General features: G+C 41.9%; 8 protein-coding genes across 15 annotated transcripts in view; 3 read left to right on the top strand and 5 right to left on the bottom strand.

The window, feature by feature from the left end:
- Positions 1-32,309, bottom strand: part of LOC125881202 (transcription factor COE3-like) — a 51,362-nt gene extending 19,053 nt beyond the window's left edge. For 3 of the 4 annotated variants that reach the window (XM_049564250.1, XM_049564251.1, XM_049564252.1), the window contains exons 1-10: positions 31,903-32,309; positions 28,397-28,553; positions 27,785-27,848; positions 27,631-27,686; positions 25,324-25,397; positions 24,293-24,361; positions 8,894-8,975; positions 6,608-6,725; positions 1,935-2,068; positions 1,599-1,725 (exon numbers count right to left, since the gene is read on the bottom strand). In XM_049564250.1, the coding sequence (XP_049420207.1) occupies positions 1,599-1,725; positions 1,935-2,068; positions 6,608-6,725; positions 8,894-8,975; positions 24,293-24,361; positions 25,324-25,397; positions 27,631-27,686; positions 27,785-27,848; positions 28,397-28,553; positions 31,903-32,024 (1,003 nt within the window). In that variant the 5' untranslated portion in view covers positions 32,025-32,309. The remainder of the gene's footprint in view (positions 1-1,598; positions 1,726-1,934; positions 2,069-6,607; positions 6,726-8,893; positions 8,976-24,292; positions 24,362-25,323; positions 25,398-27,630; positions 27,687-27,784; positions 27,849-28,396; positions 28,554-31,902) is intronic. The other variant, XM_049564253.1, reaches the window with a different exon arrangement.
- A 17,072-nt stretch (positions 32,310-49,381) lies between these two features.
- LOC125880580 (protein phosphatase 1 regulatory subunit 3C-B-like) lies at positions 49,382-56,481 on the bottom strand. Of its 2 annotated transcripts, XM_049563169.1 has the most exons (4): positions 56,247-56,481; positions 55,551-55,752; positions 54,256-54,701; positions 49,382-53,948 (listed from the first exon to the last, which is right to left on the bottom strand). In XM_049563169.1, exons 3-4 carry the CDS (start codon positions 54,653-54,655, stop codon positions 53,368-53,370), a joined length of 981 nt encoding a protein of 326 aa, XP_049419126.1. In that variant the 5' UTR covers positions 54,656-54,701; positions 55,551-55,752; positions 56,247-56,481; the 3' UTR covers positions 49,382-53,367. The 2 variants fall into 2 exon arrangements, with proteins under 2 accessions (XP_049419126.1, XP_049419125.1); XM_049563168.1 differs by lacking the exon at positions 55,551-55,752 and having other exon boundaries at positions 56,247-56,480.
- Positions 56,482-59,839: 3,358 nt separating this feature from the next.
- LOC125880815 (rho GTPase-activating protein SYDE1) lies at positions 59,840-75,692 on the bottom strand. Its single transcript, XM_049563558.1, has 14 exons — positions 75,413-75,692; positions 69,493-69,740; positions 68,835-69,312; positions 68,394-68,735; positions 68,053-68,248; positions 67,650-67,813; positions 67,322-67,423; positions 67,157-67,245; positions 64,175-64,312; positions 63,806-63,932; positions 63,074-63,249; positions 61,950-62,214; positions 61,538-61,828; positions 59,840-61,325 (listed from the first exon to the last, which is right to left on the bottom strand). The coding sequence occupies exons 1-14, from the start codon at positions 75,495-75,497 to the stop codon at positions 61,135-61,137; spliced, it is 2,892 nt and encodes a 963-aa protein (XP_049419515.1). The 5' UTR covers positions 75,498-75,692; the 3' UTR covers positions 59,840-61,134.
- A 4,347-nt stretch (positions 75,693-80,039) lies between these two features.
- On the top strand, positions 80,040-86,237 carry LOC125881290 (ankyrin repeat domain-containing protein 1-like). The gene is made up of 10 exons (XM_049564378.1): positions 80,040-80,122; positions 80,170-80,224; positions 81,169-81,276; positions 81,634-81,765; positions 82,013-82,120; positions 82,422-82,520; positions 83,569-83,667; positions 84,229-84,327; positions 85,430-85,528; positions 85,702-86,237. The coding sequence occupies exons 1-10, from the start codon at positions 80,040-80,042 to the stop codon at positions 85,783-85,785; spliced, it is 966 nt and encodes a 321-aa protein (XP_049420335.1). The 3' UTR covers positions 85,786-86,237.
- Positions 86,238-88,019: 1,782 nt separating this feature from the next.
- si:ch1073-416j23.1 (rac GTPase-activating protein 1) lies at positions 88,020-95,156 on the bottom strand. Its single transcript, XM_049564377.1, has 14 exons — positions 94,560-95,156; positions 94,038-94,240; positions 93,689-93,828; positions 92,621-92,693; positions 92,391-92,444; positions 92,199-92,312; positions 91,790-91,898; positions 90,986-91,128; positions 90,497-90,658; positions 90,066-90,161; positions 89,781-89,979; positions 89,364-89,469; positions 88,401-88,533; positions 88,020-88,151 (listed from the first exon to the last, which is right to left on the bottom strand). Exons 1-14 carry the CDS (start codon positions 94,648-94,650, stop codon positions 88,020-88,022), a joined length of 1,755 nt encoding a protein of 584 aa, XP_049420334.1. The 5' UTR covers positions 94,651-95,156.
- A 5,372-nt stretch (positions 95,157-100,528) lies between these two features.
- Positions 100,529-105,283, top strand: snf8 (SNF8 subunit of ESCRT-II). Its single transcript, XM_049562891.1, has 8 exons — positions 100,529-100,914; positions 101,015-101,065; positions 101,446-101,584; positions 101,672-101,776; positions 101,956-102,028; positions 102,142-102,283; positions 104,140-104,214; positions 104,845-105,283. The coding sequence occupies exons 1-8, from the start codon at positions 100,861-100,863 to the stop codon at positions 104,980-104,982; spliced, it is 777 nt and encodes a 258-aa protein (XP_049418848.1). The 5' UTR covers positions 100,529-100,860; the 3' UTR covers positions 104,983-105,283.
- A 5-nt stretch (positions 105,284-105,288) lies between these two features.
- Positions 105,289-120,057, bottom strand: calcoco2 (calcium binding and coiled-coil domain 2). Of its 2 annotated transcripts, none has more exons than XM_049562889.1 (15): positions 119,910-120,057; positions 119,275-119,436; positions 118,251-118,353; positions 116,000-116,160; positions 115,613-115,738; positions 115,382-115,507; positions 115,197-115,301; positions 115,006-115,115; positions 114,853-114,922; positions 112,561-112,728; positions 112,285-112,473; positions 110,184-110,300; positions 109,916-110,096; positions 108,319-108,344; positions 105,289-107,907 (listed from the first exon to the last, which is right to left on the bottom strand). In XM_049562889.1, the coding sequence occupies exons 2-15, from the start codon at positions 119,428-119,430 to the stop codon at positions 107,746-107,748; spliced, it is 1,800 nt and encodes a 599-aa protein (XP_049418846.1). In that variant the 5' UTR covers positions 119,431-119,436; positions 119,910-120,057; the 3' UTR covers positions 105,289-107,745. The 2 variants fall into 2 exon arrangements, with proteins under 2 accessions (XP_049418846.1, XP_049418847.1); XM_049562890.1 differs by having other exon boundaries at positions 115,197-115,298.
- A 2,052-nt stretch (positions 120,058-122,109) lies between these two features.
- On the top strand, positions 122,110-141,865 carry ttll6 (tubulin tyrosine ligase-like family, member 6). Of its 3 annotated transcripts, XM_049564396.1 has the most exons (17): positions 122,110-122,261; positions 124,943-125,123; positions 128,323-128,475; positions 128,717-128,754; positions 131,931-132,049; positions 132,525-132,655; positions 132,751-132,907; positions 132,994-133,137; positions 133,397-133,482; positions 133,578-133,803; positions 135,372-135,550; positions 135,688-135,876; positions 138,507-138,669; positions 139,009-139,323; positions 139,526-139,594; positions 140,508-140,649; positions 141,609-141,865. In XM_049564396.1, exons 3-17 carry the CDS (start codon positions 128,324-128,326, stop codon positions 141,863-141,865), a joined length of 2,367 nt encoding a protein of 788 aa, XP_049420353.1. In that variant the 5' UTR covers positions 122,110-122,261; positions 124,943-125,123; position 128,323. The 3 variants fall into 3 exon arrangements, with proteins under 3 accessions (XP_049420353.1, XP_049420354.1, XP_049420355.1); XM_049564397.1 differs by lacking the exon at positions 128,717-128,754; XM_049564398.1 differs by lacking the exons at positions 122,110-122,261; positions 124,943-125,123 and having other exon boundaries at positions 128,345-128,475; positions 128,714-128,754.
- The last annotated feature ends 1,276 nt before the right edge of the window (positions 141,866-143,141 follow it).

Below are 143,141 nucleotides of genomic sequence, written 5' to 3'. Positions count from 1 at the left end.
ATGATCAGAGATCACAGAGACGTCCAGCGGGAGAGTCTGAACTCTGATTGGACCCCACGCTGCAGATCATTAACTTTTTAACTGCCGTGTGACTCAGACTGTTTTGACTCCTGTCAGCCGTCACTAACTTCCTGTCAGGTCTGTCTCTGATTGGTTAATTGGCTGTGATGAAGCAGACAAACTGATCCATAAGCTGTGACATCATCCAGCTGTCTCTGTGGAGACAGCTGGATGATGTCACAGTGTGCTGGCAGACTGGTTGTTAATAAAGCTGTGATCAGTTTGTATCAGAGTCGACTGTCAGCAGCACCACATCTTTTTACTCTGAGTTCACCTGGTTCTCCTTCGTTAACAGTCTGATCTGTGATGTCTCTGTGTCTCTGTGTTTCCTGTGTGTCCGGTGCCTAGGTGATGAGGTCAGAGATGAACTGAAGGACAATGAAACACGAGGACAGGAGTGCATCACGGGGGACACAGCAGGTTCCTTAACATTCACTTAACAGAGATAACAACAGAGTTTCACTGTCTTCAGGTCAGGACGTCAACACACATCAGAGGACACATAGTGTGTCCCCTGATGTGCGTGTGTGTGTGTGTGTGTGTGTGTGTGTGTGTGGGTGGGTGGGTGTGTAAAATCTGAGGGTGTGTCAGTCAGGAGGTGTTACAGCGATCAATAATCTTCAATCAATGCTCATTGAAATTTCATGGACCTGTCTGTCTGTCCCGCCTTTTCCAGACACTGCTAGGATTTCTTATTCAGTCTGTCAGTGGTTCATGCCGTAATGTCAGTTGGAGGAAACATTCACACAGTCTTTCTGCATGCTGTGTGATGTCATCAGTCATATGACAGTGTTTCAGTGTCTGACTGATGATGTCATTTTTATTCTTAATGTGTTTTTATTGTTTCTGTATTTGGACATAAACTGAATCATCTTAATATCACCTTTTAATGTGACTCATTATTACTTTGATCCTTTTTCACATTATAACAAGATCAATAAATTCACTGTTACAATAAATAAATTAGTTTTATAGACAAGTTTCTTGTGATGAGATGAAAACATCTTCATGTTAATATTTTCATGTCCTGATGCTGTTTGTTCTCAGTGTGCGTCGGTCCATGTTGAGTCTGAGGTTTATAATCTGAGCTCTCTCATCAGAACCACACGGGTTCCCTCTGTGACAGAGGAGGAGCAAAGCATGCTGGGAGCAGGGTGGAGCAAGGTGGAACAGGGTGGAGGGGAACCACTGAGGTGTGAAAGCAGCTGCTGTTTGAAACTGAAGGTCATGTGACTGATGACATCACAGTCACAGGCTGTGTGTGTGTGTGTGTGTGTGTCATTAACATGTCTGAGGGTTAATGAGATTTAAATGTGTGTCATCACTCTGACAGCAGTGAGACACAGGACAGACACATAGGAAGAATGAAGGAGGGAGGACACAAGAAGGAGGGAGGACACAGGAAGGAGGGAGGACACATGAGAGGAGTGAAGACACATGAAAAGAGGGAGGACTCAGTGTGTCGATGTGGACAGTAAACAGCTAACAGCAGTATCTGGTTCCTGATTGGCTGCTGGTTGATCCAGTCAGAGTGTTACCTGTATAAACGAATCGTCCAGGTGCTCCTTTACAGAACTGTTTGGACTTGTAGGACAGCGTTACCTCGACGACCCCAGGGATGTGACGGGGAGGAGTCTGCACCCGGATAGCGTGAGGGGTGATCAGCTGGACAGAGACACAGAGACAGACAGAGACACACAGAGACATTACGGTCAGTTCCAGTGTAACAGATGTCGTCATCAGCAGATTTACTGATCTAGAATCAGAATGATGTCACATCTCTGATTCAGAATCAGGGCTGTACTGATTATTGATTATTGATCGTGTGTGTGTGTGTGTGTGTGTGTGTGTGTGTGTGTGTGTGTGTGTGTTACCTCACTCCACACCAACATGGTACCGAAGACAACCTGCAGGCCGTCAAAGAAGTTGTCTCCGATCAGGATGACTGTCGCTCCGCCCGTCGTCCAACCCTCACTGGGACTGATGGCTTTGATACAGGGAGTGGCTGCTGGACGACAGACAGACAAGCAGACAAGCAGACAGACAGACAGACAGACAGACAGACAGGTAAATAGAGATGTTAGCATGTTGTTGTAGAGACAGTATCAGACAGAGTCTGAAACATGAATCCAAAACTGCAGTTCCTCTGATGTCCACTAGAGTGCGTCCCCACAGACCTCCATGATCACATGAAGAAATCAACATGTTCACAGCCTGTCTGTCTTGTTACTCCACCTCACTGTTCTGTATGTGAGGTGCAATCATGGAATGAAGGGACAAAGTCGTCTCATGTCTGAGATGAGGACGGAGTGCGAAACAGTGTCTGTACAAACAGGACAGACTGCAGGATGGATCATGGACAGGACAGGTGAGACATCTGATGACATGTTATATGTGCGACCCACTGCGGGAAGTTTAAACAGCAGATGTTAGCAGTTAGCAGCTAACTCAAAGAAGAAGAACAGCAGCTGTTAGGAGTTAGCAGCTAACTCAAAGAAGAAGAACAGCAGATGTCAGCAGTTAGCAGCTGATGCTGTTGTGTTACATGTCACGCCCCTTTTGATTCTGTGATGTCATCATACTGTCTGTAATCACACCCTGCCGCTGGCGTTTGGGTCTGTGTAAAGGGGTCTACGTGTGTGTAAAAAGTGCTGAAGAGTAAGATGGTGACTGAAGGCTTCAGAACAGGAGCCCACAAACCACTGAGTGACATCACAGCAGTTGCGTCCATTATTTATACAGTCTGTGATTCACAGGTCGGCTTCAAACTACGACTGTAGTACTACTGAAGGTCACACACACACACACACACACACACACATGAGAGAGAGAACGTGATTTAATTGGGTCATGGCTTTTATCCGCTTTAGCTTCGTACATTCATTCACACACACACACAGACACACACACACACACAAGACCGGTAATGACTACTTTCTCTTCTTTCAAGTGCGGCTGCAGATTAATTATAAAGTGAAATGAAAGCAGTGTGTGTGTGTGTGTGTGTGTGTGTGTGTGTGTGTGTAAAGTTAATCTCATCACTGAAGACTTGAAATGACATTAGAGCACCTGACCTCTGTTCTCCTGTGTTCTGTGAGTGTGAACATTGGACACGTCTCACCCTCAGTGTTCACCATGTTGTCTACATACAGGAAGGGGCGGGGCCACAAACACATTTGAAACTTGTGGAATGTCACCGCAGTGAACACTGATGTGGAACGCTGAATGTTAAACATTATTTGGACGTTTGTATTAATAAGTCAGATTTGTTTGTCATAACAGGTAAAAACACAAATTACTGTGTTAAGAACACAGGAAATGGAACATAACAGGAACATGTCTGACGTCTGAAGACGTGTAGAACATTAAAAGCTTCCATCTCATTGGTTGGCGTTAAGATACCTGCCCCTTTTTGACGTTGCGACTGTGTTGGCCAATGTGGGCTTATGTTAGTAGGTAGGTTTTGGGTATGGGACAGTCCATTTTGTGCAGGGTTAATAATAGGTGCAACTTCTGGCACTGAACCAGAACTGGCAGTTTACTATTATAACGATATAGAAACGTACACTAATGCTAATGGTAGGCCTACGATACGCTGATGCTCTTTTCTGGATTGATTGTGAAATAAAACATGTGGAACACACTCTCTGTTCAACCTCAGACAGTAAAACATGATCGTACCTCTTTTGTCTCTGACAGTTGGCTCAAGGCGTTGGTTGTTTTCCTTTTTAACTGAGTGTGTTAGCAATTAGCTTGTCTGGCTCCGTCAGTTGTTAAATTGAATGGAGCCCAAGTAAGCTCACAGTAAGCATCTACTCCTAAAGATTATTTATGATTTCTTACGGCTCATAAACAGACTTTAACACATTCAGCAAACATAATTCAGTTTTAAATTTAGCTCCATGTAAAGTGAATAAATGTGATGTTTCCCAGCTGAGGCGCCGCTCATCTGACTTAATGACAGTTGACACACTTTTATCACCTCAGTGATATCAGGAATATAAAGTAAAACAAATAACTTAAGACGTTCATTTTATATGATATGAAAGAATGAAGGTAAATCAGTAACACTCAGAACAGATGACTGAACACTCAGACCGACTTAATTTAGTTCTGATGTCTCGTGGACACTTACAATGTACACTGAATATTATTACATCAGTCTCCCCCCTGAAACTGGTGAAATGGTTTCACCCAATATTAAACATCTGAAGTCTTAACGTGTTACTTTTTTACCTGTTGAGACGAACAAATTTGACTTATTAATACAAACATCAAAACAGATGTTCAGAGTCATTAGGCGTTCCACACACTGAAACATTGTTCTAATATACATGTTGTTTTTCACCGCTGTGCTGCTGTCAGATAAAAACCATCAGATTGTTTGTTGGGTTCATTCTGTCATTATTTAGTACCACTAACAATAACATCAATGCTAACATTAGCGTGTTAGCTACCTGCGGCACATTTTATCATCAGGTGATGACGTTCTGTGTTGTAGCGTGAGTGATGCGATTTATGAGTGTAAGTTATGTTTGGTGTGAATGTTAAACCGATGTCGTTACTGTGAAGATTTCAGTTCGTGATCAGATTCTTCATAAGTCGGAAATATTCACAAAATGTGTCAGCAATCAGCTGGTTACAGAGTCAGCCATCATCAGAGATCATCCGCCATCATGCGCCATCATCAGCCATCATCAGAGATCATCAGCCATCATGAGCCATCATCAGCCATCATCAGAGATCATCAGCCATCATGAGCCATCATCAGCCATCATCAGAGATCATCAGCCATCATGAGCCATCATCAGTCATCATCACAGATCATCAGCCATCATCAGAGATCATCAACCATTATGAGCTTCGTCAGCCATCATCAGCCACCATTAGCCACGAACATTTGGACATAAAGAAACTTCCTGTGAGAGCAACTTTAATTTAATACAAATGATGATATGATACAAATATTTGATGACGCTGCCCTGATAAAATTCATCCACTACATAAGTTAGTACACAGAGTACTCAGTGCACTAATGGAAGTATCTGACTGGACACAGCACAAATTCAGGACGTGTGAACTGAGTTTTAGTAACCTACATTTCTTCATGGTGAACTGGTGGAACTGGTTTCAGAGGACGTTTCAATATGAGGCTTGAAGGGTGAATCCCAATTCTCATTCTCTTTTAAGTGTGGTCCTCCGGAATCTTTGTATCAAGGGCTATGTAGCCCTCGGTCTTGGCCCTAGCCCTTACTCCAAGTAAGAATTGAGACACCCCTACCCAAAAACCAAGGGGAAGGGGAAGGGGTAGAAATGGGATGCAGTCTTAAACTCTGTAGAAACAACAGGAGACAGTGAAGAAGAAGGAGAAGAAGGAGGAAAAGAAGAAGTAGGAGAAGAAGAAGAAGAAGAAGAAAGCAGAAACAGTGAAATGAGAGGGAGGGTTCAAACCCTCGGGAGTGTGCTGCGCTCTGATTGGGAGGGGTGGTTTCCATGGTTACCATCTTTAATTAGGAGGGCAATTAAAGAGGTTGAACGGCACACACACACACACACTGTCCTCTCTGGGGACAGAGAGGCGTCTGGTCTTCCTACCCACAAGCCACTGGGCTGTTCTCTTCACTTCTGTTTCTCCTCCTTCCTCTGCAGCTGTTTCAGAGGCTAACACGTTAGCATGTTAGCTCGTGTGCCCCCATCCAGCTGGAGGAAACTCTGTGGATCACTTCCTGTCCCATCAGAGACAGGCCGTAAAGACACCACTGATTCTGTCTCATAAGGAGACGTCCAACCTCCTCAAACTGTCTCCTGTTGTCTCTGACTCTGTTGAACCCAAATGTGTCTCTGCTGATCAGAGAACAAGTGCACAGTTTTAAATACAACCACCAAGATGAACTGTGATGTGATCACTCAGACCACCTGCTGAGGTCATCTGGGACAAACTGGACCACATGTCTTTTGTAGTGTAAAGGTTAATTTGTCGTGGTGTGTCACCGACAAGGACTACGTCATCAGTTGTTGGTTGTTTTGGTGACAACATGCTAACAATTTGTAATTTGCCCATTTTACGACCAGTTGGACAAAGTGACAAACTGAAACTGAAACAAAGTGTTGATGGACCGTCCATCAGTTTTGGATTCTATAGACTGCTGTAACGATACAAGCGCTGATGTGACTTGGGAGCAGTTAGCGAGAATGTGGACATCACATCTGTGCAAAGGGCCCTTTGACCTTCTGGCGTAAGTGGTCAGCTGGAGACACATGAGGGACACAGGTGTGAAAAGCGATGTGTCTCAGCTGTCCACTGGTGTCCAGATTTTAGAAGTAGTTGTAAACAGGGTCTCTGATTAACTCCACTTTTTCCCCTCTGAGGTGAAATATGGAGTTCCTCAGGGTTCTCTACTGGATCCACTGTTCATCTTGTATCTCTGGAGACCAGTCGGGGGTTTTCACGTCAACATCATCTCATCTCGCAGCATGTGATAGGACAACAGAGTAGCCGCAGCTTCTGATTGGTTCACATTTATATCAACATATAAAACCTGCGTACCTTCAGACGGGTCCAGTCTCCGGGCTCGGCGGCCATGTTTGGAGTTGTTGTGTACAAACATGTTGTCAGAGACAGCGAGGACGTGGCCATCCACGTTCACTGTCGTTGACACCACCACCTTCAAACACACAGAAAACCTAATTAATAATTTACAGACAAACAGAACAGCGAGTGTAAAACTAAAAAACGACTGTAGAGTGTGTATATAGATGGACGACATGACAGCTCCCCAAAATATCTGATCGCCCCCTGGTGGCTACCTGCAGTACAGGTCATGAACCACGCCCCCTTGTTGTTAGTGGACAAGGCATGAGCCCAATTTTTCCCAAAGCTGGTTTCTGTGATTTCAGCTCTTATCACGCTAATATTTGTTTCTCTGGTGAGGTTCAGTGAAATCAGTATTTGATGATGCACAGAGAGGATGTGACATCATGACTGACAGCTGTGTTTGCCAATCAGTATACTCTCAATAATGATAATAATAATAATAATAACAATGCATTTTATTCATAGGCACCTATGACAGACACCTGACAGTTAGAAAAAGCAGCAATGTATCCACAGATCATAAAATTAAACAAATCTGTAATATATAGATAAAATATTTTTAACAAATCAATGTCATGAAACTTTAAACTTAAAAAATAAATAAATAAACACATGTTGAATTTAATTTAATAAAAATCTAAGTCATAAATTTGAACATTTAATAATTAGTAAAAGAGCCTCGGTGTGTTTGAATGTGCCGTCCACTGTGGCCCCGCCCCTGCCGTGATGTTGAGCCACTGAGCCGAGGCCATTCATCATCCCCCGGCTCGTTGCCGTGGCGAGGTTGTTGTCGTTGATCCACGGCGACGGAGCAGAAGGTCGCACAGAGAGCAAGTAGAGGTGTCCTCTCTGTCGCCACGGTGACTAACCAGCACATCCTTCAACCTGCCGTCGCCACGACAACCACACCGACACGTCCGGACGCTTCACCTGACTTCACCTGTCCCACTCGTCTGATTGGCCCCTCTCTCTCTACATGCTCTGTGGAGCTGGCTCACCCCTCTGCCCCCCCTCCCTTCTTTCTCGTCTTCTTCCTCAGGTTTAACTGGACATAACATCCTGTCAGCTCGCCCAGTGCAGCGTGGAGAGGGAGGTGTGTGTTACTGTGTGTGTGTGTGTGTGTGTGTGTGTGTGTGTGTGTGTGTGTGTGTGTGTGTGTGTGTGTTACTGTGTGTTACTGTGTGTGTGACAGCAGACACATGGAGACTGAGACAAAGAGGAGAGAGGACGAGGATCTCAACAGTATGTCTCCTCCTCTTATCTCCTCTCCACCACCTCCACCTCTCCACCTCTCCTCCTCTCTTCTCCTCTCTTCTCCTCTCCTCTCCTCTCTGGTGGAGGGATCAATAATCAGAAGATCATTCACAGTGATCGGTGGATCTTGTTGTTAATTGGCTGATGAATGACGGAGCGCTCAGTGTGGAGGGGGCGTTTGATTTTAATCTCAGTGTTGTGTTAATTTTAGAATCTGCAGATCAACAGTCTGACACAGACTAAAGAGAAACATTTTAACATGACGAATGAATGAATGAATGAATGAATGAACAAATGATGTGACAGGCTGAGAAAACTGAACATGTGTTCATTAATATAAGAATAAATGAAGTGTATTTTATGACTGTGTTATTTCCTCCTGATCTCTGCACAGTTTATTAAAAATAACTATAATTTGGTTTTAGTTTCAGAAAAACTTGTCAGATTAAAGTTTGGTGAGCTGAGGCCACTCAGTATTTCAGGACATTTGTAGAGAGAGAGAACAAACTGAACTCAAAATGAATTTATTATTCATTATTCATTATTCTGTTACTGTGAACTGTCTTTGTAGGAGACTTCCGGTTACTGTGGACTGTCTTTATGTATCTAATGAAGTTTAAACCCAGATTCATTTCACAACACAAGTCGCATCAGTGCACCTGGAACAGGAAATGTTAAAGACACAAACAGTTCACATGTTGGAGAAATGGACAGACAGACAGAGACAGAGACACTCAGAGAGCTAAAGTTCCTGTTGACCTCTCATATTACGTCTGCAAAGCAATAAGCCTCGAGCTGCCCCGCTGCAATTTATGATGGGTACAGCAGGTCCTCCAAAGCCACATCCTGCCCTTTGGGGAAATGAATTCATCTTTTTGTATGTATATATATATATAGATAGATAGATAGATAGATAGATAGATTGATATATAGATAGATAGATAGATCTGTGTGTGTGTGTGTGTGTGTGTGTGTGTGTGTTACCTGGAACCTCCTCATGTCTCTGGGGTTTCCGGCGTTCTTCAGACAGTTCTGGTTACACTTTAAGAAGAACTTCAGGAAGAACCTGTAAACAAACAAACCGACATAATCAGATCAAACTCTGACATCATCACAGTAACAATCAGAGTAAAGTATTAATACTCTGGATACAGAGGTGTAGTAGAGGGTATACTCAGGTTTACCCAACTCTGTCTGGCTGTTCACAGTTCACCCACCTGCCAGACTTCCTCCTCAGTAACCTGCCCATCTACCCTGTAGGACACCCACATTAACAACTACTACACCTCTGACTGGATACTTCAAAACATCAGTAACCAACAGCGGTAAAATACTCTGGAAGAAGAAGAGTTAGAGTACTCGTAGTCCTGGCAGTAGTGCTGACAGTAATATCAGCAGCAGTGTGTTATGGTTGATAAACATAGTAAACGGAGTTCCTCAGGGTTCTATCCTGGATCTCCTGCTGTTCTCTTTTCATAAAAACACAAAGACAGTGTTTAAATGACAGGAAAGTGGGTCGATATGCAGACGATACGATGTTCTAATCATCAGAATAAAAATTCCTTTGATGTTAGTCACGATGAACTCAGTCAGATAAAGTTGAGTAGTTTGAACGGGAAGCTACATTTAGCCGACACACACGTGGTTATGTTTAGCCAACACACACACGTGGTTGGGTTTAGCCAACACATACACACACACACGTGATTGGGTTTAGCCAACACATACACACACACGTGGTTGGGTTTAGGAAAAAAGAACAGGGTTAGGCTTTACAGTCTTACGGGAAGTGAACACCGCACTCTCACGTGAAAGTCCGTGTTTGTTGGACCCGTGATGTGAAAGGATGACTTTTTTCATCGGTGTCTGATGTCACTGACCAAGCGCTGGTTTTTGACGACTTCAGAGTGAAACTGTGTTGTGTAACACAGGTTGTCTCTCTGTCTCCACATGCTAAGATTTCTAGATACCTCTCTGTCTCTCTCCTGTCTGTCTCTCTGTCTGTCTCCTGACGTCCTGTCATCCAGTCGTCCTCTCCCAGGAGAGATGGAGGGATGAAGGAGAGAGAACAGAGACGACAGCTGCAGACAGACATCCAGCCTCAAACCTCCACAACATCTTTCTCTACCTTTATGTTGGACAAATTTATCCAGTGGGGTGATTTTTGTTTTCTCTGGTTATTATTGTTTATTAGTTGTTCTTTCTGGTTCAGTAGTTTTAGTTGTTGTTCAGACTGTTCTCTGTTCTCCATCAGGTTCTCCATCAGGTTTTTTGTCAGGGTCCCTGTCCTGTAATCTTCAGCTGAGGTTCCTGTGAATCACAGCAGAACCTCACTGATTCGTCCGAGGCTGTGACACCAGCTGTTTTGGGGGTGGGGGGTGTCTGTGTGAAGCCATGCAGCATCTACAGTACCACAGAATCACAGTGGTTTCCAAGGTAACGGGCTGTAAACACACACACAAACACACACACACACACACACGTAAGGACAAAAAAAGGCCGAACTGGCTCTCAGGCGATGTTTTTAGTCTCTGAGGGTCTCTGCAGTATTGATTACCCAGCATTCCTTGCTGCTCGTCTCTAATGAGCCTACAGAAGGACAAAGTGCTGACACCGAAACACACACACACACACACACACACACACACACACACACACTGAACAGATGCTCTGTAAACAACCTCTTCTGGAAGAAAATCAGCAACAAATTCAAACCGTCCAAAACAAAGCCATCAAGTGATGATGTCATCAAGTTCATTCATATTCAAAGAAGCAACACTATAAAGAAAATATTGAAACTACTGTTGAAAAAGTTTGAGTGACACTTCCATCAGCAGTGACCTCAGGCCACAGACTAATTGTCACCATGTTTAAATCTGGAGAGAGTCTTTACACCCAGAGATGAGTTAGCATGTTAGCATGTTAGCACTTCCTGTTTCCTGGTCTGGAAGTTTAGATGTGTGAAATAAGGTCTGTGGTTAACACCAGCTGAAGAGACGTCAGTAAATAGCCCACTGTCAGTTTACAGATTTATGTGTCTATGACCAGATTGAGACTACAGAACGCCATCACGCCCAACACGACTTGACAGCCTGGTTGCGGCGCTGACGTTAAGTCGTGTGACCGTGGTGTAGTTTGTTTACGGCCTGGTTGCGGCGCTGACGTTAAGTCGTGTGACCGTGGTGTAGTTTGTTTACAGACTGGATGTGGCGCTGACGTTAAGTCATGTGACCGTAGTGCAGTTTGTTTGCTAACTGGATGTGGCGCTGACGTTAAGTCATGTGACCGTGGTGTAAAAATCTTTTTCCCACAGATTATCTGAATGAAACCTATTTGTATCATAGACGTTTCAGAGGATCTAAGGCGACGGTAACTTCAGGGTTTGGAGTACGAGAAGACGTCTTCCTGCAGAACTCTGTTTAAGATCTCAGTCTAAGTGTGACCTCTGACCTTTGATCAGCTGCACACACACACACACACACACACGCACACACACACACACACCCCGTCTTATCGCCATGGTAACCACCCAGCATCAGCAGCTGATCGTCTCCTTATCTTCAGACACACAGATTCAACTTATCTCCACTCTCCTCTTCACCTCCTTTCACTTCTCCTCCTCCTCCTCCTCCTCCTCCCCCTCGTCTCCTCCCCTACCCTCCTGCTTCCTCCTCTTGTCTCCTCCTCCCTTGTCTCCTCCCTCCTCTGTTCCCTCCTCGTATCTATTTTCTCCTCCTCTGAGCGACGAGCGGGCGATCGGGGTCGTAAATCTACACGCAGGACAGATTAAGCTTTCAATTTGTTATGTGATAAGCAGGGAACACCCGACACACACACACACACACACACACACACACACACACACACACTCACTCTATTACTGCTCATATTTACGAGCAGGAAATTAGGACGCATCACAAATTTATCTCCAGGAAGAATGGAAGTCACTCACTCACACACACACACACACACACACCCCACACACACACACACACACCCTGACACACACTGTGCAGGAGTTAATATGCTCTATGAGGTAGAAAATGTAGTCGCAGTGTGAGGACGAATTATACTGACGGTAATGTACTGACACAGACACACAGTGTGTGTGTGTGTGTGTGTGTGTGTGTGTGGTGTCAGCGCTGTGTGTTAATCTGATCCGAGTCATTGACAGTGTGTGTGTTGTGTGTATAATGTGTGTGTGTTGTGTGTATAATGTGTGTGTGTGTGTGTGTGTGTGTGTGTGTAGATGAGGTTCATCTTTACTTTAAAGCAGCTGCTGTTTAAACCTTCAGACTGATTCTGTTTGTTTTCACACACGTTACATCACATCCTCAAGTCTGACCCTCATCATCATCATCATCATCATCACATCATCATCATCATCATCATCGTCATCCTCCATCAGCCTTGGTGGTGAACAGAGACGTTTAACAGCATTAAAACAAGATCAATCATCAGTTAACAAAGTGTCTCAGCTGCTGCAGAATCATTGATCAGTCAGTCTCACATGTCCTCACAATGCTGAAATGTTCTCACAATGCTGAAATGTTCTCACAATGCAGACCTGTCCTCACAATGGAGACCTGTCCTCACAATACAGACCTGTCCTCACAGTGCAGACCTGTCATCACATTGCTGAAATGTCCTCACAATGCAGACATGTCCTCACAATGCTGAAATGTCCTCATAATGCAGACCTGTCCTCACAATGCCAAAATGTCCTCACAATGCAGACATGTCCTCATAATGCAGACCTGTCCTCACAATGCCGAAATGTCCTCACAATGCTGAAATGTCCTCACAATGCAGACCTGTCCTCACAATGCAGACCTGTCCTCACAATGTAAAACTGTCCTCACAATGCAGACCTGTCCTCACAATGCAGACCTGTCCTCACAATGTAAACCTGTCCTCACAATGGAGACCTGTCCTCATAATGGAGACCTGTCCTCACAATGCCGAAATGTCCTCCCAATGCTGAAATGTTCTCACAATGCCGTAATGTCCTCACAATGTTGAAATGTCCTCACAATGCAGACCTGTCATCACAATGAAGACCTGTCCTCACAATGGAGACCTGTCCTCACAATGCCAAAATGTCCGTACAATGCTAAAATGTCCTCACAATGCAGACCTGTCCTCAAAATGCTGAAATGTCCTCACAATGCAGACCTGTCCTCACAATGCAGACCTGTCCTCACAATGCAGACCTGTCCTCACAATGTAAACTTGTCCTCACAATGCAGACCTGTCCTCATAATGCAGACACACATATCTTTGCTTTACAGACATGTCCTTATTAAAATAAGAGTTTCTTTGTTTGTGTTTTGGATGATGTAAAATTGAAAATGATTCTCACAAACATATGACAAGAAGCCACACACACACACACACACACACACACACACACACACCTGTTCCCAAATGACTGTGATGTTAAAGTAAAATAAATAAAGATGAATAAATTATCTGTGTTTAAGGGAAAACAGAGCATATTTAATATGTAAATGAGCAGGATGTTCTGCTGTTAACGAACACATTTGAATACTAATTAAAGCAGTCACAGATAATTAATGACAACTGTCAATTAGCAGCAGAGAGTTAATTGATTAACTTGCCAATGGAGGAGGAGAAATGGTGTTCTAATCAATAAGTGAACATCACATCCACCTGCTGCAGTTTCATCATGACCTGATCTCTGATGACCCGAGAGAGACACACAGAGAAACATCTGATACGTCACACAGTCGGAACGGGACAAAGACCAACAAATCAAATGCTCCTCTAAAACTGTAACTGTTTGTCACTGTTTCTCTGCAGCCTGCAGACACGTGATCAATACTGAAGACAGAAAACACCACCTGATGTTTTCATCATGTTACAGATCATTCATCTGGTGGAGACCTAACAAACACTAACTGATCACCACTCTGTCAGCTGTTGTAAAGTTGTTCATGTTTTTTATATTTCCATCCTGTCAGTGAGGATCTCTGTAATTATCTGATCTTTATATTCAGACTGTAACCTCTGATATAAAATAAAGTTTGGTTGCGTTGATGAACTTTGTTCATGTGATCCCAACAGATCTGATTACTTTTTGTCTTTTAATTATTTATTCACATCAGCTCATATTTCATTATTATTTATCATTAACTATCATTATTCTTTGATTATCTGACATCATGAAGTCGTGATGATGTCACATGCATCATTTGTTATTTACAAAGTGAATTAAACAGAATCTTCTGACTTCACAGTAAGAGAGAAGAAACCTGAAGCTGAAACCTCTCTGTTGTCTAACAGCCTGTTCCTCACCATAGAGGTCAACACCAAGGTGAAACACACACACACACACACACACACACACACACACACACTCAGACAATGAGAGGTTAAATGATCTTTAAGATGTTAAAGTCCAACAGCGTCTCTGTTTGATAATGAATCAGGAGAAAAACCTTAAAAGCTCTTTGTGTCTGTGCTGCTTCATTACTCCTCACATTCACTCACACACACACACACACACACACACACACACACACACACACACACACTCATGGGTTCATGATTAGCATGATAAATCCGTTCATCTTGACCTCTGACCTCTGCTGTAATTGGAGACTAGAGAAGCTGTCAGACAGCAGCCTGTCCTCAACATGCTCCTCTCTGTGTTCTTAACATGTTCTCTGTGTGTTCTTAACATGTTCCCTGTGTGTTCTCTGTGTGTGCTGTGTGTCTGTGTGCTGTGTGTGTGCTGTCATCGTGTCCTTGACGTTGTCTCTCTTCATGTTCTCTCTGTTTATGTGTTTGTTTATCTTCAGACTTGTTTGTTTGTCTTTAAACTCTTTGTTGTGTGTTCTTGGGCTGACCTTTCCCTGTTCTCTCTAATGCTCTCATAATGTTCTCAACATGTTTTCTACACATTTTCATGTCGACTGAGTTTTAATGAGGAAATGATTCTTAATGAGCTGAAAGATTATAAATAAACACTGAAAACACTCAACGATGAATTAATAATCCTGCTGCAGACACACTGCAGCACCATGGACAGAGTCTGTGTACCTGCTGGACTTCAGCACCATGGACAGAGTCCGTATGAGTTTGATGAGTTTTATTTGAAGGGACTAAATTTTTCGGGGGATAATTTTTCTTGGTTAATTAAAATAAACATGACAGAGTTTCAATGTGTGTGTGTGTGTGTGCGTGCGTGCGTGCGTGCGTGCGTGCGTGCGTGTGTGTGGTCAGATGTGTTTGGGCCTGTCTGTCTAATTAACACCAAATGCTGGACAGGTTTTCAGCTAATTAGCATCCGCGGCTGGTTTGAACATGGAGCTAATTAACAGCTATTATGACTAACACACACACACACACACATACACACACACACACACACACACACACACACACACTGATTGCCTTTTTATAGTGGGAGACAAAATGTGTGATTTTGCACACTGAAGAGTCACGGGGTGTGTTTGTGTGTGTCAGATGGCATCACAGGCTGAAGAACAGAGTGACAGCTGTTAACACACACACACACACACACACACACACACACACAGATCATTCAGTCTCCAGTCGTCGTTCAGATTAAAGAGTTGGAGACATCGTCCTGAATTTTATTCTAGAACTAGAATACACTGACGTCTGTGGATAGTTTTGTTTTGTTTATTTTGAGCGTCACAACCCTTCAGAAACGACTGGTTCCTCCATCAGGATTTAATTCTTTCGATTTGATAACATTTGAAAAGTCTAGAAGAGCCTCAAGATTCAATTATTTTATCTGAATTCAAGTTAGCAGAGTGTTAAACTGGTGACAGATCCTCACACGGCGACCATCATCATGTCCTACGCCACCTGATGAGCAATGTTACGTATTTAACCCAAAGTCACAGACGTCAGGTTCAGGAGCAGAAACGCTGTGATGATGTTCCTCAGTAGTGACACACAGTTCTGAACATCAGTATCCAGAGGAAGAGTTCAAAGTCCTGTGACCCGTCACCCCCACCCAACCTGCCTCTTTATGACATCACTTCCTGCTTTATTCTTCATTCCCGTCAGTGCCCTGCTCACTGACCCCTCAGTAAAGACTGACCAGTTTTCATTTTTTCATTTTATCAGTAAAATTTGTTTGAATTATTAAATGTTTCACTTTGTTCCTACTGAAAATTTAACCTTCATTTTTTAACTGTTTATTTTTTAATTATCTTTAATCATTCTGAATCAGAAGTGGATCAATAAATGATCTTTACTGTAAAACTCTATCCGATCAGTCTGAGTCTGTGACGAGCAGATGTCTGATCTGAAGGAAGATTTGACTTCCTACGGCAGACAGACGGGGTCAAACTGAGCGACAGGGAGATTCAGACTCTGACATTTTACTGCTAAACAACTTAATGTCAGCTGTCAATCACTGCTCACACACATATACACACACACACCTTTCCAGGCCTGGAGAGTCTCATCCTGGATTTCCAGACTGTGTGATGTAGAGAGAAGGGGAGGAGGAGGAGGAGGAGGAGGAGGAGGAAGAGATAATTAAATGAGATAATGAGGAGTCCATCATCTCTCCCTGCTCACGTTACAGTAAATGAAAACAGACAAGTCCTCCTCCTCCTTGTCTTCATCACAGTGAGGAGGAGGAGGAGGAGGTTATTAAGAGTCTGTTGATGCTCTCGTTACAAACCAACAGTGAATGAAGTGTTACAGTTTCTACAGTCTGATTCATCCTCTGTTGTTAAACACACATCAGTGAGTCACATCTGCCTTCAACACACACACACACACACACACACACACACACACACACACACACACTAATGAGTCACTACAGCACCAAATCTGGATTAAAAAAAAACACTTCACCTGTAAATCATCACTGTATGATAATGTCTCCTTTGTTGCTCTCTGATGTCTCGACGGTGAACAGATGATGAGTGGAAGTCAACGGGAACAACAGCTGAACTCTACCGACCCTGTGACTGTAGAGTAAACAGTATGTGCAGACGTGTTTGGATTCTCCGTTCACCGTGGAGACATCAGAGGAACAAAGTTTTCTTCACAGACTGAACTTAACACATCGCGAGTAAAGCATTTCACAGGCAAAGTATTTTCTTAATCCGTCGCTGAAACTAGTCCCAAACAGAGTCACTGTTTCCTGTTTGGTAAAAACGATGGTGAGCAGCTGTTAAATCACTGATAAACTTTAGATTTATGTTTTTACAGATCATCAGTAGGAACCAATGAGCTCAGAGCTGAGACACACAGACAGGAAGTCAGACAGTGCTGAGGGACAAACAGACATGTTTCAGTCTGACTGTGGGTTTAATGGTGTTAAAGGGGACCAACAGTAGAACCCTGAGGAACCCCACGGCTAATGACAAACAGCTCCTCTGCGTTCTGTCAGCTGAGTGTCCTCCTGTCTGTTCATCTGTCTGTCTGTCTGTCTGTCCCTCTGTTTGTCTGTCTGTCTGTCCAGGTGGGTCAATACAGCTCATTAATCCATTACTGTCAGATCAATCAACCTTTGATCAACCTGCTTTCATCTGACAGACAGGAAGTAATATCACTGAACAGGAAGTGTTTGTTTCCTGTGTCTCCTTCATGTCCACTCTCTGGGTGATGGAGCTCATTTACATATCTAATTAACCTAATTAACATATGTAATTAAGTGCTGCTCGTCCTGCCAAGCTGCATCCTCTCACCCTCAGGTTTCAGATTACAGCCAGAGGCTCTGAACCAATCACACTCCGGCCCTGTGTGTCAACCAATCAAATAACAGCTGGGTCTGACTGTGTGGAAGTGTTCTCCTTATTAAAGACGGTTCTCGTTAAGACAGAATCTCATTAAGTCTGTTCTCGTTAGGACTCAGCTGACGGACAGAAACAGGAAGTGAGATGGAAGGAACATTTAAAACACGTCAAAATTCAATTTAATTTAAAGACACAAAGATATTAGAAGGTTTAAAGGAGACTAAAGCAATCTGTTTCAACCAGCAACTTCAGCAACTTCTGTCTGTATAATATCACTGCAATACTGCAACTAAAACTATAACTAAAACTACTTTAATTTACTGCAGACAAAGACACAAAGGTATTAAAGAATTAAAGGAGACTAAAGCAATCTGTGTCAACCAGCAACCTCAGCAACTTCAGCAACTTCTATCTGTATGATACCACTGCATTCAATACCACATCTAATACTACAATGACTACTACTACTACAGACAGACAGACACAAATATATTAAAAGGTTTAAGGTGACTGTACAGTCAGGTCTGTGTTCAACCAGAGTACGACTGTATCATGGGCAGTGACCTGATGACTGATCTACAGCAGCAGGACTCTGTTAGTGACTCTCTGCTGAGGAACAACAGTCTGTCGATGATGAACGATTCAAACACACCTGAGCTGAAGGTAAAGTCAATGACATCATCACAGGAGGTGAAACACACACGGTTCAATCAGCTTATTAACAGACGCCTCGTTAGAGACCAGCTCATTTACACAAACAACAAATACACAAACAACACACACTCAGCTGTCAGTCAAACTGTGTGTGTCACTGTGTGTGTGTGTGTGCGTGTGTGTGTGTGTGTGTGTGTGTGTGTGGTTAATTAGTGCGTCTGATGCAACATGAAGTTTCATCCTGAAACACTCACAGTGTGTAAAGAGCACAGATAAACACACGCACGTTTCTTTCACAAAAAAAAAACATAAATCAATAACGACCCATCGCTACCAGCAACGCTTACTGACGATCAATACACACACACGCGCGCACACACACAGCAGAAGGAAACACATGTTAAATACCAATTAAAAGAGGAAGATTTATTTCATGCTGTCTTCTTCTATTAGTTCCTTCCTTCCTTCCTTCCTTCCTTCCTTCCTTCCTCTCTGAATCTCTGCCAGGGTTTTTTACTCCATCTCTCCTCGTTAGACGTGAGGGAGGAAAAACAGAAGAAAGAGTGAGGATGTGAGAAAAAGAAAAAATAAAGACACCATGACGAGTGGAGGGAAACGGGGGGGAGGGGGGTGTAGAGAGGAGAGGAGGAGGAGAAAAAGGAAGTGCAGAGGAGACAAAGAGGAGGGGGAGGAGATGAGGAGGAGATGAGGAGGAGTATAAAGAGTCTGATCCTGTGAGGTTAAAGAGGAGAGGAGAGATTTGGTTGTAAAGTCAGAGAGTGTCTCCTCCATCAGAGCGTCTGATGTCTAATGATGAACAAGACGATCGATACTTCACCTCACACACCTCTGACACACACACACAGTAACACACTTAGTTGTGCACAGACAGGAGATGATTCTGTCTTCACTGTATGTGAACGTGTCGTGTGGCGTTCAGGTTGCAGGAGGTTTGGTCAGAGACTGTTCCAGCAGATACTGATGAGAAACCAGTTTGTCCAGTACGAGCAACAGATCCATCAGATGACATCACCACCACCTGGTCTAAAAGAACCAAGGATCTGATCTGAGGTCTGTCTCTGTGAATCAGACTGATGATCATTAATGTGACACAAACCTTAAATTTAACGTCTGTGATGTTTTAATATTTCAGATAAATGATGATGGTGATGATGATGATGATGATGATGATGATGATGATGACTGAAGCTCGGTGGTGTGTTTGTGTGTTGAAGTGTTTCGTTGTGTTCGAGCAGTCAAACAGCAGCAGACGGTGTGTTCAGGGTCACACTCCTCACCCTGTTTCCCAGGAAGGAAAAAAAAATATTCAGCTACACTTCATCTCTCCATTGACTCCCATGCATTCATACATTTAACATTTAGCTGGCTCGGGGCCCTCTGGGGGCCCCAAACATTATTCTGCTGTCAGTCACCCTGAAACACGGCCAGTAATGAGATTCCATCCAAAACCGACCTGCAGCATGAGAGGGAAATCACACCTACACCGCTAAATGATTGACAGCACGTCGTCCTCCCATAATCCCACGCTGCACACACCAGAGACGCTCACAGACAGGAGATTGTAACCCCCCAAAAAAATTCTCACATCTGGTATTCAGAGCGAGAGCTGGGCCATCATCATCATCACCACCACCACCATCATCATCATCATCATCGTCAACTACAAACAGGCACAAAGAGACAGATTCACATCTTGTCTTTATGAGACTGACTGAAGATCAGCCAGTTCAAACTTTCTCACCATCAGCATTCAGACAGGAGATTGTCACATCGTCACACTGTCACATCGTTACTGACCCTCAAAGGCTTCTGTCTTTACAGCAGCGAGGCTCAACCTGCGGGACGGGGCCCTTCAGGAGGCCGACAGGAGAGTTAAACAGCACTGAAACACAACAACTCACCAGATAAAAAACTTAAGCCAGTCACTGAATTCTGTCCTGTCAACAACAACTGTGTCACACAACAGGAAGTGTTACTGTACACAGGAAAATACAACAACCAAAAACATGTCCTGTTTTATCAGAGACAAACTTCTGTTCAGAGATGAAACGAGTGTGAATCATTTTTACAGAAAGAACAGATCTCCAACAGTCTGAAACAAGACGTTTATAAAAGAAAAACTGATGAATCTGGTGATACTTTTTTGGGGGGAGTTTTTCCTCAGCAGCTGTGACAGTCCGAGGACAGAGGGTCCGAAGACAGAGGGATGTTGTATGCAATATTCTCATGAATTAATATGATGTCTGTTAAAAAGTGATGATGTTTGCAGACGACACAGCTCTGTATTAACATGAGAAATCTGTCTGATCAAAAACAACATTCAACTAATCTGCGTTAGCAAATATGTCTCACAGCAGACATAATGTTATTGTGTTGTTATTCTAATGTTACATTAGTGTTGCCTGATTTACATTTTTAACAACCTAAATTAATATTTAAATATTTCTGTTTTCTGCAAAAATGTTTGCTGACAACAAATTTTCTACAATACTGTGTCCAGAAATCTAAATCCTGATGGAGGTTTTAATGGATCTGTTTACACAGTTAGCTGAAGGTCAAATAGGTTTGGAAAAACACAGATTAAATAAAATTTCAGTTAAAAAGAAAGACAGTGGTCATTGATAAAAGACACAAACATAAACAACTGTTAGTAACTGACCTCCGGCCTTCTACACTACAGGACAGTAAGTCCTCCTAAAGTGGAAAATTAGGTGACACTCTCTGAGAAACATCTCACACAGTAAATTAGCAGAATAAAAAGCTCAACTGTCTATAGGTTATCTGATGGGTTCAGACTACATGATATCAGCCTGGTTACAGCCCAACGCAGCATTGTACAGTGTCGGCTTGAGTCGTTTTATCTGGTGTAGTGTTCATAGTAGACGACAACCGATGCCACGTCTGGGACGCCTTACAATGTCCCGACATAATCCTGATAATGGAGGATATAAAGGAATAAAATTCACAGATAACGTCTGGGCCTTTACTCAGCACAACTGCAGAGGCTACCAGCTTCATTTCAAACATGCGCCCTCATTTCGCACTCTTTTTTTTTAGTTTAATCAAACTCAACACTTCCTGTTTCTGTTTCAAATTAAAAGCCCCTTATCATTTCAGCTGAGAGAATCCCTTCATTTTCTAACAAAGCTCTTATTGTGAAACATTTGCAGGAACTTCCTGTGGAGGATTCAGTGACTGTCAGAGTTTTCATGTGGTACTTCAAATGTAGCTCCGCCCATCTGGTGACACTTTATACATCACTACAGTATAGTCCAGCTGGAACATGAACAGACACAGTGACTGAGATAATAATAATAAAAATAAAAATAGGACGAGAATAACCCGATGACATCACACATGTCATAAAAGACAACCAGTGATGATTGGTGTGGACCATCGTGTGGTGTGTCATGTCTGTCCGCCAAGTCACAGACAGATTTTTATGACTGATCTGACACAGAGACTGTAAGAACAGACAAACATGTTGCGCAAGTGTAAAATCGACATTACTGGTTTGGAGATTTATGAAAATTCAAAGTCGATTCATCACAATATTTGATGATAATTCAGACCCTTAATGCAAATTCAACCTGTGAGTTTCATCAATCACAGCAGTCAACGATGTCACCAAACTCAGGTCCTTGTTTCTGGTTGTGATGACGCAGATGTGCGCCTGAACGTCTCACATTGACAAACAAAAATTACTTCTGCAGAAGGTTCGAGATGATTCCCAGATGTTCTGCACTGGGTGAAATGTCATGGAACACAAACACGTTTCTAACGTTATCGTGGGACACAACCGCAGAGTGACTGAAACATGAGGACAACAAGTCAGAAGTAGCACCTTGACAGAGGGCGTCATGTCAGATCCTTTATATGTTCTGAAAGAACCGAGGTCAGATTAAATATGCAGGTTAGTGGTCACGTTAATATTTAAATGACCAGCTCCGAACAGAGCAGTTTAATTCTGACTCAAACAATCACCTCATTTTTAAATAAATATTCAAATATTCCATTTATATATAATTTATATTATTTAAATATCACAGGAGCTGCGGTGAAATCAGGACTTGAAGGCTGATAAAGAAACATCCTGTGAGCGGCTGCAGGAACGATGACTTCACTCAGACACATTATTTCAGTCCTGATTAAAGTGAGTGTGAATGTGAAAGCCAGCCTGTTAAATAAAGGCAGTGTTTGTGCTCTCAGCAGCAGAGTCTGACCCTGACATGTTTCCTGTTCACTGGACGCCGCCGAAAACACAGGAGACCTTCCCATCATGCATTTCAGCAGGCAGGGGGAGAAAAAAGAGCCGCTGTAATATCACCACTTCTCTTTTCAAAAGGCTGCAGCAGTCACATCCATCCATCCATCCCTCCATCTCCCCTCCTCCCTCCTCCCTCCACAGCCTCGGAGAAGAGAGGAGGGGGGAGGAATGAGATTAATACACCGGGGGAGGACGAGAGGAGAGGAGGAGGGGTGAAGAGAGGAGGAGGGGGAGGTGAAAAGAGGAGAGGAGAGCGTATGATTCCTCATGGGAGAGGAGAGAGGAGGGGAGGAGGAGGGAGAGTAAAAGCAGAGATGAGAGGAGGAGGAGGGGAAGGAGCAGTTAGGATTTCTGTGAATGATGTTATTTTTCCTTGTTGTTGAAGTCCAAGAGACGAAGACACGATCTCACTGTTATCGTCTTCATCACCTGAAACATTTACATGAAGTAAAGTCTTCCTCCTCCTCTATCAGAGGTGACGGCTCCACACTCATCCTGTCATCTCTCCTTTGTTTCAGCAGCTTCTCTTTATAATACCTGTCTCTTCCAAAGTGTGCTTGACACTAAATGAGCTGTTTAAGATTCACCAAGACATGAGACCGTTATTCTGTAAACGATGACCATGGACGCCGACTGAAAGCTCCGCGAGCTGCTCACATCTCAGAGAACATCACAGCACATTTCACCACAAGCACCACATGTATCACTCGACCACGTCTGTGATCTAATTGTGTCAAGATTTCATTTAGTGACATCACAACAGTTGCTTTAATTCTCTGACTGATGACAGAGGAAAAAAAAGATGATGTCATCACGAATCAACTTCACAGCACTACAAACAGGAAGTCAGCTCAGCATCAGAGAGCATGAACACAAACTCACATCAGTGTAGATCACATGAACAACTGAACGTCCAACAAACCTGAGCTCAGCAGCACGACGTGTGACAAACGTCATATCAGGTGTTTTCAAATCCAACATCACTGTTCATTCAATGTTTACGTGTCTCAGACTTTAACAAACACCATTTCCCATCAGCCCACTGACGTCTGTGGGTTCAACATGTCAACAGACGAGCAGCTGATTGATTTCAGAACATAAACTTCAGGAACGTTAACTTCATGTTCTCACAAAGAGATGAAAGAATGAATGATACACAGGAAGTGATGTCATGTGTTTGGCTCTAGAGCATTAATATGAAGACCAGGTTAGATGTGTGTTATATGTGTGCATCATCATCATCATCATCATTGTTGTTTTATTTGATTTGACAGATTTCTGCATTTTGGGACAAATGCACCTGCACTCCACACCTGGAGAATTACAGAAACACACACACACACACACACACACACACACACACACACACACACACACAAACACGTGTATATATATAGAATAATATCATCTGTAACACTCACACACTGTCGGTGTGTCGTGTGAAACAGTGATGATGACAGTATCAGCTCAGACACAGTCAGACATGTTGTTTTATAAAGACACAGATTTATGTATCAGGTCTGAATTATAATAACACACACACACACACACACACACACACACTGAAGAGGAGAAATATGTTGCTATTGAAATAATGTGTGTGAGAGAGCATGAAATACATTCAGGAGAGATCAACACACACTGCATGTTAATACAGTGCGTGTGCGTGTGCGTGTCAGTATCTACCTGTCGATGATGACGGGGTCTGACGGCGTCTCGTTTCTGTTTCCACAGCTCTTCTTATCACAGCAGCGACTGAAACAAAGACAGAATAATAAAAACCTTTATTTCTCTTCAGACTCAAAAACTCCTCCGAACCTGAACTGAATCCACTCAGACACACTTGGGACACAAGGTTCAGACCAGGTGTGGCTGCTCCTGGGTCTGTTCAGACCAGGTGAGGCTGTTCCTGGGTCTGTTAAGACCAGGTGTGGCTGTTCCTGAGTCTGTTCAGACCAGGTGAGGCTGTTCCTGGGTCTGTTAAGACCAGGTGTGGCTGTTCCTGAGTCTGTTCAGACCAGGTGTGGCTGCTCCTGGGTCTGTTCAGACCAGGTGAGGCTGTTCCTGGGTCTGTTAAGACCAGGTGTGGCTGTTCGTGAGTCTGTTCAGACCAGGTGTGACTGTTCCTGAGTCTGTTCAGACCAGGTGAGGCTGTTCCTGGGTCTGTTAAGACCAGGTGTGGCTGTTCCTGAGTCTGTTCAGACCAGGTGTGGCTGCTCCTGGGTCTGTTCAGACCAGGTGAGGCTGTTCCTGGGTCTGTTCAGACCAGGTGAGGCTGTTCCTGAGTCTGTTCAGACCAGGTGTGACTGTTCCTGGGTGTGTTCAGACCAGGTGTTGGCCTGTTCAGACCAGGTGTGACTGTTCCTGGGTCTGTTCAGACCAGATGTGACTGTTCCTGGGTCTGTTCGGACCAGATGCTGCTGTTCCTGGGTCTGTTCGGACCAGATGTGGCTGTTCCTGGGTCTGTTCAGACCAGATGCAGCTGTTCCTGGGTCCGGTCAGACCACGTGTGACTGATGCTGAGTCTACTCAGACCAGGTGTGACTGTTCCTGGGTCTGTTCAGACCAGGTGTGACTGTTCTGAAATGTATTTGGAATAGACAGTCTATTTAGATTTTTCTGGGTCCACCTTGTCCAGAGGAGAAGGTTGACGAGGTTTGACAGTCTCATGAGGTCACACTTGGTCTTCAGGTGTTTTTGGACCAGCTTGTTCTTACCTGCACATGATCTCATGTGTCAGCAGGACTCGGCACATCTCTGGATTCTTATCCTGACCTTCGTAGATGATGGCCTGAAACACAGAGACACAGGTATGAGTCGTGTCCAGGTGTTTCTGGTGTCCAGCAGTGTGTGACGCTGCGGGTGACAGAGTGAAGCTGCAGGTGACAGAGTGAAGCTGCTGATCAGTGAACGTCTCCTCCCCTCAGAATCCACCGGCAGAAACAACTCAATTAAAAGCTCGTTTCTTTGTCTCAATTATGAGTCATTATTAGCTATTAGCCTGAGTGAGCGCTGTGTGTGAAGTGAGCAGCAGACTGAGGGCAAACATTTGATCCTCTGAATGTTGGATTACAGCTGCTGCCTGCAGATATTATACATCTAATGTATTCATATGAAACAGCTGGAGCCGGATCACAGAACGCCTGACGGGCACGCTCGTTAAAATCTCACTAATTGAATGACTCGTTAGATTTAAATGCTTCAACTGCTGCTGCTGCTTTCCATTAGTGTCACTGTGGACAACACAGAGTGCTGACTGGATCAGTCTCCATCACAGTGAGCGCAGCTCTGTTAGCGCCTCCTACAGGCTGCTCAGGTCACTGCAGCCACACAGTGAACGCACGTCCTGATGACTGATTAAGAGGTAACGTTTGTCCTGATGGGGGCGCCAGTCATGGAGTCATTAACATGTGACGGGTTCATCCTCTGGAGAACTGGACACCATCAATATCTGGTCCTCATTGTCTCAACGTGTCACTCCTGAGATGTGTTAATGTGGTCACAAACAAGTGTGTTAATGTGTTCACAGACAGGTGTGTTAATGTGTTCACAGACAGGTGTTTTAATGTGTTCACAGACAGGTGTGTTAATGTGTTCACAGACAGGTGTGTTAATGTGGTCACGGACAGGTGTGCTAATGTGGTCATGGACAGGTGTGTTAATGTGGTCACGGACAGGTGTGTTAATGTGTTCACAGACAGGTGTGTTAATGTGTTCACAGACAGGTGTGTTAATGTGTTCACAGACAGGTGTGTTAACGTGTTCACAGACAAGTATGTAATGTGGTCACGGACAGGTGTGTTAATGTGGTCACGGACAGGTGTGTTAATGTGTTCACAGACAGGTGTGTGAATGTGGTCACAGACAGGTGTGTGAATGTGGTCACAGACAGGTGTGTTAATGTGGTCACAGACAGGTGTTTTAATGTGTTCACAGACAGGTGTGTTAATGTGTTCACAGATAGGTGTGTAATGTGGTCACAGACAGGTGTGTTAATGTGCTCATGGACAGGTGTGTTAATGTGTTCACAGACAGGTGTGTAATGTGGTCACAGACAGGTGTGTTAATGTGGTCATAGACAGGTGTGTGAATGTGGTCACAGACAGGTGTGTTAATGTGGTCATGGACAGGTGTGTTAATGTGGTCACAGACAGGTGTGTTAATGTGTTCACAGACAGGTGTGTTAATGTGGTCACAGACAGGTGTGTTAATGTGTTCACAGACAGGTGTGTAATGTGGTCATGGACAGGTGTGTTAATGTGGTCATGGACAGGTGTGTTAATGTGTTCACAGACAGGTGTGTTAATGTGGTCACAGACAGGTGTGTTAATGTGGTTACAGATAAGCGTGTTAATGTGTTCACAAACAGGTGTGTTAATGTGTTCACAGACAGGTGTATTAATGTGGTCACAGACAGGTGTGTCAATGTGGTCACGGACAGGTGTGTTAATGTCATCACGGACAGGTGTGTTAATGTGGTCACAGACAGGTGTGTTAATGTGTTCACAGAAAGGTGTGTTCAAAGACAGGTGTGTTAATGTGTTCATACACAAGTGTATTAATTTGTTCACGGACAGGTGTGTTCAAAGACAGGTGTGTTAATGTGTTCATACACAGGTGTATTAATTTGTTCAAAGACAGGTTTGTTAATGTGTTCACAGACAGGTGTGTTAATGTGTTCACAGACAGGTGTGTTAATGTGTTCACAGACAAGTGTGTTCAAAGACAGGTGTGTTCACAGATAGGTGTGTTAATGTGGTCATAGACAGGTGGAGGAAGAGGAGGAGGAGGAGGAGTGTGTCAGATCACAGAAACCACAGACTGTCAGAGAGAAGTCGGTCTGAATTTTAATCTGACAGGTCAGACTGCAGGAGGAAATAAAGTCTCTTATTTTGAAATCTGTCTCACAGTTATTGATGATCATGTGATCAGATCACGATCAGACTGCTGATCGATCGTGTCTCCACCTCACTTTACTTCACTTTAAACAGATGATCATCAGTAATCAATAATCAGTAATGTACCTGTTTGGTCATGGAGTCGATCAGCCGGACGTAGAGGTCCTGCTCCGTCCTCACACCTGAACACACACACACACCTTCATCAGAATCATCTTCATCAGATTCAAACAGCGACTGGTATGACAGCAGCGCCGTGCAGTAAAACAAGCGTACCCACCGTTGCTGTAGAGCAGCTGCAGTTTGTAGTGAATCCCGTTGTTGGTTTTCTCTCCACTCGGCTCCTGAACACAAAACATCATGTGACCTCTGTGACCTCCAGCTAAGCTCCACCCGGGTGGAGACGGAAATTAAACTGAAGCTGAAACTTGTGATGGGTGTGTGAGAGGGTGCGCTTGGTTTCTGGTTGTAACCTCTCACAGGTGCGCTTGGTTTCCAGACTCAGTTCATGTGAAGAACTTGTTTTTTTGTTTTTTTTTACAGTTACGGCCTGTGATCTGGAGCTCAGAGGTGTGTTTGTTTTCCATCCCTGCCTCTCCCTGACTGTTTCTACCAACTCTACACCGACATGACAAAAGAAAAAGTTCACTGATTTTCTACAGGTGTAAACATCACTGGGGGTTACTCTGGAGGGGTGGGGCTCAGCAGGCTGTAACACAGGTGTGTTTCATTTCTACTGTCAGCGTCTCCCTCAGTGTCATCTTCATGTTTCTAACAAAATAGTCGGGTTGTTTGTTTGGTTCAACGCCGCAGGTGCATTTGGTTTCTGATTGTTCAGAGAATGTGTTCAGATGTGTTTGGTTTGTGTCCTGGCTCCTCCCTCCGCGCTCACCTTCTCTTTCTCCACAAAGTCGACGTAGGCGGTGCGTTCGATCTCCACCGGCTGACCCTGCCGGTCGTACAGCGCCAACACAAAGTGGAAGAAGTTGGATTTTCTCAGGTTGGACGGCGGCTGCTTCTCAAAGTGCGCCCGGGCTAACCCCACCCCGCTGAGGGACACACAGACAGATGTATGAGAAGAACATCAGGGACAACAGAGACACAACGGTTCAGAGCTTCAATGTTTCTTCTAACATTTATTAACATTTAATAAAGAGCTGAATGAACATTTTCAAAATTTCAGCTGTTTTTCAGCAGAAATTAAATAAACTGACGACGTATAGAACAAAGTGTAAAATATAAAACATAATTAAAAAGAAATAAAAAAAGTTGTGAAATCAAAACTTAACATTTGTAATTCTCAGTTATTATTCTAAGTCAAAGCGAAGGCATCAGAGATGTGAATTAATTTGATTTTATATTTGAGACAAAGATTAAAAAGAAGCGCTCGTTTCTAAATGGACTCAACGTTTTCAGTCCACACACAGATCAGAGTTTTTCAGCGGGAGGTGTTTTGACTGCACATTAATAAAGACTGGTATTCCTGATGTTCTTTTACCGGCTGTGAAACATGTTCTATAAGACATGAGAACGTTTTAACCCTTTCAGACCCACAGAGCTCAGCTGACGTGACAGTCTATGAGAGGCTGCAGCAGCCGAGGGCTTAAAGCTCCAACCAGGAGAAGCAAAGGAATCTTACAGAATCTCCCGATGTCAGAAGTTTGAAATCACAGCGTGGATTTTTCTGCAGCTCTCAGTGACTCACAAGAGTCACACAAGATTTTGGAGGGATTATTGACCTTTATTTTTAAATCATTTCACAAATTGTATAAAGTGCCTGAACAGAACACCATGTTTGTTACAGATTCATGAAACTTCACAGAGTCTGAGTTGCCCCTCAAATTAATCTTCAGATTTCAGATGATGTAAAACATTTCTCTGTGTGACATCGACCTCCCGTCTCTCCACAAAGACATAAATGGTTCATCTGAATATTTTTTTATGATTGTTAAAACAATTTGTGGAGCTACATGGTTTCCAGCTGACAGCAACAACATTAACACATTTATTAATCAGGAAACTAAATGGAAATTAAAATCATTAATTCAACATTAATACATTAAAACTCACGCTGGAGTTTAAATCAAACGCTCCTCACAAGAAAATCAACTGAGTGCCGACAGCGAGCGCATCAAACATCTCTGAATCATCGCTCTGTGACAGGACGCTGAAATTATACATCATATATATTTAATAATGACAAAGTGTAGAGGAGAGTGAGAGTTTAAAAACAGACGGAGAGAAACCTCGATGATAAAAAAACGTCGTCATCATGTATGTGAGGAGAAAGACAGAAATAAGTTTTGACCTCAAACATGTAAAAACAAGACAAAGGTAATAATTCAGAGGAATAACTAAATATTCATAAAGTGACATGAAGCTTCAGGCGCTAACCTCCACATGAATCAATCGTCTCACCAACAACACGTTCAAACTCTGAGTCAGATAAATATTCATCATCAACAAGTCAAAGTGCAGCTCTGACCCCGACCCACAGCAGCTCCTCATTTTAATAACTCTTTAATTTCTTTTATCAGATTTTTGTTCTCACATTTTTTTAAATATCAACCTGAGAAATAAAGCTCAGAGTGAAGCTCACAGCCGACACACGCACACACACACACACACGCAGAATATGAAATCTGTGGAACGATTAAAAACGATCTGCTGCGGAGCCAAGACGAAAACTAACATCACAAACTTTATGATAATTAATGTTAATTAATGTTAATAAATCAGAAACTGATTCTCTGCACGACTTCAGACGTTCACACGTTTCATCCTGCTGCTGCTCTATTTAACTCCTCAGATTAACACCGATATTAATAACCATTTTACCTTCAGTTTAAATTATAAACATTTAATCTGCACACACACGCACGCAAACACATACACACTCTGCAGATTCACCTCATCAGCTGGTTTTATTCTGCTGCTTTATGATTATTAATAATTTTGATTTGTTAAATATCAGACACAAAGTTTGAGCTGATAAATTTCATGGCGACGTTTTAACGACATTCAAACTTTTCACATTAAACTAAACATTTGTAAATTTGTACAAACGTTAAAAATAAAGTCAGAATTATTTTCCGTCCTGATGCAAGCAGAGAGACAGAGATCACACACACACACACACACACACACACACAGATATTATCACTTTACAGACGTCTGTTAAAAACCGGAAGCTCATTTAACTGATTACACATTATATTTTCAAAGTCAAATTAAATCAAATATCTGTGTCTGAAAAACAAAGTGATGTTTCAGCTGTTTCATTCTCAGCACATGAACTGAAGGTTTCACTGATGCTTTCATATAAATCTGAACTGTGTGTGTTTTTATTTACAGATTTAATCATATGACAAATATCAGCTCTCAGGTAACTTTATTTATAATAAAATAACTGTTATTATAACTGTTTATTAATTAAAGAATATTGAAATTAATTGAGCAGATTTTTTGTAACTGTTTAAAAAATTTATCTGATGCTCAGATTATTAAACTGCTTTATTAGAATAATACAGTCAAACATATGACTGATATTAATGACTTCATATTGTTCATGTTTCATCTGCAGCTCTGAGACACATGAACTGTGACTTTGTGACAGACGTGAAACACCATCATTAATAACGTATATATTTACTGTCCATATTTCTACATGAATAAATCCTCCTGATGTCGGCCGGCGTTCACGCGGCAGGTTTGACCTTCAGAAAACATTTTGTTAATTTCCCACTTTATAAATAAAGTTTATGTTTGAGCAGAAACATGAAAATGAATTTCTAGTTTTTTTCTCCGAGCCTCAGTTTGAAATCATTTTCATTTATATCTTTAATTTACACCTCGACACAAAGCTGATTTTTTTTTTTTTTTTTTTGGACCTTCAGCTTCAGAAACATGAGAAAAATGAAGCGTGAAACATATGAATCAAAGTGATGAAACATGAAGACAAGCAGATTCACACATGTTCAGTTTGTTCTGAGCTGCAGGAAATAAAATAGAGACTTGATCTGATTTTTTAATCTTTAAAACATTTTTTATTTAATAAAGTGAGTCAGAAAGTTATTTTTAACTTAAGAAAATCTTTTAAATAAACCCTGAAACATTTTTTTTTCCTGATCTTAAAACAATGTGAAGATATATTTTCTTTAATTGTTGATGATCAGAAAATCTTTTTTCTCTTCGTCTGAGTCGCTGTGAGAAAATCTGGAGAGTTTTTCTTCCTCATAAATAAACTTTCCTCAGAGAATCGTTTCTGAGAGCCGGAGACAAACTGAATTTAAAGCTCTCTCCTGCTCGTCTAAACCTTCCTGCGGAGCGGCCGTCTGTCCGCTGGGACTACAGCTCCCAGAATCCCTCTGGGGCGGCAGCGAGCGGCGGAGAGTTTACCTCTGAGCGGCTGTGTTGGCGTCCACCACGCCAGCTGAGTGCATCCAGGAGCGAACAGCCAGCGGCTCCTCCTTCATGCTGGCCGTGGCCCCGCGGGGCAGGTTGTCCTGGATCCCAAACATCTCCGGGGCCCCGACGCTCCGACCGCCGTGACCGCACGACCACAAGGACGAAACAACACGAAGGCAAAACAACAAGTAGAAAAATCAGCAGGAAAAAAAGTCCAGAAAAAAACCCAAACCCAGAGGAGCTCTAGAGGACGAACGGAGGCTCGATGGTCAAATTCATCGACATCGAAACGCCGAAAGCAGTCAGCGACGAGGAAGATGAGGAGGAAGAGGAGGAAGACAAGCTGAGTTTTATTCAACTTTTTCTGTCTTTTTTTACATTTCATTCAACTTTTTATACTGAAAGAAAAATGTCTTTTTTTTAAGGACTTTTTAAAAATTCTCGGCCGTCAGGTTGAAACCCGGCGAGGAGGAGAGGAAGAGGAGGAGGAGGAGGAAAAAAAGAAAAATAAAATCCTCAGAGGACAAGAAAACGAGAAGAAGAACAGAGACGAGTCCGCACGGCGAATCGAGCGCAAGCAAAGTGTCTTTTTTCTTTTCCCCAAAGAGAGGAGGAGAGAGGAGGCGAGAGGAGGAGAGGAGAGGAGGAGACAGGAGAGGAGAGAGGAGAGGAAACAGGAGCGCTGATGGAGGGATGAGGAGCAGAGGAGAAACTCTCAGCCCTGCGGCCCCACAGGACTGGACGCCAAAACCCAAAAACCCCACGGGTCTTCCTCCCAGCTGCTGACGACATCACAGCCAGGGGCGGAGCCTGACCATATAAGGATAGGAGAGGTGAGTGAGTGTGTGTGTGTGTGTGTGTGTGTGTGTGTGTGTGTGAGAGGAGAGAAGGAGGAGGGAGGAGAGAGGAGGCGGCACTCGAACCGACCAACCAGAAACAGAAGAGAGTCCTTGTGCAGTCATTTACACTCTTTCTTTCTGTGTGTCTCTGTGTCTCTGTGTCTCTTATGTGTATCTGTGTCTCTGTGTGTCTCTGGTGTGTCTCTGTGTCTCTGGTGTGTCTCTGTGTATCTGTGTCTCTGTGTGTCTCTGATGTGTTTCTGTGTCTCTGTGTCTCTGGTGTGTCTCTGTGTCTCTGGTGTGTATCTGTGTCTCTGTGTGTCTGGTGTGTATCTGTGTCTCTGGTGTGTCTCTGTGTCTCTGTGTGTCTCTGTGTGTCTGTGTGTCTCTGTCCTCTTTGTCCTCTGCGTGTCTCTGTGTCTCTAGTGTGTATCTGTGTCTCTGGTGTGTATCTGTGTCTGTGTGTGTCTCTGTGTGTCTCTGGTGTGTGTCTGTGTCTCTGTGTGTCTCTGGTGTGTATCTGTGTCTCTGGTGTGTCTCTGTGTGTCTGTGTGTCTCTGCCCTCTTTGTCCTCTCCATGTCTCTGTGTGTCTCTGTGTGTCTCTGTGTCTCTGTGTCTCTCTGTGTCTGTGTGTCTCTGTGTCTCTGTGTCTCTCTGTGTCTGTGTGTCTGTGTGTCTCTGTGTCTCTCTGTGTCTGTGTGTTTCTGTGTCTCTGTCTCTGTGTGTCTCTGCGTCTCTGTGTCTCTCTGTGTCTCTGTGTCTCTGTCCTCCATTCAAAGACGGAATCATTTAAAGATTAAAGGTACTTGCCGTGCTGTTGGGAAGCCGGTGAGGGACCCTGTCCTGCTCGTAGAGACAGTGATGAGGTCATTTCCTGCACAGGAGACAGAAACCCTTGGTGAGCAGCAGGTGGCGCTCTGCCGGTCTGTCACAACATCACACACAAACATTCATGTTGTCATCACACAGAAACTTTGTGTCTCTTCCTGTCAGCTGATGACATCACAGGAAGTGAATAACAATGAGAATAAGAAAAGTCTGTGAAACAGGAAGTCCTCAGGTGACGGGACATATCTGACTGACAGACAGGAAGTGAGACAGGTTTCTCAGAGTAACAGCGCTCCTGTATTCTGGAGGCGAAGGCCTCCGAGGCTCTGAGGGGTGGACCGAGGAGATGAAAAACAACGGGAGGAGAGGAGAGGAGAGGAGAGGAGAGGAGAGGAGAGGAGAGAGGAGAGGAGAAAAGAAAGAAAGAGAAAGGAGAGAAGAGGACTCTTTGTTTCGGCAAGAAAATTCAAACTGGGAAAGAAACGCAGAGAAAAAATAAAGAACAGGAGAAAGAGTCTAAATGGAGGAGGAGGAGGAGGTGGAGGAGGAGGAGCTTCTCCTCCTGGATAAAGATCTGGTAAGTGAACATCCTCCAGACTTTTTTTTACTCTCGTTCTTTTCATTTTTAAAAAACTAAAAAAAATTCAGACAGTGACTGAAGAGATCAATGCCTGATCAATACACTGACCTGATGATATTATTATTATCATTATTATTAATAATAATAATAAGAAGAAGAATGATCCTGTAAATTTTCTGCTGATGTTTTTTTTCCTGTGGTAAAAAGCTGATGATTTAATTTGAATGTAGAATAAATAAATGAGCCGTCTGAAGGAGGAGGACGAAGCGCTGGAGGGGGAGGGGTGGAGGTGAGGAGGAGGAGGAGGAGGAGGAGGAGGAGGAGGAGGAGGAGGAGATGGCAATCTGGTTTCCAAATGAGGCTCCGTTCTTTCGGGACAAATCCCCGACCTGCAGCGGCGGGTCGATGCTGTCGTCCCCTCTGTAACATTTTTTTTTCTCCTCTGTTAAAAATCAGCTTTTATTTTTATTTATTCTCAGACTTCCTGTTTACTTTTCCCAGTCTTCTCTGAATATTTCACTCATGTTGAGATTTTTATTTCTGTTTATTCTCTTTCATTTGTTCATGTTGTCTTCTGATGTTTTTAGTTCAGACACAAGATAAATTTACAGCATGTTGTTTTATGAAATATGAAATATGAAATGATGAGGAGTCAGTGATCAACACTTCATCTGTAATGTGCTTTGTGTATTTTATAAATATGGCCATAATAAAACTGAAAAATGAATCATGTTAACTTATTAATAAAAAAGAATATACATTTTTTATTTCTATTGGACACCATGAATCTGTCTGTGAGGAGTGTGAGGAAGAGGAGAGGAGGTGTAAATCTTCATCACGCCCAGTGACTGATCTGTGATCAGTTTGAGAATCTGATTTTTTATTTTTCAGATTAAAGTCCGGCTGCAGCTAAACTCTGATCTCATTTACATGACGACAAACTGAGTTACGTTTCTTTCAAACTGGATTCATCAGCCGCAGCTCATCCGTCAATGTGACGCGTTGCTTTTACTCCTGAACACAGATTCATTATTTACCTGCTTTATCTTTTCTCCTCTGTGACTTTAACTTGGTCTGTTTCCTGTCCCCGGATTAATTCATACTGTTTTTATCAGCTTCACTTTCTGCATTTAAATGAATGAAAATCAATATTTATTTAATGAGAAGTTTATTATTTCTCTTTCTTCCAGAATATTTTTTATTGTTTCTGTATCTTTTACTTTAGTTTTAAATTAAACATTAGAAATTAAAAGTCTCATTTTAAATGTTGAATAAAATATTTAATGTATATTTTTAGTTTTAGTTGAGACTGAATTTAAAATCTTTAATCTGTAAATTAACGTCAGAGCTGCTGAAACAAAAGAGCTCAAATTATTATAGAATAAAATCATTAATTAAATCTGTCGATAATTATTTATAAAAAAATATTAAACAAATGAAGAAACGTCAGTTTTAATTTAATCACTGTTTTTTATTTCTGCAGGTTATCGGCTGATTTACAGACGAGTCGCAGTGCTGCTCCGTGTGTGTGTGTGTGTGTGTGTGTGTGTGTGTGTGTGTGTGTGTGTGTGTGTGTGTTAAACCCTCCTCGTCTTTATTGTGTGTGAAGTGTTTCCCTTTGTGTGTGTGTGATGGTGCGAGCACTCCACACACACACACACACACACACACACACATTTGCATTTAAATAGCGACATCAACCGGCGTTCGTGGCGGTACACCGGCGGGTTTCCCAGATGTCACGGCAAAGTCAGATGGGCCAGCTGTCACACACACACACACACACACACACACACACACACACACACATACACGGCTGACTCGGTGAAAAACATTCATTCATTCATTCAGTCAGTTTAAACTACAGCAGCTTTTAACCAGTAACAAAACCCACAATCAGTGTGTGTGTGTGTGTGTGTGTGTGTGTGTGTGTGTGTGTCACTGTGTGTGTGTTTTCTGGTGTTAAACCGGCACTGATCTCACACCTTCATTATTTAAACAGAACTCAGACATTAAAACAACCTGACCTACATCACCTCACCAATCATCTGTCAGCCAATAGGGACCATTAACAGGCTCAGACGGCGGAGGTACACTCAGACTGTGGATACTGGGAACACTGGTGAAACACCATGAACCAAACTTGTCACAAAGTTATAAAGTCATCACATCAAACCGCCAACAGAATGATTACTAAGCAAACATTTAAAACACGAACACAGTTAAACGCTCACTGAAGAAGAGGCGTGTCACAGTCCGCACCTCGACGTCACGTCTCACTGATACTGTAAAGCTCACTGGAACCAACATTCATCAACTGGTGACTGTTGCCTCTGCTGTGTGTCATCAGACCTCCATCACCTCTGAAACACATTTGTCTGTTATCTCTGCTGTGTATCATCAGACCTCCGTCACCTCTGAAACACATCCATCTGTTACCTCTGCTGTGTGTCATCAGACCTCCATCACCTCTGAAACACATTTGTCTGTTATCTCTGCTGTGTATCATCAGACCTCCGTCACCTCTGAAACACATCCATCTGTTACCTCTGCTGTGTGTCATCGGACCTCCATCATCTCTGAAACACATCCATCTGTTATCTCTGCTGTGTATCATCAGACCTCCATCACCTCTGAAACACATCCATCTGTTATCTCTGCTGTGTATCATCACACATCTGTCATCTCTGAAACACATCCATGGTATCTCTGCTGTGTATCATCAGACCTCCATCTCTGAAACACATCCTTCTGGTATCTCTGCTGTGTGTCATCAGACATCCATCACCTCTGAAACACATCCGTTATCTCTGTTGTGTGTCATCAGATCTCCATCATCTCTGAAACACATCTGTCTGTTATCTCTGCTGTGTATCATCAGACCTCCATCATTTCTGAAACACATTCATCAGTTATCTCCGCTGTGTATCATCAGACCTCCATCTCTGAAACATATCCTTCTGGTATTGCTGCTGTGCATCATCAGACCTCCATCACCTCTGAAACACATCCATCTGTTATCTCTGCTGTGTATCATCAGACCTCCATCATTTCTGAAACACATTCATCAGTTATCTCCGCTGCGTATCATCAGACCTCCATCTCTGAAACATATCCTTCTGGTATCGCTGCTGTGTGCCATCAGACCTCCATCACCTCTGAAACACATCCATCTGTTATCTCTGCTGTGTATCATCAGACCTCTATCACCTCTGAAACACATCCATTTGTTATCTCTGTTGTGTATCATTAGACCTCAATCACCTCTGAAACATCCATCTGTTATCTCTGCTGTGTATCATCAGACCTCCATCATCTCTGAAACACATCCGTTATCTCTGCTGTGTATCATCAGACCTCCATCATCTCTGAAACATATCCTTCTGGTATCGCTGCTGTGTGTCATCAGACCTCCATCACCTCTGAAACACATCCATCTGTTATCTCTGCTGTGTATCATCAGACCTCCATCATCTCTGAAACACATCCATCTGTTATCTCTGCTGTGTATCATCAGACCTCCATCACCTCTGAAACACATCCATCTGTTATCTCTGCTGTGTATCATCAGACCTCCATCACCTCTGAAACACATCCATCTGTTATCTCTGCTGTGTATCATCAGTCCTCCATCATCTCTGAAACACATCCATCTGTTATCTCTGCTGTGTATCATCAGACCTCCATCACCTCTGAAACACATCCATCTGTTATCTCTGCTGTGTATCATCAGACCTCCATCATCTCTGAAACACATCCATCTGTTATCTCTGCTGTGTATCATCAGACCTCCATCACCTCTGAAACACATCCATCTGTTATCTCTGCTGTGTATCATCAGTCCTCCATCAAATATTAATGTCTTTATTTAAGCTTCATCACATCTGAAGCCCAGTCCTTTTTACGCTTCATTATTCTTTATCATCTCATTTTTGTTTCTTTTATCCCTGACATGTTAAAATTTTGCCTGAAATATGATGTTTACTTACATGTTTTCTGTCACTTTGATCTTCATCATCAGCTCGTCTCTCTGTCTGTATATTGATGAGGAGGAACCACAGGGAGAATCAGGCTCAGTCAGAGCTGGATGATCTTTACAGACTCAGTCACCTTCAGCCTGAACAACAGCACAGGTATAAAACCACTCAGGTGAACCAGCAGCTGGAATCAACCAGGACAGAGATACAGATTATATACAATAACTATAATATAATATAATATAATATAATATAATATAATATAATATAATATAATATAAACCCATCAATCAGATTCATTTAAATAATCAATAATCATTTGAGAACGTAACGTTAGGTAGGTTAACTTTAGGAAAGTCAAGTTGTGTCAATTAGCTTTAGGAAAATAAATACAGTGATGTCGCACCTTGAAATAACTCAGAGCTCCCTGAGTCTCACTGAGGACATGAGCTTGTGTCTGTCTCCTGAATCCGTCACACTGCACCTGGAAACAATAAATGTAAATCAGACATGATCTCTGAATTCATCTGAGCTCAAACTGAACTCTGATTAAAATCAGAAACCTTTTATTGTGACATCACAGCTGGACTCAGATTTTCGTCTCATTGGACGGTGATGGAGGACTGATACTGCTCATTAGTCCTCTGTCAGGTCCTCACTTTGACTTCTGTTTACATTCTACTGACTTCTACTTTTATTCTACTGAACACTGTCTTATTCTACTGGACTCTACTGTTTATTCTACTGGACTCTACTGTTTTATTCTACTGAAACTGTCTTATTCTACTGGACTCTACTGTTTTATTTTACGGAACTCTACTGTTTTATTCTACTGAACACTGTCTATTCTACTGGACTCTACTGTTTTATTCTACTGAACACTGTCTTATTCTACTGGACTCTACTGTTTATTCTACTGAACTCTACTTTTATTCTACAGAACTCTAATGTTTATTCTACTGAACTCTGTTTTATTCTACTGAATTCTACTGTTTTATTCTACTGAACTCTACTTTTATTCTTCTGAACTAGGGCTGCCACTAACGATTATTTTCATTGTCGACTAATCTGTCGATTATTTCTTCGATTAGTCGACTAATCATTTAATGTAAAAATGTGTTAAAATGTTGTTAAATGTCGGTCTGTCTCTCCCAAACCCCAAAATTATGTCATCTAATGTCTTGTTTCGTACTCACGCCAAAGGGTTTTAGTTCACCGTCATGGGAGAGTGTGTAAAGCTGCCAATATTTGGACGTAAGAAGCTGCAATAAGAGTATTTTGGGTACTTTTATAGTACTTTTCTATGAAAAATGACTCGATTATTAGACTACTAAAATAGTCATCGATTATTTTTTTATTCTACTGAACTCTACTTTTATTCTACGGAACTCTACTTTTATTCTACTGAACTCTACTGTTTTATTCTACGGAACTCTACTGTTTTATTGTACTGAACTCTGTTTTATTATATGGAACTCTACTTTTATTCTACGGAACTCTAATGTTTTATTTCTACTGAACTCTGCTGTTTTATTCTACTGAACTCTGCTGTTTTATTCTACAGAACTCTGCTCTTTTATTCTTCTGAATTCTACTTTTATTCTACTGAACTCTGCTTTATTATATGGAACTCTGTTTTATTCTACTGAACTCTACTGTTTTATTCTACGGAACTCTACTTTTATTCTACGGAACTCTACTGTTTTATTCTACTGAGCTCTACTGTTTTATTCTACTGAACTCTGTTTTATTCTACTGCATTCTACTTTTATTCTACGGAAGTCTACTGTTTTATTCTACTGAACTGTTTTATTATATGGAACTCTACTTTGATTCTACTGAACTCTGTTTTATTCTACTGAATTCTACTTTTATTCTACAGAACTCTACTTTTATTCTACTGAACTCTAATTTTATTCTACGGAACTCTACTGTTTCATTCTACTGAACTCTATTGTTTTATTCTACTGAACTCTGTTTTATTCTACTGAACTCTACTTTTATTCTACAGAACTCTACTGTTTCATTCTACTGAACTCTATTGTTTTATTCTACTGATCTCTGTTTTATGATATGGAACTCTACTTTGATTCCACTGAACTCTGTTTTATTCTACTGAATTCTACTTTTATTCTACAGAACTCTACTTTTATTCTACTGAACTCTGTTTTATTTTACTGAACTCTACTTTTATTCTACGGAACTCTACTTTGATTCTACTGAACTGTGTTTTATTCTACTGAATTCTACTTTTATTCTGCTGAACTCTGTTTTATTCTACTGAACTCTATTTTTATTCTGTGGAACTCTAATGTTTTATTCTACTGAACTCTACTTTTATTCTATGGAACTCTGCTGTTTTATTCTTCTGAACTCTACTTTTATTCTCCAGAACTCTAATGTTTTTTCTACTGAACTCTGCTGTTTTATTCTACTGAATTCAACTGTTTCATTCCACTGAACTCTACTTTTATTTTTGAGGAACTCTAATGTTTTATTCTACTGAACTCTACTTTTAATTCTACTGAATTTTACTGTTTTATTCTACAGAACTCTGTTTTATTCTACTGAACTCTACTTTTATTCTACGGAACTCTACTGTTTTATTCTACAGAACTCTACTGTTTCATTCTACTGAATTCTATTGTCTTATTCTACTAAACTCTGCTGTTTTATTCTACTGAACTCTACTGTTTCATTCTACTGAATTCTATTGTCTTATTCTACTAAACTCTACTGTTTTATTCTACTGAATTTTACTGTTTTATTCTACAGAACTCTACTGTTTTATTCTACTGAACTCTGTTTTATTCTACTGAACTCTCTTTGTTCTGCTTCACTTTTTTTTACTGTAAATAAATTAACTGTTTCATGTTCATGTTCTCATCTACTGGCTTTTATTGTGATCTGTGCATCTCTATTTTCTGACTCTACTGTTCATCTCCATTTCTCTGTGTTTCTGAAAGAATCAGTAGAAAACAGCAGAAACCTGGAAAATCAAATGAAAGGAAACAAAGCGGTCGACCTTCAGCTGCAAACAGAAAAACACTCTCACATTCTGCGTGTGTGTGTGTCTGCGTGTGTGTGTGTGTGTCTGTGTCTGTGTGTGTGTGTGTTGCAGAGGGAATTCCAGTCGTCCCAGTTCAGGGAATTCCTTCATCCCAGCAGAGAGACGTCCGAGCGAGGAAAGAGCGACACCAAGAGGAGACGGAGAGAAACAGCTGATCATCTGCAGCTCAGTGATGGTGATCAGTTATTAACACTGATAATTAACACTGATCATTATCAGTGTGTGTGTGTGTGTGTGTGTGTGTGTGTGTGTGTGTGTGTGTATCAATCAGTTCATCTGATGACATCTCTTTGTTTTAGTTCAGATTTTCTTTTTTTAACTGTTTGGATTTTTTTTTTTTTTTTTAAATGAATAAAATGTAAAATAAAAACAAAACAACAGAATCAGAGTCTGTTTGATTCATAAATCTGTTCAACACGTCAAACTACACTTAACAGGACAGGACTCTGTCTGCAGAACGGACGGGACACAGACACAGACACACACACACACACACACACACACACACACAGTGGGTTATTATCCTTAATAAAAGATATAATCATATTTATGGAATGTTATATAAAAATGAAAGAACAGATTTTATTTTTCTGACTGGGAACAAAAAAAATCAAAATCAGAATTCTTTGTTTTTTTCCTTTGCTCCTTAAAATGTGTTTTATATTTAGATTTCAATTTATATGTTTACAACAATCACACTTCTGTAAATTGTTCTCAGAGAGACAGTGAACGCATTACACGGAGCGACGGGACGAACAGTGACTGTGACATGTCGTCATGTGAAGCAGAAATGTAAATACCACTATCACTCATTAATGTTCAACACACACACACACACACACACAGAGGAAGAGTTCAGACCTGACGGAAACATTCAGTGTCAGTCAACTGTGTGAGGGTTCAGTATGATGTGTTTCACCTGTAGAGACACGAAGAGTTCATATCAGTCAGAGTCCAGCAGAGCTTCATCTGCTACGCTCAGCTTCATTTTCAACATCCAGGAGCCACCGTCACGTCTGAAACACATCTGAATCACGTCCGAAACACGTCTGAAACACTGAATACATCTGAAACTGAAACAACCTGATGGCAAAAAATGTTTGTTGGACAGACTGCAGGTCACTGACTTTCACATCACTCTGATACAGATCATAAAGACACGACCGAGACCACAGAGACCCTCAGAACCCTAACCTGATCTGATCCGATCCGATCCAGTCCGGTCCGGTCTGGTCTGATCTGGTCATCACACACACGACCAAATATTAAATGTAACACTTCAAACACAAATCTCAGATTTCATAGTTACATCATGTCACTTCCTGGATCAGAGGTCGGCGACCTTTTGGCTCCTCAGACCGTCTCCAGAGTCTCTCTGAGGGTTTCACATCAAATTATCTGTAATTGAATCACGCTTATTTTTTTAACATTCAGATTTTGATGTGTCAGTGTTTTATGTCTGAAGTTTCATGGCCTAAACTGTGCGTGTGTGACCTGGAGCCTTTAACCCAAACTGACCTTCAGTCACGATGACAAACCTGGACTCTCTGTGACTCGGCTCACTGTGGATCCAAACAAAGGAAAAGTCTCAGACGATTGAGTCATGTGTGGACAGACTCAAGTTCTGTACCTCCTTTGTTCCCGTAGCTCGTCTGTCCGAACCTCACTGTGTTTCACGTAACTGAAAAAGAGTCTTATTAAAAAATGCTGCTGAGCTGTTTCATCGGACAATGTTCCTGACGTCTTTCTGACAGAAAACATCCTCTTGGTTAAAGTTTGGAAAAAAGTTGTGGTTTGAGTTAAAGTGAACAGATTTCTGTCAGAAAGGGTTTCCCTAGAGAAGGCCTACAAGGCAAACTGCCTCCATGTGTGTGTTGTTTCTTCTGTCATGTTAACCAGCTGTTTGAGTTTTGTAGATGTTTTTTAATTTAACTTTTTGTTTCCGTTTCCAGCAGGTCGAATCGTCCAGGAAGTGCTGCAGTTTTTAACATCCACTTCCTGTTATTCTGCCTGTTTTGAAGCGGAGGTGCAGAGATAAGTCATCAGAAGGTCATTAATGTCTCATGTTGTCTCCGGCAGTCTGTTTTCTTCTTTAATATAATTATTTTTATCGTCTCGGTTCAGTTTCCACCTCACATACACGTTTATACTTCGTCCACCAGGTGTCACTGATTCTCCTTCTGAATACAGTTTTGTCCAGAAATTATTTCTTTCAGTCATCGTCCGTCCACACCCGTCACATAAAGACAACATGACCACAGGACAGAGAGAAGACAAAGATTGTGATGATCGTGTCGTTCTGTTACCTTCACAGCGCTGCGCTCACATCATCTCTGAAGTTAACCTGCTGCCACGGCGACCGCTGCAGGTGCAGCCTGTTTAGCGCCCGTTTAATTAGGAGGCGGAGCTCTCAGGGTGTCGTTTATGACGACATCACCTGAACGTGTTGATTATGGGGCGTTCCATATCGATCTTACCGCTAGTAAGACGGTAGGAAAGACAGGAAGCTGCGCAAAATTACGCAACACGACATGACACGCCTCTTTGAGGCAGTTCTACCAGTAGCGGCCTCGTACGAACTCAGAGGACTACGAGTTTCGAAAGACGGAAGAAAGCAAAGATGGCTGCACCCTATACTTAACATAAGTGGCTGTCGTGTATGTGTTGTTTATACGTTGGTGTTGGTGAAAGTAGCTAGCAGTGTTGCTAACGATAAAGGCTCTGCTATTGCAATAGCGACGACTGCTTTCTTGGAGGCATCCATCTTTGTTTACGTTTAGGTCGTAAATGGTACAAACGCAAACGGGGAAGCATATTGCCAATTTAAACAGGACGTTACGACATTTTATAACATCATCTTGAGTCTCACCGCTCAACACAAAAACAGTGAGTGGAACAGAAAGTGAGTCAGAGTTCAGACAGATTCACATCTGATGAAGTCTAAGCTAACACTGCGCACACACACACACACACACACACACACACACACACACTGTACGTCACAGAGAACACTGGATCAAAGCTTGTGCTCACTGAGCTACAACAAAGCTTCACACCATCAGTCTGATGTTTAAAGGAGCACATGGGACACACCTGAGGACAGAGACAGACAGGTGAAAACATACCTGTGCAGCAGAGTCCAGGTGAGATCACACAGGTGAGGGGAGGAGAGCTGCAGAGCTGAGCAGTGACTTCCTGCTGAGGTCATCAGGGAGACAGGAAGCAGGTGAGCTGGTGGGCAGAGCAGGTCAGGTGGTGCAACAGAGGGCAGGAGGGCGTGGCCATGTCTGGCATGACAACACAGTCAGTGATATAAAGGCAAGGCAGAATGACTGAGTGATTGAATGAATGAGTGAGTGAGTGAGTGAGTGATCGGGAGACTCAGATACTAAAACCACAAACTGGTGACTCTGTGGAGACCAGAGAACGTCTCTCAGCACTTCCTGTCTTCACCAACAAACACGTCAGCTGACAGATGAACACATGACTTCACTCACCTGAACACAATCATTCAGTCATCTGTCCAACACAAAGGCTTAATAAACCACACTGATGTCTGCTGAACGTTCACCAGGAATAAAACCAGAGTCACGTATTCACCACCAACATGAACGGAGAGCAGTTCATGTGTTCATGCTGGTGAACACAGGAGTCTCAGGTGAGTGCGATGATGTGCCCTCAGTGTGGTCTGTCAGGCAGCTCTTTGATGAGGTTCATTAGAATCACTGGGCTCTTTAACGCGTCCTAATCGAAGCTGACGTGTCTTTAATTAATTAACAGAGGAGGTTAATGAATTCAGCTTTGACTGGCGGCTCCAGATGTCCAAACCTGGTGCGTCCTCCTCCTCCTCCTCCTCCTCTGTCCTCTCCATCAGGACTGAAGAACGTCTCCGGACTTTTATTGTGAATGTGAAAAAATGAAAATTAATAATCTGTGAAAAATAAATCAGATAAGAACAATTTAAACAACAGAGTTCATCTGTGACCATTAATATTGTCATTAATATTTAAACCTGGAATAATATTTAAACACACGTCTGTGAAGTTTTCAGACTGGTGATGGTGAAGAATCTTTTACAGCTTAATAAAGACAAAACACAGATTCTGTTTGTTGGACCAAAGTCTCTGTTAATAACTCTGTCTGTAAAACTATGAGAGCTTTTAAAAACCTGGGTGTGGTTTTAGACACTGATCTTCAGCACATCTCTAATATTTCTACGACTGCCTTTTACCTCCTCAGAAATAAATCAGAAGTTTGATGTTTCTCGTCTCAGTCAGACTCTGAGAAGCTGCTTCACGTGTTCATTTTCAGACGTTAAATAAACTGCAGTTTGTTCAGAACGCAGCAGTTTAATTTTCTCTTCACTGGCTCCCAATAAAACAAAGAATTGATTTTAAAATACTTCTAATAGTTTTTAATGGTTCAGCTTCTTCCTGTGTCTCTGACATATTCACAGAGTAGATCATCAGATAAAGGTCGACTCATCGTTCCTAAAATCGGCTCTGCTTAATCACAGCTTCTCATCAGTGTATTTTTATTTGTTTAAGGAGTTAGTTTTATTTTAGTTATTATTTCCCCTTCTTTAAGAATAATATTAATAATAATAGTCTCTTATTTTGTCTGTTTTTATTTATGTAATACTTTATTATTTGACTTAATAATAATAACTATAATAATAACAAAAATAATAAAGATTTAAATGTGTTGGTCTGACTGCTGTTGGTGTGGTGGAGACGTTGCGCCCTCCGCTGGATAAAACTGAGACTTCAGTTGTATAAATTTAGGATCTTTGATTTAACACAAAGTTTAAAACTTCACAGCAGGTCTGATGATTTTTATGTTCTGGTCTCAGCTGAACATCCTGATTTTATATTAAAGGTCAGGGGTCATATTCACAAAGCGTCCTCATACTAAAAGTTGTTCCTCGTGACAAAACTATAAGAAAAGTCTTCGAATTTACCCTTAAAGTTCAAACTTCTGTCTTGTATATCTTGAGATATCTAATAATGTGTTGGGCTCAGTGAGTGACACTGACCTGACGAACCCTCAGCTTGTTCCTGGGTGTGAACATGAAGCTGTGGTCACTGTGGAGTTCAGATCTATGGTTATTACCTGGACTTTGTCTCCATCTGGTGGACAAACTGGAGATGACACACAGAGGAAGGTGAAGTTTCTTCATCCTGTTTGTTCAGCCAATAGAAAACTAAACTGAAACATTCACATGTATCAATATCTATAATCAATAATATGTAAATAAAACAGAACATCTGAACTTAATTCTCTCTGACAAACTGAACCCACCAACATTATCTTCTATATAATGACAAAAACTCTGTCTGTGTGTGTGTTCCAGGTTTTTCTCCTCACTGACTTGGTCAATCCATGTGAAATTTGGCACAGTAGTAGAGGGTCATGGGAGGATGCCAATGAAGCAATATTACATCAATTGGCCAAAGGGGGGCGCTATAGCAACCCACTGAAATGTCAAACTTTGAATGGGCATATCTCATGCCCCGTATGTTGTAGAGACATGAAACTTTGCACAGAGATGCCTCTCCTCATGAGGAACACATTTGCCTCAAGAACCCATAACTTCCGCTTATATAGATTTTCCACCATTTTGAATTTTTTGAAAAACACTTCAAATGGATCTCTTCCTAGGAAGTTTGAGCGATCTGCATGAAACTGGGTGAACATAATCTAGGGACCAATATCTAAAGTTCCCTCTTGGCAAAAGTTGGAAAACTTCCTAAAACTGAGCTTCTATAAGGCAATGAATATTGTGGAGGGCGTGGCTCATCACATAAAGGTGTAGAACATCTCAAGGGTTTCACCCATCACCACGCAACTTTGTAGGCATATGACCACACATAATCTGAGGGGACCCCTCCATTATTGACCCCATCAAACAAAATGGGGGCGCTAGAGAGCTCATTTCTTATCTAGGCCTAACCGCCATATGGATTTTTACTAAACTTGGTAGATATGTAGAACAGGACGCCTCAAGGTGACTGGAGAAATTTAACTCTAATTGGCAACTGGGTGGCGCTATAACAACAGAAAAATGCTTAAAGTGAGACAGATCGCTGTGGCTGCAGTCGTACTATCAAATTCACAAAAACTCTGTCTGAATACATTGCTCTTCTTAATGGGTTCAGTCGACTATTTAATCTGCAGTTTCCTATGACCTGTATCCCAAACACACACCATGTGAAACTGTACGTGGGCAACTGTGCACTCAGTGGGTATGGACTAGTAACTAGTATTATCATCATTATTATTATTATTATTAATAAGGAGAGGAGAGGAGAGAAGACAGGGATCAAACTGTTGATCTTCTGATGGAGGCCAACCTGCAGCCTGGTTGTGTGTATGTGTGTGTTATGTAACAGTTGTGTGGCCTCTCTCAGTGTTATATAACACTAATACTCTGTCTGTCTGTCTGTCTGTCTGTCTGTCTGTGTTTGTCACAGCTGATGAAGTCAGTGATGTCATTATGATGATGTGATGTCACAACAGTTGGGTTGTGACCAGCTGATCTGCACCAACATGATGATGTTTTAATCTTTATGCGGGGAGTTAGTGTGTGTGTGTGTGTGTGTGTGTGCTGATGTCTCTTCCTGTTATATAACTCTATAATCTGTGAATGGAAACTCTGTGACAGAAACAAACAAGTCACAGGGTCACATGATCACAGCAAGTCTTTTTTGTCAAAGAAAATGTTCAGTCTGTGTCGTATTAGACGTCTGTGAATCTGCTGAGCGACAGAGACGATAAAGTGTGACGGAGGAAAGTTTGTCCTCTGTCTGCAGCTGTCTGAACCAAAGAACAGCGTGAAAGTTCAGAGCGCTCACTCTGCTGCAGAATCTGTAGACCAAAATATCCTCTGAAGTTCACTGCACAGCACGCCGCTGAGTATGACTGCTTCACCTAAACAGCCTCAGTTGACTGATGAATCAAATCTCTGACTTTAAAGGGCCAGCCCCAGATTACTGATTATTGATTATAGATTAATTACATAAAGATAAGGCGGCTCGTTGTGGTCAAACTGTCTATGTCACTGTGACGTTCACTCACAGCTGAGTGAACCAACACGTCCAACAACATGCATATGGGCCAATGATACAACTCCACATGTTGGATCTTTATTATATGTATCTGTTTATTTAAGTTATATTTTCTATTTAAATTCTCTTAACTGACGTTACATTTTGTGCACTAATGTTATATTCTGTTTATTTTCTGTGTAGTAACTTTGTATATGCAGTTTATTCGTGTCCATGAATGAGTGTGTTTTATTTCTGTCTCTGTGATCTGTGCCTGCTCTCTAATCATTCAGATTCCTGTAGCGCTCATGTGTTCACAGTTCACTCAGTCATCTGGAAGAAGAATGTTAATCATCTCTGCCGCCTGTCGCGTCTCATCAGTCTGATGGTCTGAACTCAGCAGTGTTTACTACACCTCAACACAGATCAACGACGACAGGGAGACCAACTGAAACAAGAAGAAAAACTGAAACTATATAGGAAGTGTTGAGAGTCAGCAGCTCTGTGGAAACACAGTTATAATATTACAGCACTCTGATATATATACGATATGATTCAGTTATAGTTCTGTGTGTTTACAACACTCTGATCTATGATTCACTCTGCTTGTATTAATGTGAGTCAGTGCAGGATTTTAATGTGAAATGATATGATGCATTATGGGATATGATGAGACAGTGATGTATCATCAGAGTATTAAAGTTAAACTGAAACAGACTCACTCAGCTGATCAGATACATTAAAGTAGAATTACTTCCATTTACAGAATCCAGACATTTTACTCCTGACGACTGAGACGTCCAAAAATACCAGTGAACATGAACATCTCTCCAACAGAGGTAAAACTGATCTGTGATGTCAGTGTTTACAGCTTGATGTCACAGTATTTACAGTGTGATATCACAGTGTCTATGCTGTGATGTCACAGTGTTTTCAGCTCCTGTTGGTTAACTCTGACTGACTGTCAGGAAAATAACACACTGAAATGGTTCCCTTCAAAATACGACCTCCTATTTTATTTTTTAATCTCATTTCCTGTGATTACAATAAGTCACTGTGATGTCACTGAGTTTTCTGATGATGACAAAGTTTGGAAAGAAGAGAAACAAAAGACAGTGAGCAAACAACAAACACTATAAATATTAGACTTTTATTCTGAAAGGAGACACACAAAAGGAACAGCCAGTCACTCCCTGCTTACATCACTTCCTGCTTCAGCAGTACGCCATGACATCATCATTACATTGCACTTTACAATACAGTCTTGCTACAGTACAGCTGCTAATGCTAGCAGACAGCTAGCTTGCTAGCTAGCCAACTTAAATGGCATTTATAAGTCTGTTAGCACAAGCTAACGTGGCGGCTAGCTAAATTGTTGCGTTCAGGTCACGTTGGAGTAAAGAGTAAACTTTTACTCTGAAAGTTAGCCTGAATCTCTACTGATTAGCCCCACCCACAGGACGCTACGACACGCAGCCATGTTTTCATTTCATCACTTAAAATTAGAATAATGTTTCAGACAAAAAGGGAACTGAACTGAGTGTGAACCCTTTGTTTACCAGGATCAGACCTGAACACACCACAGCTCTCTGAACACTGAACCAGTTTTACAAACTGTTGCCATCGGTCACAGAAACAGAAACAAACTTTAAGTTTATCTTCACTTTCAATAGTCAAACTTATTAATAACATACAGCAGTCGGTTGGTAACAGTTTTATTCCAAATAAAAACACATTTTTTTCTGGGGTCACGTTGGTATTTACAATAAATCTGACGTGACTTGAACGCAGCACGACGCCACCTGCAGTCAAACATCTCGACTCCTCCCATATTCACTTTAAATACACTTTACATTTCCTTCAAACCTTCCTGTCACATGCTTCATACGTTAAGACACACACACACACACACACACACACACACACAGATTTTATTACGGGCTTTTAATCTGGTAAACTGGCTACAGGAGCAAACAGGAAGTGCAGGGTTCACCTTTACCTCTCCGTCTACAGCAGTTACCATGACAACAAGACTACAGTCAGTGGCTAGATTGCATAGCAACAACTAACCATCACCAGAGGAACCAGTGATTGTTAGCCACATGCTAAGGAGAGTGAGTTTAGGCTAGTAACAAAAAAGAAACAAAAACTTCCCACCTTCATCATCCTCATCCTCATGTTGCATTCACATGCATCAGGAAATAAAACCACCTGCATGAGCTAAACGCAGTGACCCAATGTGCTGTCATCATGTCGACAGCCAATGATAGCAGAGTTGTAATCTACATGGATACTGACAACTGAGACCACAGACGGCGGGCCAATAAAAGAGAAGCTCCTTTAAAGGGCACTTCTGCTGTTTTCAGACCTGGACGTAGTGGTTAGCACGGTGGATTAGCTCCGGATGCTAACGGCACAGGAAACCACTCCTGGAGAACCTCGCCAACCAGACCAGACACAAACAAAACAGAACTAGTTCAGATAGCTGAGGAGCAACACAATGTAGATCCATTATAAATTCATTCAGAAAGCTGGGGGAGGGGCAACACTGACGCACAGTGTTCCTGAACAGTTAGCATGAGTCCATCAGAGCAGACACGTCTGTCAGGATCACATCCCGGTCACAAAAAACTTTCCTTCAAACACTCGACAACACGTCAGAGAAAAAACACCGCTGATGCTCTTCACCTCATCAGATACACCCCAGATCACTGAGGCATTGTGGGAGATGTAGGAAATCATCACAACACTTTCTCAAACACAGTTGGCCCCACAACAGTCGGCCCCCCATTGGCTCCCATCGGCACCCATCAGCCCCCAGTTCCTCCTCACAGTCTCTGTGTGGGAGTTGGTGATTGTGGTCTACATGCCTCCATCTCTGTCTGCATTCACAAACACATCAGCTGCTCAGGGTGAACCTGCTGAGGGTCCGAGGCCCTGAGGCCTTGAAGTCCTCAGTTCAGACTGACAGGAAGCAGATTAACCACTACTGCTCTCGGTTCTTATCCACGTGAGGCAGAGTCCAAGACAAGTCTGAGTCCACATGGGCTCCGAGTCAAGACATCAGATCAGAAACAAAACAAAGTTCAAAAAGTCCAAGTCAACACTCCAAAAAACGGAGATAAGTCTGAGTCAAAACTTCCACAAAAAGACATCCAATTAAAAAGAAGTCAGAGACAAATTTCCTATTAGTCAAATCCAAGTCCAAAAAGCCCCCCAAAACCCAAGACAAGTCCAAGTCAAAAACCCAGAAGGACCTGAGAGAAGTCCAAGTGAAAGCCCCCACTATATCCAGCCAATTCCAAGTTGTCTTTGAAGAGCAGCGGCTGAGTTCAGAGGAAACAGTTTAAAGTGCTACAGTTCTGTCTCCATGTTGTGCTCAGTTAAAAAGATGAAGGTCTGCTGAGGAGTTATGAGCTGTGTTTAGTTGTGACGCCTGTAAAGCCAAAGTCTTTTCCTTTAAATGTTCTTATTACAGCCCTGTAACATCATTATCGCCATCATCATCATCGTCATCGTCATCATTTAAAGGAACATAATCTGATACCAAAGGTAAAAGCTAAAAGACCGGCTGGTTTCCACTGACTACAGAGGCCAAAGCTAAGAGGACAGTATGAACTAAAGCGCAGGTTCTTTTCACAAAGTTTTGGTCTGTGAAGGTTCTAGTTTAGTCTCACACGGAGACAGGACTTGACTCAGTTCACTCTGAATTCACTCAGTTTAAAATTTAAACTTTATTTGCTCAGGTAAACTGACATGTCAAATATTCAAGGTGTTCAGAGTGAACGTTCCTACTGAACCTGAGAAGGACCAAGAGGAACCTCTCAAGTTGGACTGAATACAAATGTCCCCCCTCTGGACTTGCAGATGGAATATTCAGTCCATCTGTGGACACAGAGTCCATATGAGGACTCGAGTCTGAGTATTGGGGAGTCCTGACAGTTGGACTCAGCCTTGTGTAGGTTTTCAGGTTCTGGATGAATCAAAGGTGAACTGAGCTTGAAGGCATCAAGGTTTAACACACAAACAGGATTTCACACTGTAAAAACAACGTCGAGCAGAGACTACAGAAGGGTTTCATCACTGAGTCAGAAGGATTCTGGACTCAGTGTTTCAGACTGCTGGTCTTCTCTGACAGCTGATTCAGGAGCTGAATGTGCTGAAGGGCTTCTGATGAGAATCATGAATCAGCTGTCATGGTGAAAAAGAAAGAAGAACTGAAGGAAGGTCTGAACTTCCCAAAGAGCTGAGAAACAAATCACAGAATGCACGAGTCCTCCATCGGTCAGCCGTCCTCGTGTTGTTGATGTGTCAAAGACAGGACTCGGTCACTCAGCTGTGCTGCTGGAGATCACTAAGTGTTGCGATGTTTAGAACTCTTTACTGTATTTACACTTCTGTGAAACGCAGATGAAAGATGAAGCCTTGTGAAGGTTTTTTTAAACACCTTTAAGGCCTTGAAACTTTTATGGATCTTTGGGAGGTTTTAAGAAAGCACTTTTGAGTCCATGTAAGACCTCTGAACATTAGAGGTCATCTCCTGGATCCATTTCAAACTTAAATCTGTTGGATGCTTTTAAAAAGCCCTTTGACTCCTGGATCTCTTGTGAATGTCTCAGTTTGTGGTCAGTTGCATATTTGAAAAAGTGACGAAGTACAAACTCTTGAATTGTTGGGATGCTTTTAAAAAGCACAGGTCCCTTTGTAACATTTTAAAGAGGCCATGAGGGTATCCAGCTGATCGAGCCAACTGTGGCACATCTGGCTGTGTTCTGGTACAGGAGGACCAGATGTGAACCAGGTCTGGTTCTAAAGGGGCAGCAGGGTTCCAGGAAAACCCAGATGTGCCAGAGTGTGACCGCTGTTTGGCCGAGACATTTTGATGACCTGAATCGCCTTTAATGTGGAGTCTTCGTCTCCATCCAGACATTAAATAGTTAACGTTAGGGCAGCTAAAGTGGCTCAAGTGAAAGCAACAATCCGTAGTGTTTCCTACAAACATGCCTGGATAAATTCCAGAGAATATAATATTTCGGTGCTCTTGTGAGGGTCCTGTGAATTTCTTACATCTTGGGAACAAAATCAAGGAGTGATTTTAAAATATCCTGTGACGTCTCACCAGTAGGGGGCACTGGTCTCCACTCGACCCCAGCTCTGCCACTCAGGGAAGATCCCTGCTGACGTCCTGGGACTTCCAAAAGGATCAAACTGCATCTCTTCCCTCTTCTCTCTGTCACGGTCTCTCCGGATCTCCAGCCCGGCGGTACTGTCAGTGCTCTGGGACAAGGTACTGTTTGGGTCCACCAGCCGGTAGTTGTGGCCCTGGTTGTTGTCCCAGAAGGTCTGGTCCTGAGTCTGGTACTGGATGCAGAACTCCACTCTGTTGGAGGGCTCAAGGACCTCTGGTACAGAGACGGAGAAGGAGAACGTGTCAGTGTCGGGGCAGCCATAGACGTTGTTTAGATACTGACAAGGAACCTCCCGGAAGGAGCGCCACGAGTCGAAGGTGATCCGGACTGAGACAGACTTGTCAAAGCAGAGGTTTCGGACCTGGACGGTGCCTGAGAGCAGATGCTCCTGGACAGAACAGGTCTCCAGACAAACCTGCTGGGCTTTTAGGCGGTTCCTCAGGTCCAGATAGTCTGCAGCAGGCGGGGTGAAGTCCAGAACCAGACCGGATCCACAGTCTGCAGCGTCTGGAAGAAGAACAGATCTTTAACTTCATTCTATCAGTCTACGTCACTGCATGGGTTTATGTCTCTTTTCTTCCTGTTGCATTTATAAAAACATTATATTGTCCTAACGTTTGTTTAGTCTGTAAAATATCAGTAAATACTGAACAGTGATCGTCAGAAAACACCTGCGGTCAGAATACTACACATTCAAACCTGAAAATATTTATCTCAGTATAAGAAGAGGAAAACAAGAGAAAACTGACAAGAGCTGGAAACGATTCTTTCGTCTGACTGATCGACTGATCGTCTTCAGTACTATTCAGCTCACCTTTATTGTCTCCAAGGTGTAGTCTGGCGGCGGCGCCCTCTATCTCTGTCAGGTGGAACTGCAGCTCTGTCAGGGCGTCATCCTCGGCCTCGTTGAAGACGTGGACCGTGGTGAGCGCCAGCCCTCGTGTGTCTGCAAATACCACGCTCTTCTTCTTCTTCCTCCTCAGCCACGCCAGGCCGCCGACGTCTGTGGCTACTGACGGTGAGGTTGTGGTTGCCGTGGCGACATTGCTGAGGGCATAGCCGCAGCTGCCGGAGGACAGACAGGGTCTCAGAGGTTCACAGCGCTTCAACAGAGCGGCTGCTGACGAAGGACAGCGGTTGTCATAGTTACTAAGGAGAGAGCGCAGAGGAGGAGAGCTGGCCAGGCAGATCCTCACGGCCATGTCGACGGGCATGATTGGAGACGGACCCCCAGGGCGAGGGTTCAGGATGTGGAGAACCCTGAAGACACAGAGCGGAGACACAGTTAGTTCTGACCGGGTCAACGGGACCAACTCAGCCAACAATCAGCTACTACTGACTCAAGTTAACTACACTAACTAAACTAAACTTAACTCTACTGATCTAAACTACACTAAACTAACTATACTAAAATCTACTTAAGTAAACTAACTTAACTCATCTTAACTTAACTCAACTTTAAATCAGGGCTAAAAACACTATTGTTTACTGAAGCGTACTCTTAGATTAAATACTTAGCTGCTGTATTCTACTGCCCGTACTTTTTAACTACACACTGCTGATTTATGCCTTTTATTATTCTACTTCTTACCGCTCTTAGATGCAATGTATTGAGCCTGTTTTTATTTTATGTTACTGTATTTTATTATCACTATGACTCTCATTTATTTATTTATTTTATGCTACTGTATTTTATTATCACTATCATTCTCAATTTCTATTTCCCTTTTTAATTGACTGTTTTTATTGTTTTAAATTGTGTCTTGTTGCTTTTAATGTCTCTGTAAAGCACTTTGAATTACCTTGTGTTGAACTGTACTATACAAACTTGCCTTGCCTTAACTAAATTAACTAAATTATACTTCAGTAACTCAACTCAACTCAACTAACTGAGGTAAAACCAACAAATGAACTGAACTTGTGAAATTACACTTGGCTAACTAAACTAACTAACACTAACAACTCAACTCAACTACTCTGACCTTACTAAAATAAGCAACTAACTAAAGATAACTAAAGTAAATGAAATTAAGCTAACTCAACTCAGTTTAGTTCAAATACCTTAAATAAACTAAAATAACTAAACTAATCTTAACTCAACTAAACTACCTGCTGAAGGTGCAGAACTCCTCAGTTTGTGTTTCAGCTGTTAAACTTTAGTTTGACTGTTCTGAGGTCAGCGACGTCTTCACAGGAAACATCATCATCACCACCATCATCATCATCACCTCTCTGCTGCTGTGGCGCTCTGACTGTCTGCAGCTCTGGATCATGACATCATCTCTCTGTCACTTTACAGTCAACTCCAAATCTATCAGTATAATAAGTATAACAACAAAAAAAAGAAGACACTGAGTCGAATCAGAAAGCTGGAAATATCTAAAAGATGATGTCACCTGTACTGCGTGATGGTCTGTGTATTTACTGAGCAGTGATTAAGGTTAGTCTGATGTCACTGCTCCTCTGGACAGTTAATGACGTCATAAGAACAATAAGTTTAAGTATCAGTGCAGAAAATATTTCACACAATATCACAGCTGCTGTTCGGATCAGCTGTTTCCTGTTTTTTTATCACGTGATGGAGACATTTTGTTCTTTTCACCTCTCGGGTTGTTTCAGACTAATCTCAGGTCGGTTCATCAGGACCAGATCCAGGACCGGGAGGAACAGGTCTAGTACAACCATCAGAGACATGAGGGGCAGACAGGAGGACAGCAGAGACAGACAGAGGCATGAGGACAGCAGCTCCCTGTCCTCGTGCAGGACAGGGAGCTGCTGTGGCGCAGTTTGGTCAGAGTCCCTCACCTGGTGCAGTTCATTGAAAAGTTTCCGTCGCAGTAGAACCTAGCAGAACGTGATGTCATCCAACACGAGCCGCAGCAGCAGAGAGCGCGAGACCTTCCCGTTTGTTTGTTTTTTAATTTATTTTAACTTGTTTTGTTTTTTATTTTTCAGCCATTTTAAGGAGACGCTGCAGCAGGTCCGCGCGCTCTGACACGCCTCCCGACACACAGACAGACAGAGACACAGCAGCCAATCAGAGCTCAAAACCATCAGCTGCTCTCTCCCTCGGCCAATCACAGACGAGCCAAAAACAAGACAAACGTCCATCTCTGACGTCACATCTGGGCGGAGCCTGTCCTCCAGACGAAGGTGGTGGGGAGTTTCAGCCCTGAGTTTGGACTGACAGGCAGAACTGAGCTCAGACTGTTCATCAACAGAGAAGAACTACAACTGTTTATTCTGATTGAGTTAAATTAATGAATGATACATGTTCATGATAATACACTTTATTCACTCACAGACACATTTACATTACATAAATAAGGTTTGTAAATGATAAAATTAAATCTGAGATGAAAAACGTGGTGCTCGTACTAGGAGGTGTTTGATATCGTAGACAACTCAAACAAACTAACAACTCAAAGTACACGTCAAATAAAATTTCTCCAAACACGTTTCTTGTTATTTTAGGTAGTTATTATCACGCTAATGTATGTTCAAGTGTCCATTTCCCCCGATAAGTTGGTTTTAATTCGTTATTTGATTCTATAAACAGTCTGACCATCTCGAGCTTTTATTTTGGTACTTCCGGTGACCGGCAGTGTGAATTTGCATATTAGCTAAATATTTAGTTTCACCCAAAACATTTAGATTTAACATTTAGATTTAGATTTAGCATTTAGATTTAACATTTAACATTTAGGTGCCACATTTACTATTTAGATTTAACTATTTAATATATTTCTAATTTAACAAATATTGCTGTAAATGTGGTAAAAGGTGACGTTAAAAAAATCACAATACTTTTTTAAACATTGTTTGAAGCTAAATGTGGCAAAATGTTGATGTTATTTTCAGCGTGAGACACTTTACAAATGGCACCCCATACAGTCGACTCATCGCTGACCAATCAGACAGAGGGATTGTTTATGACACCAAACCAGTGGCTGCTGGTCTTTCAAGTAGGGGAAGCTCACTTTAAGTTTACATCATAAAAGTTGTCATATTGTAGCGAGGCAGTAACTTATAAAAGGAGCATTTAATTGAAGCTGTTTTTCAACCACACTCATGCCATAGAACCACAGCAACACACACCTCAAAGATTTTCAGATGGGTGAAAAGACCTGTTACTTTTCCCCACCCTTTGCACCAAATCAATCTGAGGTGTTGATCTGCCCTGCTGTTTAACTCTAAGTTTCTCCCCGTAAAGAAGACTATCAAATGGCTTCGCCAAAATCCAGTGGACAATATTCAAATTGTCTGCCATTATGTGCAGCTTGCTAGCTCGCTCGCTAGCTGGGGCTGCTGCACGAGGCTAGAGTGACCGCCTGTGAGTGCTTTGGGACGGTGGAGGGGCTCACAGCAGCACCCGCTGCTCGTTGGGGACAGTAACTGCAGAGCGACAGAAGTCAGAGTCTCCAAGCATGAGTACAGTCTCCAATAACACCAGAAAAAGATGCTAGATTTGTCGCTAGTCGTTTTTAACAAAGAAAAAGTCACTAAGAGGATTGGAAAAGTCTCCAGATCAACTCGGAACAACGGAATGAAACTTGAAAAATGCTCCAGTGGTGGTTTATATTACAAGATCGCTGATTCACTCATTTCGCTGTCAATCAAAAAGGGATTCAGCCTCAGACAGATCATCCCATCATCATGCAGAAGCCCAGCGTCCAGGCCAGCCGAGGCCAGCCCACTGCCCCATAGACCCCCAGAGACGCTGAGCGTCCGATGGGTGGGACAAAACCAAGCATTTATCCATTGACTGTCTAGTTTCGCTGCAGTGGAACAACCCACTCTATGCTTCCCCATTGAAGTCTTTAGACGCTGAGCTTCCACTGTTTAATGCACTGTGACGCTACGGGAATGAATGAGAAGAAAGTCGCGTCAGTGACTTGTGATAAGTAGCTGATTCTGAACAAAAGCTGAACGCGTTGTAGCACATATTTAGTCAATGAAATGTAAAGACAACAGTACATATTTGACCACTTATTTTTTGACATTTTAGGGGAAGCTGAGCTTCCCTTGCAGTCTTAGAGCAATCACCACTGCACCAAACACATGATGATGTTTTTAGCTGCATTTTAATATTTAACTCCCACAGTGAAAGCTGACTGTCTGATTCATCCCTGCAGCTCAGGACAACATGAGACAGCTGGAAATAAAAACTCAGCACACTGTCCATCAGCTCCTGTGATTATACACGTCACCATTTACACTCAGTCTGACGTCATGTTCAAGTGTTTTTATGTTCACAGTCTCTTCATCATCCAACTAAAGAACAAAACTACTCACTCTATATTTATATTCATACAGAATCATACCGACATTAACTTTAAATCTTGCTGTTTGTTTGATATTTGGAAATAATTTATGGTGTTTCTACGTCTTCTTCTGTTGTAAGATGACAGACTACAAGATTTCATCTCATATCATTTGAAGAACTTCCTTCATGTTTCTGACGACATCTTTTACAATGAAAATCTCTGTCTCTTTCAGATGAACTCATGGTGGCTGCAGAGGAAAACAGTTCACTGAGATGGTAAACAGCTTCATTGGTTATCAAACAGTCAGTGTGTGAGTGAATCAGTGAGGCCAAATAACATTGAGACACCCTGAGTCTGTTGGACTAAAGTCTACTGTTCAAACAGGTCTTTTAACAATAGGAGGAGTCAGCAGGTCAGACGGCATACAGTCCTGTCAGACCGTGCTGAGGGCAATAAAGCTGCTATGGTAAAAAGGAGCACAGTGACCTTTTAAGGTGCTGCAGACCCAAATATGAAAACACACTGATGCCCTCATCTAACCCTGAAATATACCCTCATTATACCCTGAGATATACCCTCATCGTACCCTCATCGTACCCTGTGATATTCTCTCATCTAACCCTTATCATACCCTCATCATACCCTGCGATATACCCTCATCATATCCTGCGATTTACCCTCATCATACCTTTGATCAGGAGAGAAGTGTTTGTGTCCCATGTGAGACTTAGTCAGCGATCAGTTATTTTATCACTATAGTTGTTCGTCACTCGTTAATCACTTGTTAGTTATTTGAGTCAACGGTTGTGACTCACGTCAACCACGATCTTGTCCTCACCTTCACAAAGTAGCTTTGTTAGCTTAACCAAACTGCCGACCCCTCTGCATCAAGAAACAATGAAAAGGTCTTCATCATTACAAAAAGGCCGAGAGCTTCTGCCCAAGTTTTTACATTAGACAGAGGATCAGATAAACTCACCTCTGCTGCTGCTGAGCTCGTTTCTCTCTTCAGAACATCTGATCATAAAGTCTGTCTTCAGCCTGGACTTTGCTGTTAAAGTGATCAGATGTCATGTTCCTGTATCAATAATCAGCTCAGAGTCATTAATAATAATAATAATAATAATAATAATATGTTTAATAGTTGGTCAGGTTAATAGGAAGTACAGAAAGGCTGCTGTGGTCTGTTCCAACAGGAACTGTGCTTCAACACTTTGGTTACATCATCTGCAGAGAAACATCGTCATCATCAATAAAAAACAGGAAGTGCTTATTATCGTTGTGCAAAACAAAATAATACTGTCAACAAAACAACAACAACAACAAACGAGAAACAGATTCAAACAACAACAACATCATTGATAACACTGAGTATGGCATCGTATTCCTTCTGTGGCTTCACAAACTCATCACACTCAGAAACTCTGTACCGTGGAAACACTGACGAGCAGCTGCAGCTCACAGCGCTCTGCTGCTCCACCTGCAGCCGGTGACAAAAACCCACAGACACCTACATACACCAGCAGGGGGCGTCAGAGGCAGCAGAGCGATGAGTTCTACAGTTTGTTCACTTCAAATTTAAAGTTTCAACAATTGAAAAAAATTATGGCTTCAACAGTGCAAACAGCCCCAACATGTTCTGACATGTTCCAACATGTTCCGACAGGATGCTACCCTGATACCCAGAAGAACAACAGTTCAGTTCACATGCTCTGATGGTGTCACTGTGAGAAGAACTTTAGGAAACTTCTTCATCATTAGAACATCAATAATAATAATAATAATACTGACATGAGGGTGGAACCAACAGTGTGGTTCTCTCACTGCTGGTTCCATCTTTGGAACCTGTAGTTTCAAAGTTGTGGTTCCTGTAGTGCCTCAACAGTGACACCTCAGAGAACCCTCCTCCTTCATACTAACACTGATGCTGCGTTCACCTTTGGATCACAGAAATAAATTAATCTGCTTGATTCTGACGTGTCAGCTCTAAAACTTCTGGAAACATCCAGAGATGCTACAAGAACTATGAGAACCACATTCCTTCTGTTCCACTGTGAGCTGGACTCATCACCTCTCTGAGGACTGTCTTTGATGTTCTGCAGAGATCAGAGGGAACTGAGGAGGTCAGAGGTCAAACTAACAGCTGATCTCACCATCACAGTAAATAATCCTGTTCTACATGTCTGATCGTTCTTGGTTCTGTTGAGAACCTTTCATTATTAAAGCTGTCTGAATTTCAGAGGAAAGTTTGGAACGTTTTTGAAGCCAAATTAAATTCGGATTCACAAAATTCAAGTTCAGACAATAAAGTAAATGTTTTACACCGAGACACAACTTCATCAAACATGGCAGAATGATGTCACAATCTTCCTCCACCTCCTCCTCCTCCTGGTCCTCCTCCTGGTTCTCCTCCTGGTTCTCCTGGTCTACAGACAGATGTTGATCTGTTTGGCCAGCTCTCGGTCCAGGTCATGGATCAGAGTGTCGAAGTCCTTCAGGCTGAGTCGACAGTTAAACGGAGCGTCAAAGTCCATGAAGTCGTCCACGTACAGAGCTCCTCCTCCTTCTGAGGACCATGCCTCCTTCTTCTCCTCTTCCTCCTCTTCATCCCCGCTGCCTGAAACATCATCAACAGGAAGGAGTGAGTTAAGGGAGCAGAAGTCGTGTTCACGGTAACACAGAACTGTCTGAAAACACATCTTTGATTCTGGGTGCAGAAGAACAGACACATTCAACAACAAACAGACTCGGTCCTGAACATCAGGACAGAAAGCCGCCATTTTTGTTTGGGTGGAGGAAATGGACAAAGCGTCCTGCTCATCTGTTTACCTCCATCACTGTCACTTCCTGCCACCTCGTCATAATCAGCTTCCTGTGCGGAGAGAAGATCTCGTCCACAGACGCTCCAGTCTCCTGCGTACCGGTTGATGGGAGGAGGACTCTCCAGCCGGGCCAGGCCTCCTCGACCCCGACGTGACACCACCACCTCCTCTTCGGAGGGCAGAGCCAATCGCAGCACAGGATGCCGCTGCTGCTGGCTCAGGGAGGCGTGTGTGAGGGCGGGGGAGGGAGGCTTGGAGACGTCCAGGTGGTCATCTGCTGGGATTCGCTGAGTCGGCACTGAGGAGGTAGAGTAAGACACTGAGCAAGGTGACACGTGCTGAAGGTAATTTGGTTTGCATAGCAACAGCAGAGTATCAAAGTGGGCGGAGCTTGTGGTCAATGTCTCCTCCTGTCTCACCTGGCCACAGCTGCAGCAGGTAGTGCAACGCCTCAATGTGTCGTTTGAAATCAACCGCACTCGCTATCTCCTCGCCATGACCCAGCCCCTTCCCCCCTCCTCTTCCTCCTCTCCCTCCTCCTCCTCCTCCCCCGCTCCACGCCTCCTGGGTTGGCGTGAGGAGCACCGGGCCAAAGCAGACAGCGAGGTTCTGGTGCGTCATCCTGTTGGACGAGCTGAGGGACGCCACCAGGCTGAGGTGGTCCAACAAGAGAGACAGGGTGGCCTGGAGACAGAGATAGAGAGAGAGACAGACACAGAGACAGACACAGACAAAGACAGACACAAACACAGACACAGACACAGACACAGAGACAGAGGCAGACACAGAGACAGAGATAGAGAGAAAGACAGACACAGAGACAGACACAGCAATAGAGACAGACACAGAGAAAGAGACAGACACAGAGATAGAGACAGACAGAGCGATAGAGACAGACACAGAGATAGAGACAGACACAGAGACAGACACAGCGATACAGACAGACACAGAGATAGACAGACAGACACAGACACAGAGAAAGAGACAGACACAGAGAAAGAGACAGAGACAGACAGACAGACAGAGACACAGACACGGAGACAGACACAGAGACAGACAGAGACAGAGACAGACAGACACAAACAGAGAGACAGAGATAGAGATAGAGACAATGTTGGACAGATACTCCTCAACTTGGACTGAGGAAAGAAAATGTCCTCGTTGTCCAGGTTCATGTCTCAACAGTAAAGAAAAAGTCGTGTCTCTGTCCTCCTGAGGACACGACTCAATGTAGTACTGCAGTATTAGTACTGAGTTACTCGGTATCAGTACTCAGTTACCCTCTCTGACTGCAGTACTGCAGTATCAGTACTTACCCTCTCTGACTGCAGTACCGCAGAATTAGTACTCAGTTACTGCAGTATCAGTACCCAGTTACTCAGTATCAGTACTCAGTTACCCTCTCTGACTGCATTACTGCAGTATTAGTACTCAGTTATTGCAGTATCAGTACCCAGTTACTCAGTATCAGTACTCAGTTACCCTCTCTGATTGCAGTACTGCAGTATTAGTACTCAGTTACTCAGTATCAGTACTCAGTTACCCTCTCTGGAGGCGGCAGACAGGACAGCAGCTCCACAGTGTCCTGGGCCAATTGGGGGTCGGGGGTCACAGGTGGAGCTGGTGGGGGTCGTAGGGTCATGGCTTCTCTGACCACCTGGTATAGCGTCCTGGTGATGAGCGGAGACGGCAGCTCCCGCAGGTAGTCCTTCAGAATACCTGAGAAAACACACGTGACATTGAAGACAGTGAAGACGTCTGTTAAATGTGATTCACTCTCTGACCAGACTAAAATACAACATGTCGTGCCAGTGTGATGTCACATCCTGTGAGACAACAACACAACAACTGGAGGTCGTCTCCCCACAGCTCACACTGACTATTTATCACTCAGAGATTCAAACAGCTTCGTCAGTTAGTTTGACCTCTGTCTGTGGTTCTTTGTGTCTCGTTAAAACTGTCAAATTCCTGTAATAACACTTATCACATTAAAAACTAAAGTCATCTGAAGTACCATGTTGTACTCAGCGCTCAGTTAACAACCAACCCCGTGACATCAGCAGCAGCAGCTTGTAAGATGGCTCCGCCCTGCTGGAGGAGACAGGAAATACAATCTAGATCCAGATCAGGTGGATATCAGGTCTGACTGCAGTATCACATCTTACCTACAGTAACAATCACACACACCACAGTCATATTGTTCATGTTACTGTCAGGTTCAGGTCGTCAGGTCCGAGTCGTCAGGTCCGAGTCACCCAGCAGCGTTTTCACTGACCTGTGATGACATTGATGTCAGGGTACAGCTCCTCACTGAGACTCACAGCTGAACTGTTCCTCTCAAACCAATCCCTGAGTTCCTTCTTCACCGCTGCAGAACCACACAGTCTGTACAGACCCACCACCTGATGGACGGAAGGACGGACAGGGGGACAAACAGTGACGGACAGAGGGACAGACGGGGGGATAGACAGAGTGATGGACAGAGAGACAGACGGGGCAGAGTGACAAAGGCACAGATCAGGTCCTGAACAGCAGTCAGAGTCATTTTCTTGTAGTTTTAACAATGAGTCCAAACTTCACAGTAGTTGTGTCCCACAGGACCGGTCCGTTCTGACCTGCAGTGAGCTGATGCTGGTGAACGTACCTTCAGTCCTCTGCGTTCGATCTCTGCCACAGACTTCTGGATCAGCAGAGGGATCGGAGCGGCACATCCTTCTTTCTCCACCAGGTGGTGCAGTTCAACCCCAAACACATTGGCAGGTACTGAAGAGTCACTGCTGGGCTGTGGGGACAAACTCATCCTGTCACCTCGAACATCAGTGACAACAGTCACAGTGATATACAGGAAGTGATGTCACTGAGGAGACACTAACAGCTGCCAGTGCTGAAATCAAACATCTGAGTCCATCTGAACTTATTTTCATGTTTCCACCTGTCTGATGAGTCTCTGATGATTTCATCACTTCAACTAGCTGTTGTAGTCTTACTGTAGTCATAGTACTGTGGTAGTCTTACTGTAGTCGTAGTACTGTGGTAGTGTTACTGTAGTCATAGTACTGTGGTAGTCTTACTGTAGTCGTAGTACTGTGGTAGTGTTACTGTAGTCGTAGTACTGTAGTAGTGTTACTGTAGTCATAGTACTGTGGTAGTCTTACTGTAGTCGTAGTACTGTGGTAGTGTTACTGTAGTCGTAGTACTGTAGTAGTGTTACTGTAGTCGTAGTACTGTGGTAGTGTTACTGTAGTCATAGTACTGTTGTAGTGTTACTGTAGTCATAGTACTGTTGTAGTGTTACTGTAGTCATAGTACTGTGGTAGTCTTACTGTAGTCGTAGTACTGTGGTAGTCTTACTGTAGTCATAGTACTGTAGTAGTGTTACTGTAGTCGTAGTACTGTGGTAGTGTTACTGTAGTCATAGTACTGTAGTAGTGTTACTGTAGTCATAGTACTGTGGTAGTCTTACTGTAGTCGTAGTACTGTGGTAGTCTTACTGTAGTCGTAGTACTGTGGTAGTGTTACTGTAGTCATAGTACTGTAGTAGTGTTACTGTAGTCATAGTACTGTGGTAGTCTTACTGTAGTCGTAGTACTGTGGTAGTGTTACTGTAGTCATAGTACTGTAGTAGTGTTACTGTAGTCGTAGTACTGTGGTAGTGTTACTGTAGTCATAGTACTGTTGTAGTGTTACTGTAGTCATAGTACTGTGGTAGTGTTACTGTAGTCATAGTACTGTTGTAGTGTTACTGTAGTCATAGTACTGTGGTAGTGTTACTGTAGTCATAGTACTGTTGTAGTGTTACTGTAGTCATAGTACTGTGGTAGTCTTACTGTAGTCGTAGTACTGTGGTAGTGTTACTGTAGTCATAGTACTGTAGTAGTGTTACTGTAGTCGTAGTACTGTGGTAGTGTTACTGTAGTCGTAGTACTGTAGTAGTGTTACTGTAGTCATAGTACTGTAGTAGTGTTACTGTAGTCATAGTACTGTGGTAGTCTTACTGTAGTCGTAGTACTGTGGTAGTGTTACTGTAGTCATAGTACTGTAGTAGTGTTACTGTAGTCATAGTACTGTGGTAGTCTTACTGTAGTCGTAGTACTGTGGTAGTGTTACTGTAGTCATAGTACTGTAGTAGTGTTACTGTAGTCATAGTACTGTGGTAGTCTTACTGTAGTCGTAGTACTGTGGTAGTCTTACTGTAGTCATAGTACTGTGGTAGTGTTACTGTAGTCGTAGTACTGTGGTAGTCTTACTGTAGTCGTAGTACTGTAGTAGTGTTACTGTAGTCATAGTACTGTAGTAGTGTTACTGTAGTCGTAGTACTGTGGTAGTCTTACTGTAGTCATAGTACTGTGGTAGTGTTACTGTAGTCGTAGTACTGTGGTAGTGTTACTGTAGTCGTAGTACTGTAGTAGTGTTACTGTAGTCATAGTACTGTTGTAGTGTTACTGTAGTCGTAGTACTGTGGTAGTGTTACTGTAGTCGTAGTACTGTAGTAGTGTTACTGTAGTCGTAGTACTGTGGTAGTGTTACTGTAGTCGTAGTACTGTAGTAGTGTTACTGTAGTCGTAGTACTGTAGTAGTGTTACTGTAGTCGTAGTACTGTAGTAGTGTTACTGTAGTCATAGTGCTGTCATAGCGTTACTGTAGTCGTAGTACTGTAGTAGTGTTACTGTAGTCATAGTACTGTGGTAGTGTTACTGTAGTCATAGTGCTGTCATAGCGTTACTGTAGTCGTAGTACTGTAATAGTGTTACTGTAGTCATAGTACTGTAGTAGTGTTACTGTAGTCGTAGTACTGTGGTAGTGTTACTGTAGTCGTAGTACTGTGGTAGTGTTACTGTAGTCATAGTACTGTCATAGCGTTACTGTAGTCGTAGTACTGTTGTAGTGTTACTGTAGTCATAGTACTGTTGTAGTCTTACTGTAGTCATAGTACTGTAGTAGTGTTACTGTAGTCATAGTGCTGTGGTAGTGTTACTGTAGTCATAGTACTGTGGTAGTCTTACTGTAGTCATAGTGCTGTGGTAGTGTTACTGTAGTCGTAGTACTGTGGTAGTGTTACTGTAGTCATAGTACTGTAGTAGTGTTACTGTAGTCGTAGTACTGTAGTAGTGTTACTGTAGTCATAGTACTGTAGTAGTGTTACTGTAGTCGTAGTACTGTGGTAGTGTTACTGTAGTCATAGTGCTGTCATAGCGTTACTGTAGTCGTAGTACTGTTGTAGTGTTACTGTAGTCATAGTACTGTTGTAGTCTTACTGTAGTCATAGTACTGTAGTAGTGTTACTGTAGTCATAGTGCTGTGGTAGTGTTACTGTAGTCATAGTACTGTGGTAGTCTTACTGTAGTCATAGTACTGTAGTAGTGTTACTGTAGTCATAGTACTGTGGTAGTGTTACTGTAGTCATAGTACTGTTGTAGTCTTACTGTAGTCATAGTACTGTAGTAGTGTTACTGTAGTCATAGTGCTGTGGTAGTGTTACTGTAGTCATAGTACTGTGGTAGCGTTACTGTAGTCATAGTGCTGTCATAGCGTTACTGTAGTCATAGTACTGTAGTAGTCTTACTGTAGTCGTAGTGCTGTGGTAGTATTACTGTAGTCGTAGTATTGTAGTTGTGTTCCAGTGTACCTGAGTGTCCCATTTCTCCTGCAGGGACAGTTTGACATAAAGAAGTCCTCGGGGCTCCAACTTCACACAAAGCTGCTGACTGCGACTTCCTGAGAGACAAAACACACACTCTGTCATACACACTGAAACAGTGAAGGTACAGAGTGTGTGCTGTGTGTACTGTACCTTTAAAGAGTGGGGGGATGGACACGCCTCCCAGTCCACAGACTCTGTTTCTGGTTGGACCACTTGACGTCTGATCCGTCCCTGATTTAGCTACTCCCACTGCTGCAGAGACACACACACACCATCAAAATTGAACATAATCACACACACACCAGTTCAACCAGCTCCACATCCAGACCTCCCAGTTACTGTCCAACACCTGCACCAGTCAGGTTAACTGGTCAGAGTGGAGACATGAGGGACAAATCTAAAGGGTTAAAGGGCTGGCTGGTTGTGGTCATCGGGTGGTAGCAGCAGTAACAGTAGTAATCAGTGAGGACAACAGTACCTGGCGTTAACACTACTATGCGAAGCTGCCGCGCTCGCTCCAGCTCCAGGTTGAAGGCGTGGTTCAACGGTAGGGCGGAGCCTCGCAGGGTCAGGAGGGCAGTCCTCGCTCTTGTCACCCCATCAATCTGGATGGCCACAAAGACTTCCTTACTTCCCTCTGACCTGAGAACAGAGACGTCCAATCAGACGAGAGAGCACTGAACCAAAGACTCCATCATTTCACACGGTCCTGAACGTGACTCTGCCGTCACAGTGTCGAATGCAACTTTGCCATCATGGTCCTGAACATAACTCTATCGTCACTGTCCTGAACATAACTCTGCCATCATGGCCCTGAACCTAACTCTGCCGTCACGGTCATGAACGTAAGTCTGCCGTCACTCATCCAGGTGTGTTCCTACCTGCTGCTCTTCATCTCCTCCAGGCCCATCAGGTGAACTGTCAGTAAACCCGTCACCCGCTGGCTGCAGCGTGGTGGATCGCAGCCCACGTACAGTTGGAATGAACTGACGTCACACGCTGTTTCCTGGGAAGTGGTGATGGGAGGAGCCTGTTGCCGCGGCAGCAGTTCAGGGGAGTCCCCATCACTAAGGTAACCTAAAGGTTAACAAACATTTTACATTTAGAAAAACAAACAGCTCAAGTGATTTAGACTCAAAGGACGAGTCAGCCAGGGGGCAGGACGTGTCAGATGGAACTTGTACGTTCGTCTTTGTTTCGTCCATAATCGTGAAAACTTTACCTCCTTTGGCCGATTGTCCTCTCGATGATCGTCTCCGTGGTCTGGCTGGAGGGGCGGAGCTATCCAGGTGATACCTGCTGATCACGTTCTGGTTGGACAAGGCCGATGACGATGATGCTGCACTCTTGCTGGTCGACTCGTCACCGACCCCTCTGCCGTCGTTTCCTTGACGATTGGCCCGGGAGGAGGAGCGAAGGCTGAGTTTACGGCGCAGCTCGGGAAGTTTCTTCATCTTCAGGGAGAGTTTCCTAACCGTACCTGGAGACCGCAGCCTGTCAATCACACTACCGGATACGCCCCCTTTCTTTTGGGAGGCGGGGCTAGAGTCTGAGGGGGCAGGGTCTGAGGGAGAAAGACACAGAGACTGAGGAACACTGGAGACAGAGTGACGGATGTATTTAAGGTCAGCAGAAGAATGTGGGCGGAGTCAGTCAGGTTTACCTATAGATTCTGTTGTGATGTCATCAGTATGGTGGCTAACACTGGGATTGGTGCCCTCCAGTGGACATTCTACTCTGGCGTCTCCTGGCCCCGTCCTCCTTACTGCTCCTCCCTCCTCCCTGTCGTCCCTTCTCCTCCAGATCTCCTCCTCCCTGGGCGGAGCACCTGCATCCTCCTCCTCGGGGATCGGGTTGTACCAGATGTTGCTGCTGCTCTCTGGTTGCAGGCCGCAGGCCTCGTCTGAAGCCTGGGTCTTTCCTGAGGACAGCACCCAGGCTCTGCTGCTGCGATCCAGGCTCTGCAGATACGCACGCTGGCCTGACAGCTTGGTGCTGACGGAGGTGGGTGGAGCTTCAGAGGAGGCCCCTGCTGGCTGGGGGACTTCCTGCAGGACTGAGGGAGAACTGACAGGAACACAGGAGGTGCTGGTCGCATCCCAGGAGAGACTGACGCACAACCTGTCGCCGCACTGCTCCGTCTGAGAGCAGGAGGAGGAGAAGAAGAGGAAGAGGAGGAGGTCAGGCTACCAGGAGGAGGACCAGGATAAGGTCTCCTCAGCAGGAGGAGGACAGTTCAGACTGATATTTGTAAGAACGCAACATAAACACTGAATCTTTGTGTTTTAAGATTAAATATTAAAACTCTTCTTCTCTTGTACCTTTTCTTGTGCCAGCCTCTGACTCCAGGCCTGCCCAGATGCATCCTGGGATATTCCTAAGTATCTGGGGGTGGAGCTTGAGGGCAAGGAGGTGGGTGGAGCCGCATAGCCCTGTCGTGCCCATGACTGTTTCTTAGCAACTGTGATGTGGTTGTGCGGTGGCGAGGGGGGGTCAGGGTCTGGATTTGTCGTCATCGATGGTGATGATGAAGACGTCTGGAGGACAGAGTTGACCTTAACTGCGACATCTGCAGGACACACGCACACACACACACACACACACACAGTGTTTAAACCAGAGACAAATGAATTTATCAGTGTGTTTCCGACTTCAGTGAAAACTGGATCTAACGTTAGTTGGTCTGACATCATACAGGTGATGCTCTCTGATTGGCTGGCAGCTGTCTTTCTCTAACCTGCAGGTAACCATGGCAACAACATGGATGCTTTGGACTACATCAGCAGTTCACTCACTTAAGAAACCTCTGTGGCCTCCTCCAGGACCCATGGAACATCTGCAAGAACCTAAAGAACCACTGTGACCTCCTCCAGGACCCATGGAACATCTGCAAGAACCTAAAGAACCACTGTGACCTCCTCCAGGACCCATGGAACATCTGCAAGAACCTAAAGAACCACTGTGGCCTCCTCCAGGACCCCTGGAATGTCTGCAGGAACCTAAAGAACCTCTGTGACCTCCTCCAGGACCCATGGAACATCTGCAAGAACCTAAAGAACCACTGTGACCTCCTCCAGGACCCATGGAACATCTGCAAGCACCTAAAGAACCACTGTGACCTCCTCCAGGACCCCCGGTACATCCTCAAGAACCTAAAGAACCACTGTGACCTCCTCCAGGACCCCTGCTACATCCTCAAGAACCTAAAGAACCACTATGACCTCCTCCAGGACCCATAGAACATCTGCAAGAACCTAAAGAACCACTGTGGCCTCCTCCAGGACCCCTGGAATGTCTGCAGGAACCTAAAGAACCTCTGTGACCTCCTCCAGGACCCCTGGAATGTCTGCAGGAACCTAAAGAACCTCTGTGACCTCCTCCAGGACCCCTGGTACATCCTCAAGAACCTAAAGAACCACTGTGACCTCCTCCAGGACCCCTGGAACATCTGCAAGAACCCAAAGAACCACTGTGACCTCCTCCAGGACCCCTGGAACATCTGCAAGAACCCAAAGAACCTCTGTGACCTCCTCCAGGACCCGTGGAACATCTGCATTAACCTAAAGAACCACTGTGACCTCCTCCAGGATGGATTCAGTATTGCTGTTCTGAACACAGGTGAGGAGACCAGGAGAACCCACCTGAGGATCTGAGGCTGAGAACTGACTCATATGGGATCACTATTTCTGCTGTGGAGCTGAGTTCAGACTGAATGGGCTTTAACAGAGATTGGTTTAATCTGTAAACCAGAGGACAGAAGGACTGATGAACTGATGAGTTCAGACTCAGGTGAGGTTTATCAGTGATCAATAAACTGATCAGGACTGACCTCGTCTATTTAAGCAGTGATCAGTGATAATCGTCTACACCTCAGACTGTCTCTGTCTCTTACTGTGTCTGTACAACTGCTCTGACTGGACAGGAAGTGATACTCTCCAGAGGTCGGCCTCCACTTCCTGTCGTCTGAATGAAGCCAAAGAGGAGCTGATGGCGGACTGAGACTGTGTGAACGTGTGAACGTGTGACTGAGTGACTGAGTGAGCTAATAATAAAGCATCTGTTTTTAATTCTCAGAAGCCTGAGAAATACTGATCACTGAGGGGAGGGGGGAGGGGAGGAGGAGAAAGGGGAGGGAAGGAGAGGAGAGGAGGGAGGGGTGGGGGGAGTAGAGGGGGGAGGTGAAGAATAAACAGCTGTGAGTTTGCAGATGTCAATGAAGTCTCTGTATTTAAGACTAAACACACACTGCTGACTATTCACTATTCATTACTGTCTCAACACACACACACACACTAACACACAGTATCACAGTGTGTTAGTGTGTGCCAGTGTGTGTGTGCAACAGTGTGACAGTGTGAGTGTGCCCTGCAGCTTTAGGAGTCGTCTCTAACTTCTCTAAATGTTGGGTTTGTTTTCAGTGTCTCAGATTTTTAAGTGAATCTTTGTTTCTTTGATTTGAATCTTTGAATGTTTGAAACTTGTCGACTTCTTCGTGTAAAACAGTCCTGAGTTTAAACTGTTAACTCCGACAAGACAACACTCAAATAAACAATAAACAGGAAGCGACCACATATACACACACACATACACACATACACACACACACACACACACACACACACACACACACTCAGGTCTAATGACAGGAAGTGGCCCAGTTAGTCTTCAGGAAGTGGATCATTAAAATGTGTAGAAGAAGAGCAGATAGCAGCGGTGTCGGCTCAGAGACCTCTCCTTATATTTAATGACTCCTCAGATCCACTTAGGAACTGTTGAAGGGGGCTGGAATCAAACCCACGGCTGCTGCAGAAGGACACTGTCTCTGTACGTGGGACGCCCACTGTAACCACTGAGCTACTGAGACCTTATCATCAGTTTTAAAGAAGAAAATGCAGGAGGAGTTGTTTTCTTTGAAATTCACCGAAATGACCAATTCATCAGCCAGGAACTGGAAAAACTGAAATTATCAATGGATTTTAAAATTTCCAACGGTCCTTGCACACATCATGGCTGACGAACGCTCCAGTCAAATAAATCAATAAATAAAATAAAAATCTGAGCTCAAAATAGTGACATTTAATCAGCATCGTTTTCCTCCTGAAAACCAGTCACATGATGTCACCGACAGGTGAGGTGTGATGTCACAGATTTGATGTGGAGTTTATATGTTCAGATTTTAGAGGTGAAGTTCAGTGAAAAGGTCTCATTGTGTCTGCAGATGAGCTGCGTGACTCTGATCACGGGACTGACCACGTGACTCTGATGTGACTGATTGATGAAGAGGAGGACTCCATGATCTGTTAAACACACCTGTCTGATCTGACCTATGACCTCTACCTGTTTGTCTCATCAGCCTCTGTACCTGACTTTATTAACACAGGTCTGTTTGTCCCACTCATGGCTGTATCCATGACAACGAAGCTGCTCTGACCACGACAGAGGATTTCTTCTGTTCCTCAACATTCTGGTTCTCATTGTCGCATGAACCATTCAGAACATTAGGACCTAAAATAACCTGGTTCAGAACCTGAGGGGTCGGTTCTCACCTGAACCAAACACACCTGAAGTGAGAATCATGGGCGTGTCATATTCTACAGGTCAACTGAACATCAGGTGATCACTGACAGCTGCCATCTTGCTTCTACTGTTTACCTTGTTGTGTCCCGCCCTCTGCTGATGACACGTCTGATCACAGTGGTTCTGAACCAAAGTCCCCAGAACCCTGAACAGAACCAGGTCAAGAGCCAAAGTGGTCTAATCAGAAAAAACAAACAACAGAGTTCAGCTCTTTGTTTGTTGACTCACGGTTGCCACAGCAACAGCAGCAGCTGACTGAGTCTCTAGGCCAGATGTGAACTGTTGCATTGTGGGAGAGCAGAGATGAACTGAAACGCTGTGATGTCATCATTCAGGACAAACCATCATAACTCTGACTTTTCATCATCAGTTAAACATGTTGATGAGTCTGACGACGTTTAACCTCAGCTGGACTCTGTGTTCACTGATGATTAGCTCATGTTAGCATGCTAACATGCTAAGCTAAAGTCTGCAGACTAAAGACAACCAGCGTTAAAGAAACGTGTCAATATCTTTGTGGCGGCTCTAAAACGGTGGTCCTACATCACACAGTCAGAGGTTCAAGGATGGCTGTCGTCACGGTCTGTGATCAAAGACAGCCTGGGATAAAATTCTGACAGTGTGACTGCTGTTACCACCTACGTCTGCTAACCAACCAATAGAAATGCAGCATGAAATGAGCCAAACAAACAGACGGACAGCAGCTCGCCATGGAGGCAAAACTGAAGCACTAAAAGAAATGTGAGAAGAACCTTGTGAAGCCTTGTGACGTGTCCTCCAGCTCCGACCATGATCGGGTAAAGAAGGACGAAGCATGGAAGGATAGAGAGGCGGAGCTACAGCTGACAGGTGACACACCTAGCAGCTAGCAAACACACACACACACACACACACACACACACACACACACACACACACACTGCAGTATATCGTGCCCACAGAACTTCAGGTTATGTATTAGTATGAGCCTCTCTGTTGTCCTCCACAGTTGAAGTAATAACCCTGCAGCATCACTCAGTGTGAAGCTGTGACATCATAGCCTGTGACTCAGTCAGCGCCGTACGTCATCAAACAGTCTGCAGACATCAAACATGATGTTTATCCAATCCATGTGACACAGTGGAGCTGCACTAAACTTATCAGACTGATCAGATCTCACAGTCTGTAGGGAGGACTGACAGATGCTGAACATGGTATCAACACACACACATCATACAAACACATCATACACACACATCACAGCTGTAACATGTTTCCTCAACACAAGAACATGTTCTGTTTCATGTTTCCTTCACAGGAGAACGTGTTCTAATGTTTCATGTTTCCTTCACATGAGAACATGTTCTAATGTTTCATGTTTCTTTCACATGAGAACATGTTTTAATGTTTCCTCAACACGAGAACATGTTCTAATGTTTCAGGTTTCCTTCACATGAGAACATGTTTTAATGTTTCATGTTTCCTCAACATGAGAACATGTTCTAATGTTTCATGTTTCCTCAACATGAGAACATGTTTTAATGTTTCATGTTTCCTCAACATGAGAACATGTTCTAATGTTTCATGTTTCCTTAACACGATAACATGTTCTAATGTTTCATGTTTCCTTCACACGAGAACATGTTCTAATGTTTCTAATGTTTCATGTTTCCTCAACAGGAGAACATGTTTTAATGTTTCATGTTTCCTTCACATGAGAACATGTTCTAATGTTTCATGTTTCCTTCACATGAGAACATGTTTTAATGTTTCATGTTTCCTTCACATGAGAACATTCACATTAAGCGTCCTCACCTCACAGACTGTTCCATATACATCCTGAATGTTTAACATGCTGCACATCTTGTTTTCATTTTTTCTTTTTCCTTTTTATGTAAATATTGTTTTGTGCATTTTAACATTATACACATATTTTTATATTTCTAACTTTATATAATCAGTAATGTGATATTATATTATCGTAGTTTTATAGGATACATAACATGTTGTTATATGTTCTACTCACTTTACATCCTCAGCACATTGCACATGTTTTATTTGGTATTTTTCACACTTTATACTTGTTATTTCTTCTTCTATAACTCTCTACATCAGAGCGACTGTAACGAACCACAGTTTCTCCCCTCAGGGATCAGTAAAGTATTTCTGCTTCTGTCTCTGAGTCTGATGAAGGTTTTTACAGCAGCTCAACATGTACTTGTACGTTCTGCTGCTTCGTATGTGTACTGCAGTACTGCAGAGAAATATTAAAATGAGCTCCAGCAGCTGCAGCATCAAACTGTTAGCACATCAGTAACTATAACACATTAATATCATACAGTATATGCTACTCCACATGAAGAGTACTCTGAGTGATACTGTTGTACTTTTACTTCAGTAACATTTGTATCTCTACACTGTGGCATCAGCACTGTAACTGCAGTAAAGGGTCAGAGGGACTCTCATAGGTTTGATCTGTTTAAGGAACAAAGTTTAGTTTGTTGATGTGACCTCAGATCAGCAGAGAGGAGAAGTTTTAGTAAACAGGACGCTCACGCTCGGTTCAGCAACAGTTAACAGTCATCACTAACATTAACACTAACCAGTGAACTTTAACCCCGTCACTAACCCCAACAGATGAAGGTGGAGGTGTACAGAGTGTATAAAGTGTTGTGGGCTCCTCACCGCTCTCTTTGGGGTCCGTCTTCCTCCTGGATCTGTCTTTGCCTCTCAGCCTGGAGAAGGTTCTCTTCAGCAGGGGCTCGGCCATGGTGGACCCCCCCTCCCTGCGTCCCGCTCCGTCCTCCTCAGGGTGGAGGTCCTGGAGACAATAATCCAGCAGGAGCACAGAGGAGTCAGCGCTCCTTCATGGTGCTCAGATCACAGTGTTCACACTCGGCCATGACTCCAACTCCTCGTCCACTTTGACTCTGAGCTGCAGAACAGGAAATGAATTCCACACATTCTTTCCCAAACTCCCCCCTCCTCCTCCTCCTCGTCCTCCTCCTCCTCCTCCTCCTCCTGTTCCTCCTCCCACTCTCTTCCCTCCACTGGGACAGAAGGACACACAGGATTCATGGGAAACGTAGTCCTGAATACTGTCAGAACAGCTTTAATTCAACCATCAGATGTTTTTATTCTTCTGCTGATATAAAATAAAAAGGTGATCCTTCATCGGACCAAGGACTCATCTGCTTCATCATCATCGTCATCTTTATTATCATTATTATTATTATTTGTACCAGTACGTCTTCATGTTTAGTCTCACCTCTGCTGCAGATCACACTTTCTTCTTCTACTGTCACTAGTCGTACTTCATGTGTTCATACAAGTTCAGTGTCTTTAATTCTGCTGCTGAAGGTTCAACACTCATTCTGGATCAGTCTGTGAAACTAAAATAAACACAGACTGTGATGAGCTTCATTTAAGTACAGTCCAGAGACATTTAATATTCAAACTGAGAAACTATATTGTTCTAATAAAGTTGTGACAGCAGCAACAGCAGGGGGGGAAACACCTGTGTGTGACCTTCCTCAGGTAAACAGGTAACAGATTAAAGAATTATTAACAGGGGCCTGTTTCCTGTCACTGTGTGACATCATCACCTCAGTCAGTGTTTGCAAAGTGAGGACACTGAGTGTTGAAGTTTATCTGACTTCAGTGTTACAGTCCCATGATGCACCTCTCCGGGGATGACGCTTCATCATGTTCCACACATGTTCAGTGGGAGACAGGTGTGGACTGCAGGCAGGTCAGTCTGGTACCTGCACTCTGTCACTGCGAAGCTACGCTGTTGGAACACGTCACAATGTGTCTCATTGTCTCGCTGAAATAAGACGGGACATTCCTGAAAGAGACAGTGTCTGGATGGCAGCATATGTTGCTCCAAAACCTGGATGGACCTTTCATCATTCATGGAGCCTTCACAGGTGTGACATTACCCATGATGCACCTCCATCCATTACAGACAGGAAGTTACCCATGATGCACCTCCATCCATCACAGACAGGAAGTTACCCATGATGCACCTCCATCCATCACAGACAGGAAGTTACCCATGATGCGCCTCCATCCATCCATCACAGAGAGGAAGTTACCCATGATGCACCTCCATCCATCCATCACAGACAGGAAGTTACCCATGATGCAATCTGGAAATCCATCGGTTAAAAAAAAAAAAAAAATAGAATAAAAAAAATAAAACCTTTTTTTTTTTTTTCTTCCTTTACCTCTGGAGGCACAGCCCGGAGTTTTTCGACTAACGGAAGTGCAGGGGCCTCGGCGATCGCTCACGCCCTTCACTTCCGGTGGTGCTCCCGGGGAATCTCCTTGTTGTTTACAAATACTTCGGGCAGAAAACCAGCAGAGTTTAGCTATATATCACATTTTCCACGTCACTATATCACCGTGTAGACTAATCTGATGTTTGTTACAGTAAGTCTATAAACACAATTATTGAACAAACGTTACTATTTCCGTGTGCACGTTTTGTAATTAATAACAATAATAACATCGTAGATTAGCTGGGCTAACCGTTAGCTGTTAACGTTAGCCATTAGCAGTGTCTGTAATAACCATAGACCATAGATAAAAATAAGGTAATAACTCAATAAACGGTCCATGAATAAAATATTTTTTCCAGCGGATATCTTAGTTACAACATGATTGAGCTAGCAAAGCAGTTTTGTGTTGCTATGTGTGGTATTTATTCAGTTTTGGGAAATCACGATGTCTAGAAAGCATCAGTGGCTGCAGCTGACAGGGACAGTTAGCAAAGCTAACATCAGGACGTCATCTGTTAAAAGCCTCCCAGTGTCGGATACGACATGAAACTACTCCAGTTAGCTCAGTCATGTTGTAACTAAGACATCCACTGGAAAAAATATAATTTTTCATGTTGACGAGACAGCGTTTTGGGTGGAGCGATCGCTATGGACGCGGAGCTTGCTGTTTCTGTAGATACACATTTCCTGGGGAAATGCATGCACCTGCATGTCTCGGCCACGCCCCCTCCATTGTGACTGGCTAAAGCGCAGCATCGTTCAAACTCAAAGCCTCCCCAGTCGTCTTTCACATAGGGCTGCCGACAGATTCTACAATGTAAATTGCAGAATCTGTCTTGAGAGATTACCCATGATGCAACTTCATCCATCACAGACAGGACGTTACCCATGATGCACCTCCATCCATCACAGCTGATGGGCCCAGAGAAGTGGGCGGAGCTGTTTCTGGACGTTGTTGATATGTGGTCGAGTCTGAACTGTCATTTTTAGATGCAGAGATGAACTGTGTGTGTGTGTGTGTGTGTGTGTGTGTGTGTGTGTGTGTGTGTGTGTGTGTGTAACAGGTGTTTCTCAGTCTGATGTTGCTCCTGTCACAACCTTATTAGAACAATTAAGTTTTTCAGTTATAAAGTTTAAATACCTCTGGACTCTGTTCAGCTCTGTTTTTATCTTCCGATCCAGGATTAGTTTGCTCTAATAAAACTTCTTCTGCTGACTGAAGGGCAGACGGGTCATCAGCTGACTCCTCTGAGGTCAACCTGCAGGTCAGAGGTCAACACGCAGACGCGTGTGTGTGTGTGTTTGTGTGTGTGTTTGTGTGTGTGTGTGTGTGTGTGTGCATATATAAGGAGGACTGATGGAAGCAACGCTCCTCATTGTGTCCTGATCTCCAAACAGGAAGCTGATCTTTAATCTTTTCTTCATGGAGCTGCAGAGGTGAGAAAACATTTATTTATTGATTGATTGATTATTGATAATGATGTTTGTGTGTTGGTTGTTTAACCGCATTTAATCATTAAATCTTGTTTCCCTTCAAGTTTTTTTTATAAATTATATTATTAATATTATGATGACAGTAGACCTGATGACTCACAACTCTGCTGTGTGACATCACACTGTGTTAACATGTCACTGCTTCATCATGACATCATGTATGTCAGTGTTCATACAGACGACAGTATCATGTGTTAAAGATATGACTCTGGTGTCACCTGTTAAGGTCACATTTCATTTTTTAATCAGTTGTATGAACCTTTAATTATTAACTAACCCCTTCTGTGTGTGTGTGTGTGTGTGTGTGTGTGTGTGTGTGTGTGTGTGTGTGTATTTTGTGCTGCTGTAACAGTTAAACTGCCATCTGAGGATCAATAAAAGGATCAATAACTCAAACTTAGAAATTATTGTTGATGGGAAATTGAATTGGAGAGAACAAACTGACTGGGTCACCAGAAAAGTAAATAAATCTATTGGTATAATAGGCATGTTAGTCATCTGGTTACAACAAGCTGTCTCCTTACTCTCTATTACAGTTTAATTTATCCCTATCTTTCATGTTGTAATATAGTTTGGGCGAATACTTTTCCTACTACTCTCCACAAAATTTTGGTTGTCCAGAAACGTTTTGTTAGGATTGCAACTCGATCACAGTCTCACATCTCATCTGCTCCTCTATTTCAGAAACTATAATAAACAATACTATAAATATGTGTTTTTGTTTATAAAATTCAGTTAAGGGAAGGGAATATTCCTGAGCAGTTTAAGATTTACTTTAATTCAAATTCACAGATTCACTCTGACTCAACCTGCCACTCCTCAGATCTTCATCCTCCTAAATTTCTCACTCGTAGAGGTCAATTTTCGATAAGGTTTAGGGGCACTAAATTATGGAATTGTTTTTTCTTCCTCTTTAAAATGTTACAAAAGATGTTTAAAAGATCATTTAACTGCTGTATTGTAACTATTTTCCCTAATGTATTATTGTTCATGTATCTGGTTCTTATTTTACTTTATTTATTTCATTATTTATTTGTTTGTTTTTGTGTCACTCACATGTGCCATTATTGTTTGCTCATGAGTCCACTCAAAACACTCATATACACACACATCACACATTCATATGTATTTATTTTGATTTTTATTATTTTTATGACTATATATATTTTGTATATTTAGTTTGCCTTCATCATTTTTTGTATGTTAATTTCGTGCTCTACATAACATTGTGAAATTTTAAAATTTAGGTGGAGGCTTCAAATAAGCCTACTGGGTTTTTCGCCTCTTCCTGCACCATGTACTCTTTATCTGTTATTCTTGTGTATTTTTAAACTGTGCAAAATAAACTAAACTAAACTAAACTAAAGTAAACTTCATCATTATCAGTGGAAACATTTTTTTAATCTCTGAATGATTTTTTGTTCAACCTTTAATTCAAGATGATTTTATTCTCTAAATTCAGAAATCAGCCTCAGAATTCATTCTGAATCTGTGATAATCCATAAACTTATCATCTATAACTGATCATCTGTATGATGGTGATGATGATGATGATGATGATGATGATGGGGATGAAGATGGTGCAACTGGATGAAGATGAATTCTTTGTGTGTTTGATGTCAGTAGAAATTAATAGATCCTTATTGTTTTTGCTTCTATTGTCAGATCTGAGCTGATCAGCTGTGAGGAGGAGGAGGAGGAGGAGGAGGAGATGATGGTGGTAAGGAAAAGTGTTTTCTATTAAACTTCATGAGAATCAAACTTTAATTTTTTTCTCCTTTTTGTTTCCTCTCTTCACATCAGATTTATAGAAACTTGGAAAAATTATCAATTAAATATAATTATTGTTTTTATTATAAACAACATGTTCAACATCTGACTCCTTCAAAGGCTGATCAATCTGATCAATCACATCAATGAGCTGCTGTTTAGTTTTTATTTTAAATGATTAATATGAGTGCTGTCTGACCTCTGACCTCTGGATAATAAAATGACATCAGCAGCAGGTTAACGATTGGCTCCAGTCCACCTGTCGCTGTCATGGTAACCAACCGTCTGTTTGTCTGTTTGTGTCTGTGAGAAAGTTTTCATGTCTTCTCTTCCTTCAGGGTCAACGTCTTATTTAATGCTTTGAGGGATGGAGGAAACAGACAGGATAAATATAATAAATAAAATAAATATAATAAAGAACAAACTGAATATAACAAATATAAAACAAGTATAATAAACTCAATAACTAAAATAACTGAGTGAGATTAAAGTGTTTCTACAATGAAGTCTGTTGTGTGCGTGTGCATGTGTGTGTGTGTGTGTGTCTGAGGACAAACTGTCCACACGCACATTTTACTAAAACAGTATTCAGTCTGTTAATTTGATTCAAGACGAGACCACATGACCCCCCCCCCCGCTGACCTCTGGCCACGCCCCCTTTAGGAAGTTTTGGCCAATAAAATGACACCAGAGAAGGTCATGGTCAACACACACTCACACACAGACACAGACACAGATACACACACACACACACACACACACACACACACACACACTCAGCTGTAAACTGAGGCTGCTGCCAATGAAGTTTTATAAGACAGAGGTCAGAGGTCAGCTCTGTTTCTGGAGTCAGTTTCCTGTTTCACACTTTAAATAAAGTTTTATGATTCAAAGTCACAGAATAAAGACGTCTCTGTGTGTCCTCAGCAGGTGAACGACGGAGGCTACGAGTCGTCTGTCTCTCAGGAGAAGCAGGACTCGGATCGTCCAATCAGACTCAAGGTCAGAGCAGAACTGTCGTCTCATTGGCAGATAGTTGATGAACAACAGGAAACATGAAACCAGCTGCTGCTGAACTGGTTCATCTGATTCTGATGATCAATAATAATCAATACTGTGGTGATCAGTGAGTCCAAAGACACCACATTTATCTGAAACATGAAACCAGGGCCAGAACCAGGACCTGAACCAGAATCAGAACCAGGACCAGGACTTGAACGTGGACCATCACAGGAAGTGGTTCAGTCAGAGCTGCAGTAGCACTGTAGTACCAGCAGGGGCAGTGTTCAGCAGTAGTAGTGTGTGCAGTACCTGCGTGTCTCCATGTGACACAGTGTCCGTCTGTTTGTCCCCGTCCAGACGGACCGATCGGGTCGTCTCCTCCTGGAGACTCCTGCTGACCTCCAGAACCTCCTGCTGCTGAGGAGGCGCAAGAGGGAGCAGAGAGCTGCTGTGAGAACTCGTCCTGCTGCTGCTCCTCCTGCTGCCGTGGTAACACACACACACACGCACGCACACACACGCACACCTGTACAGGTGACGACAGACAGCAGAGAAGATGAGCAGTCACAACTTCCTGTTTCCATCCCCGTCTCTGTTTCTTCCTGCTTTATGTTTAACGACTCATTAACTCGTTAACTGGAGACAGGTGAGGAAACAGGAAGTGAAGACATCAGAAGGTGAATGAGTGTGTTGCTCAATGATGTCGTCACTAATAGACTCTGTCGGCGTCTTTCAGCCGTACTACGTGGACGAAGAGGATTTCTTTACGGCCTGTGATCAGAAGCAGCTGCTGGTGATCGACAGGTACCTGTCAACAGGTGGAGACGTCAACGCCTGTGACTCAGTGAGTCATCAACGCTCCACCGCTTCTGTTGGCTCTGAAACATGCAGTTTATTCAAATAAACCCCCGACTTCCTCCTGACAGCTGCTGTTCATGTTCTGTGAGAAACCAACAGTCATGTTCTCAACATGTTCCTCAACATGTTCCTCAACATGTCCCCCATCATGTTGTCAACATGTTCCTTATCATGTTCTCCACATGTTCCTCATCATGTTCTCAACATGTTATCATCATGTTCCTCATCATGTTCTCATCATGTTCCTCATCATGTTCTCATCATGTTTCTGTTTCCTCTGATCACAGTTTGAGCGTACAGGTCTGCACAGAGCGAGTTCCCAGGGTCACACAGAGGTCGTCTCTAAATTGATGGAGGCTGGAGCCAACATCCACAGCAGAGACAAGGTTCTGTCTTAATCCAGTGTTAGAATATGGTTTAATCCACTGTTAGAACATGGTTTAATCCACTGTTAGAACATGTTTAATCCACTGTTAGAACATGGTTTAATCCACTGTTAGAGCATGTTTAATCCATTGTTAGAACATTGTTTAATCCACTGTTAGAACATGGTTTAATCCACTGTTAGAGCATGTTTAATCCATTGTTAGAACATGGTTTAATCCACTGTTAGAGCGTGGTTTAATCCAGTGTTAGAACATGGTTTAATCCACTGTTAGAACATGTTTAATCCACTGTTAGAACATGTTTAATCCACTGTTAGAGCATGGTTTAATCCAGTGTTAGAACATGGTTTAATCCACTGTTAGAACATGTTTAATCCACTGTTAGAACATTTTTAATCCACTGTTAGAACATGGTTTAATCCACTGTTAGAGCATGGTTTAATCCAGTGTTAGAACATGGTTTAATCCACTGTTAGAACATGTTTAATCCACTGTTAGAACATGTTTAATCCACTGTTAGAGCATGTTTAATCCACTGTTAGAACATGGTTTAATCCACTGTTAGAACATGTTTAATCCACTGTTAGAGCATGTTTAATCCACTGTTAGAACATTGTTTAATCCACTGTTAGAACATGTTTAATCCACTGTTAGAACATGGTTTAATCCACTGTTAGAACATGGTTTAATCCACTGTTAGAACATTTTTAATCCACTGTTAGAGCATGGTTTAATCCACTGTTAGAACATGGTTTAATCCACTGTTAGAGCATGTTTAATCCATTGTTAGAACATTGTTTAATCCACTGTTAGAACATGGTTTAATCCACTGTTAGAACATGGTTTAATCCACTGTTAGAGCATGTTTAATCCATTGTTAGAACATTGTTTAATCCACTGTTAGAACATGGTTTAATCCACTGTTAGAACATGGTTTAATCCACTGTTAGAACATGGTTTAATCCACTGTTAGAGCATGTTTAATCCACTGTTAGAACATGGTTTAATCCAGTATCAATTGTGGTTCTAATGTTCTGTTTCTGTCCAGCTGTGGTCCACCTGTGTCCACTCTGCCTGTCGGGGAGGACATCTGTCTGTCCTCAAACTGCTGCTGAACCATGGAGGAGACTACACTGCAACAGACAGGGTAACACCACACACACTACTACTACTACACACAGTAACACTCAAACTTTGAACCTGAACTTAGTTCCACACAGAACCTGAATTTAGTTCCACACAGAACATGAACCTTGTAATCTGAACTTTGTTCTACAAGGAACCTGAACTTTGATTGTTTTAGGTGACTACAGACAAACCAGTTGAGTTTGTTTTTATAGGTGACGTGGAGTTTTTAATGTAAACAACCATTCTGATGGGTTGTTATGACATCATCATATTTCACAGTGACATCACTCTCAGCGGTGGTTCCTTATTGGTTGGTCTCAGGTACTGAACGGACTGAAAGGGACTCACAAAGATTTTGTCTGTAAACAAAAAAAAAACATGTCCAAACACACGTATGATACAGAGTGTGTTAACATGTGCATGAACCTGTGTGGACACTGAACCTGAGGACAAATCTGGAGCAGCAGAGGAACCTGAGCTACAGAACCTGTTGGAACAACATGTCTGACAGAAAGATAAACTGTAATATGATCGTGTGTGTGTGTGTGTGTGTGTGTGTGTGTGTGTGTGTGTGTGTCAGCTGGACAGTACTCCTCTTCATGTCTCTGTGAGGACCGGACACAACGACTGTGCTGAACACCTGATTCACTGTGGAGCTGACATCAACAAGCAGGACAGGGTGGGTCCAACAAACACACACACACACACACAGGTCAGAGGTCAGAGGTCGTACTCAGAGTCGCTCTGAGTGATGAAGTTCTGGTGTTAAAGTGCAGACTGGATCCTGATGAAGATAACGTCACTCACAGAGCGTCTCAGGATGAGGAACACATGCCTGTGATACGCTGCTGGTTATGGTTGCTTAGCAACCTCAGATACAACCTGTCGCCACACTCTTGAAAGCAGAAAAGTCACAGGAGTAGCACCCAGCACCGACCTCACGTCTTCCAGGCGGTTAAAGACACAGCATGTGTATGGCCTGTAAGATAGATGCTGGGGAGACAAACTGTGAGGAGGAAGAGGACAGAGGAGGACAGAGGAGGGAGGATGGAGGGAGGGGGAGTTTGCTTTTTCATCAGAGGAGAAATGGCTGAAAGACAAAGAGGAAGGAGAAACATTGTCCAAACACTGGACGATACAGAGTTCATGAGACAGACAGAGCAGAGAGAAAGTTTATGGTCGATTAGAGACACACACACACACACGTGTCCCTCCTGACACACTATGACATGTGTCCTCAGAGCAGCAGAGACGACTTCAGTCTGTCTCCTCCGTCCCATCAGCTCACTATCACTCTCATACTGTGATACACTTCATGTCCACCAGGTGTCCTCACCTGATGGACTCAGTAGATGTGGAGACAGTGACACCCGGTGGTCGTCTGTCAAATTGCACTCAGCTCTGATTTCACTCTGAAGGTTCAAGACAGGGAGCAGCTGTTTGACCTCCGTCATGTTCTCTGAGACCAGAGGACACTGTGTCTTCCATCATTAATAATGAATCTATAGGAGTCATTTCACACGACTGAGTAACCCTGCACTGAGACAATAATCTTCATCTTCATCGTCTTCATCAGGGAGATGCGACAACACTTTGAACTGATCTAAACACAGCTGACAGAGTTACACTGAGCTCCATCAATCATTTAATAAACTATCTGGACATTGATTGTAATGTGATGGTGATGATGATGATGATAGTGATGATGATGATGATGGTGAGGATGGTGACAGTGATTATAATGTGATGGTGATGATGATGATGGTGATGTCATGTTTCAGGAGGGAGACACTCCTCTTCATGATGCCGTTCGACTCAACAGATCTAAGACCGTCCAGCTGTTGTTACTACACGGAGCCGACACACACATCACCAACCAGGTAACCCTGACATCTGCTCCCTGACCTCTGACCTCCGGGGCCTCGGGGCCCACAGTGTGTACAGACATGATGAAGGTCTGACAGTCTGTATGAACACTGAGTCTGACGCTGCAGTTCTGCACACGCTCAGACCGTCACAATAACTCATGTCTCTGACTCTCTGTCTCTGTCAGGATGGACGCTGTCCTCTGGATGACGTGTTGGAGTGGCAGAGTGAGACAAAAACTCTCCTTATCCAGCCCAATGACAGGAAGTGATGTCACTGATTGTGTTACAGATTCACCAATAACAATTCAACACTTTGAGGCTTCTGATTTTTCATCAGTGAAGTAAACAAAGTTTGTTTTTGTTTACGTCTTCAGGAAAAATCCCAGAGACACAAACGTCTCAGCAGCTTTTTTTAATTATGCACTTAAATGAAACCTTTATTTACTCACTCTGTGTTTCATTGATTGATTGATTGATTGACTGACTGATGAAGTCTCAGTGTGACCACCAGGTGGCAGTAATAATAAATCATAAACAGGAACCAGAACCTGTTGTTAAAGATGAAAACATTTAGTTTTTATTTTTTGAAACAAGAATAAAATGTTTGTGTCATCTATACAAAGACGACTCTACTTCCTGTTTACCTCTGGCTGTAGTACGGCAGCCTCTGAGGGACAAATCTGTCCATCGGCAGTCCAGGAGGTGGAGACGGTCGGACAGATAGCAGGTGGAGACAATGAGACAGACGGCAGGTGGAGACAGTCAGACAGACAGACAGACAGACAGAGTCGGTGATTCTACAGACTGGTATTATTTTCAGGAGAACCTGGAGAACGTTCTGTGCTTTTAACATGTAGATTTTGTTTTAAAACAGTCTGTAACATCAGGAGGGTTCATCCTCTGGAGAACATTACTGGTGATTGCTTACTGTTGTGACCTCTCACTCTGTAAACAAACAATAAACACCATCAGAAAAACAACAATAATAACATTTTGTTTATTTAAAGTTTCTTACAGAACATTTTCTATTTTTCACAGTTTAAATCAGAACTCAGGAACATCAGAGTCCAGTTTACAGCCTGAGACACGTTCTACTGCTCAGGTACACACAGGTACACGCACAGGCGCACACACACAGGGTCACACAGTGTTCTGACAGATTTACATTTCACTGGTTCTGAGCGTCTACGGGAGGAAGCTGTCCTGTGATTGGTGCTCCTGTTCAGACGTCTGTGAGTGTCAGGCAGACCACTTTGACCAGTCTGACCAGTCCCCCCTGATGGTGCTGACGACAAACAATCATGAATAAGTGACGTGTGTTATTATTGACAGTTAAAACATCATGTCATCAGTCCACTAAACATCAGCTGCAGTAAAATCCGATGGTGATCTACCTGCTGATGGTGTTCTACCTGCTGATGATCGACCTGCTGATGGTGTTCTACCTGCTGATGGTGATCTACCTGCTGATGGTGATCTACCTGCTGGTGGTGATCTACCTGCTGATGGTGTTCTACCTGCTGATGGTGATCTACCTGCTGGTGGTGATCTACCTGCTGATGGTGTTCTACCTGCTGATGGTGATCTACCTGCTGGTGGTGTTTCACCTGCTGGTGGTGTTCTACCTGCTGATGGTGATCTACCTGCTGATGGTGATCTACCTGCTGATGGTGTTTCACCTGCTGGTGGTGTTCTACCTGATGATTGTGATCTACCTGCTGGTGGTGATCTACCCGCTGGTGGTGACCTACCTGCTGGTGGTGTTTCACCTGCTGGTGGTGTTCTACCTGCTGATGGTGATCTACCTGCTGGTGGTGTTTCACCTGCTGGTGGTGTTCTACCTGCTGATGGTGATCTACCTGCTGGTGGTGATCTACCTGCTGGTGGTGTTCTACCTGCTGATGGTGATCTACCTGCTGGTGGTGTTTCACCTGCTGATGGTGATCTACCTGCTGGTGGTGTTCTACCTGCTGGTGGTGTTCTACCTGCTGATGGTGATCTACCTGCTGGTGGTGTTTCACCTGCTGATGGTGTTCTACCTGCTCTACCTGCTGGTGGTGTGCTGGTGGTGACCTACCTGCTGGTGGTGTTTCACCTGCTGGTGGTGTTCTACCTCTGTGGTGATCTACCTGCTGGATGTGTTTCACCTGCTGGTGGTGTCAGCAGGTCAGAGATCAGCTGGGTGGTGAAGAACCTGCTGGTGGTTCTGTTCTACCTGCTGATGGTGATCTACACTGCTGGTGGTGTTTCATCAGAGGAACAGGAGGTGCTGGTGGTGTTCTGAACCTGCAGAGCTGGTCTGATCTTACCTGCTGGTGGTGTTTCACCTGCTGATGGTGTTCTACCTGCTGGTGCTGTGTGGTGGGGGAGTGTGTAGTACTCACTGTGTGCGGTCTGGATGTGTTTGCGGTCAGCAGGTCAGAGATCAGCTGGGTGAAGTGAAGAACACAGCAACACAGGGACATTAAAACTACTTGTCCACTGGAGGGACAATGGACATCATTTAGAAACAGAACCCACCGTGTCCATTGTCCTGGGTGGAGGTCACAGTGGTGGAGGACAAGGTCTGATCTGTCTGCACGGTGAGGACACGTCTCCAGTAAGATTCAGGGAGGGACAACATGCTGCAAACAACCTGAGACAAGAGGGACGGACTTAGAGAACCACTGAGGGTAAAGACGGACCTGATCGCTCCTTGTAAACACTGATCAGGGTTTAAGTCCTCTTGGTTGTCTAAGAAACATGTGAGCTGTTAGTTCAGCTGAAACATGCTGTCCAAACATTCTTAATGTTTATCTGACGTTAAAAAAAACCCTCACAATGATAAAACCCAGTTATTGTAAGATCTACGTTCTCTGAATGAGACCTTTAGAACCAGACGAACCTTTGGCTGAGTGTTGGTGTCGCTCATGATGGTCGTTGGAGTCGGCTCAGACATCCCATGTCCCACGATGGTTGGTCCAAACACCCTGGCCAGATTGTTCTGGTCCATCTGACACTGAGGACTCCTCATCACCCTGAAGAACCGAAGAATAGAGAGAACGCGTACAGTCTGGATCACACTCTAACTTCCTGTCATGATGTGTGTGACACCTGGACCGGGTCACATTATGAGATGATGTCAACACGCTATGTTTGGGTTTCTGATGGAGGATGTTATGTTTTGTGTGTCAGTGGATCATATGTGAGGACACATGAGCTTAGAACATGACGGAGAACCTCTGAAGGTGTGTTATACGTCTGTAGAACCACAGCAGAACACCGACAGTTGAAGTGATAAATGACACTGTAGGCAACAGCAGCACATAAGAGACCGTTTATCCCTGACAGAACAGCCAGCAGGAACACTATCAGAACATAAAATAACCCCTGTAACATGATATTCTTCAACAGATCAATGGGTTCTTAAATCTACTGGTCCTGTGTCTTGGTAGATCTGAGACTGAATTGAGGAACCTGAACTCAGTGAACAAAAGGTGACTCAAATCAGAGAGAACTGACTGAATTGCCTCTATCACTGACTTTTTACACTTCGGAAAGAGCGTTCAGATCTGTGCCTGCAGGTTCCCTTCATATTCTGACAGTACCTGCTAACCTGTTCCTGTTCTTCGAGGTAAGGAACCCAAACAAACAGATCAAAGAGAACACATTCAATAAAACATTCTTATAACGATGATGTCAGCGTTAAAACTTCTGAGTTTCTGACTGAAGAACATGCTGACGGTTCTCTGCACGAACATCGGCGTTCTTTCACATGAACAAAGATTTCATGGATCAACATAAAATACAGCTCCTGTTTTTGTTTGGTTCCATCAGAGAACAACAGAGAACAGCTGAAGGTTCTTACTTGTGTAAGTGAAGCATGAGGAAAGCCAGAGTGTCTCTGTTGGTCTTTGGAAGTTCTGCTATCGCCTGAAACATGATGGCAGTTCTGTTGTCTTCATCGGCCAACTCTAGAACATAGAACCACACAGGGGACATTATATTATATTATCACATACGTGCTCTACCTACACGGGTGTGTTCCAACTTCACAGACATGTTCTAACTACACAGTAGTGTTCTAACTACACAGTAGTTGTGTTCTAACTACACAGGCGTGTCCTAACTACACAGGTATGTTCTGTATTCCAGTTAAAATCCTAAAAGTGGATGCTGATTGGTTGAGATGTAACATGAGTTCACTGTGTGCTGACTGGTTGAGAGCATGCTGATTGGCTGATAGTAAACATGGTCTAACTCTGAGCAGCCTCGGTCTCTGTACCTGAGGCCTCCATGAAGGTTCTGTGCAGTCTGAAGGTGACCAGAGGTTCTTTCAGTCTCCTCAGGAAGTCTTTGAGGAGACCGCACAGAACGTGGACATCATAGACCTTACTGAGCATGAGTGGAGTCTTCCCCTGGATGAATCTATCTCTGAGCTCCTTCACCAGACGTTCTCCTCCAGGTACTCTGTAAAGTCCTCTCTGCAGACAGCAGAGACGTTCCTCATGAACCAGATGGAACAACACAGGTTAGCTCACAGCCTTAAAGAACGTGAGGATGATCTCACCTCCTCCAGCCCTCTCCTCTCGATCTCAGCCACACACTCCACCATCAGTTTAGGAATTCTGGGATGGGTCAGCGGGGCAAAACTCTCCAACGAGTTCTGAGGAGAACAAAGATCGTATGAAGTTAAACACACTCGGTGACCTGCTGTGGTTCTGTGAACCTGCTCCTCTTGTCGTTTGGCAAGTGAGGCTGAGGGAGCGAGGTGAAGGACTGAGGCGAAAGGAGCGAGGTGAAGGAGTGAGGAGGAGGGAGCGAGGGACGCTACCCTTTAACGGGGGAAAAAAAGAGGATGAAATAAACTGATGTATGGGAAACACTGTTACTGCAGGAGGTGTGTGCATGTGCCCGTGGTCGTCTGGTGGGAGGGGCTTTGCTGCAGGAGGAGGTTTTTGGGTTTTTTTTAAGCTTTAGTGTTAAAAATCTCGGAGGTACCTGCTGAGCTGAACTTCCTGTCGTGGCTGCGGCCGAGCAGCCGTCACTGAGTTTCTGTTTGCACTCTGGATGAGCGACCGCACGGCAGTTCCTGCACTTCACCGCCATCTTCCCAAAACGGATCCTCTTACCGCACGGCGAGCACGTCTCTGGCCGGATCACCTGGAGGGAGGCAGATATAGGATACTGAAGTCTGACCTGATCCTAATCTGAGTCTGACCACCTGTAATCTCCATCCGTTACATCATCACACATGATTAATGTTATTCCTCAGATCAGTGCGTGTCTACACAGATTTACATTTATCTGACAGATACCAGCAGGTACGTGATGTTCTGACCGACCTTCACTCACATCAGTATTTCTGACTCGCACAAACACTGAAGGATCAGTCGTCAACATTCAACAGTTACAAATCAGACTCTGCAGGTTAACTGCTGTTTGTCTTTTATAAACTCTCCCAAACACTCGCTCTGTTTGTGTTCGTACAGTTTTAGACAGGAAGACATGTTTCAGGGTTTTCTCAGCGGTGCAGGTGTACGACGCTCTGAAGGCGGTGCTCTCCTCCATCTTTGCTTCAGTCTCAGGCTCCATCATCGTCTCATCAGAGGGGAACCACACGGACGTTTGGTCTGAGGAACACAGGGTTTAATTCTTAGTTCAGACATACAACCATTATTTTTGGAAAAACAGACTTCAGCTCAGAGTTCAGTGACTTCCAGCTGGATTAGATTCAGGTCTTGTTGGTCTGGTGTACGACTTTAAACCAGTTTAATTTTATGTTAATAAAACAGTGTCTGCTTACTTTGAAAGCTCAGCAGTGGATGAAGAACAGCTGATTCATGAAGACAAAATGAAATACTCCAAGCAGCTGCAGTATATAAACACTAGAGGGCGCCACAGGCGACAAACACAGGACCTACTCCAGGCGAGCTAAAGAAACAAAGAGCGACCTGCTGTCGGATCATCTGGAGCGCATGAATAAAAATAGATCGACTTCTAATCAAACAAAATCCACATGGAGAGACACGAGGCAGCGTGACGGGTGGAGAAAATAAAGAGTTGGTGCGTCCAGTGTCAGTGTCTGTTGACGAGACAGTAAAATGTCAGTGGCGCCGGATGTAAACGACGAACTGCAATCTTAAAATCCTGCTTTGTAGCACAGGCCTAAGGTGGACCATCAGCGGAAACTTTATTCAAACTGCGTGTTTTCAGCGTCTGATGCTAACAGTCAGAGTCCTGTCAGTGTGACGGCCCGAACCACTGAGCCCTGATCAACAGTTTGAGACTCACCTCCTCCGACTGACTCCTGGGGGAGGGGCTGGACCGGCTGCTCAGGGGTCTGGATCTGAGCTCCGGCCTCAGGAGTCATCACAGACGCCTTCACGATCGCCTCCACCTCCTGAGTCACACACAAACTCAGCGTTAGGCTCCGTCATGTTTTTAACAAGAGAAACTTCTGTCAGTCTGAGCGTCTTTGTTGCGACAACGTGAACCTGGAGGTTTAAGAAGGTGCAGACCAGGACTGCATCTAACAGTTATTTTCATTTATGACTCATGTGCTAATTATTCTTATTCAACATTTCGTGAACAGTCGTACAGACACACAGTCAGGACATGTCCGACATGTCGTGTGTGATCGATCAGATCAAAGTGAAGCTTGAGTTTTTCCTGCACTGAGCTGCAGTTTGATTTTAGTTACAGGTCTCAGGGCCTCTTCCACCACAGCTTTTCTATCCAGCAGCTCTGCAGACACGTTCCCACTTCTCCCTCGCCTCCCAGCGGCGGCGCCAACAGCCGGTCCCATCGATGAGCGCTGCAGAGAACCATCAGAACGTTAGAACAAAAGACAAACACACTGAGGAACATGTGAAGGTGGAAGTGTCACAGTTACCCTCCGCTCTCTGGCTCGAGACCTCAGAGGTTTGATCACACTCGTGTCCAGGTCCTAAAACACAACGAAACGTTTTACATCATCACGTTTCCTGAACCAACAGGAAACACTCTGACGGACCGTCTGTCTTCTGTTCAGGATATTTAATCTGAAGATCTCTGAATCAGCTGGTTGTTAAGAACACGGTGTTTAAACCGTACATCCTCCTGTGTTCAGATTAAAGCTCGTACCACGTCATCATCTGTCCGATCGTAGCTGATGTCAGAGTGCGACAGGAAAGACGACTCGTCGATCACACACAACCTGAAGGAGTCAAACAGAAAGATTTCATCACCATCAGAGATCTAACGACATGTTTACTGTTTTTATTATGATGTGATGTCACGGCTGCAGAGAACCAACCAACGGTCTTTTACTGACGTCTGAACTCCTCATCAGAGCACTTTGTCAGCTCAGGCCCAGAGAAGTGGGCGGAGCATGGTAGAGTCTGAACTGTCATTGGTAGATGCAGCGATGTGTTTAATGACAGTGGTTTTCCAAAGTGTTCCTGAGCCCATGTAGTAATAACCTTTAAACAGTCATGTTGGTTTGTAATGCAGTGACGTCTGAGGGGTCAAACTGTGACCTTTGATTAAACCCTGTAGTAAAGGACAAATTGTGACCTTTGATGTAACCCTATAGTACAGAACAAACTGTGACCTTAACTACAAGGTCAAATCAAAGGTCAAACTGTGACCTTGGATTTGACCCTGTAGTAAAAGACAAACTGTGACCTTTGATGTAACCCTGTAGTACAGGACAAACTGTGACCTTTACTACAAGGTCAAATCAAAGGTCAAACTGTGACCTTGGATTTGACTCTGTAGTAAAGGACAAACTGTGACCTTTGATTTAACCCTGTAGTAAAGGACAAACTGTGACCTTTGATTTAACCCTGTAGTAAAGGACAAACTTTGACCTTGGATTTGACCCTGTAATAAAGGACAAGCTGTGACCTTTGATTTGACTCTGTAGTAAAGGACAAACTGTGATCGTTACTACAAGGTCAAATATAAGGTCAAACTGTGACCTTGGATTTGACCCTGCAGTAAAGGACAAACTGTGACCTTGGATTTGACCCTGCAGTAAAGGACAAACTGTGACCTTTGATTTGACCCTGTAGTAAAGGACAGACTGTGACCTTGGATTTAACACTGTAGTAAAGGGCAAACTGTGACCTTTGATTTAACCCTGTTGTAAAGGACAAGCTGTGACCTTGGGATTGACCCTGAAGTACAGTTAACCGTACGATGTCTTACCGTTTGCTGCTCTTGTGCAGAGTCATGTTTGTTCCTTTCTGTTCAAACGTCGCTAACAGAGACTTTTGCTCGTTGTTCAGACAGGCGCTGGATTTACTGTCGTGGACCAGGATGTCACACATGAGCTGCATCTGCCTCTGCTGCCAATCAGAGACACAGAGAACAGTGAAACAGTGCTGACAGCGCCCCTATATAAACCCACTTCAGGCCCCTGTGGACTGCGAGAATCGTAGATTTGGAGCCCTCAGCCCTCCCAGACCAACGTGCCCATAAAATCTGTGAGTCTGTCAGTGTAGTGACATCTGGACATTTGGACTCAGCCTTCCTGTGTTCGCGTGCAGAGACTCACCAGGTACTGATAGTCGCCTTCAACTTTGTAGCGTTTCTTCATCTCCACGTCCAGCTGGTTTCGAGCGTGTTTCAGTTTGACCTCCAGAGCAGCTTTGGCCACGTCAGACTTCACCAGCAGCTCTTTGTATTTCTTCAGCTCCAGCTCGGCGTGCAGCCAGCGCTTCCTGACCGTCTCAAAGTTCTTCAGCACGTCAACGATCTCTGGAGGGACAGACGGACACATCATCATCATCATCATCATCATGTGCTCAGACTGAGACAGTGCAGGAGGTTTGTGACCAGGAGACATGAGACAGGGTGAAGTCCACTCGTCGTTTCATCACTTCCTGTCTGTGTCTCTGCCAGTGCTCTTCCAACAAACAGGGACAAATAAAACAGACAAAGGAGGACACATTGGAGACTCCTCTGATTATCACAGGAGCATAAATACGTCTCAAACCTCCTCCACCCGTACGAACGTCATAATGATGTCACAGCGACTGAGGTACAAACTGTCCCTGGATCAGATCCGTCGTCTCACCTTGCTCTGTGCTCACAGTGTTCTCCTCCATGGTGATCCTCTGGAGACAAAGAGCCAGCAGCTCCTCCGCGATCAGCCGAGACTCCCCCATCACTCTCCTCCTCCTCCTCTTCCTCCTCCTCCTACTCCTCACTCTGCAGCATTAAAGGAACAGTCCGTCTTCATTGCAACTACCTGACTCTTAGGGCGTGTTTATACAGTTCCGTATATTTCTTAAAACGGGTACTTATCTTTGCGTTAGCACCTATCATTTACACACTCTCAACGAAAACAGAGATTTTCAAAAAGCGGCTTCCAAAGTGAAAGTTTTAAAAATATCCGTTTCTATGGAGATGTGTAAACAGGATAGACAAAGATTTCGGAAAACAATGACGTTGCAACCCAGTTCGTGCATGTCCATTAGGCGCCCGGGAACCACAACAACAATGGCAGATATATGGCAGGTTGTTTATGTTTTGTTAGCACTTTTGGGACTACTTACGAGTTTACAAATGAGCTTAGCACTGTCTGCTGTGCCCAATATTAGTAAGTGCATAGCAGCTAACTATGCTACATAAGGTTAAAATGTAGTTTATCATTGTTTTTATCACTAGCGCCAAGAGGAAAACAAGTCACTATGCATGCGCAGAACGTTCTTCTATGGTGTCTGACATATGGCGTATCGCCACCTACTGGCCTGGCTAATTGCAGCAAAAAGCTGCGTTTTCATGTAAACAGGGATATCATTTTCACAACTGATCGTGTAAACCCAGAATTTTTTTTTATACGGGATAAATAAAAAATCTGTTTTTATCTGTATCAGTATCCGTGTAAACAAGGCCTTATTTTGGCAGTCTGTCTGGTAGTGGACAACAAGGACAATGTGGACGACCTTCACTGAGGACCGTCACTGTTTCTAACGAACATTAATCAGATGACATTTTTCACTCCTGAAGTTTAAACTTTTTAAAACTGAAGAACAAACTGAGTTTAAGACTCTTCGGCGGCGTCTGATCTTTAACGGTAAAGTTCAAACATCTGACTCGAGTTCTCATTGTTCCAAACAGATGACATCACATCCCCTCAGCCCCGCCTTCTCTCCTCTGACTTCCTGTTTAGTTTAGAACTTCCTGTGTCTGTAAAGTCTGATTTAAAGACGCTGTATAAATAAGGTTATTAGTATCATCATCATCATCATCATCATTATTATTATTATCTGCTGAGTTCAGATATTAATCTGATGTATCTATAGAACAATAACTGTGAGAAGAGAACCAGCTCTGTGTTTGACTCATTTCAGGTTTCAGCATAAAATCAAACTTTCAAATTTAAAGAACATCTGAGCGGTCATCTTCATCATCATCAGCAGCAGCAGCAGCATCTTTTTTGTTGGTGTTGTTTATCAGTGTTTCTGCAGAATGAAACATGAACATAGGAAGTCAGAGGAAAATCAAATAAACTGAAAACTGTTCGGTTTCTTACAGCGCGCGCACTTTTGTTCACAGAGTCTGTGCACGTGCACATCACAGTTCAGCATACTCTGAACACACTCACATCGACGCACGTGCGGGTCTCGGATCGTGCTGCGGGATTTAAAACGTGTTTCTGTGACCGGTCTGCACCGTAACTACTGGTGAAGCAGCAGCGGTCCCAGTCCTGCACATGTCTGCAGCCTGAACACAGCTGAGAGGATCAGTGACAGGATGACTGGGTGAGTGAGTGAATGAAGAAGTGACTGTGTGAAGGGCTGAACTCACCTCCGGCTGCAGCTCCGACTCTCCCCTCATCAGATGCTTCAGTCATTTGTCCTGTGCACCTGTGACCACGTGACCTCATCTGCTCCGCCTATTGGTGGTGATGTCATCAGTGCAGCTGCGTCATCACGTGCTTTTATACGAACAAATAAATAAAAGAATATCAACTTTTTTTTTCATTAAATGGATCCTGAGTTCTATTTGATTCATCACATTATTTTCATGTTTATATTCAAGTGTCTCAAACTTCCTCAGAAACTTTCCACATCAACAAACAAACAAACAAACGCTGAAACATGATGAGGTCATAAAATAAAGTGAATTAGGGAAATAGAGTGAAAATTGCAAAAACAATTTTGACATCCTGTCAGATTTTTGATCTTATGATCATTATGAAAATTTCGTGTTTGCCACAGAGTTATAATCTGGGGGGTTACCGCTGTTCAGCTGCTGTTTGACGCAGCGCTGAAGGACCGCTTCCGCGAGTGGCAGGTAACATCTGACACAGAGCCGTTAATCTGCTGGTAAAATGTTTCGACTCTGTCGTTAATAACTGTTGGGTAATGTTAGCCGCGTGATGCTAACAGTTAGCTCTGACACTGTGAGACACTCAGAGGTCTGATGACGAGCAGAGAATCATGACGCTGCACGCAGCTCCACGATGGCATCAGGTCTGACCTGTGTTACATCGCATTTGCAGTAAAGCTACAGTGATTGGTCAAACTTGCACCTCGCACAGAATTCACTGGGATTGGCTGAGTTTGTTTTAACTGTTGTCATCATGACATCACAACGTCCTGGAGGGCGTGTCATACTGAGTGTTCCTGTAGCGCCACCATGAGGTCGGGTCAGCAGCTGGTTTTTACTGAAACGTGTCACCAAGTGTTGGACTGTGATGAAACATCGGTCATGTTCTCCTGAGGATGAACCATCAGAACCGTTGTTTAATTGTGCTTTAAATATTATTTGTGCTGTCTGTGATTCCACAAGATCTTTAAAATTTAAGAGTTCTGACTGTGAGAGTAATGAGTTTCTATGATCCCTATATCCTGCCCCATGACTGATCCGTCGTTTCTTTTGCAAAATAAGTAATGGATGAATTGTGTTTATTTAGCTGTTGCCCCAAACCTCTGATGGATTATGGATTAATTTAATTTAATCTATTTAAATTAAATTAAATTTAATTTAATTTAATTTAATTTAATTTAATCTTAGTCTTCTTATTTTATTTTATTTATTTTATTTTATCTTATTTTTTATTTTTTTGTAGGAAGTTTCTCCCCCTCAGATCAGCATCAGTCAATCATCCTGACACTGAACATGTAGAGCATTTAGACCAACACTCTACATCTGTATCCACATGTATTATCAACAAACCATTAGTTTTTAATCTGCTGCTAAAGTGTCACTTCTTCATTACTTTAATGGTCCATGAATCTTTTCCTGTGGGTTGGTTACTCAGCACCAACTCTTTAGGAACGTAAAAACCAGCACTCAGCACATTTATGACAGCGCTGCTCTCATCAGGAGTCACCTGTGGATGTGTGTTTCATTGATGCTTCAATGTGCTGGAACTAAAATGTGTTTTCTATCTCAGTGACACATTTTACCTCTGAGAAAACTGTGTTAAAGCCTGTTTTATGAAGGAAAACCACCGGGGTAAGGAGCTTAAAGCATTTCCTAATGCATGTTTTAAAGATATCTCAATTTAAAGGTGAAGAAATGTACTTAAGAATTAATTTCGTGCAGCTGTTCACACACTTGATTTAAGCTGATTTATATTTTCCCATCTGCTTTTAGACAGAAGTATTTAGGACATTTTTCTTAACCAGCTTTCGTTTAATTAAACATGTCTGTCTTGTCAAGATCATTATGAAGATGGTGTTTGAACTTGTGCTCCTCTGGCTGATGGAGCTGCTCGCAGAGACAAACAGCCTAAAGAGATGAGGTCAGTCTCACAAACCCTAAATTATATTTTCCCAAAAATACACAGAAGAGTAAGTCACTTTTCCTCTGAATGATCTTTACTTAAATCAGTCAGACTTTATTTGTATAGCACCTCTCATGTCGGTTAAAACAGATGCAAACAGCAACGCAGTTTGCTGTTAAACTAATATTTATATCTAATATTTAAGTTTATTAAACCCGGGAAGTTGTGATTTTTTGGTCTTGGTTGGTTGGAAAGAAAAGATTTGGTGAAAGAATAAAATCCAGTAACATGTAGCAGCATCTAAAGGCTGAAAAACTGTAGATCAGTGATGGAAAGTTAGTCTTCAAGGTATTTTACTTCAGTTATCCGACTGAATGTTGCTTCATATTTTTACTCCACAACATTTATATCTTACATAAATGTTATTTGCAGTAGGTTTAACAGATTTAATGAGTAGTTACTTTTAATACAATAAGTTTATGAAATTATATTTATTGTTATACATTAAAGCAGGCAACCCAACAGTGTATAAAGTGGTTAAAATTACCTTCACTTTTAATCAGTTATGACATTAAAAAAGTAATAGTGACAGAGCAACAATATCATTTAATATTACAATAAACACTTCTGTGCAAAAGTAACATTTTGAATTCTGGACTTTGACTTGTAATGCAGTGTTTGATGGTATGACAGCATTTCTACTTCTACTCAGGTAAAGGATGTGAGTACTTCCATCACTGACATCTCATTTTGGTGCTGCAGTAGTCATTTCTAATATTATATGGTGTGACATTGTCATTTCCATTTACCTAATCTTCATGATTTCTGGTATTGTTTAGTATGAAGTTCATTCAGTTTCAGTTTCAGGTTCAGTTTAGTTTATTTAAGATGGGACAGTGAAAATTAATAAATACACATGGTATAAATATGCCAGAATTAGCCAAGAGGCTATTTTTCATGTGTAGTCATTTGACCAAGATGTCACACAAGGCTACCTAACATACAACAAAGCACTAAATAAAATACAATAAAATAAAATGAAATTGAATTAAATTAAATTAAATTAAATTAAAAAAACAAGGCATACAGTTTGAAAGACTTCTTTCAACACATCAACAAGAAAATATACATTTGTATATTTAAGTAGCTAATTTGGGAGGTGAAAATAAAAAAAAAAATAATTCTTTATCACACCAATAATGCAATCAAAATTTACAATATCCATTAAACCAGACTGTTGGAGAAGCTGCGGTGAAAAGAATGCAAATCACTCACATGTCTTCTTATTCTGCCCAAAAACGTTCTGGCAAGTTAATTATAATTTCAATCATGAAAACATTCCAAATTCAACAGACATTCGAATCAAAGTGTATTATTTTAGGTATATCACCACCTGAATTCACATCAGAAATAGACAGATAATTATATAGGATACTTAGAATTGCAGCTATGAAGCAGATAACAAGGAACTGGTTAAAATCCACCCCGCCTTCACTTAACAGCTGGAAGATAAATGTAGACAACATCTCAGAAATGGAAAGGATAACTTATAGAATCAGGAATCAAGAACTGGAATATTTTAAGCGATGGAATAAATGGTTTAAGTATAATGACTACAACTGATACAAAGACAAAGACTCAGCCTCAAATAATGATATTGCATGATGCATTACCATGCATCATGCAATATCATTATTTTCACTCACACACAAAAATATATATAAAAATATTGTAAGAATGCTGTGAATAGCAAAATCATGTAAGTAAATGTAAAACTGTGTAAACTTTGGCACTCTGACAATAAAGTATAAAAAAATAAAATAAAATAAAATTGAATTAAATGAAATTAAATTAAATTAAATTAAAAAAAAACCAAAGCATACAGTTTGAAAGACTTCTTTCAACACATCAACAAGAAAATATACATTTGTATATTTAAGTAGCTAATTTAGGAGGTGGAAAAACAAGAAAACATCACTTGGTAAAGTAAAATATCCACATATTTGAGTTTAGGATGGAAAATATCTTCCAAAGTTAGACAAAAAAGCCAAGTCCTGTCTCAAGTCATGTCTCTGTTGCTGTTGTTTTGAAATAAACTGGCATTTTTTTGTATATTTTCCTTTGAAAATATATATTTTACTTGCTCCATTTATCTTCCCATGTCTCTTGACTCTTTTATAAAGTGATGTATTTTGTTGTTAGTGTTGTAGTTCCCACACTGACCTGCAGTACCCGCCAAGACACCAGGGGGCGATATAACAGTAAGTGTTGACGTCACCGACGCGGAAGTACTGTACTTCCTGGCAATCAAAATGGAAACAGTTGTACTAAAGTAGCTTCAGATATCGCATTAACTTTCCTATGTTTACGGAATATTACACATTAACATCTTTTTTTAAGTTAACTGTAGTAGCGGACAGCTACTTTAAAGGCTGATGTTGTCGAAGAAGTTCGCATTTTGGGGAGAATTGTGAACTCAAGTGAGAAAAACAAGGAATATCATCGCAGCTAACGTTAGCTTAGTCCCAACCTAAGCTAGCTGTGGACTTAAAATAGTTTTACCCGACATATTTGTTTCTGCGGTAGACACACTCGTTGCTCGGATTCTTCATTTAAAGTTTGGAGCCACATCAGCAGGATGCATCGGAGAGGAGTTGGTGCGGGAGCTATCGCTAAGAAGAAGCTCGCAGAGGTGCAGTTACAGTTCATGAATATTTCTGTGTTTTTACATTAACTCATTTAGTTAGGAAAACTCTTCAGTGTCTCACCTGTGTTCTTTTTGTTCTGTTCAGGCCAAATATAAGGAGAGAGGAACTGTTCTCGCAGAAGACCAGATTGTACAAGTGAGTTCTTGCTTCTTCTTTTTTTAGATATATAAGCATTGAAAATTTCTATGCATGCAACATTTTTTTTATTATTCATTTATTTTTTATTTAAAATTAATAACTAGTAATTTTAGTTGCTTAATAAACTTATTAATTTCAAATAAAAAAATGTTTTTGTCTGTTTATATTAACAAAGTAATAATTAATGCCTGTATGATGAATGACATATTCATAACTAACAAACAAATAATTTTTAGACAGTCAATAAAAATATTTTTAACACAGTCTCCTCCTCTCGTTACAAATGTACATTTGCCATGTATTTATTCTGTATCCCGATTTTGTCTGTTGATATTCTCTTGCTTTGCATTTCCTCAAGTGTCTCTGTTTTCCTCCAGATGTCGAAGCAGCTGGAAACCTTCAAGTCCAACCTGGAGGAGTTTGCCAGCAAGCATAAACAAGAAATCAGGAAGAACTCACAGTTCAGGGTTCAGTTTCAGGAGATGTGTGCCACCATTGGAGTTGACCCACTTGCCTGTGAGAAACAGTTGGAATATAATTTGTAAAAATATAAAAGAGCGTGGCAGAAAAATATTAAAATCCTTCTTCTCATTTCTTCCACAGCTGGTAAAGGTTTCTGGTCTGAGATGCTCGGCGTAGGTGACTTCTACTATGAGCTCGGCGTACAGATTATTGAAGTGTGTCTGGCCCTGAAACACAGAAATGGAGGTTTGTAATTTCTCTGGAAATCGTTGTGTTTGACTGGTGACAAAGAGGTGACAAAAATGTCTGCAATCAGAGGAACTGAGCATGACAATACAGTAATTAACAATTAATCGAGTCATTGATACCTACACGATTCATAATGTCTCTGGCTTTTAAATGTTGACATGTGTTCTTTATGGCAGGGCTCATTACTTTGGATGAACTCCATCAGAGAGTACTGAAGGGAAGAGGTAAATACGCACAGGATGTGAGCCAGTAAGTGTCACTACTCTAATATTTCATGTGTCAGAGAAAACCATGTTTATATAATTTATATGTCGGTCTTAAGCTGTGTGATGTATTAAAATCGTAAAATATGTGCTTCACAGAGATGACTTGATGAGAGCGATAAAGAAACTGAAGGTGATGGGGAACGGCTTTGGGATGATTCCTGTTGGTGGTTCTTACTTGGTGCAGTCGGTCCCAGCAGAGCTCAACATGGACCACACTGTAGTTCTGCAGCTGGCCGAGGTAAGACGCAGCTTTTGGGTTGATTTTTTTTTTTTAATTTTCATTTATTTATTCCTTTTGACCCCTCCCTGGGGTATACGGGGCAAACAACAAAAAATAACATTAACAAATCAGGACAGGCGGCAGCCAATGCACAACAAAATAAATAAAACAGAATTTGTGTACATACACACAAGTCAAAGCAAATCAAGAGAAACTATTTAAGATTTTCTTTAAAAGTTTCAACAAATTTGACAAGACCTTTACTTTTCGAGATGACATTAACTTTTGAAACTTATAAATATTTGGATTTGCTCTGTAGAACTGTCCGACCAACTCTCTTCTCTCTTTATAAAAAAAGAACCCACAAGTACATAATGATATTCGTCTCCTCGATTGCCAGACAAACAAAGAGTACATTTCTGGGGGACATTTTCATGATCATACCTGCGCTCAGAGATGGGTAACTTATGATTTCCACACTGAAACTTACACAAACAAACTCTTTCGGCAGGTCTTAACATAATCAGATAAGGTTCAAAAGTGAATCAGTTTTAAACAATCTATAACTATCACATAAAGGGTTACTTTGTAATTTCTCATGCCATCTCTGTAGTTCCATATCAGATAATCTACATTCAATCATTAATTTTAAATATTTAGGGTTCATCCGTCCAGCATCATGCCATAAGTACGATAAACCACAATCATCAAGAATATTTTTAACTTTGGAAATCCATTGATGATTGATGATTGATGATTGATGATTATAGCGAATGCCACAGCAACATAATTTCAGATAAGCTTAGCTTTGAGTATGAATTTGCCACTCAGGTTTATTAATCCTGTTGTTTTATCTCTGACATTTTCAGGACTCTGTGGTCTTCATTAGTAGCAAGACCTTTTCAGGCATGCACTTTGAAATGTAAAATTGCAAACACATTTACACAATGGTCTCATGTTCGAGTCCCCGAGTCATATTTTGGTCATTAACATTAAAGCTACAGCTGCAGAAGATGAAATAAAGAGAGAAATATTAAATATGCAACCTCAAAGAGCACTGAAATAACTTCCATCCCTTATGCTTAAGGAGAAAAAAAAGGTAGAAAAAGCTAGATTTTCCCTTCATGTTGTGATGAATAAGAGTTTGCTATGCAGCTTTATCTGTTACTGTTTGGAAATGCGCTTGCTAATGAAAGTAAAAGCCAAAGCCAGAGTCACTCTTCTTTGCAGTTTCACCTTGCCATGTGTGGTTTTTTTTAGTGCTGTGTCTCTTGGATGTTGGCTGCTAATGGTCTGACACCTGGTCGCTACTATTTTATAAAGCTCCAACCTCACCTGAGCGCTGTGGGGTGTACACAGAAAATGAGAGGAAAATAAAGAATCCAGGCAGAGGGCAGAGTCTGTGCAGAAAAATGCACAGCCACACACTGAGAGTGGGTCATAAGTGATGATTGAGAGAGATTACTTCTGTGTGACTGTACATTTTAAGGAAAATTCCTGCACAATATACCTTTAAGAATAAGTTACTGGCAGAAAAAGAAATTCAACTGCATAACAAGTCCTCAGCTCTACCACTTGATGTCACTGTGTTCCAGCTTACTGCTTAATGTAGTGTCATCATGGTGAGAAGCAGAGCAGACGACTTCTTCTCTCTCACCATCAGGTGCCAAATATTGTGGGCTCTGCAGCTCTGTCCGTAATGTTCCTGTCATGTTTGAATAAAACAATCACAGAGACATAGCCATTATTTTACCAGAGATCTAGACAGATATTTTTACACATTTTCCCTCTGAAAAGGGCTTTTTATTCCAAATAGAGAGAACACGGCCGTTTGGTGCAGAGTCATATCTGTTTGTTTCTTTGTCCATTTGTAGAAAAAGGGGTTCGTCACAGTGAGTGAGATCAAGTACAGTCTGAAATGGGAGAAGGAACGGGCTTGTCACGTCCTGGTGAGTGTCCTCAGCTTGTTTCAGGTCACTCATGCTGCTACTTGTGCTCTAGAGCAGGGTATCTGCAGGTCTACAACACTATAAAAAACAACCCTTTATTCAGTATTTAAAAGTCTTTGATTCTATTAACATAGCCTTAAATATTTTCTCTTGCCCGCAGTAGTTGGTTATAAAATGTTTTATGTGTGATTGTGGGCTGTTGGGAGACATCACACTGTTACGCCCCACCCTGAGGCGGCCCTACAACACTGACCCAAAGTAAACACCTTTAAAACACTCTTGGATTTATTACAAATAAAACAAGCAAACAAGACAACAAAAATGCCACGCTGACAGGCAGCAGGACCAGCAGTCCCCACACCAGAGGCCTCTCTCCTCTGCTGCTGCACAGGAGCCCTTAACCACCTCCCCTATGCCAGGTGCAATGCGTCGTGTTAACTGATGCAGCACACCTGGGCAGGTCTATACGGGAGGGAAAGGGGACAGCAGCAGAGAACACACACACCTAGAAGTTAAAATAAAACCACAGCCAATATATTCCCCTAAATTCTACACACTGGACCTTTAAATAGGTTTTCAAAACTCTAACTCTGCAGAAACACTGTTGACCTCCACTCTCCATATTCCCAGGATCACCTGCTGAAAGAAGGCTTGGCCTGGTTGGACTCTCAGGCAGCCGGAGAAGCTCAGTACTGGCTGCCCGCTCTCTTCTCTGAGCTCACCTCCCGTGATGTCACACCAGAGGAGGCCAATCAGATGACGCCTTAGGACCACCAGCTGGCAACAGCATTAGAGACATGTTGGTAAACAAAATGTGCCAAAAGGTGGGGAGGCTCATGTGACGGAGTTGGCAGGGGTGAACTTGCTCTGAGATCACTTTCTGGACACGTGGAGGGGAAAACTTTCCTCAGCTACTTTCATGCAACGACTGCACACACACTATGAGACACTACGCTGTGTATGAACCTGAGTGTGGCGTTGCTGGTGTCACGGTTTATGGGCGGTTTATGGTTAAATGTACAGAAGAACTGTTAAAATTTTGATGCATAAAGAATAACTTTTAAAGACATCAGCTGCGTTCGGATTTATTTTTATTATATCAGCAGGATCATTTAAATGCACTTACATTTAATCATTTGATTACATCATGTACACAGATTCACTTCTCACCTTGCTCATCCACATATCAACACTTCACTCCTTCATACACATTTCAAAGCAGCAGGAATCAGCAGTTACATAAGCACTTAAATCAGGATGATCAGGTTATATTAGATCACAAGAATTGCAGAATACAGAATTGTGGTTAATATATTACGTTTTAAATGTGACATGCCACTTATTCTAAATTCTAGCTTCATCTATTTAATTGAGCACTTAATGCTTTGAGCATGTTTTAGCCTTTTTACTACACGTCATGTACTCCTCACTGCTGTTTATGTTCCAAAGCATACCATACGGTTTTTAATTTAATATGAATGTGCAATATGAAAGTCAGCTGTCAGAAATTTGAGGCCTGTTTAATGTAGCATCACAATGTGTCCATTACACTGACAAACCACAGAGATGACACTGAAAACTGATGTCAAATGTCTGGTCGAATTCATGATCTTCATGTTTTCTTTGGTCGAATAGTTCATGACTTAAACTGGAACTTTGTCATCTTTATGCAAAACAAAGGGAGGAATATTTGCTGATATCAGACACAATTGTCAACTCGTTACACTCGGCCATTTCCGTGGGGGAGGGGGATTCGATTTTCCCCAAGCACTTGCTACAGACTCAATATTAAGAAGATGGATTTACAACAGCTTTAATAGCAGTGTCTGTTTTATCTATGGCACTTGGTATTGGTGTAATTACTCTTCTGGCTATGGCACAACACTTGACAACAGCTTTACTATGGCATTTAGTCCCACCCATGGCACAGATTGGCTAATTGTTAGTCCCCTTGTTGCGCTTGTTGGTCGTTTTTTACTTCAACCGGAAACTGCCTGTTTCGTGTCACGATGCTGGGCAAATGTGTACACGCTGGTGTACACCTGCAGTGCGCCAAGCAGGGAAAGTGTGCACATCATTTGACAGTTACGGTAGACGGCAGAAATGCCACTTTCGCCGCTAAATTTCAGCGGCAAGAGCGGTGTTTTAAAGTCACCACGACTACATGGCCCATACAAATACAAACAAGTCAAAGAAGACTGATAAGACAGAGAGCTGATGATGTCACTCAGGCTTGCATAAAGTCATACTGTGAACACTACCGTCCATGAAGGCACTTGTTTTCTAACCGTGGCTTTTGCCGCAGAAGTTGTTTGGTTTGTCAGCTAACATTTGCTAGTAGCTGCTGCTGGCTGACAGATTACACTCGATTTAAACAGCTTTCTCAGCCCTCACCGTTATGTGCTAAGCAGTGCACTGTCAATTCTGTGGAGTGGGCGGATTCAAAGGTCTGGACTTAGGCCATTCAGGAGCAAAAGTCCTTTAAAGAACTCACGCTTGCCCAATTTGTGAGTTTAATGGCCAGTTTAAGACTATTTTATCGAGGCAAAATATGTGTTTAGACAACATTCAACATTTGAAAATAAAGGTGACGTTATAGAGATATTATGTCAGCACAAGTATCAGAATATTTCAAACGATACCCCCTTCACTTGTGTGGCAGTCCACTGCAGAGCTTCAAAACCCTCTCCACTTTTAAATGCATCACTGTGTGATGATAATCTGACCAAAAATAAATGAGGACACAATGTTCACTGTGGTGGATTACATACTGAAACCCAGGCGGATTTGATGTCGCTGCCATCAAGGAGCAAACGTCCGTTAGCGCGCTCACAAATTTTAATCTTTTAATTGAATCATTGGCTATGCTACACGCACAGACTTTTGACTTCCAGGTGGAGACTGATTTGTGCAGGAGTTGTGGTGATTTAGGGGGGAAGTTGAGGTCAATAAAATCTCTGATACACACAGACACTGAGGGAAGCACAACCAGCAACATCTGAGTGTGTGTCGTGGACTGTTGCCAATGATATTTAATATTAATAAAACAAAAACTGTGGACGCCAGATCTGTGAATTCAACAGCCAACTTCAACATTTAAGAACTTTGGCTTCATTTGTCAAATTAAGATATGGGTTTTGTGTCTCGATACAGAAACTCTAGAAGTGTCAGAACATTTCAAATGATGCCCAGTTGCGTCGTAATTCACTTCTAAGTGCATTAATGTGCAAATATAAGATGACATTTGACAAAAAAAGAGAACATGATGCTCTCTGAGATGAATTATATTACTAAGGCAGTTTTAATGTCTCTGCCAGCTGATTCTTTCAGCATGATGGACACTAACGACTTGGAAAAAAAGCCCAAAAACTTGTAGTACTTGTAGTATGCTTTGAAAACCGATCAACAATAATATAAAGTCTATGTAATTTGCCTTTAAGGTGTGCAAAAATATTGGCATGGTCCTTTTACACGACCACCCAACATTGTAAGACATGGTTTCTGCAGGTGTATGACTCAAGCGTGCCGTTCTCACAGCTCGTGCCCATAGACGTGATCCTCAAACACAGACTGCTCCATGTTGTCGCAGATCATGGTGCAGAAGGGACACACTCGGTGACTCTGCTCATGCTGCTCCAGTTCGTGTCGGGTTATGCAGGGGAAGCTCTCCTGGCAGTGACGGCACACCAGAGCCTGCCGGGGTACAGAAATAGAGATCAGAAGGGGTAACAGAATAGGGAGCGGATTATGTTTTAAGTCCTCCTTCGAAAATAAACAGTAAACAACCGAGTCACACCCGGATATCCAGAGTGAGGAGAGGGAGGTTTTGGAGTTGAGAGTTGCCTGAGTCCAGTTTCTTTAATCTGAATTAGTTTGTTTCAGTACTAGGTTGTGTTAAATTGATTGTTAACTAGCTGGCTCTGCTACAAGTTTCCATTTCCTGTTTTTTGTTTTTTACAATTTGTTGTTAGTGTCAGAGAAACATGTAAAGTGCTTCTTAGCAAAAACTGAGTGGAAATATCAGAAGGAAAATATAAGAGCGTGAGCAGCTACAGCTCACTGACAACATATTTGGATAGCAGTCATAAGAGTGATGAGTCTCACCTCTTCCTCTTGGTCTGGAGCTCTCCCTGCAACGAAAGGGAAATCAGTTAACACCACATTTATTAAAACAATTACTGTTACTGCAACTTTTTGTTTGGGGGAATAATTTGTTCATGTGCACATGTTAAGGAGAAGTGGGTGATTATGGATGCTATCCTCCATCATGATATCAGGGTTTCTACAGATAGAACCAAGACTTTTTAAGACCTTTTTAAAGTCACCTCATATGAAATTTCTTTGGTCTGTGCAATGATTGTAAATACTCATTTTCACGGTAATGTGACCTAAAATATTTAAGACCCATCAAATCTGAATTTAAGACATTTGTAGACTTTTTATGGATCTGTAGACAAGCTGGATGTACATGAATTTGTATCACCATATGTTTTTTTTTATTATTATTTTTATTGCACACATGTAAGACAGCATGAAATACAGATAATGGAAAAATGAGAGATGTGTCAGGAGAGGTCAAGAAGCCACAAGCTTGTGTGATACATCTCCCTTCGGCTTAAGGAGAAAAACAATACCAAAAAAGGAAAAAACAAACAAATTGAAGCGAACAGAATAAGCAGAAAAACGAACCAATCAGGAGAAATATTCAATAAAAACAAAGAAATACACATAGGGCTGCAACTAACGATTATTTTCATTGTCGACTAATCTGTGGATTATTTCTTTGATTAGTCGTCAAATGTTTAAAAACGTCGGTTTGTCTCTCCCAAACCCCAAAATGATGTCATCTAATGTCTTGTTTCGTTCTCATGCCAAAGGGTTTTAGTTCACCGTCATGGGAGAGTGTGTAAAGCTGCCAATATTAGAACGTAAGAAGCTGCAATAAGAGTATTTTGGGTACTTTTATAGTACTGTTCTATGAAAAATGACCGATTAGTCGACTACTAAAATAGTCACTGATTATTTTAATCAATTAGTCATCGATTAGTCGACTAATCATTGCAGCCCTAAATACATGACAAACAACAGAGAAAAGAAGACGACAAAAGACAGACAGAAGAAAAGATCTATCTTTAAGGTATCAGCAGAAATCAATTGGGAAAAAGTGAATGGATAAAAAGCATTACTTATATGTCTTTTTTAAAGTAAATCCAACAAATTAAATACCTGAAAAGTTGGGTTACTTCATCACATTAGTCGTATAAGTTCACAAAGCAGCCCTGCTCACTGAGTTGGGTCTAATTCACCCAGAGATGTTAAAGCTTCTTCTGTATAGAGAGTGTGGCAAAATCTTTGGCGGTTGATTCATTTTTATGGTCTTACAGTATATATCGTCATATCACCTAAGATTCATGTCAAGTAACCAGGACAAAGTTCCTGGAAAAGACACGTTTCCATCATCATTTTACATTCCTTAAAGCTCTACAATGGAAAATCCATTCACCTCCATTGAACACAAGTGGCGTCAGAAGTCTCTGATATCTGCAAACCTCAGGTAAGAAAATATCTACACCACCTGGGGTAAGTGGGAAAATGTTGTACCCTTTGTCCCTTTTATAGTGCAAGAAAAACGTACTGATTTATATCTTTTATTGTGTTTTCCTGTTTTAAAAACAGCAAAGAAGTGACTTCAGTTACTCACCTATGTTCTCATACAGGTCCCCAGACTGCTCAGGTGTCTCCTGCTGCTGCCACTCATGGGTGGTTGATGTGGCGGCAGCTAGTGAGGTGGTCTCAGGCTGCATGTGTGGTGTGTCGGCCGGGGGAGCTGCTTGCAATTCGGCACAAATTCTGCGCAGCCCCTCGATATCACTCATGAGATTCTGACAAGATAAATACAGTTTAACGACCAATGTGACCCTTTGAGTTGATCTGTGTGCTGAGTGAAGACGGCGTTTGTGTGAAGGTACCTGGTTTTCTCTGGCGAGCTCGTCTTTCTCCTTTGTCAGCAGCAGCATCATGTGTTCCTTCTCCTCTATGAGGCCGTCTTTATCTGCGATGACTTCATGTGCCTCTCTGAGCTGCAGCTGAAAAATAAAGAAGGGAAAAAGCCATGGTTTTTAAAATGTGGGAGAAAAAACATCCTAACTGCACATCTTTTCTTAACTTTCAGAGAAAAGAAAAATACAGTCTTCCAGTTACAGAAGCTGCTCCTAAACTCATGGCTTTGTCCCATCTCATCTCAGAAATCATCCCTGTGTCTTTGATAGGCGTTGCCAGTCGGCTACTTGAGATGGACGAGCCATAAGAACGGCTCACACTTGTCACTGACTTGCTGTCATGGACAAAAAACTGCAGGTGTTCAGTTTTGGTTTATTGTTGGAGGAGAGGAAACCCCATCTTTTTGGGAAGTTTGCTTCTCAATTATTCTAGTAATAAATTATTAATTCTAATCAGTTAATTAATTTGAATTATTTATTATAATTCAAAGTGTCATTATACGGTTTGAGAAGCCTTTCAAGCTTTATACTCCAGTGTTCATATTGTTCCTCATCTTCATTGTCACTGCGACACATGGACACATTTTTGGCAGTTATTTTGAATTTAGATTAGGTACTATGTCAGTGATACTAAACTTACAGCCTGTGGGCCAAATCTGGCCCCCGAGCCATTTTCTAATTCCATCTATCCATTTTCAACCACTTATCCGAGGCCGGGTCGCGGGGCCAGCAGGCTGAGCAAAGTACTCCGGACGTCCCTCTCCCCAGCAACGCTTTCCAGCTCCACCTGGGGGATCTCGAGGCGTTCCCAGGCCAGACAAGATATATAATCCTTCCAGCGTGTTCTGGGTCTGCCCGGGGCCTCCCACCTGCTACACGTCCCTGGAACACCTCTAACAGGAGGCGTCCAGTAGGATCCTGATCAGATGTTGAACCACCTCAACTGGTGCCTTCAACGCAAACGAGCAGCAGCTCTACTCCGAGCTCCCTCTGTATGTCGGAGCTCCTCTCTAAGGCTGAGCCCAGACACCCTACAGAGGAAACTCTTTTCAGATGCTTGTATCCGCGACCTCATTCTTTTGGTCACTACCCAGAGCTCATGACCATAGGTGAGGGTTGGGACGTACATGGACCAATAAATCAAAAGCTTTGCCTTCTGGCTCAGCTCCCTCTTCACCAGGACATCCCAGAGCAGCTCCCGCAGCACTGCTTATTCATCTCACGCTCCAGTATACCCTCACTCGTGAACAAGACCCCGAGACATTTTTCAGTATGAATAAGAAAATACCTCAAGTACCTCGGGGTCTTTTCTTATTCATAATGAAAATAAATTGAATAACACTGGAAATTTTCTGTACTTTAAACATAAATATGGCACCAGAGTGTGTTAAAAAGCATCAAATTAGAGCTTGTTGATCAAACAACTGCCAAGGGAGGATCCCCCACATCCCAAAAAGCAGCCCAGGCTAAGCCCCAAATGTCCTCAAATCCTAGAATCGCCTCTGCATATACGTGACCTGTGCCTGGCCTCCTGCCATTTTGCAAAAGTTGGCCCCCAGGCAAAGCAAGTTGAGTATCCCTGGTCTATGCAATCCTGACTTAGGAGTCATAACTTGTGAAATCCCTAAGTTAGGATGGTTACGTATTAGAAACATTCCTATCCTAGGATAAAAAATGGTTATTTCCTAATTGCAGTGAAGAAACATGTTTCTGTAATACCAACAAAAATCCAAAACCATTATTCTATGGAGCTGGCTTTGTGCACGACGTTTAGACGACCTCCCTCAGAGTCTCAGAGAAGCAACATATTTAAAAAACATCTTAAAACCCATTTATTGTCTTTGACTGTCTCTTTATCTTTGTTATTTTGTCTGATTGGTTTACATTTTGTTGTCTTTCTTACATTCTTTCGCTTACTCCTTTTGTCCTTCTTGTAACTTCTCTGTTGTAAATTACTACATAAAGTTTGCTTGGGTGTGCACAGGGCGTTGTCGTGTTGGAACAGGAAGGGGCCTTTCCCCAAGCTGCTGGAATCACACTATTATCTGAAAAACAGCACCTCTGAGTTTACCTCTCGTTTGCCACTTCTTCGTTCTGCCTGCTCCAACGATGAGACCACTCTCTCCAGCTGGTCTCTGACTTGCTGCAGGTCTCTGTCCAGATATTCAGCTTGTCTCTTGGCGTTTTTGGTCTCCTCCCTCTCAGCCGCCAGCTTTGCCTGAGCGTCCTGTAGCTGGCTGACGAGAGTCTGACACCGCGCCTGAGGAGGACATGAAGCATTTAGCATAAAGGAAAAGTCACGTCAGTATTGTTTCTATTTAAAAAATTTAAGCCTTTTTTCTTTTACCCTCAGGTCATCATCTGGACAGTTCTGCACCGCCTCCTGCTGCGACAGCCTCCTACATAACTCCTGGTTCTCTCTCTTCATGTCCTCCATGTTGTGTGTGAGGCTTTGCAGCTTTTGCAGCTCTGCAGAGAACCTCTCCTTCTCTTTCTCACTTGTCTGAAGGTCCACCTGCCAAAGGTAAAGCACACATTTGAATACAGGAACAAAGTTTTGATCATCTTCACCTGACTTTTTCTTATACTGATCATGTCAGTGCAGCAGTCACAGTGTTTATAATGACATGCATTTCATTCCTGAGCCGATTTAACTTGTGATGTCAGTCTGATTGACTGGCAGGGTAGTTAGAAGTTATGGTCTGTGTTATTTCCTTTACTGTCTGCTCTTAAAGGACAAGGCTGTTAATATACTATAGTTTTCTACTAACAGATACTGAGTGTGTATCAAAGCCTGTTATATTTTCTTCCCTCTGTGCCATAGAGCTCCATTGTCATCCAAAAACTATTAACTAGAATTTCCGTCTCACGGTTGAACGCCTCTGCAAACCAGTCAAGTCGCACTTATGATTTACATCCATGTCTGTGAAAACATGGATGCGTCACACATATCTTCCACCCGGCAACACAGAAGATCTATATAATCAGCTCAGTATCAAGATGGACACCAAAGATTAGTGTCACTGATTCAGTATCTGACTGAAAAGTGTTTTTGCAGAATGTTCTGATGTCACAGTGAAGTTGACATTTGACCATTTGGTTGCGAAATGCCATCACTTCATTATTATATCCTGTTAGGCATTTGTGTGAAATTTTGTCATAATTAGTTTATGAATCCTTAAAGCTATAGTGCGTAACTTCTGTCGCCTCCCAGCGGATAATGCGTTATTACAACTAATAAGCCGGCGGCACTTCCGTGTACACAGAGTAACACTTGCCTTTGTGGTAGGATCCACTTCTGAACCGTGTCTCGACCGCTTCTCCGCCATGTTGCTTTCTCTTTCTACCTGCGCTCTACGTCTTGCTATGACACTCTCCGCTCTTCCTCCCCCTCCCTTCTTGTTGTGAGGAAGCATTTCTTGTGTGCCAGTGCGGGAATGTCGCCGGTAGACACGCATACTAAAAATGATATATTGAAAAATACCGCGAGATGTTAGAGGAGCCGATCAGCTTAATCAGCATTGTGTCATCTCCTCTGGTAGTGGCTTAGGTAAAACGGACATTTACGGACCTGTAGAAGTTACGCGCTATGGCCAAAAACATGTTTTGTAAGGTCACAGTTACCTTTCCGTTCGATCACCAAATTCTCAACAGTTCATAGCTCAGTCCAAGTGGACGTTTGTGCCAATTTGAAGACATTCCCTCAGGGCGTTTTTGAGTTATCGCGTTCATGAGAAAGAGACGGACAACCCCAAAGCATAATGCCTCCAGCCATGACTGATGCTGGCACGCAGGCATAAAAACACACCAATGAGTTACTCTGGTGCACAGGATGCCATGTTCCTTCATTATCAAGAACACACACACACACACACACACACACACACACACACACACACACACACACACGCCAGAGACAAGATCAACCTGGTGAGCTCTGCTGTTATTACTTGGTGTTGTATGTAGTTCAACTTTTAAGTTATAGCTGCATACATTGCAGATTCTGACATATTACATTCACGACAGTGGAATTTCTCTGTCATTGTTATTTTCATAGTTATGTCATGTTGTCGTACCCCTATTATTACTATTCAACCGGCCATTTGTCACTTGAATGTGCCGTAATCCTTCATTACAGCCTCTAAGAGCTGTCAGTTACCTGTCAAAATGTCATCTGTTTGCAGCTCAGTCAGTGTGATGTGTCTTCCTCTGTGCAGAGGATTGTGGGTCAGACTAGCCAGAATCTAATGCTGGCTGTGAAATCGGACCAGATGTAGTTGAACATCCTGGTATTTTTGCCATATTGCATTTGACACACTAAATCTTTTTCTGGTGTACTAAATAGAATGGTAGTGTGGGTATTGGGACACACAGATAGTCCCATTTCCTCCTTTTTCATCAACATCTGACTAAAACTACAACACCCAACTGGAAATTGATGAGACTTTAAAAAATTAAACGACATTTATTTGTCGTCAGTAGGAACCAATGGGCTCGGGGCTAAGCGTTAAAGACAGTGTATGGAAGTCAGAAAGTCTTAAAAGACAGGTTAATATTGTTGAGGATTGTTAACAGAAATAAAAATGTAGAATATCAGCAGCTTTATGCTTTAACGTGTTGCACTACAAAGTAGATTTACCTGAAGGAGCTGGATGCTGTCGTTCATGTTGAGCAGTTCTCTCTGTTTTTCTCTGAGTTTGGAATTTAGTCTAAAAAACACACAAAAAACAGCCGTTAGTTGCCAGAGACAATTACATACCAAGTTCAATTTAAACGTGCAGATTTGACTCACGTGACAATCTCCACACACTGAGAGTCAACCCTCCCCTTCAGCTCCTCACGCTCCTCTTTGAGCAGGTTGATCTTCATCACAGCTCGGTCGTATTTCTCCTGAGCTTGTTTCTAAAAAAAAATTAAACAATAAGTAGATAATACAAGATTTTGTCTGAGCCTTTAACAGTTAAAGAGAAAACATTATCTCACTTCATTTTGCTTTGATTCTCCGTCTACACTCAAGCTTTGACTCCGTTGTTTCTGCTCATGTTGCTGTAAATCCATCTGCTTTGTCTTTTGGATCAACATCTCCTTCTGGTAGGAACATGAAAGTCAGATTTGGCACATATGCGGTAATACAGAGTTTAGATTTCACACTTGAACTGCAAACAAACCTTCAAGTTGTCAGATTCTTTCTGCTGCTGCTGTAAAGTGCTTTTCAAGTCTTCATTTTGTTCCTTGATTTGATCCATTTCTTTGGACAGCTGACTCATTTCTTTCTCCTTCTGTTCAATTTGCCCCTGTGGAAATAAATCAAACTGTGTCAAACATCAAAGTTCAATGTCTATTTAACTATTTCTTTCTGTTGTGCAATGAGCAAATGTGTTCATCTGCTCTCAACAAACCTTCAAGCTTGCGGCCTCTTGCTGTTTTTCCTGTAGATCGGTTTTTAGGGTTTCATTTTCCTCTCTTATCTGATCCAGGTCTTTCTGCAGCTCAGCTCTCTCACGTACGCTCTGTTCGACCTGCTCCTGGGTTCACAAAAACACATTAAATCAATATAAAGCCTTGTTTACTTTTGCCCTTGGACTGTTTCACTACATATAAACACTTCATCTTTTCACAGAGCTTCACAATCAATCAGTAACTGTGAGTTTAAAAATACGAGTTTATTATCAAATATTTCCACAGTCATTTATTGTCTGATTGTTTACACGGTGCTATCGCCCTGTTGAGCAGTTAGAGATAGAGTCGCTGGCTTTAGCTTCACATCGGTCCTTTGCATTTAATACCTGTGTTGTAATAACAAGGAGTTCATCATCCGGGCTGCTCTCGATGCTTTGCTCCACCGGGCTCTTGAAACAGAAAGGAGTGCTGGCTCCCCGCACCTGACCAGTACTGTCAACATAGCAGAACTGGTAGAACTCGATCTCATCCTTGGGCAGGTAGTACTCTGATGGGACAGGAACAATTAAATTATTCTACCACAGGCCTCACTGTTGATTAAACTGTCAATAAATCAGTTTTTTAGTGTGTAATATGTCAGAGAATGGTGAAAAGGGCCCATTACAATATCTCAAAAACCCATGTTGTGTCTTAAAATGGTCACACATTCAGGTGTGCACACATCTTACAATCAGAAATCTTATTTTAAGATACATTCTGTTGGCTTAACTTGTCCTTTCCGGTGCAACTGGCTTTCTTAAGCATCTAATTAGGATGTAACTGCATAGAAAAAATGTTTTTCCTTTTTTTAAACCTTTTTGGGGAGATAATTTCACATTTTATCATCTCATATACACTTTTATGTTTTAAATATGAAAGATAACAAAGTTTAATTCTGATAAATATAAAATAATTTCAAAGGACTGATTACCAGATACGACACATCGACATCACACATCAACACGCGTGTATCAATACCTCTCTCCCTATTGACCCTTACCCACTATCTTGCCCTACATTTTCAATCATTTCAAATAAAATACATTTTTAAAAAAGAATAGAAAAAATAGTACTAAAAAATCATAAAACTAAATAATACATTCAAAAAATAGAGAAAATGTTCTCTTATTATTTGTTAGATTTTTCAAATATTTTACATATATTTTTTTTAATTCATGTGCATAAATAAATTTTCACGGCTGACTTTTCAAAGCAGTGAAATCACAGTCAACCATGATAGTAAAAGTATAAAAAATGCACTAATTAAGAGAATAATTTTGATGTAAAAAGTATGAGAATTAAAACATTACAAACTGGCATATAATTGTAGTGTTTATTCTCTGGCTGGCAGTGTGTTTTCATTCTGCTTAGAATTTCTTAACATCATTATTATTATATCATCTATCTTTTTTTTATTTTTTGTTTTTGTTGTTGTCTTTTTCTTTTTTTTTCCTGTCCTGTATTTTTATGTCAGTGTTTATGTAATCTTAGTGTTAAAAATTCAGAAATTAAATCTATTAAAGTTGAGTTCCAGCTCTAAACATCTGTTTTCCTGTGAAAATAAATACTGGTCTCTCTTTGAAAAACCCAGACAGTTGTTTAAAACACGATGCTCTGTTCTGAAAGTATTTCCAGAATCCTCAAAGACTCCTTTAACAATCTAAATGATATAATGTCCCCTGCATGATGACATTTTTAACCAGTTTCTCAAGTTATGACTCTATTTCCAATCTAAGCAGCTGGAAATAACATATCCTTTCTCATTTTGTGACGCAAGAATAATATGAGGACTTTATTCTGTATGAAAATGTAAAAAAATCGAAAGTAGCATCAATATAGAAAAATATAACTAATAATAAAGCTTTTAAATATTGCAAGGAGATATCATTTGTATTAGTTGCAACCTAAGAAATAACATACAAATCTCTGTCATTGTGCAGCAGACAAAATACTTTATCCAGATGTTTACAGGAGTCTTTGTGGAATCTATTAATATCATTAGAGCAGCAGATGTCATTAAATGACCTTCAATGTGAGGCCAGGACAGTCCTGGGGCTTCAAAGATAAATGTTAAGGGTCACAAGATAAGCAAAAATAGATTTCTGTTACACAACATTCTGTTTTCTGGCTCTCCAGTAATATTTGCTTTTATCACGTGAGACACTGAATACCTTCAGCTCTTTAGGGCCTGAAATGAAACTATCTCTGAAGGAAAATGAACAGTTCAGGTCCACACTGGGGCTAAAACCTGTCATGACACGTCATGAGTAGACATCACTTTATTATAGGGGGTCACAAGCCAAAAAGATCAGGGACCATTTATCTAAAAGTCTCTAAAATTGCCAGATCACCTCGACAAAATCTGAATCTGAGGATTTGACCACAGCTGATATGATGTCAACAACACTGAGCCAGAGGATCAGGCGTACAGTATGCCACAGCAGCTCATAAAAACAGATTTAACAGCTTGCGTCAATAATTATGCTCAAACTGTTTACACACTACACACTCTGAGTGTTCAGAAAGGTGACAGGAAGTGTACACTGCAGACATGACCAAGCATTTGCACTCTGCGGTAAGAGTGAAACTATTTCTCACCCTTAAAAACAGCTTGCCTCGTCGCTGTCTCCTGCCCTACGACATCCAGACACGGCTCCACCCACACAAAGGTATGATAATCCTTTGTTGTGCTCCACCCGACCTGTATAAGAAAATCAGACAAAACTCAGATGCAGTGGCACCACGTAGACAGTAGTGGAACAAGTATTCAGATCCAGTAAACATTGCTTAAGTAAAAGTATTATCAGCAGACTTTATCTTAAATTTAAAGAATACAAGTGTTTGTTGTGCAGTAAAATGTTCCTTGTGAGTGTTTTAGTATTATATAAGATGTTTCTGGATTATTATTCCTGCTGCATTCATGTTTACGTTGCCTTTTACTGCTGTTAATGTTAAAGGTTGTGCTAATTTTAACTTCTCATTATATGATAGGATAGTTTAATCTACAGCAATGCATATGAAATCATCACGTGCTTGTGGTGTGGCTGCCCTGTGAGAACCATGTATCTCTAAAAAGTTTCATGGTGTCACAAAAACAGCTGTTTTCAGCTTTGTGACGATGCATGTTCCAGCTGACCCAAGAGGGTTTTTAAGGAGTTTATTTCACTTAAGAAGACGGAGAATTTTCTCAACACATACAGAAACACTTCATCATTCAGTTAATTTTAATTTATATATATTTTTTAATCCAGATAGCCTGTGTTGTGTGTATTTTTAATGGTATTTTTTTGTCATATTTTTGTTGTTTCTTTATTATATCCTATATCTATGTGTCTTGATTTTTCCAAGACTTACTTTTCATCAATTTTCTTGGCAATAAATCAAATTCTGATAATCACAAACATTCAAAATCAATACATCTGGAGATATGTGGTGGAGGAGAGGTATGGACACAACTAAAGCTGCGAGACAAATGCAGCTGAGTAGAAATATGAAATTGCACAAAACAGAAATACTCACATTAAGAACCTCAAATCTGCACTTAAGGACAGTACTTGAGGAAATCCTGCTTAGGCCCATCCAGCACTTCATAAAGACATAAAAGCAGATATTGTTTGCTCACCTTGAAGATGCCCACCCAGTCCCTGGGGTTTGGCTGGAAGGCAGTATTGAGGGTGTAGCTGCAGGTGACGGGGGTCGAAGGCGGGTATGTCTGAGGGGTGTCCATGAACACCACCTGGGAGAAGGTGCGCGCTGTGGGGTCATCTCCCTCTGCCATGCTGAACTACAGCCAGTACACATATAAAGAGCGATGATGAAACACAGCAGGACCCTGACTGATGACAGCAGCTGTCGTGACAGAAAGAAGCTCCGGTGTTTTTAACAGAGTTCCGTCTTCCTGTTGTTGTTTTGACGTCGTTAGAAATTTACTTTCACTTGTCGTCAACTCGATTACGCAGTCATATTTAACTCCAAAACACTTTGCCCATCGTTAAAAACATTACACTTTATGTTGAAACGACCGCCTTCTCCCTCCGGACGCCATTTAACGTTAATCTAAACTTTTAAAGGGCAGTTAGCGTTCATGTTAGCTTAATTAAAACGTTGAAATAAAGAAAGCGAAAGTAATGAGTCACAAAGACCGCACCCGAACGGTTATATAATGTTTACTTTAACACACACAACTGTTTTTACTCCAACAAGTCTCAGCAAACTCACATTTTTGATGAAATATTGACATAAATACATGAAACTTACATGTTAGCTGTCACTTGTCACACTCCGTCAACTACCAACATCCAGCGCGAGCGTCGCTTGTCTTCTCTGATGCATTCAGGTGCTCCTCGGATATTTGTACCACGTGCTCAACACGTCCGGCACGAAAAGAAAACACTTTTCAGGTGAAGATCTAAACTGATGTTGTTTGATTTATAGAGGGGTATCACAGCATTACATTAAAGCAATTTAATCTTTTATGAACAAAATTATTCCCGCTTATATTCTGTGTTGCCTATACTTTTGCACCATATTGATATTTTATAGGCTATTTCCTGCTTTGTGGCTGCACAATTTCTCAACTCTTATACTTAGATAACAATCACCACATTGTTTACAACATATAACCTGTTTAGAAGTTCGTTAGAAAAACATACAACACAAACAAGATACAATACAGACATTAAAATAAAAGTGCCTCATTGTATTAAGAAAATATGCAAAGAAACGACACTAAACTAAACTAAACAATTACTTTTAAGTGGACTCCGGGAAACATGGACACTCATTAGAATAATTATTCAAAGAAAAAACGAATTCAACAATAAAATAGCACAAATAGGGTATTAATCACAGCTAGATTCATGTGCGCTCAAATCATACTCTTTGCTCGTGTTTCCAATTGCCACGTAAGGCATCTTTAGTTGCGCCCTTTGCAGTTGCATTATGGGAAATGTAGGCCAGTTTAAACAGCTCATTCTTTCCTCTCTTCTGCGGTGTGAGATTAAAACACAAGAGGGAGCCAAACTCTTTTACGTCATGGAACTGACCCTGTTCATTAAACCTGTTTTGTAACACTGAGTGTGTGTTAAAATGCAACCTGTGATTGTATTAGCCTACATTAGGCCTACTACAGAAACAAGCGAACAAAACATGCCTGGGTGCATGACAGGCTCCTAACATCCAACATGGGAGCTGTGTGACATGTTATGACTGAGATTTTAGCACTAATATCTGGAAACGCACAGACTATACGATAATAATAATTAAATAATAACAAACATCTAATCTAATGAGGCTGTCCTCTCTGTTTTTCTGTATATAATTATTATAACACTGTTGACAAAGGCAACCAAAATTAGAATTATAAAATTACATCCACTGAAGTGCAACTGGAACTGACCTCTGTAATGTTAGATATTTTAATTAATGTAATTTCAATTTAATTATTTTTAATTAATGAATTTATTTTTTTAAATAAAAAATATTGCTGCAAATTGACATTAAAATTAAGAAATACAAACTACTTATTACTACTAGAATAAGAGGTGATAGAAATGACAAATTACAACGTTTTAATTTGGTTTTTGCAATGTATTTGTCATATAAGTGCGCATGTTTTATCCCAAAGACAATGACTTATTTTGTAGGCTGGACTAGCATTGTTGTCTCCCAACAACAATGAGGATTGCTGGTTCCCTCTAACAGTGCTACTCAAATATGTAATATATTTTAAAAAAGAAAAGAAAAATAAGCTCATCCATATAAAAACAAAAAAAAATTAGATTCTCAACAGAAAATAGTAGCCTAAAAGCTTAAAATAAAACATAAATAAGATATAAGATAGAATCAGAATTAAAATCACAATTAATGCCCAAGTATGTGTACACATATAAGCCTATGTGGGCTCTTCTTGGATTGCTCTTAAGTAGGCTAAATAAAAATAACAGATGGACAACAATACTGGACAAATAGATATTGTGTAAGTATGTGGGGAAAGGAGTTTATATTGATATTATATGTTAATGTATAAAACGCAGCAATGACCAACGTTAAATAGAAAATAGAAAAAAAGTCAATATATAAGTCAAGTGTTATGTAATTTGAAAAAATATAAGAAAAAAGCTCATACACACAGGAATAAACAGATAGTTTCTCTGTATTATGCAATCAAATGACAAATATTATTTAATATGTACATTTTTTCACCGCATGCATGATCAGAATTTTGATTTCAGATAAACATTTTTTAATTTTCTTTAATAATTACCTTCTTTTAACAGAATACATGATCTCTGCTGCAAGGTGCACCTGTGGATCATCTGGGAGATGTATCTTTTCTCATCGGTGAGCCAACAACCAATCAGAGACGACACCGCTCACACCCCGTTGCTTGTGATTGGCTGATGGCTGAAAGGGGCCGTTCCATCTGAACAGGCAGGGCGCGCGTGTGCCTCGAGTTCATTCATGTTTACATTTGTAGGTTACGTCTCCTCCGTGCCTCGAGCCAAGAACACAACAACACGACTCGACAACAACAACAACGACGACAGAACACAACGCTGCTCGGTTGTTGGGACTCACCGGAACAAGAGGACACACTTTCCTCTAACGGTAAAGTCACGTTAATGACGTGTTTAGTCGTTTAAAAGTTGATTTTTGAAGTCTGTCGCTAGCCGGTAGTTAGCATGACATCGCTCCGGGAGAAGTCAGCATTGCGTTGCCATGGCAACAGCATGGCACCTATAGTTAGCGTATGGCTAGCTATACGTTAGCTGCGGGGTTTAGCTTGGTTTTGTGTGAAGATACTGACAAACTGAAGCGTTAAACAGCGTCTTTTATTATTAATAAGTGTCCGTTGATGAGTGAAAATAAATTTCAGACATGTTTTACGTTTTAATTCTGCTCCTGAATGTTTTAAACGTGAAAGTCTTTAAGCTAAAGTGCTGTTTTTTATAATTACCAGACACTTTGAGATGTTTTAAAGTCCTATTAATGAGCTGTGGTGGAAGGAGTATTCAAGAGCCTGTACTCAAGTAAAAGTAGCTATACTAAAATGTAAAATTCTCAGTTAAAGTAAAGGCTCTGCCTTTAAAAACGCTACTTACTCAGTAAAAGTACAGCAGTGTTATCAGCTTATTCTACTTTAAGTATTAAAAGTTCCCACAAGGCAGATCCAGCCCTGTGAGATTTTGTCTATATTATTATGTGATATTATCATATTACTGGATTATTAACACTGGTACATTAATACATTTTTATACTTTATCAAGGTGTAGCTTTTTTTTAATAAATTGATGGGTTATAAAATAATCTGAAAAGCTACTAGTAACTTTAGCTGCCAAATAGGTAAAAGTAGAAGTATAAAATGGCATGAAATAGAAATACCCAAGTTAATTTTGAGGTACTTCTACTTAAGTATAGTTCCTGCTGTATGTACTTACTTTCCACCACTACTTGTGAGCAAACTTAATTTAATTTTCTTTGATAAATCAGTGTGCTGCTGTACAAATGTGCATTTTTACCGTGTTATGTGAGTAGTAAATACATCTGACTGACCTGATGAAGAGTTTAAGCTGTGCAGTATTACCACTGCATGTGACTTTATCATCCTGTATAACTGTTATTAAAAAAAACTGGATAACAGCTGTGAAAATACTGTAAATGTGACTCTATCTGAACACTAAAGATATGGTGACACATTGTGATAGCTGTAATAGCAGAAACATGGAGGCCAGAGGTGTCTAGATTACTGTCTGTGGTGCCATTGTCAAAGCGTCTAAGGGGTCATAGATTTCAGTGCAACACCTGTGACATTAACCAGCTGCAGAAACTGTACCGCTACAGATCTAAATTGTTATATATTCTAATTGTTTTATGATAAAGCTAATGTTATCTGGTTCACCCACTGCGACTGTATTGAAATCAGTTTATATCAGTTAGATTCATTTTAGTTTTCTCCTTGGTACATTTCATTCAGAGGGCGCTCCTTTTAAAAATGATGAAGATATCATAATTTTATTTTAGTTTGGCTGTGAGCCATTGGGCTCATACTGTATGGCCAACTGTGAGTGCCATTTGTAGCTACACATTATCCTCACCTACTTACTCATCAAAAGCTCACCTTTCATGAAGTCATTGTGTTTATCATTCTGATTTCTTGGCAAGACTTTAGGTACAATCTGTACCCGATCATGTTGCCTAATTAATGTTATTGATGTGGCCTGAGCTGGCTTGAGCATGTTTGATACCAGTTGCACGACAAATTAGAAAATGGTGCACAAAACTTAATGATCTTAATGATTAATGATCTTGTAGAACAGGATTTGAAAACTAATCAGTTTGCATATTCAATTCACAAAGCTGTATTTCTTTACACGCAAAACTAAATTACAAAAATTGGTTGTTTGTCATTGCCTTTTAACAATACACCTCGGACCATCTATTTCTATGCGTGAGAGAAAAGAGTGCACAAACTTCTCCTACCTGCATTTAATATGTCTATAAAAACACACCAGTGTCACATTAAATGATAATTGCCCTGCTCTGTAATTGTATGAGAGCTCATGTTGCCCATCTCTCTGTCTCTCTCTCACACACACACACACACACACACACTTTAAATACCTGCAAGTACACACACAGTCAGGACTTGTCAATTTAATCAGTGCTGGAGGCTTAGCAGATGAGAAAGACTAACTTAATCAAGAAATAGTTTCAGCACATGACTGTAGCCACGCCATGATTTTGTCATTTTGTGTTCTTCCACTTCCTTATCATCCGGTCTTGTTTTATCTGACTGATACCTGGTCAGCTGTGATGACAATTGGGAAACACAAGCTACAGCGTCCTGTTTGTCTACTTTCTATTCTTCACTGACCAACGTTTCCCCTTCTGCATGCTCTCCATTTTTAATGTCTTCAGTCGAAGGCTAAGCTTCAACTGAAGGTTCTCTGTTTCAACATGGCCAACAAGATGGATGTCCAACCTGTTCACTTACACCACACACCACCATGCCGCTTTTCAGCACAGATTTAAATTTAACAACTCGGGGCGTTGAAAAACACATCTCCTATTTCAGTGAACAAATATCAGGGATTATCCCTCTCCTCTTGCTCCCTGCTGAGGGCTCCTGCTCATTTTCTCTCCATCATGTCGGGAGGGATCAGGTGTTTGTCCCCACAGTTTCTAATTGGTCACCAGATCCACCGCTGGGCCCGTTGCTTGAGTGTGTAAGACAATCTGAACCAAGCCATCCTTGTGATGATATGAATCTACTCTGTTTTCTTTCAAAGAATCCAGAGGCAGACGAAGTTGAGATGCGGCTCATTGGTTTGTCTGCTGAGGAGTGTGACAGCGTCTTGAAGGGCTCTTGAAACAAAGCTTCGTGCATCAAAGACGTGTGGAGACGGCCGTACGGGGGAGACAGCATCTTCCAACACCTTTGTCCTCACAGATGTAGGCGTAACACTGCAGGTGAGTAAGAGACATTTCTGAGATGAAGACAGTGACAGCAAATAATGTTACGCAGTTGCCAATTTATAAAGGACAGATGAAGTGTTGCTTCTATTTGCTCACGTTCACTCCATTGATATAAATGAGGGCAGACTGAATATTAGATTATATTCAACAGCATCACAAGCAATAGCCTCCAAGATGACCACAAAGTTGATCCAACACTTTTTCAATATATATATTTAACCTTTATGAAGAGAGGATTTGTTTTACAGAGTTGTTGGATTTGAGTGCATCAGTTTTAGCTTAAGGTGTGTCTGTTAAACTGGCAACTGAGTGTGTTACATCATTGAAACCAGAGTGAATGCAAATGGTGCGGAAAGACTTGGCTGAATAATCAATTCGTTAATCAACAGAAAATCAGCTTACAGTGATTTTAATAATTTAATAACTCACTAAAAATTAGATAGCATTTGTGCACTGTTTCTTCTCAAACATGCGAAGCTTTGCTGCTTTTCTATTCATATTGTCACAGACAAAACACCTTTGGGTTTTTTGGACTGTTGTCAGACTAAATTGGGAGTTTTAAAACAAGACATTGGACTTCGGTAACAATTTTGTAGTTAGTTGCAGCATTCATTGTGAGTGTTTAAATGTGAAGGAGAGTGTTCTGTGCTAATTTGCAATTCTAAGTAGACAGTGACAATCTACATAGCAGCAAGAGCTAGATGTTTAAATTGCAGGTGTACTCCCTCTAAACAAATGACCTGGATTGGTGTGTTTTGCTGCAGTCTGTTAGTTTTGATAGGAAGGTAGACAATAGTAAGTGCCAGTGTGGCGTGCCAAGGTGTTGCCTGAATATTGAATGATCTGTAGTTCTTGGTTGAGGACAAATATTACAGAGGTGTTGTCATGTACCTGTTGTTGTTGCATGCTGGGGGAGAGCCTTGGAGAAATCCTTTGCGGGGTTGTAACTGTATCCGGGCTGAGGTCAGCGGGGCGTCTCGGCCCAGTGTAAAGCTCACAGTTCAGGGCCAGGATTATCCAGATCATTGGATCAGAATACTGTTACCTAGCACCATAACCTCCCACAGTGTACCTGGGATGTCCCTCCTTACTGCCACCCCCCCCCTCAGCATTCTGTCAGGATCATTACCAGGAATCAACTTGACCTCACCTTCAACCCTACAAGACACCAGATAGGAGGCAGAGGAGAACAGCTGAGACGCTGCCGTGACGATTGCTGGGGTCAGAGTGCAGATGGATAGAACAGAAGAAGAACACAGAAGTGGAACCAGAGATGGTTCAGAAAGAAGTAAACTTACTTTAGTTTATTCCTATAAACTTTATTTGTTAGCCATGCTGGAGGCAGCACTCTATGGAAGGAAGTGACGATCACTTGGTCCATCGCTTTGGTCTGGACTGAAACATCTCAACAACTGGATGGATTGTCATGAATTGCTTTTACAGACATTTATGGATGCCAGAGGATGAATCCCCATGATTTTAATGATCCTTTCAAGCTTTTAAAAAACAGGATGGATTACCATGAAAGTTGGTACAAACATGCCCTTTCCCCTCAGCATGAATTGTGGTGAAGCTTAAACTTTTCCTCTAACGCCGTCTTCAGGGTCAAAATTTCACTCTATCCAAACCCCAGTTTCCCATCAGCCTCAGCTATGTTTTGTGTTAAGTGCTAATTAGCATTAATTAGCATGCTAACATGGTACACTAAGATGGTGAACATACATTTTGAGCATGTTAGCATGCTGACCTGATCATTTAGCTCAAGTGCAGTCTCACAAGAGCAAGGCTGCAGACTCTTAAACGTGTACTAAGCAGGAATTGTCGGCTACTGTTTGTAAACATTATCACCAGCAAAAGTGAAAGCCACTTTATAATATTGGCATCTTTCAGCACTGTGTCTTTGATTTTTGTAACTTCCTCTTGGATGCCTGCTGCTTACGATCAGACACATGGTTGCTATAAAACTTTTTAAAGTCCTGACATCACCTGTGCACTGCCCACACACAGCAAATGAAGAAGAAAATAAGAGCATATAGGCAGAAGGCAAAGTCTCTGCAAATAAATACACCACCACACTTCTAGTGGGTCCTAAGTGATTACTTTAGTTTGAGTCTTTACATTGTTTATAGGAAGAGTTTACTTCTCTAGCAGTTAGTATACAAATAATTTACATACTTTACCCTGCTAACAGGAAATGACACAGTATGTGACTCTGGAATGACACAAATAGAAAGGAAACTGTCTTTGTTTAACATTGGTTACTTATTTTTATTTAACAAGATCTCTCTGGAGCTGTTTCAACACCATCCACAATTTATTTACAATTCTTTCCAGCTGTGAACACCTGCTCCATTTCATTTGAGTGTTGCATTGTGGGGGAATACTGCACAAGAACATGAATGTGCACCTCACTCATGATAGAAGGAATGTGACAGTCTCTTTAGTGTCGTTGCATTTTCAAAAAGCTTTTACTGTAGACAGTAAACAGTGTCAGAAAAAGGGAAACAATTTGGGATGTTGCATGAGTCGTGTTAAAAGTGATACTAGGTTATGAAACACCAAAGACACATGTTGTACTGTATTTAGCTAACCTGACTCGAGGACCATCATCTTGTTAATTAGTGGTGACCAAAAAGGTGATCATGAGAACCTTCCTACTGTGAAATTGTGGCTGGACAGAGTTCAACAGAGTTAAATGACAAATGGGTAAAGTGGACGCTTGTAAGACTCATCACAGGGACATAAAAACCTGAAGACTCACATATTTTAAGTCATATCACTGTATTGTTGACCTCACTCTACTTTTTGGTGTTCCAGATAGTGAAATTAAAGTTGTGGTTGAAGTCCTCCTTGTTATCGTCACCCTATTGCTCACTATTGTATTCGTCCTGCCACAATAACTCTTGAATGCCAGCGTCTGACAATGTGCCGACAGCCAGAGCACTCACCTGATGAGAGAAATGGAAACGGAAACATGAGTCCGTGCGCGCACTCACAGCATGTACTTGGTTCTGTTTGATTGAATTTCATTGTGAAGCCGCACAGCCCGTCCCATTACAAACATACCATGTCAATGAGTGTCAAAAATAGAAGAGGGCTAATTTGTGTGTGCGTGTGTGTAGACAGTCACAAGCTTTTTTGTATTTGCTCACAGTCAGATGAACTCATTTGTTATTGTTTGTGCTCACCCCAGGATGGGTCTACCTGTGGACAGCCCAGACAAAAATGAAGATGCACATAAATCTGAGCAGCAGGGAGAAGGAGAGGGCGGCGAAAGCCAAACTGAAGCCTGCACCAGCACCCCGCCGCCCATCAACAACAAGAAGAAAAGGAAAGGCAAAAAGAGGTACTTTACTGCTGGATCTCCTCCATTTGTACTTCCACAGTTATGTCCCATCGCAGGTACATTACCTCTGAGCACTCTGACAGTTATGATTTTGCAACTTGTCCTGGAGGCTCTTAACTTTTTGTGTTCTCGTTTGTCGTCATCATTTGGGGAAAGGAATCTGAGTGTAATGAGGCATTTGTAGGACCTTGCAGCAAAGCAGATGTCTGTCCCTCTGTCTGTCTCTCTTCTCTTCCAGATGACTGTGGATCAACCTCACCAACTGCAAATATGAAAGTGGTACGTTTGGGCCAAAGATGTCTAAATCACAAATATATATCCACATTATGCCACACCATCACAGCTGTTCATGTTTCACAAACACTGAAGTTGTGTAGCGTGAATTCCTGGAGCGAAACAGAGACTGTGTTGGAAGATGGGAAGCACTAGATATACTACATGGCCAACAGTGAGCCTATTTCATGGTTTGGGGTTGGCTCCCTCATACAAGTCAAAAGAAATTTTAATGCTGCAGCGTACAATTGTATTTTTGAACAGTTTGTGAACTTTGCGGCCCCTCATTCATTTATTCATTTTCTGTCACCGCTTATTCTATGAGGGGTCGCTGGGGGCAGGAGCCTATCCCAGCTGACACTGGGCGTGAGGCGGGGTTCACCCTGGACAGGTCACCAGACTATCACAGGGCAGACACATAGAGACAGACAACCATTCACACTCACATTCATACCTATGGACAATTTAGAGTCACCAATTAACCTGCATGTCTTTGGACTGTGGGAGGAAGCTGGAGCACCTGGAGGAAACCCATGCTGACACAGGGAGAACATGCAAACTCCACACAGAAGGGCTCCCACACCCCAGGGTTTGAACCCTCTTACTGTGAGACGATAATGCTAACCACTCTTTCAGCATGCTGCCGTCGTGTGTGTTGGCCCCTTTCCTGTTTAAACATAACAGTGCCCTTGTGTAGGAAGCCAGCTCCATAAAGAATTGGTTTTCCCAGTTTGACATGCAGGAATTTGACTGGCCTGCCCAGAGCCCTCATCTGGGGCCGTATTCACAAACATTCTAAGAATACTCCCAACTTAGCGTAAAAATTTCTAGGGACCTTAGTGACAAGGTGTGGTTGACCCCTTTGCTACGTGTGACACATTCTTTTAAAAGCTGTGATTGGTTGATTAAAAAAGGGGTTGACACCCAGTGGAAATGAAATGAACTGTGTCACAATACAAGACCGTGAAAGTGCTGTAATTGTTAGTGTGATCACTCTGCTGATGGAAGGCTGAGACAGACCCAAGTCATCACTGCTGCACTGTTGTGTTTTGCTAAATATCGTAGTGTTGTGAGCACTCTGTGGGGGCTGTGGCTCAGGAGATAAAGCAGGTTGTTTGCTAATCAGAAGAATGGCAGTTTGATCCTTGGATTCTCCAGTCCACATGTCAAAGTATCCTTGGGCAAGATACTTAACCCCAAATTGCTCCCAGTGGCTGTTGTGAGTGTGTACAAGCTGGCACCTTAAATGGCAGCCTCTGCCACCAGTGTGTGAGTGTGTGTGTGAATGGGTGAATATGACGTAGTGTTAAAGTGCTTTGAGTGGTCGGAAGACTAGAAAGGTGCTAAACAAGTGCATTACCCCTGCTCAACCTAATCTGGAGCATTTTATTATCTCACTGTCAGTCAGCATTTGGAGAATATTTTTCCTGCCTGTTTGGCTTTCCACCAGTTTCGTCTCTGCTTAAGAAACTCTTAGGTTTCTTTGAAGTCCTCTTCCCTACTCCTAATGGTTTTTCACCTGAGGAGCTCTCTTCAAGGCACTCTAAGTCTTCATAGGCTTGAAAAGTTTTTGTCACATACAGCAAACATCTCCTCACGATCCGCTAGCTACATGTCCTCTGAATATGCTGTGAAAAAGTCTCTGTAGGCAGCCCAGGCTCTGCATATGGCAACAAAAACACTTCACTTCTGTTTACTTTCAACAATGTTATCAAACACAAGAGAGCTAGCTCGCCTTTTAGCCTCATTGCAGCCTGTAGCTCTAACTGCCTCTCTGGGCACCGCGTTCATGTGTGTGTGCTTGCTTTCGCTGGTCTTGCGCTGGCTGGTTGGTGCAGCCTGGATCCAGATGTTTTTGTTGCCATTTACGGAGCCTGGGCTGCCTACAGAGACCGGACTTTTTCACAGCATATTCAGAGGACATGTAGCTAGCAGATTGTGAGGAGATGTTTGCTGTATGTGACAAAAACTTATCAAGCTTAGGAAGACTTAGAGAGCCTTTAAGGGCTGAGATGCTTTGTGAATAGATTTTATGTTTACCAGGATCCAGTCTTGACTTTAAGGGGAGAATATTCTCAGAAGTTTGTCACTAGGAGCGTCTCTTTGTACCAGGAAGCTTTGTGAATACAGCTTGTGATCACCCTATGGAGCAGACCCCTGCAGCCAGGCTCAATATGGGCTGGACAGACTGCAACCAAAGAGTGGAGGCTGTTAGAGCACCAGATTTATGTTTTATGTTTTTTTGGAATGAGACACTGAACAATCACATATGGGTGTACTTTTTGGGTGTCCATATACTCTTGGCCATGGAGTGTATTTTTAATGTATTTTATCTATCGTTACATGATTTATGGTTAATCCTACAGAAGTATAATGCATTCACTAGAGAAAAAAAATCAAAATTAACAAGATTATTATCTCACAATTATGAGAAAAGAGTTCATGGAAAAAATAATCTGCTCTTGTTTTTCTGAATTAATGAGATGACAGCCTTGTTGAGAGCAGAATTTCTTTTCTCAAGTGAATGCATTATGCTTCCGTATAATCTGTGACTCCTAGATCAGTCCTTGCAAAGTTTAACAGACACATGTACGGAAGCGTATTGCATTCACTTGACAAATAAAGAAAAATCTGTTTTATTGAGTCATTTTTTCTGTTTTTTTGGAGTATTTTTTTTTTTTATTTTTCTGTTTTTCGTGGTAATTTTTTTTCTGTTTTTCTGAGTATTTTTTTCTGAGTTAAGAGAGCAATAGAACAACAGACGCTTTCATTCCTTTCTTGAGAGCTCGATACAATGGAAGCAAACATGACCCGCTTGTTTAGTTTAATCCAGTTTTACTTTGTTTTGGGTTTGAGACACTGGGAGATACTCTTGTCTTTAAGTCATATAGATGGTGTTTTCATTAGTTTGTTGACTTTATGCAGGCACTGGTCACTTGTAGGTGCCAGGTGGGAGCTTCTTGCGAGATTTTGAAGTATCTGGTCTCCTCGTTCAGGAAAAAAAAATACCACGAAAACAGAAAAAAATTACTCAGAAAAACAGAAAATATTACACCAAAAAACAGAAAATAAATGAATTACTCCGAAAAACAGAAAAAATTACTCAGGAAAACAGGGCTTTTTTTATTTGTCAAGTCAGTGCAATACAGGGAAAGCACACTTACATTGTTTTTTTTTCACAGTGCGGCGTGCTGCTCGCAGATACGGTCTCAGAGAGGCATTTGAGGGCGACGACTGGACGCTGTTCTGGACGGACTGCTCTGTGTCTTTAGACCGTGTTAAGGACATGAAGCGTTACCAGGTATTCCACTAGATTTACTCACACTAACTCCCACATCACTGCACTCATCACTGAGGACTAATTAAACTGAATTCAATTGTATGAATTAAGCTGAAGATAACTCAGCTGGGAGCAGTCATCCTGCTCTGTCAAATTTTAATATCCCAACATGTAATTTAAATTCTTCTGCATGATATGGCCATGAAATGATGAGAAATACTGATTTCCACAGAGATTATGAGATTGTGTCATTTCCTTATTGCTCATAACAGCTTTTCAGATCAAGCAATTAATTTGTAACCTACTTGTGTAATTTAGAGCAGGAAGTATTCAGCACCAGTATCTCTCTGAATGAATAAAGTGGATCTGTTTACTTTGTAATATCTCCCTCAGACTGTGTAAATCTTGCACATAAAATACCTCATAAAACCTCTCACATGCCAGCTGAACACTTCCGCTGTAAACACACTTGTGTGTGTCTCTTTTGTCTTTGCAGAAAATTAACCATTTCCCAGGGATGAGTGAGATCTGCCGCAAAGACTTGCTGGCAAGAAACATGAACCGTATGTTGAAGCTTTTCCCCAAAGACTACAACATCTTCCCCAGAACGTGGTGCCTTCCTGCAGAGTCAGTTTGCACTGTTCAATGTGATTTTACTCTCCTATCTTGTTTCTCTCTGCGTGTCTTAACATACTAACTCCTTACCTGGTTACATGTTGCAGTTACAGTGACTTCCAAGCTTACACCAGGGCCAAAAAAAGCAAGACGTACATATGTAAGCCAGACACCGGTTGCCAAGGCAAAGGCATCATCATCACCAAGTCAAGTAAAGACATTCAACCTGGAGAACATATGATCTGCCAGGTTTACGTCTCCAAGGTGAGAGTCTGTTCAACAACACATACACACAGAAAGAAACACACACACAGGTTGATGTTTAAACATGTTTTGTATTCCCTCCTCAGCCTTTTATAATCGACGGTTACAAGTTTGACTTGCGAATCTACGTGTTGGTGACGTCATGTGACCCATTCAGCATATTCATGTTCAAGGAGGGACTGGCTCGCTTCTGCACCACAAAGTACAGCGAACCAACACACGGCAACGTGGTGAGAAATGTTTGAGTCTGGTGATATTCTATACTGACAAATGTTGTGTGCTCATCAAAGCCTGATATACAATATTTTTTTCCTCTGTGCTATTGTTGTCTGAAAGCTATTAAAGGGACAGTTCACCACAAAATCAAAAACCCATATTTTTCCTTTTACCTGCAGTGCTATTTATCTGTTCAATTATTTATTATCTTTTTTTATTTTCTATTTATCAATCTGTATATTTCTCTCTCGTATGTGATGTCTCTCATGTCAGGATGATGTGTGCATGCATCTCACCAATTACTCCATCAACAAGAACAGTGAGAACTTTGTCCGTGATGAGGACACAGGCAGCAAACGGTAAACACATAGACAACATGCTTGTTGTGTCATAGCACTAATACTACTTATAATACTGTATATTTATTGCATGTTTGTTGTTTACTGTCTCACAGAAAGCTGTCCACCCTGAACAAGCTCCTGGAGTCCATCAGCTGCAACACAGACAAGATGTGGAATGACATTGAGGACGTCATCATAAAGACTCTGATCTCTGCTCATCCAATCCTCAAGCATAACTACCACACGTGCTTCCCCAACCACACCACCGGCAGCGCCTGCTTCGAGATCCTGGGCTTCGATGTACTGCTGGATCACCGGCTCAGACCCTGGGTGCTGGAGGTGAGAGACCATGACTCCTCTGTTTAATATATCAACCATAAATATGCAGATTAACTGTTGTCATCTTCAGGTTCTCAGAAGTGTCAAGTGTCAATCCAATTTTACCCTTTTTGTCCTATAGCAAGCTCAGTTACTTCTCCTTGTGTTAACTTGTTTTTTCTCACATGCTTCAACGGTGAACAAGAAATGAAGAAAATTTGATGCATTCAAGTCATAATGTTCCATGTTTAATAACAGCAAAAGTATATCAAAACATTTACAAACTCGTACACAACAAATACAGAGTAATCCAAGTCTCATTTATCCAGTCATATGTTTAGTGATTCCCCAGACAGACAGCCCTTTCCAACAGGGAACTGAAACTGAAGTGAGACTTATCTCAGCTCTCCTCAGAGTCAGACTCCACTGACAAAAACAGTAATTTTACATCACTGAACAAGAGAGATGCTGGGCTACTACTGCCTCCATCAAACTGAAATACTCTTCATGTCTTCAGTGGAGGTAGATGTATTCAAATAACTGAATTACTCAGCTACAAGTAAACATACGTTATGCATTCAAAATTGCAGTATTATCAGCAAAGTGTAGTCAGAGTATCAGAAGTAAAAGTATTTGTCAGAAGTATTCGCTTGATGGCATGGAGCTAATTTTTGGTAAAATCTTAACCTGAAAAGTAACTAAATCTGTTAAATAAATGTAGTGGAGTATTTTCCTCCAAATTGTAGTTGAGTAGAGGTATAAATAGCATAAAATGAAAACACGTATGTAAAGTACAAGTACCTCTAACTTGTAGTTAAGCACAGAACTTACGTAAATGTCCTTAAGCAGGATTTATACTTCTGCATCGAATCGATGTGCACCTCCCCAGAAATGTCAATATGTCAATGACAATAAAGCCCCCCAAAATATATCATTTAAAGTCTTGTGTGTGATTTATCCTGGCTTCATATGAGTGGAGGACATCTCTGCTTGTCGCTAGGCTAATTTATACAATGTAAAATGCCATAGGCTTGTGCTAATAACGTTAGCATGTTGTATTTGTGGGGAAAATGTGTCCAGATAAAGACAAGTGTTTTGTCTGTGAATGCCGCGAGTTATAGTGAAGCTGATTTGTGTGCTTGTGTTTGACATTGTCTCTATTAAGCCATGTTTAATGTGTCTTTTAAATCAATTAAACTTAACAGCACCAAAACCCCACCGCTGACTGGTGTTTTAGAGGTGTAACTGCAGAGTGACACAGACACACCACTGCACAAGTATAAATGCTTACAACGTGTGCACAGGCTACGATGCAGGCTCTGCATAGAGCTAATGTACAAGTATAAATCTGCCTTTAGTTACATCCTACCACTGCATGTATTGTGCATCATTTTATACACATTTTCCTAAAATTCAGCCATATTTGGTATATTTTCAAACTGAAGGGTCTCCTCTAGAATTTAAAATAAATGTCCGTGGTATTGAACAAAATCTGGCTGCACAGCAGGAGTTTGTAATAAAGTTAAAGGAGTTAAAGAAATCCCTGATCCTGTTAGAAGTTTAGATCAATTAGTATATTTGTATTCCAGGTGAATCACTCCCCAAGTTTTACCACCGACTCGCAGCTGGACCGCGAGGTGAAGGATGCGCTGCTGTACGACACTCTGGTTCTCATCAACTTGGGCGCCTGCGACCGCCGCAAGATCACCAAAGAGGAGAGACGCAGGGTGAAGGAGAGGCTGCAGCAGAACAGCACCAGAGAGGCCAGGTACAGTTCTGTCAGATACAAATGGTGTGTTTCCTTTCCCAAGGTCATACACTTGTTCCTGTGTGTCTCCTGCAGACACATGCAGGTGACTGTTACTGCGTGTGTGTGTGTGTGTGTGTGTGTGTGTGTGTGTGCAGGTCAGAGGAGCTGCGTCAGTGCCAGGCAGCCACGGTGGAGCAGATGGAGAGGTACGAGGCCAAACACCTGGGAGGCTTCAAGAGGATCTACCCCAGAGAGGGAGGGGAGAAATACGACAAGTACTTCAAACACAGCAGCTCGCTCTTTCAGGAGACGGCAGCATCCAAGGCCAGAGAGGAGTGTGCCAGGTACCTGCAGCACGCTTTTAACATGCCCAGCACAGTTCAGTGAAGAGGCTTTTAGTGATGCACAGAGATTTCTTTCGGCATGGACTTCATGATGATGTCTATGCAGAAAAAGTAGGACAGTGGAAAGACAAGATAAAGGAGAGGGAGTTTGGTTCAGTTTGTGCATAAATGCTCAGTGTGTTTTCTCTTTTTCACTAATCGGTACCCATTTTGATAAATTGTTTATCATCTAAAGAGATAGTTAGATTGTTTTGAAGTGGGGTCCTGCATTCAAAATCTTACTTAATCAAAATATACTTGAAGTACTGAAAGTAAAAGTACTCATTGTGCAGTATGATCCATTTCTGAATATTATATTATATATTATTGGATTGTAATTTTCGATGCATTAATGTGTTGCAGCTGGTAAAGGTGGGGTTAATTGAATTACTTTATATACCGTTGGGTAGCTTGTGAATTTAGTCCAGGTATTGGTCTCATCTTATCGTAACTTATAATAAGACATCATAATTTGTTTGTTGATTATGTTTCATGTCGTTAATCTGAATCTGTAAAGTAATTAGATAAATGTAGCGGAGTATGACATGTTGGAAAATGGAAATACTCAAGTAAAGTACAAGTAACTCTGAACTGTACTTAAGTACGGTATTTAAGTAAATGTAGCTTACTGAGTTTGTTTCCTCCGCTGAGTCTGAGACATAGATGACAAAGGCTAATGGAGTCAATTAACAAAATTAATATACTTGAATGTACTTTGGTGGAGACTTGCTCTTACTTCTGTCATTTTTGAATAAAGATCATTTTTTAGTTTTTGTCAGTAGTCAAGATAACATTCAGGGGCTATATAACTTAAACCAGGCGTGTCCACAGTCTGGCCTGGGGGCCAATCGTGGCCCGCAGACTGATTTTAAATCTCTGATTTTAATCCCTCAAAATATACTTCATGTAGCCCACCACACGATATTCTTTAATCAAGCAAGATTGCTTTGCATTTTCTGTTCACCTTGTGATGGCAGGGTTTTTTTTGTTTTTTACTTCTTTTTTTTATTTTATTTTGAATATTAAAATTATCCAAACAAGACAAATACCATGAAACTGCACAAAAACAAAACAAAACCACTCCAAAACAATACAACAATTAAAACGAGAGCACAACAAAACATCACAAACATATAAAACGTAACAAAGACAAACAAATAAATAGAAAAATCTCATCATTCTTCTAGACTTGGCCTTAATGAATTCCATTTTTTATCACAATCATTCCTTGTTCCCTGTCTGTTAGCAATAATATCTTCCAACCTAAAATAATGTTTTAAGAGAAAAGTGGGAAGTGTCAGTCTTTCTTTTCCTTTGCTTTCAAAAATAAATCTCTTGCCTAACAAAATAACAGTGTTTACATTGCTAGGACATCTATTTCCCAGTTCACCAACTATTATTGTTTGAGGGCACATATTTAACATAATTGAGTGCAATGCCAGCCATTTCTTAATGTTTATCCAAAAGATTTACAAAAGCGACAATTTTCATCATCTTCCATATTCCAAATAAAAAGCGTTTTTCTTGTAGGCAATATTTTGTACAAAATTTTCAACTGAAAATATTGTGCTTTATTGTCTAGAATAGACTTATTAGTTAAATTATACACAAGTCCCATGGCAACAGGAACCAATGGGTTTCCATCAACAGGCGGTAAACAAGCAAACGACACAGCAACCAACACTTCCTGTTAGCAGACATGGCCACAGCAAAGCTTAAAGTCGACAGTGAGAAGCGCCACTTTCAGCAGCAGTGGAAAGCTGAATACTTTTTCACTGAAAGACAAAACATTTTTTCTCATTTGTATGTGATTTTGTTTTGTTTTTTTAAATCACCTCTGTAATGCTAGAACCAGGTATTTTCACATGATCATACCTCACACAGCCCACACCCAAAAAAGTTTGGACACCCCTGACTTAAACTATGCAAAGAAAATAAATAAATAAATAAATAAATACTCTACACCAGCACTTTACAAAAGCAAAGCAATATTACTTTACTTTAACCTCTCACTTTGTCCTTATTGTGCACCAGACTTTGCTCTTTGACCATTGATAGCCTATCAAACGTCTACTAATGTTTTATGGGGTGGAGGTTATTTATTAGGCTCTATGTGTTTTAATTTCTTCTTATGTGACTGTGATGCTGTGATTGTTGTCATGAGCACACTGAGGCAAATTCCTAACAACTAAGTTGCACAGCACTGAAGTACTGAAGCTTGAATCTTGAAGAAGAAATAAACATAAATATGCAAATAATGTAAATAAATCATTTTTAAAGAATGAGTAGATAAATAATTAAATACAGAAATGATAATAAGTCATAAGGGGTTTACAACAGTGGACTGTTATTCTTTTGTCATTATTAATCAGTTCAATTTTAATAACTAATTTTTGGGATTTGCTTCAGGATTGTAGAAGTGAGAAGAACACAAGAGAATTTTTAAAACAATAATTGCAGTAAAGATAGACATGCATTTGATGATCAAAAGGGGTTTAATAGGAGTAAATGTTTATCATTATTGTTATAAAATCCTTTGACTTAATGTCTTAGAAAGATGCTAAAGTTTCTGTGTGTATTTTTATGTTCAGGCAACAACTGCAGGAGCTGCGTCTGAAGCAGGAGCAGAAGGAGAGAGACCTGAAGGGAGGCCGGAGGAGAGACCTGCAGGGGGAGACGGCGGGGGAGAGGGTCAAACCACGACGAGGACCAGCACAACCCCCCAACTCAAACCCTGACTGTGACCTCCAGTCGGTGAGGCTCCATCATTACACATGCAGTGTCCACATGAAACCACAAGAGGGAGTCAAACAGCTTCAGTCTTATGACGAATGCTTCATATTCTGGCTGACCCCTTTGAGCAAATGGACTCTTGCCCAATTTAAATTAGCTAGAATAATATTCCTGCAGATAATTCTTATTGGACGTCTCTCATTTCAAATTCAAATATCTTTTATTGTCAAGACGGGAAAAACAAACAGTGTTATCAACGTTATCCAGTGACAGTAATTGCTAATATATTGTAAATGCATACATACACAGTAAGGCAATAAAAACAAATTGAATCAAATGTCTCTCTTTATTTTTCCGCAGCCGTGTCTGTCCAGTGTGTCGGTGGATCCTGTAGCCGCCGAAGTCCGAGTGGAGAAGCAGGAGGAGCAGCTGGAGCAGGAGACGGAGGAGAGGAAGGAAGAGGAGGAGGAGGAGGAGGAGACACACATGGAGGAGCAGGAGCGGGTCAACGCGCTGCTGCAGAGAAAGAAGCTACTGCAGGAGCTGGGAGTGGTGGACAAGATCCAGCAGCTGCTGCAGGGCCGAGCAGACGGAGGGGGAGTCCTGCAGGAGGCCAAGGACGCCTGCACCCAGCAGCAGAGTCATCAGCCTCATCACAGACAACAGCAGGTGAAGGTGAGACCCAAATAATACAGGTACTGTGTTCCCCTTCAGTGTGTCATAAACTGCCAACATGACAACACCAATACCTTGGAGAGTTTGTGGAAAATAAGTGCAAGTGTGGTTTCAATTTTCACTCATTTGTTGTCAGTTAAACGATAATACTTTTGCTTACGTCATCCTCCAGTCACTGCACCTGTTTTTCTTTTTATTTCAGCTGGAGTCTTTGACACAGTTTCCCCAGCGGACAAAGCAGCAGCAGCAATGCACTCAGATGTCACGGCAGGTAGAGACAACACATGACAACACTGATTTAATTAAAATAATCCAAAAATTCTGAAGCCAAGACATTAGGGATGCAAGATGCCCTGGCCCTTTAAGAAATAATACAAAAATATTTTACTCTGATTTATTTACTTCAAAAATGTCCCGAAGGTGCGAAAAAAACCCCAAAAACAAAACATTTTTTTCTAACCATTTTGCATTTTCACACTGTAGCTATGGCTGCAGCGTATTTGTCAATATACTAAATGTTAAAAATTGTGAAAATAACACCATTTATTTATTTTTTCTGAGCCCATGGTTTGCTTTTTTGACCCACCAAAACCTAGAAACATTTAATTTCCTGTCATGTAAGACAAAGACAATGAGCAAAATCTCACATTTGAGGAGCTGAAATTGAGCTGAGTATTTGCTTGGAAAATGACCGAAACAATTACTTGATTATCAAACCAGTTGCTGGCTAATTGTCTTTCAGATAACTTATTGATTAATCAACTAATCAGACTTATATTGTTCGAGTTTTGCACAGGATTATGTGTGATAGAAATTCTTTCAAATAAATATTGTATTAAAAGGCCATGCGATTTTACACAACTGTTGGTTTTAACTAGAAATCAAAAGTATTCAGATGTAAATCCACATTTATAGTTCATTTTAAATGTTAATCCTAATTTAAAAATAAACAGGGGTTTTGCAGACCGGCCCCAGAACTGCTGCAGCACTCACATCATCATATTAAGAATGCAGACTTATTAACAGTTGAGATTTCGGGTCGTTGTCAGCGATTATATAACACTCAGGCTGCTCCTCACAGGAGAGGGCCTGGTGGTGAATGTCACTGATAATTTTCAGCACTAATGAAACATCATCAGGAAGTGGGAATAAAATGACATAATAATATCTGCGCTGTATCGCAGCACATCCACTCCCACACGACTCAGCAGTGCCTGCTCAGGCCCACCATGGACCAGAGGAGCCTGAACGAGTCGGAGCCAGCGAGCCACAGCAGAGCTGCAGACATACGCAGGACCATCAGCGCCCAGCAGATACACTGGCCAGGTAAACAACACGTCTCTGCACGACACGACCTCAACACAGCAGCTAAAGGCAGGTATTTCTTTTTTTTTTTTAATCTCTTGGTTGTTTCTTCTTTTGCAAACAGTATTTCAAGCTGCTTTTTTCTCAGCTGTACATTCAGTATTTATATTTCCCTGTTTGTTGTAGGCTATATTTTGTTTATATATTACAAAAAAAAACTGCCTGATGCAGGTTAGGGCTGCAACTAATGTTTATTTTAATTTTTAATTAATCTGTTGATTATTTTCTCAATTAATCAATAAGTTGTTTGTCTATAAAATGTCAGAAAATGGTAAATAATGAAGTGCAGTGTCTGGCTTTGTCCACAACCCAAAGATGTTCAGTTTACTGTAGAGGAGGAGGACAGAAATGTGTGAAAATAAAAAATAATATTCACATTTAAGAAGCTAAAGTCAGAGATTTAAAAAAAAAAAAAAATCTTAAAAAAAATATTCAAATTGATTAATCAATTATCACATTAGTTGACGATTAATTTAATAGCAGAAAATGAAAAATAAGTAAGAAAACAGCCTTTGATACTCTCAGTTTGACTTCTTTATTGTGTCCATCATGTGCATTACACAAATATTAATAACATTCAACTTCAATAATTAGTTTTTACTCCTAATTTAAATGTATTTATTATTATTGCACTGCTTTGTCTTGTTTTATGTGAATTTTAAAATCACAAAGGAAGCTTCCACAAAGCCACATTATCAAACACACAATTAAAAGCACTTTTAGGTATGAGTCAACATTAAGATTGTTCATATTGTTGGCAGTGTTTTGTATTTTGGGTATCTGTTTGCACTGTGACTGCTGCACAACAGTTTCCCTCTGAAATAAAGTTTTATCTCATCTTATAAGAACAACAGGAAACAGATTGTTGTCCATTTATTCACAGTTATATTTCAGATGTTGCGTCTCTGTTTCCTCACCAGTCGGAGGCTCTCTGGCTCTCAGGCAGGACACCCGGAGCAGCTCCTACACCGACACCCGTCCCCGTCCCAGCATCCCCATCATCCACCACGTCCCAAAAGGAGGCCCGCGCTGCGCCTACGCGTCCCACGACCCCGCAGCCCTGCAGAGCCTGCTCGTCGTCGCCACTTGCCCGCCCCAGGTCAGGAGGCCTGGCTTCTCTCACATCGTCCACAACTCCTCCCGCAGAGCCCCCCAGCAGCACGGTAAAGGCCAGTGAGGAGCGGGACCACCACGCAGGATTAAAACCACAGTAGACACACACACGGGACCTGAGGAGACCTGGAGGTAGAGAGGCTTTAAAACTGTGAAAATACAAAAACACACTGTGCCTTCGATGAGCATCTCATGGTTGTACATAGATTTTATATCTGGACTCCTGCAGTTTACTCTGCCTGCCACTATATAACCTCCAGCACTGAAACGTTATGGCTTTTTAACTTTTTCTACCCACTGTGTGTGCTCACATATGTGTTACATTCTGCTCTGGGGATGAATCATCTCAAACAAACCTCACCTACAGTGCCAAAATAAAAGCAGACGAGCCTGGTTTAACACCATACAGCATGTGTGATGCAGATACAATAATAATAATAATAACAATAGTCTTTATTGTCCACAAATGTGGGAATTTGCTTTCAGCCTCACAGGTTGGTCCAAACACTTTATAATAAATCACAATACATGCAATAAAACACACAATATGCACAGTACGGACAGCAGGAAGGGGTAAGGCTCCAGTGTGAACTGTGTTTATGGTGTTGGCAAAGTTACTGCATTTGGTTTTAAAAATATGAAGTTGATATGAGCTGATATTTGCTCAGTGATGCCAAGTGAATATTAGATTAGTATTAATAAGGATTCAAACTTATTTGAAGATAAACTGAGGGATTAAATTAGATTAAGGCCTTCTGCTTCTTTTCTGAAGGAAATTTGTGCACTCAAGTATTTTTTGTTTTTACACCAATGGTCAATAAATTATGTCTTTTTTTATGTGATTTAGTTTCATCATCTTGAATTTTTTTTCATTAGTTTCCCAAGAAAAATGATTTTAGTACAATTAGTATTTCTATTTTTTTAATATATGATTTTATTATTATTTTATGAATACAATTATAAAAAATCTTTAATTTTTTTATTATTTTGTTTTTACATAGTTCATTTTTGCGGCAAAGTTATTAATTAATTATCGCATATAAGTTCGCAGTTGTCTGTGTGGCTTCTTCTTAAAGCTTTTCACTGAGAGTTTAAAGAGGCCATAAAGTTTTACAGCATCTCTGCATCCGGTTTCTTTGTGTTGGTCGCAGACTAAAGACAGAAAGAGACAAAAAAGACGGAATTCTCTAAAACAACAGAAGCCGGGTGATTTTAACAGCTCAGAAAATAGTTGTGTGCAGCGTTACTGTGCAGAAATATATTATGATTATTACTGGAGTCGTGCAAGAGACCGAGAAGGAGCTGTAAATGTGTAATCAGGCGCCCAAAGCTTATAAAAC

The sequence above is a fragment of the Epinephelus fuscoguttatus genome, linkage group LG20 (assembly GCF_011397635.1).
Source record: "Epinephelus fuscoguttatus linkage group LG20, E.fuscoguttatus.final_Chr_v1".
NCBI classification, from domain to species: Eukaryota; Metazoa; Chordata; class Actinopteri; order Perciformes; family Serranidae; genus Epinephelus; species Epinephelus fuscoguttatus.
The sequence above is the reverse complement of the archived record's forward strand: the minus strand, read 5'-3'. Positions and strand labels throughout refer to the sequence as shown.

Bases quoted from the DNA above. Each gene is read 5' to 3' on its own strand.
- LOC125880580 (XM_049563168.1), bottom strand. From the start codon at position 56,305: ATGACATCACGTTCTGCTAGGTTCTACTGCGACGGAAACTTTTCAATG. The intron at 54,702-56,246 runs GTGAGGGACTCT...CTGTGTCTTCAG, and splicing joins TTTTCAATGAACTGCACCAG to GGTTCTCCACATCCTGAACC. The intron at 53,949-54,255 runs GTGAGCTGAATA...TTCTTCTTCCAG, and splicing joins ACACCTTGGAGACAATAAAG to ACGCTGCAGACTGTGGATCC.
- LOC125880815 (XM_049563558.1), bottom strand. From the start codon at position 75,497: ATGGCCGAGCCCCTGCTGAAGAGAACCTTCTCCAGGCTGAGAGGCAAA. The intron at 69,741-75,412 runs GTGAGGAGCCCA...TGTGTCCTGCAG, and splicing joins GACGGACCCCAAAGAGAGCG to ATGTCGCAGTTAAGGTCAAC. The intron at 68,249-68,393 runs GTAAAGTTTTCA...GTTAACCTTTAG, and splicing joins AGGACAATCGGCCAAAGGAG to GTTACCTTAGTGATGGGGAC.
- LOC125881290 (XM_049564378.1), top strand. From the start codon at position 80,040: ATGGTGATGATGATGATGATGATGATGATGATGGGGATGAAGATGGTG. The intron at 80,123-80,169 runs GTCAGTAGAAAT...TTCTATTGTCAG, and splicing joins GAATTCTTTGTGTGTTTGAT to ATCTGAGCTGATCAGCTGTG. The intron at 81,277-81,633 runs GTCAGAGCAGAA...GTCCCCGTCCAG, and splicing joins ATCGTCCAATCAGACTCAAG to ACGGACCGATCGGGTCGTCT.
- si:ch1073-416j23.1 (XM_049564377.1), bottom strand. From the start codon at position 94,650: ATGGGGGAGTCTCGGCTGATCGCGGAGGAGCTGCTGGCTCTTTGTCTC. The intron at 92,694-93,688 runs GTAAGACATCGT...TGACTCCTTCAG, and splicing joins CTGCACAAGAGCAGCAAACG to GTTGTGTGTGATCGACGAGT. The intron at 90,659-90,985 runs GTACGAACACAA...GCCTCCCTCCAG, and splicing joins ATGTCTTCCTGTCTAAAACT to GTGATCCGGCCAGAGACGTG.
- snf8 (XM_049562891.1), top strand. From the start codon at position 100,861: ATGCATCGGAGAGGAGTTGGTGCGGGAGCTATCGCTAAGAAGAAGCTC. The intron at 101,777-101,955 runs GTTTGTAATTTC...TCTTTATGGCAG, and splicing joins CCTGAAACACAGAAATGGAG to GGCTCATTACTTTGGATGAA. The intron at 104,215-104,844 runs GTGAGTGTCCTC...CCATATTCCCAG, and splicing joins AACGGGCTTGTCACGTCCTG to GATCACCTGCTGAAAGAAGG.
- calcoco2 (XM_049562889.1), bottom strand. From the start codon at position 119,430: ATGGCAGAGGGAGATGACCCCACAGCGCGCACCTTCTCCCAGGTGGTG. The intron at 118,354-119,274 runs GTGAGCAAACAA...TTTCTTATACAG, and splicing joins ACTGGGTGGGCATCTTCAAG to GTCGGGTGGAGCACAACAAA. The intron at 115,508-115,612 runs GTTTGTTGAGAG...TTATTTCCACAG, and splicing joins AAGAGGCCGCAAGCTTGAAG to GGGCAAATTGAACAGAAGGA.
- ttll6 (XM_049564396.1), top strand. From the start codon at position 128,324: ATGGGTCTACCTGTGGACAGCCCAGACAAAAATGAAGATGCACATAAA. The intron at 132,908-132,993 runs GTGAGAGTCTGT...TTCCCTCCTCAG, and splicing joins GCCAGGTTTACGTCTCCAAG to CCTTTTATAATCGACGGTTA. The intron at 139,324-139,525 runs GTGAGACCCAAA...TTTTTATTTCAG, and splicing joins ACAGACAACAGCAGGTGAAG to CTGGAGTCTTTGACACAGTT.